The sequence below is a fragment of the Carcharodon carcharias genome, chromosome 12, assembly GCF_017639515.1.
Source record: "Carcharodon carcharias isolate sCarCar2 chromosome 12, sCarCar2.pri, whole genome shotgun sequence".
NCBI classification, from domain to species: domain Eukaryota; kingdom Metazoa; phylum Chordata; class Chondrichthyes; order Lamniformes; family Lamnidae; genus Carcharodon; species Carcharodon carcharias.
The window spans coordinates 118159131-118297893 of NC_054478.1; the positions used below are offsets into that span (position 1 = coordinate 118159131).

A 138763-nucleotide genomic window follows, 5' to 3' on the forward strand; every position below is an offset into this window, starting at 1 on the left:
CAGGGGGTCACACAGGGATATCTACCGTAAGTCACAGTGGGATTAAGGATTACAGGGAGAGGACTGAGAGTTATCAGAGGGAAGGGAACCTTAACATTATGCTCCTCCAGGATGGTGGGGGAGGTTTGAAGTTGGTCTGGTAGTTGAACCTCAGAATCACCATCTTACAACCTGAAGCAATGGCACAGTAGAAGATTAAACTTTGGTGGGAAGGGCTCTGACAGCCTCAGGGAGGAGTGGTACACTGCACTGGGGGGCCAATTAAAGCACAGGGAATCAGGACAGTTAAGCAATAAAGCTTAATTCATGTGAACCTAATTCTGAATTCTGCCACCAATCGATCTCCTTGTAATAATTCCTTGTTCCAATCATGGAAATTCGCCAGAGTGTGAACGAAGTCAAGATCAGGTACGTGGCTGGACAAACTGCAGTTGTCCGTTAAAATCAGGTGCTCAGAATCTTGATGCTGGCAGGTTCACATTTGGAAACCCTCAGCACCGCCCCCCAAAATAATCTCAGTCCATCACAAAACATTTGCCCTCATCTGTATTTCAACTGGTGTATTCTTATTAGCAGCAAATCCAAGCGCCTGGCCAAAGCAATCTCATTGCAGTTGGTTGTGTGAAGAGTGGGGAGGGGTTAAAGGGTTGGGGAAATAGACATTGTGCTGGAAAAGGTTTAATTAGCAAATAGGTCCCTTCACAAAGCCCTTGAACCCACAGTCACTCATTAGTGATCAACACAAATATGACCTTTGGAGGCTGATGCTCACTCATGTCTACTTCTCATTGATCCTGCAGAGAGGAGGCCCTCAGGAAGATTGAAGCTGCATTTATTGCTGCCTACATAATTGCATACAGCAGGAGAGAAGGCAGAGAAAATTGCAACGGTGGCGCCAGGATCACTAAAGTGAGGAGCTTCACCCTGATGACCAAGAGGCAGCAGGGCTCCCTTCAGATGCACATGATGAGGCTCAGGGAAATGTTGCGTGTAGGCAGCTCCCAAGAAACAAGGATCTACAGAGCACGCATGTCTTTTCTGCAGATGAGCGAGAGATGTCGTCACTGATGCCTTCACATGTCCAGGAATCTGGTGGCTCATATCTGCCACACTCTCCAGGAATAAATGCCACAAAGACTGGGAGGATACCCATTGCCAGTGGCTCTGAAAGTCACAGCCACTCTTAACTTCTATGCCATTGGACTTTCCTGGGCTCCACTGGTGTCCTCTGCAGCATTTCTCATGCTTCCAGCCTCAAATGCATGCAGGAGGTCATGGAAACCCTTTTTGCCATGGCCCACAACTATATGTACTTCACTAAAGATCAAGCAGCCAGGACGCCAGAGCATTGGGCTTTGTGCTTTTTCCAGATTCCCACAGGTGAAGGGTGCAATAAACTGCACTCAAGTGGCTATAAAAGCTTCCTTGCAACAGGCACTGCAAAGCATAAACCCAAAAAGGTTCTTTCAACATGAAGCTGGTCTGCGACCACCACGGTTTGCGCGAGATACTTGGGAAGCTGCCACAACTCATACCTCTTGAGTGTGTGGATCTCCATCAGCTATCATTGGGGTAAACACCTGCCGGTGCACCTCTATGGCATCCAGAAGGTGGCCCAGCGAGGGGCCACTGACCTTGGGGGCTGAATACGTCTTGGCCTTGGAGCAGTCATGAGATAAAGACATTGAGAAAGCTATGTGTGGGTGTGGTTTAAATATGGCAACTGGAGTGGTGATCCACTGAAGTCACGGTGGGGCGGGCGGATCAGAGGCCGCCCACCATGATGCAATGTGTTTCCTGCTGATACATATTTAATGAGGCATGAAGCAGACAATAGAATGCAAAAATGCACCATTGCAGCCAGTGGGAAAAACATCGCTTTCCTCATCCATCACCGCATTTAGTTGTGGAGGGGGAAATCCTGTCCTGTGACTCTGCTAGAGGAGTAAGCTTATCGAGATGAAAATGACATCCATTGTCCCCTCAATGGTCTCCTTTTGAAATGGATCTGGACAGTGCCAGGTGTGAGATGGGTCTGTTAACAACTCTGCGGTGTTAACAAGCTTTGATCTTTGCAAGTCACCTGGTTTTGTGATTATAATGTCCTTACAATGAGTGTGAGATTCCGCAAGGATGAGTGGGGAACTCCTTTGTTCCTGTTGGACGCCTCCAGGACAGATGGCCAATCCTGTGAATCATGTGACCTGTAGCAGCCATTTTTGGTTCAGAAAACATCTATTTTAAAAACATAGCAAAAAAAAATATAGCTTGATGTACACAGTTTTGATTTCTTTTTATTTCTTGTTGACATGACAGGTTCTTTTCTGTAGAATCAGCAATCGAATAATTTTGTCAAGTAAGATCAAGGAAAATCAAAAGATGTTTCATAAATAAACGAAGAGCAAAACTGTTATCTCTTGTGATTCCCAGAGCTTCAAAATAATCACACTTATAGGCTTGAATTCTAGATCTTCATCAAGTGCATTTCCTGCAGCTCTCCATGTGGCTGGTGGATTGATATATTGTTGCCCAATACCCTGGCTGTAGTGCAGTCACAAGTGATGTGGCATTGTTGATATTTACTTGTGCATGTTGTTACGATCCTTGGCCATACCCTGGATTTTGGAGGGAGTTCCAATTAGGGAGCAATGATGTTTTGTTTAAAGTCGACAAAGTTTGAGATTCAAGATGCTTACTAAGTGAATAAAATCACAAGATTCCACAGTTTTGAATAAAGAAAAATAAACTTCACTACACAAATTCAGAAAGATAAAAAAAATTACAATATCTACTTTATCCTCTAAAATCCAGGGTAAGTATGAGGCACATGTGAATTAACAGGCAAACTGTGACTGAACACACCAAATGCTAAATACAACCATCCCAATTTCATGGATTTCTCAACAGCCCACCAGACATTCATCACATTGTGAGCCAATCAATCTCACTGAAACTTTCTCTTTCTCACAAGGGTTTCCAATCTTCATCTTCAAACATATCCTTGATAGCCTTGAAATTCTCTCCAACATAGATGACTTCAACGATAGCACACCTCGCAGGGTTTCAATCTCTCCTTTTGGGATTACAGTCCCCTGCATTCCTGAATACACTCAAACACTACCTTACAAACACAATTTTCAATCTTCAGCCATGCCAAGCAGAACACTACTGTTCCAAAGGGGAACTACTGTTCACCCCAATGGCCCACAGCACAGAGTTATCAGCCTTTGGCTCCCTTCTTGGATCCTCAGGATTTCTTCTGAGCCCACTTCGATTATCAGGGCTTGTCCCAAGCCCACTTCACTTGAAATCTGCTCCTTGCAGCTCTTTCCTTAACTGGAGACCGGTTATCCTTTTCTTAGCTCAACTAGGATCTGTATCTGTCCTTTATTTTTTGTCCCTCAGCTGGGACACCTGCTAGCTGACTGACTCAAACTGACTGTTCACTGACCCTTGAACTGATCTGGTGACCTTTCAAAACATTCCAAGAGGATCACAAGGTTACTAGGCAGTAACAAATGTAACAAGCAGTGTTACCTTAAATCGGGTACCTTAAATGTTACAATCTCTATAGATTACAAGCTTGCTTAGCACACATACACACAGAATGAATGTATTTCATGACATCATTACAACGTGCATAACAATATGGTTCCAGTTCCTTTTGAAGAATATAACAACAAAACATTTCTTGTTCTTTAAAAAACTATTGCCTTTATATATCAATACAGCTATTCAAATCATTAAGTTTTTCAATATTATGACGGAACTTTCCCTGAATTGCACTAAGTGCGGTAGCGGGCGGGTAAAATGGAGTCATACCGAAGTAAATGGTGGGTTTTCACACCGTATCTTCCCAAGCCTACCTTATTATTTATGCATCCCTGGAAAAAATGCTGCTTCCATGGCGGGTGGTGTCTCATTCGCCCACTCGCCATCGCCCCACTGTTGCATCAAGCCAGCCGCCATCTTTAAAAGGCAGCCTCCAGCAAAGCACTCATTGCCATCAGCTCACCACCACTGCCCGGGAGACATGGCCAGCAAAGGCAAAAAGACTGCAGCCCCCCACATCAGCGACAGGTCCCTCGAGTGACTGCTGGATGCCGTGGAGGCCCGCCGGGATGTACTCTACCCCTGCTCTGGCTACAGGTTAGGTAGTAATGCCACAAACCTGGCTTGGGAGGCAGTGGCAGCGGTGGTCAGTGCGAATGCCCTGCAGAGGAAGACAGTCACCCTGTGCCACAAAAGGATGAATGATCTCTTCCGTTCCGCCAGGGTTTTCATCATTCCTAACTCACACACTCACAAGCCCATCACACACAGACAGGGCCCTCATTCACTGCCAGTGCAAGGGACATCACCATTCACTCTTTCACACACACCTGCATTGTCTTCATCCCGTCCATGGGACCATTCACCACCCACACAGGCCAGGCATACTTATCATCTGGCCCAGCAGGAGTCCTGATATACTCTCCCCATCTCTATCCATGCAGGACAAACTGGCTCACAATAGGAGGGAAAGGTCACAGACAGGTGGAGGGATACTGAAAATCAAAGTTCTGACTGAATCCGAAAAAACAGCAATCCAACTGGCTGCTGACAGTCAGCGCTGCTCTATCAAGTGAGGATCCAGCAGTGCAACATCCATCAGACAACCACGTTGTGAGTGATGTGTCCTCTTTCACAGGCCACTGCTATGCACTAATTATATCTCCTTGCTTTTGCAGGCACATCTGCCAAACAGCCAATAGAGGCCATGACACAGAGCCTCCAATTAAGCCCCGAAGAAAGCTCTGAAGAGGAATCTGAAGGAACCCTCCCTGAAGTCCTGTCACAGCGCTCACCCACACCCTCCACCAGCGCAGAGACACACACTTTGAAGGGACCTAGCTTTAGAGCAGCCTTGGGATCACAATCTGATGAGCACATCACACTTTCTGATCCACAACAGGCGGAGGCAGGGACTTCCCAGGTCCCCGGCACCTAGGGGATTGCTGGAGGCCAGAATGTTGCTGAGTCTGAGTCAGATGACGAGCCTCTGGACTTGGTCATGTCACAATTACTGAAGCTGCAAAGGCAAGCTAGGGAACAACAGGAAGGGATGTCTGCTGCACTCCTCAGATTGAAAGGCACGATGGAGGAGTCCATCCGCCTGCGATAGCGCCAGCATTGCAATGCACTGAGCACAACACTGACAGGATGGGGGCCGCCGTGGAGACCTTGGCCCAGGACATCACTCCTGCACTGCTGCATGGGCTAAACTCCATCGCTGAAGCTATAGTTAGCCTCCAACAGTGTGTACGCAAGAGTGGTGCTGGGCAGCTTGATCTCACCCAAGCTGCCTCTTCCGCTCACGGAGTCAGCCAGGGGCCCTCGGGCACCCATAGGGAAGAGGATCATTAGGTGCACACTCCGAGACTATCCACCCAGGTAACTCTGGGAGAGACTAGCCCGTCTGAATCCTATCTTCCTGTGACCTCCACAAATCCAGCTTCACAAGCCGCGGAGGCTGCCACTGCCACACAGCAGGATCCCGAAAGAAGGCCAGGGCCCTCCAAGACTCGGTCCTCCAGAGGACACCCGCCAAAGTCACCACAGACAAGGCGTCACAGTCAGTAGGCTGCCTCTACCTCTGCTGTGGATGTCCAGGGAGCACCAAGGCGTAGCGGCTGAGCTAAGAAAGTTAGGTAAAAGTAGTTGCACAGCCTGGCCATATGTGTTGATCACTTGTACATACAGTTCACTATTGTCAATAAACTCCTAAGAATGTCTCTCTGCCCGTAGTTCCTTGTTCTGATGAGCAAAGTTCTTGTCACTCAGATGTGAAACCTTTCTGCACAGGATAAAAGGCAGGTGTCTCAGTCGCGCTCTCCTCCATCATCTATGGTGCCTGCAGGCCATCTAGCATGATGATCCATGGTTCTGACGTGGTCCTCCTGTAGCATGAAAGAGAGAGAGAGAGAGAGACGTGGCTATCATGGCTGTACATAGCACCTTTCCTGGCCCTGTGTGACCCATTAATGCTTCCTGGAGAGTGCTGGTCATCCCTCAGATGGCCAGAGATGAGTGCGCTGCATGGCTGCCCTGTCAACCTGCGACATAGGAGACACTGGTCCAAACCAGGATGCTGAGATTGCAAGGGACTGCAAGCGTCTGCAGCAGTGAGTGCTACATGGCCAGCGCTGGTGAGGAGATTGTATAACGTGTGCAGTCCAACTGCTCCACGGTCCAATAAAGTGGTGGTGGACTTGCAGTCTATGCAGGGGGGTGGTGAGGGGCGGAGGGGGGTAGGCGGTTGGGGGGTAAGATATGGAGGCCCTTTGGTACCTCCATGTTGCTTGCATGGGTGGGCAGGGTAAGAGCCTGACCCCAATCATGTCACAGTGACTGCACCTGATCTGTCTTAGTTGCAGAGGCATGGTCAAATCTTTAATGCATGGTCACTCCCCTCGCTTACCCTGCCCCCAACCTCTATTGCCTATGCACGGGATGAGTGCCAGGGCAGCACTTGACCACCCCTCTCAGCAGTCACCTCCAGGGCTGGCCAGCACTTGCTCCTGGACACCATCCGACCCCTCAGCAGTCGCCTCCAGGGCCAGGCATCAGTTGCCCCTGCCCCCAGCACCCAAGGCTTGTAAACAACGGGTGAGCTATGGAGAACACTGCTGTCGACTCACCTCAGTCCCCCAAAGTAAAGGCCACCATGTGCACACCGCCTGCATGCTGTTGTGAAACACATCGGCACGTTTTACTGCCAACGTGGACAGACGATATGGCGGGGTTCCAAGGGACTTTTAATTATATGCTAATGTATTACAATTAGCTCTCCGCCGACCAATGGCAGGAAACACGGCCCGTTTTTTCCATGCATACCACCTTTCATGCCCACTGCCAGCGGGCTCGGAAAATCCCACCCTATGTCTAAACTAAAGAAATTAGCAATTGACTTAATAATTGAACCAAACATTTAATAGTCTTTAATAGCTTGTTTCTTTTCTCAAAACATTGTTCATGGTATGGCTTAGGTGATCGGATATTGTGCCGCTATCTCATGGATTTGGGAATCAATGCTCTTGGTGGTGAGTTGGCATGTTGCACAGGCGATATTGTGTGTGTTGCTTCTGGTGTTGCAAAGATGTGCTTGATGTATCACTTGCTGGTGACCTTGTTGATGTTGCAGCATTTGTTGATGATGCTTTCAATGTTGTTTCGCTTGTTAGTAATGCTGCTGGTATTGTTGATGATCTCTGCTTTTCCAGCTCAGGTACAGGTCCAAGATGGACTTTGTTACTTCTCATTTTCTTACTGGTTTCAGTCTCGATGATGTATGGCCTTGGAAATTCAGCTTCACCAACAACTTTTGCTGGTTTCTAGATTTTCATGATTGGATCCTATACATATAGAGTTTTTTCTCTCAACAATTCAGGCAAGGATTTGACATGCTTGTTGAAGTGCTGGCCTCCTCCTACTTGTACATCAATGAGTTTTGTCTTACTTCCTGCTGGTAAATTGGAGGGTGTATCTTGCTTGGCAAAGTTGGCTTGTATTTTCTGCCATTGAGCAGTGTATGAATATTTAGTTCATGCTTCATGTTAATATTTTAAAGGTAATATTTAATTCTGAGAAGATTGTTGTTCTGAAGGCAAGGTAATTAAAATGCTGGGCTTTAGAGATTGCCACAACACACAAAATAAAATGGCAGTTCAGAACGTTACCCATGTTTGTTTAATAGAGTCAGAATAGAAGAGATTGGGCCATCAAACAGCAGGTAGGCTACTTAGCTGGAGAACTGGAGATGTGAGGTCTACACTGCTTGCAAAGAAGTGCTGTCCAGAGAGATGTTTTGTCTTAGGAGTTAGAGCTAAATCAGCTCTAAAAGCATTCAGTGAACCCTGAAAGCCTATGTCATCATGGAGATGGGTGGTGCTTTAAGAAGGTTGTCTATTTTCAATTTATCTGAGTGTTCTGCAGCAGGGAAAGGGGCTATACTGAAATGGTGCTGGTGTTAGCAGCCTCCAGGCAATTAGTGCTCAAAGAAGCCCTGGGAGCTGTTTTGTGCAGATAGGGCTCAGGAGAAGTCTTGTGGAGCTGAGAAGGTGAAAGAAGGTTGCTTGTCCCATACTGGAGGAAGTTATGGCTCAGAAAAGCCCTGGGAAGACATTTATAGCTTTGTGAAGCCGGGAAACTGGACTCAGAGAAACCGCGGGGTAGCACTAGCTTAGTGAAGTTAGCAGTTTACAAGTGAGTTGGAATTGTGCCAGTAATTAGAGGCAGAAGTGCAGCTTTGAGAATCCCATGGAATAAAGTCTCAGTAGAAGAGATTGAACCATTGGGAAGCAAGCAGTCATTGAGGCATTCTGATTCAGAGTAGCTTTTGGGGGAACTCAGAGGCTATATCTTTGAAACTGGGGAGTTGAAATCCCTCATGAGGGAGAGGTTTCACGGGATCTTGTGACTTATAGTGATCCCTAACATCTGGGATTGCTGCTGAGAAATCCATGGGATCTGTCTTCATTGCATCTGCCATTTAATGTGCAGTGTGGTATATTCAACCATAGTTTGCCTGTTAATTCATATTTACCTTATGTTAATTCAGAATGTTGGAGTATAAGATAGATATTGTACATTATTTTATTCTTCTGACTTTGTAAAGTTTATTTTGTTTGTATAAAATTGTGGAATCCTATGGCTTTATTTTCCTGAGTAACTGGGGTTTAAAACTTGTTTGCTTTAAACAAAAGTTACTGATCCCTAACCAGATGAAGCTTTGAGGGTAGAGCTGAGGAATAAAAAAGCAGCCACATTGTTAGGTGTTTATTATAGACCCCCAGATAGTCAGCGGGAAATTGAGGAGCAAATTTGTGGAGGTGTATAAAAACAATAACAATAGGGTAATTGTGTTAGGTGATTTCAACTTTCCCAAAATTAATTGGGTTATACATAGTGTTAAGGGCTTGGATGGAGTGGATTTCTTGAAATGTGTACAGGAGAACTTTTTAGGTCAATATGTAGAGGGTCCAAAAAGGGACGGTGCATTGCTGGACCTAATTTTGGGGAATAAAGCCAGACAGGTGTCTGAGGTGGTGGTGGGCGAGCATTTTAGTGATAGCGACCACAACATGGTACAATTTAAGTTTGTTATGGACAAAGAAATCGACAAGTTGCAAAAAAATGGTTTGGATTGGGGGAGAGTGGATTTTAGTAAAATAAGGCAGAACCTGACCAAGGTAGACTAGGAACAATTACTTGTGGAGAAATCTACAGAGGAACAGTGAGAGGTGTTCAAAAAGGAAATGGAGAGGGTACAGGCTCAACGTGTTCCCTCTAGGGTGATAGGAAGGAGTAACAAGCCCAGAGAACCATGGATGACCAAAGATATTCAGGTTACGATGAGATGGAAAAGAGACGCTTTTAGCAGGTACAAGGGAAGCAAATCAGCGGATGCATTAGCAGAGTACAGACATTGCAGCGTGGAACTTAAGAAAGCAATTAGGAGAGCTAAGAGGGGAGATGAGAAAGCTCTGGCTGGTAAAAGTAGGGAAAATCCCAAGATATTCTATATCAATGGAAAGAGGATAACCAGGGAAAGAATAGGGCCCATAAAGGACCAAGGGGGCAATCTATGGGTGGAGCCAGAGGATATCGCTAGAGTGTTGAATGAATACTTCACGTCTGTCTTCACCCAAGAGATTGAGGATGAAGGTATGGATCTCAGGGAGAGAGACTGCAGGTTCTTGAGCAAATTGATATAGGGAGTGACAAGGTATTGGAGGTGTTGGCAGGCTTAAAAGTGGACAAATCTCAAGGTCCAGGTGATTTTAGCAGCTTGACAAATACATGAATAGGATAGGAATAGAGGGATAAAAACAAAAAACTGCGGATGCTGGAAATCCAAAACAAAAACAGAATTACCTGGAAAAACTCAGCAGGTCTGGCAGCATCGGCGGAGAAGAAAAGAGTTGACGTTTCGAGTCCTCATGACCCTTCGACAGAACTAGAGAGATATGGACCCTGGAAGTCTGACGGGCAATATGATCGGCGCAGGCTTGGAGGTCCGAACGGCCTGTTCCAGTGCTGTACTTTTCTTTGTTCTTTGTATTTGTGCCCCAGACTGCTGAGGGAGGCAAGGGAGGAGATCGCAGGGACTCTGACCCAAATTTTTAATTCCTCTCTGGCCACGGGGGAGGTGCCAGAGGACTGGAGAGCAGCTCATGTGGTTCCGCTATTTAAGAAGGGTTGTAGAGATAAGCCAGGGAACTACAGGCCAGTGAGTCTCACGTCAATGGTAGGGAAACTGTTGGAGAAAATTTTGAAGGACAGTATCTATCTGCACTTGGAAAGGCAAGGTTTGATCAGCATGGCATGTCAAATGGAGGTCATGCCTAACAAATTTGATTGCATTTTTTGAGGAGGTGACCAGGTGTGTAGATAAGGGTAGTGCAGTTCATGTAGTTTATATGGATTTCAGCAAAGACTTTAACAAGTTCCCACATGGGGCTCTTCTCAAGAAGGCACATGGGATACAGGCTAATTTGATAAGGTGGGTTCAAAATTGGCTTAGTTGTAGGAGGCAGAGGATGATGACAGAAGGATGCTTTAGTGACTAGAAGCCAGTGTTCAGTGGCGTACCACAGGGATCTGTGCTGGGTACCCTATTATTTGTCATTTATATAAACGACATAGATGACTATGTGGGGGGTAGGATTAGTAAGTTTGCGGATGACACAAAGATTGGCTGGGTGGTTAACAGTGAGGTTGAGTGTCTTGGGCTACAGGAAGATATAGATGGGATGGTCAAATGGGCAGATGGAATTTAACCCTGAAAAGTGTGAGGTGATACACTTTGGAAGGAGTAATTTGACAAGGAAGTATTCAATGAACGGCATAACACTGGGAAGTTCTGAGGAACAAAGGGACCTTGGCGTGTGCATCCATAGATCTCTGAAGGCAGAGGGGCATGTTAGTGGGGTGGTGAAAAAGGCATATGGGACACTTGCCTTTATCAATCAAGGCATAGATTACAAAAGTAGGGAGGTTACGTTGGAGTTGTTTAGAACCTCAGTGAGGACACAGCTGGAGTACTGTGTGCAGTTCTGGTCGCCACATTATAGGAAGGATGTGATTGCATTGGAGGGGGTGCAGAGGAGATTCACCAGGATGTTGCCTGGGATGAAACATTTAAATTATGAAGAGAGGTTGGATAGACTTGGGTTGTTTTCGTTGGAGCAGAGAAGACTGAAGGGTGACCTGATCGAGGTGTACAAGATTATGTGGGGCATGGCCAGGGTGGATAGGGAGTAGCTCTTCCTCTTAGTTGAAGGGTCAGTCACAAGGGAGCATAAGTTCAAGGTGAGGGGCAGGAGGTTTAGGGGGGATGTGAGGAAAAACTTTTTTACCCAGAGGGTGGTGACGGTCTGGAATGCACTGCCTGGGAGAGTGGTGGAGTTGGGTTGCCTCACATCCTTTAAAAAGTATCTGGATAAGCACTTGGCAAATCATGACATTCAAGGCTATGGGCCAAGTGCTCGTAAATGGGAATAGGTAGGTAGGTCAGGTGTTTGTCACATGTCAGTGCAGACTCGATGGGCCGAAGGGCCTCTTCTGCCCTGTGATTCTGTGTTTCTGTGATTCAGATTATAACAGTAGCTCTGCTGGCAATATCATGCCAGCCTTGAAAGGTGCAGATCTGAATAACAATATGGCAAGGTTTGGGTTTTCCTTTGTCTCAGCATTTTGTAAAGACTTTCTTGAATGTTTGGATGTGTCTTTCTATAAAATTATGTCCCTTGGGTAATGTGATGATGAGATAATTGTGTTGAACCCATACTGTTCAGAAAATTCTTTACACTGCCTGGAGGTTTCATTATCATATTACTCATTCCAGGAATCCTTTGCTCAGCAAACAGAACTCATACTGCTGAGATGACTGTTGTAGCTCTCAAATCTTTTACCTTGCTGAAAAAAGAAATGTTGAGTAATCGTCTGCTACTCTGAGAATGCCATTCTTGAGTGTGCACAAATAAATTCACTCCCTCATTATGCAGTCTGGGTGGTACTTCAGTAGCCATATTTCAGCTGTGTACTTCTGGAATACACAGTATATAGAATACATTTCTTTCGACACCTTTTTAGATGCCTATCACACACCTGGTTCTGAGCTTACATTTCCCCATGCCCATGTTGCCTTTATGTATATCTGAAAAAGTTCTCTCTGTCAAAAGCTCTCTTTTTATATTGGCATATCTGGTCTCAGCTGATGTTAGAACTTTGGATGAAAATGCTATCAATTTTCCCTCTTGATTCGGGGCTGCTTCCAGTCCTTTTGTAGAAGCATCAACTTGCAGAACAACATGTTTCTCTTTGTTATAGTATGACAGCTTTGTCCCCTTGCGTACTGCTTTGAGTTTGTTGGAGCTCCTCTCATGTGACTGGTATTCAACATCTCTCATCAGCTCTCATTGGTTTGCTGTGGGTCCTGACATGTGCAATATGTATTGGATCAAACCAATGAAACGTCCTAGCTCTTCTCTTTTTCCATCTCAGAGCTGTGACTTTTCAGGACTCGACTTGACTTTGTTAGGTGTGTATACCATTGAAAAGAACTGGCATTCCATCACCTTCATGATGGGTTTAGCTTGATCCCAGCTTTCCTGGTTTCCTCCGTACCTTCATGTAGATCGTAGTCATAATCCTTTTCATCTACACTTTAGATCTGGATATCATCGGTATCCTTTAATGTCTCACCTATTTTCTGCTGGAACACAATTTACTCACCTTAAGGCCAAAAGATAAACACAGGGTGTGTTGAATGTTGGCAACAGCGAAGATTCCCCATCAAGCTTCATGTTCCTGTGTCTGTTTCTTGCATCAAGTATGCTGAAACATTTGCCCCTGCCAGTGCTTGTGTGATCTCTTCCCGTGTTTGAATAGGGTAGAGCACACTTGTCCAACTTATCGTCCGTGGGCCACAACCCGGCCCTCCAAGCCTCTGCTTCAGGCCTGCAGAACCACTGTTCAAACTACAGGTAAGTTCACGGAAAGATTCTGCAAGCGGCTACTCCTCCAATCACAGGTCATTTCTCTCCCACCAGTGAGTCTATCAGCAGCAAATTAGGAAAGTGTCTGATTAGATGAACAGCAAGCAGTGGGAGGATGAGTGGCTTCTCATTTCCACAGCGCGCAAGCTTTCTACCTTTAACCATACTTTCTCTCTCCCACCTTCCATACAGGTGCCAGCCCCCTAAAGGAGCACAGGGCTGAAACTGGAGGAGTGGAATGGGGTGGCCACAAGGAAAAGCAGAGTTGCAGCAGTGGTCCCAGAGAGGACGGAGTGAGGGAGCGTGGCCCTTCACAGCGTCAAGAATACCTCTTCAGCAGTAGATGTCCAAACTTCACAGGCCCGGGTGGGGAGTGAGTCTGAGTGAACAAGTCCATGAGTTATTGAGACTGTGAGAGTGAGAGAGTCTGTGGTGAGGCTGTGTGAATGAGTCTGTGAATAAGCAAGTAAGCCTGTGTTAGTGAGTCTCTGTGTGAGGAGTAAGTCAGTCTGACTGAGTGAGTCTGAGAGTGAATCTGATTGAGTGAGACTGAGTGTGTTGTGTGTCTGTGTAAGTAAGTCTGAGTGAGTGTGTTAGTGAATGAGTCTGAATGAGCGAGAGTCTGAGTGAGTGAGACTCTGAGCCTGTGTGAATGAGTGAGTCTGTGTGAGAGAGTGAATCTGGCTGAGTGAGTGGGTGAGAATGAGAACCCTGAGACTGGGAATGAGCCGGACACACACATAGACTGCTCAATCCTGCCCCACTCTCCAAAAAAGCTATCCACAAAGCAGGCCAGGAGAGGAGGAAAGCCCAAGCTGAAAGGCAACTTGCTTCCAACCCCAGCTTTCGTATGAATTCCGCTGAAGCAAGCACAGAGTTTGTACCACCAGACACGAATACAAGGTAGGTGTTAATTAAACACATCTCCTTAGTTCGACTCCATCCCCACCCTTTTGCTGGTGATCAGGACTTGGGGCCCAGTCTCTTTCTCGCTTTCCCTAGCTCTGCAGAAGTGAAAAGGCAAAAAGGGTTTTATTGGTTAACTCTGCTGCTTGGCAATACTTAATGGTCCTTTTGATGAATTATTCTTTTTTCCCTGTATCCACCAGCCCCCCCTCTCACCCTGGTTGTTGGCCCTTCTCCAGCTCTCCCAGTTGGAGAATAGTGGACACTGAATGGCTTCCTCATCTCTGGATCAATCATGATGTGATCCTCAAAATCCTCAAAGCATCTGACCATCTCATCAGCACATTCTGAATACATTTCTTGCTATAATCCTCAGTGATGCCTCTTTCATCTCATGGTTTAGAGATCAGCTGCAGTTCTTTGTAACTGCTCAACTCCAGGGTAGCAGGACTATCTGTTTCTGTGACATAGAACATGCAGGTAATATCTTTTCCTTTGTGTGTCCCTCTGATTTGGCTGTTCCTAGCTGTTGCATCTCAGTTCCATGATATATTGTTAGCATATTGTTTGGTATCATTACATCTTTCTTTGTATAACCATTTTCTTACAAAATGTCAGAAAATATCTTCTGGTATAGTCTGAGCAGGACGATGTTACTCTGTACTCCAGTGTCAAGCTTCAGCTTCAGATTGAGATTTGTATTTATAGGTTTATTTCTCACCATCTTCCTGATCTGAATGATTGTATGAATTTCTTTTCACCAGGAAATGTTGCATCCAGACATTTCACGCAGTTGTATGTCTTTTGTATACTCAAATTCATCAACATCTTCCATGTTTTCGTTTCCATTCCTTTTCATTTACCCTCTTGTTCTGTCTCTGGTAACTCCTTTATCATATTTTTTTTTGTTCTGTACATCTTTTCCCAGTGATTTGGTTTTCCACAAGCTCTGCAATTTGATCCATATGTGGGACATTTCCTTCTGTCAGTGAACTTGTGGACATCCACAGCTTTTGCACATCTTTCTGTCTGGTGTGTATTCTTTTATTGCTGTTTCACTGCATCAACCCTTTCTCTTGACTTAATTGAAGGGTAGCCATTTAGGCTTCTTCATCTGTCTAGCCGTTGCTTCATGTGCTCTGGCAGTGGTAACAACCTGTGATAATGTAAACTTGTCCTGTCTAGTCAAAGCTTTTTGTGCACCAGAGCCCCAAATCAACTGATCTATCAGGCTTTCATTCATTTCCTTGATTTACATTTACTGGTTACATTTCTCTATGCCATTAAAAAATTGTCAACAGGCTCACCTGGTTCCTGCCTCAGGCTTGCAAATTCATATTGATGGATTTGACAGTCTGACTTTGGCTGAAGATGTGTGCTGATCTTTTTTTAATTCTCTGGGTTTTTACTGTCATCCTCACTGATCTCACAGCTATTAAACAAATCTAATCCTTTCTCTGCCACCTACAAAAGGATGCAGCTGACTCTTTCCTCTTCACTAGTGGATTTCAGAGTACTGCTTAATGTCAATCTGGACTTTTGTTTCAACTTCCCAAATGCCTTGAGTGCAGCTTGAACTGAGAGAAACTAGGAGTTTGGTGAATGCGGGAGTTTGAAGAAGGGGGAAAGGAGGTGCTCCTGTCTTTTTCTACCATTTTCACCCTCCAGTATTTGATTCTTACATCAGTGCAATGGAAAAAATTGATTGGCGAGTAACTGGTAAGTTATTCTATTTATAATAAATAGTTTGTAAAGTTAAGGTATGGTAAGGCCAAGTGGAATGTGCCTCCTATGGTATGTTGCAAGTCGTAGATGCATCCTAGACAAAAATGTCTGCAATAGGTGTCACCAGCTGCAAAACCCTGAGCGAGTTTCCGAACTGGAGCAGCGGCTGGAGTCACTGTGGTGCATCTGCAAGGGAAAGGACTACATGGACAGCATGTTTAGGGAGGTGGCCACATTGCAGGTTAGGAGCATGCAGGCAGAGATGGCAACCTAAGAGAATCAGACAGGTAATGCAGGAGTCCCCTGAGTCGATCTCACTTGCTAATCAGTTTTCCATTTTGGATACTGGCTAGGGCAACAGTTCCTCAGAGGAGAGCAGCAAGAGCCAAGGCCATGGCACCATGGGTGACTCAGCTGCTCAGGAGGGGAGAAGGGTGAAAAGGCAATGGTGGTAGCAGAATTTCACAGAATCACAGTGTGCAGAAGAGGCCCTTCGGTCCATCGAATCTGCACCAACATGTGAGAAACACATGACCAACCTGCCTAATCCCAATTACCAGCACTTGGCCCATAGCCTTGAATGTTATGATGTGCCAAGTGCTCATCCAGGTACTTTTTAAAGGATGTGAGGCAACCCACCTCCACCACCCTTCCAGGCAGTGCATTCCAGACCATCACCACCCTCTGGGTAAAAAGGTTTTTCCTCACATCCCCCCAAACCACCTGCCCCTTACCTTGAACTTATTCTCCCTAGTGACTGACCCTTCAACTAAGGGGAACAGCTGCTCCCTATCCACCCTGTCCATGCCCCTCAATCTTGTACACCTCAATCAGGTCACCCCTCAGTCTTCTCTGCTCCAACGAAAACAACCCAAGTCTATCCAACCTCTCTTCATAACTTAAATGTTTCATCCCAGGCAACATCCTGATGAATCTCCTCTGCACCCCCTCCAATGCAATCAAATCCTTCCTATAATGTGGCAACCAGAACTGCACACAGTACTCCAGCTATGGCCTCACTAAGGTTCTAAACAACTCCAACATGACCTCCCTACTTTTGTAATCTATGCCTTGATTGATAAAGGCAAGTGTCCCATATGCCTTTTTCACCATCCCACTAACATGCCCCTCTGCCTTCAGAGATCTATGGATGCCAAGGTCCCTTTGTTCTTCAGAACTTCCCAGTGTCATGCCACTCATTGAATACTTCCTTGTCAAATTACTCCTTCCAAAGTGTATCACCTCACACTTTTCAGAGTTAAATTCCACCTGCCACTTATCTGCCCATTTGACCATGCTGTCTATATCTTCCTGTAGCCCAAGACACTCAACCTCACTGTTAACCACCTGGCCAATCTTTATGTCATCCGCAAACTTATTAATCCTACCCCCTACATAGTCATCTATGTCGTTTATATAAATGACAAATAATAGGGGACCGAGCACAGATCCCTGTGATACACCACTGGACACTGGCTTCTAATCACTAAAGCATCTTTCTGTCATCACCCTCTGTCTCCTATAACTAAGCCAATGTTGAATCCACCTTATCAAATTACCCTGTATCCCATGTGCATTTGCCTTCTTTAGAAGTCCCCCATGTGGGAACTTGTCAACGTCTTTGCTGAAATCCACATAAACTACATGAACTGCACTACCCTCATCTACACACCTGTTCACCTCCTCAAAAAATTCAATCAAATTTGTTAGGCATGACCTCCCCCTGACAAAGCTATGCTGACTATCCCTGATCAAACCTTGCCTCTCCAAATGGAGACAGATTCTCTCCTTCAGAATTTTCTCCAATAGTTTCCCTACCACTGATGTGAGACTCACTGGTCTGTAGCTCCCTGGCTTATCTCTACAACCCTTCTTAAATAGCGAAACCACATTAGCTGTTCTCCAGTCCTCTGGCACCTCCCCCGTGGCCAGAGAGGAATTAAGATTAAGATTTGTTAGTTAGGGTAACAGACAGGTGGTTCCTCGGTCATAGACATGACTCCAGGATGGTGTGTTGTCTCCCTGTTGCCAGGGTCAAGGATGTCACAGAGCAGCTGCAGGACATACTTTTGGGAGAGGGTAAATAGAGGTCATTATTCACATTGGTACCAATGACATAGATAAGAAGATGGTTGAAGTCCTGAAAGCAGAATTAAGGGAGTTAGGAAAGGAATTAAAAAGCAGTAATCACCCCAGTGTCATGTGATAATGGACAGAAGAATAGGAGGATTGTGCAATTGAATACATGGCTGGAGAATTGATGTAGGAAGGAGGGCATCAGGTTTATGAGGCATTGCAACTGGTTCTGAGGCTGGTGGGAACAGAACGCAATGGACAGGTTGCACCTTAGCACAACCAGGATTAATATCTTCACAGGGAGATTTGCAAGTGCTGTTGAAGAATGTTTAAACTTGATTGGCAAGGTGCTAGGAACCTGAAAGGGAGGCCAGATTGGAGGGAAGCAAAACTGATAACAGGAAGTAGAAGAGTAGTAAGCAAAATTAGGAGGCAGACAAAACAAATGCAAGCATTAAATAGGATAAGAATGCAGAATAATGTTAAAAAGGCACATTTTAAGTGCACTTCATCTGAATGCACAGAGCATGATTTGATAATGGTAGATCATTTGATGATTGAATCATAGTAGATGATTTGAACGTGCAAATAGAGGTCAATGGGTACGATTTAATTGCATTGCAGGGATGTGGTTACAGGATGACCAGGGCTGGGAGCTGAATATTCAGGGATATTCGTCATTTAGGCAGAAGGGAAAAGGAGGCAGTATAGCACGGTTAATAAGGGTTAAAATCAGTACATTAGCGAGAGAGGACCTTAGATCAAGATGTAGGATTGGTTTTGATGGAACGAAGAAATAGCAAGGGACAGCAAACATTGGTGGGAGTTGTTTACAGGCTAGCAAGCTGTAGTAACGTTGGGCACAGTATAAATTAGAGATGCATGTAATGTGTGTGATATAGTAATAATGGGTAACTTCAATTCATATAGATTAGGTAAACCTAATTTGCACTAATGATATGGAGGATGACTTTACCTGGAATGTGTACAAGATGGGTTTCTGGAGGAGTATGCTGAGGAACCAACTAGGGATCAGGGTATTTTAGATTCAGTGCTATCCAATAGAGTCATAGAGGTCTACGGCACAGAAAAAGGCCCATCGAGTCTGCGCTGGTCGAACAAGTACCTAACTATTCTAATCTCATTTTCCAGCACTAGGCTCATAGCCTTGAATGCCATGGCATCGCAAGTGCACATCCAAATACTTATGAGGATATCTGCCTTTACCACCCTTTCAGGCAGTGAGTTCTAGATTCCCACCACCCTCTGGGTGAAAAAATTCTTCCTCACATACCCTCTAAACCTCCTGCCCCTGACCTCAAATAACCCCTGGTTATTGATCCCTCCACCAAAGGGAAAAGTTTCTTCCTCCCTATCCATGCCCCTCATAATTTTATACACCTCAATCATGTCCCCCCTCAAGCTCCTCTGCTCCAGAGAAAATAACCCCAGTCTATCCAATCTCTCCTCATAACTAAAACTCTCCAGCCCAGGCAATATCCTGGTAAATCTCCTCTGCACTCTCTCTAGTGCAATCATATCCTTCCTATAAAGCGGATTCCAATACTCTAACTGTGGCCTAACCAGCATTTTATACAGTTCCAGCATAACCTCCCTGGTTTTATATTCTATACCTCAGCTAATAAAGGCAAGTACCCCATTCTAAACCACCTTATCTACCTGTCCCGCTACCTTAAGGGACCGGTGGACATGCACACCAAGGTCCCTCTGATCCTCGGTACTTCCCAGGTCCTGCCATTTATTGTGTATTCCTGTGCTTGTTTGTCCTGCCCAAGTGCAAGGGCTAATCAATAACTTTGCTGTAAAGGAGCCATTAGGGAATAGTGACCATAATATGATAGAGTTTTATATTAAGTTTGAAAGTGATATTGTTCATTCTGAAACTCTGGTCCTAAATCTGAACAAAGGAGGTTATGAAGGTATATGGGGTAGGTTGGCAATGGGGAATTGGGAAAATACATTAACATATTTGACAATAGACAGGCAAAGGGTAGTATTTAAATAAGTATTACACGATCTATAGCAAATATACATTCCTCTAAGACACAAAAACACAACAGGAAAGGTGAATCAACAGTGGAAAATAAAATAAAGATTGCATTAGATCAAAGGAAGTGGCTTATAAGATTGCCAGGAAAAGTGGTAAGCCTGAGGATTGGCACAAACTCAGAATCCAGCAAAGGGTGTCCAAAAGATTGATAAAGAAAGGGAAAAAAGAATATGAACGCAAGCTAGTGCGTAACATAAAAGGTGGACTGTAAAAGTTTCTTTAGGTGTGTGAAAAGGAAAAGGTTAGCAAGGACAAACATGGGTCCATTACAGGCAAAGACAGGAGAATTTATAATGGAGAATAGAAAAATGGCGAAGAAACTACACAATTACTTTGTGTCTATCTTCACGGAGGAAAGTACAGAAAATCTCCCAGAAATACTAGGGAACCAAGGGACCAATGAAAATGAAGAACCGAAAGAAATGAGTATCAATGAAGAGGTGGTACATGAAAAATTATTTGGATTAAATGTTGATAAATCCCCAGGATCAGATGAGCTGTATCACAGAGTATTGAAGGAGGTGGCTATAGAGATAGTGGATGCATTGGTGGTTATCATTCCACATGTAGACACATTATGGCTTTTTCAACTAAATAAAATAGGCAACAGCCATTCTCTGCTCCATTCCCTTGGCTGATGCCTTGACCAGATTCAACCTGCCCAGTTTGATTTTAAACAAAGCTTAACAGTTAACCAGTGCATTCTCAATGGCAATGCCTCTATCAACCAGAGTCCACTTACCAACCAATCAGTCCTCTTTTCTCAAGCAATATAAATTGTTGTTCCCTTTGCGTTTGGTATTATTGCAAATTGTCCTGATGAGTGCAAGACAACATGCCTTTTTTCAGCAATTAGCTACAGACCTGTTAGAGTGAAATCAGTAGTAGAGAAATGTTAGAATCTATTATGAAGGATGTGGTAACTGGACACTTGCAAAATAATGAGATTTAAATGAGCAGAGTCAACATGGATTTATGAAAGGGAAATTATATTTGACAATACTGTTGAAGATTTTTTTGAGATGTTACTCGTAGCATAGATAAAGGAGAACCAGTAGATGTGGTGTATTTGGATTTGCAGGAGGCTTTCAACAAAGTCCCACACAGTAGGTTAGTAAACAAAATTAGACCACATGGGATTAGGGTAATGTATTGCTAAGAATTAAGAATTGGTTGGCAGACAGAAAACAGAGTAGGAATAAACTGACCATTCTTAGGATGGCAGGCTGTTACTAGTGGGTATGCAATGATCAGTTCACAATCTAGAAATGATTTGGGTGTGGGGACCAAATATAATATTTCGAAATTTGCTGATGACACAAAACTAGATGGGAATGAAAGTTGTGAGGAGGATGCAAGGAGACTTCAAGTGGATTCAACTGGCTAAGTGAACGGGCAAGAACATGGCAGATGGAATAGAATGTGAATAAGTGTGAAGTTATCCACTTTGGTAGATTTTCAATGTTTCAAATTTAAGGTCCACTAATTAGTGATCAGGGAATTATATTACCCTGGACCAATACGAATAAATGGGGGAAAAAAGGCTCTTACTAATTATTATTGTAGCTTACTAAAAACACAAGCTACCAAAAGTAAAACAAGCTAACAGATGACCTTGTGCACAGCTGCATTATGCAGGCATGTGGTTGCTTCTGAATAAACAGTCCAAATCACTGGATAAACTCAAAGTAAAGCAGGAAGTTTTAGAATCCATAATGTGGGTGGAATTCAGTTGGCTTTTCTGAAGGCCAGTCAGTGAGATTAAAAAAAAAGCACTTTGCGGAAAATACTAGATATCCCCTGGAGAGGGCTTTTAATTTAGTGACATTGATATTTACAAGAACATTCAAGAGCAACTTTTAGAGTCTCCTTTTAGTCAAGGTTAGCATACACAGAAATTCTGCTGGTCTCTGTCATTCTCAGAACAAGAAACTGACATGGCTGGGTTTCGTCTCTCTCTCGATGGTTGGAGTTTGTCAATTCTCGAGGAAGGCCACGTAGTCAGTTAGTCTGGCCAACTGTTGTTCATTAGGAATCTGTGGTACTGGGGGAGGTTCTGTTTAAAAAAAAGCAAATGATTCACTTTACACATTGATGCTAATATTACCATTTATACTGTGGGGGTTCAAATGAATATAATGGACACTTTTTTTTTAGGTGTCCAGCTTAAATAGGCTAAGTTTAGCAGCAGGTGCTCAGGATAAATGGGAAAAGACAAATCAAGCACAAAAAGCAAGTTTGTTTTCTGTCTATGCACAGTATTCATTCGGTTTTCTTTATCCCAGGAAAATTAATCATTAATTAAATTACATGTGCAAAACATCTGTTTAATTGCAATCACATGGATGCAGGAAGAAAATCCATCAACACATTTAAAGCCATCTAATGGAAGACTGTTTAAAAGTCACATTGAAGTCACTAAGTAAACTTGAGAATGTGACTTTCTCATTGGATTTCTTTACAGCCAACCCATGAAATGCGACTCCAGGAAGCAAGATAAACAAAAAAAAAAATAAGCAATTTAGAGATGCAATCAGATGCAGATGTAGCTTAAAAGGTTTTTTTTAAGCTAAACCAGACGATTTCTGTCAGCTTGCTTTAGGGGAAATGATTTACATGCAAAGTATAAAGAAATCTTTCCATTCGCTGAAAGGCAACTCTTTTTACACTGCAACACTTATAAAAATGTAGAGCAACAGCACCACCTACCTGTCTTTTTGGGTACAACCATTCGTGTAGATGGATCTGCCTGCCACCCTTGTTCTAATACGGCTGCAATTAGAAAGGAAACTTGATTGAGCATCGGATAGATGGAAAAACACCATTAAAATCAGAAGTAAACAAAACAAAAAATTATGTTTTTACAAACATGTAGTGTTTAAGACATCTCTATATAATTGAATCAACCTCTACATCCTCTCAGGCAGTGCATTCCAGATCCTAACCACTCACTGCGTAATAAGTGTTTTGCCAACTACTTTAAATCGGTGTCCTCCGGTTCTGAAAACTTCCAGTTTCACCCTATCTACTCTGCCTAGACCAATGCTGCTCAAACTATTTTCCAACATGACCCCATTTTAATATGAAAACACTAACATGATCCCAAGGCATCAGCATAACCAAAACAGCAATTAAGTAGCACAGTAACATTCTTATTAAAGTTCACATTAGAGATTAACATATAGTAAATAATACATTATATAAATATGAAAATATGTTTTAAAGCACTTCATAAAAATGTTATTATTTTATGAACTCGTGTAGGTTTCAGCCAAGCTTTCCACATTTCCTGATGACCGAAGACTCAGTGAAGCCCCCTTCCTCCCCAAACCCTGCAGACCCATTGAAATGACCCCTTCCCACCACCATACACACACACATACCACTCTCCTCAACAACCCTCCCCCCCACTCAACAGCTCCCCTTCTCAAACCTCCCTCCTCGTACTCAGTCAGCAGACAATCTTCCCAACACCCCTCCCCCCCCAGTCACTCACTAGCCCCTCTCCCCTTCCCCACTTTTGGTCTAGTTGCCAGTACCTATGAAGTAGAGTTGCTGGCCTGGGGTAAGGAGCCTGTACAACAGGCAGACAGAAGCAGAAACACAGTAAATCTTGAAGCCGCCACTCATCTTCCTCACTCAGCCGCGTGACCTCCCGGTTTATCCCACACTCAGCGACTGAGTTACACTTTGCCGGCTTTTAGCTGCACCAAGTGGGTGCACAAACATCCCGGGATCGCTCGAACTCAATGCTGTAAGTGGTGTCTGAAATTAATGAGCACATGGGCTCAGCACCCACTCTGTGCTATTTGGCAGAATTGATCCAGTGGGTCCGGGGCTGACCCGTCAGTGCCTCCAAACTGAGTTGCCTCCTCTCCATAGTTGCCATTACTACTTGAAGGAGGGGGAGCTTACAACCCCAAAAGTGAATTCTATGACCGTATTAGGGGTTGTGACTCCCAGCTTGGGAACCCCTGACCTAGATCTTTCATGATTTTGAACACCTCTATCAAATCTCCTCAACCTTCTCTTCTCCAAGAACAACAACTCCATCTTCTCCAATCTATCCTTGTACCTGAAATCCTTCATGGATGAAGCCATTCTCATAATTTTTTCTGTACCCTCTCTGAAGCTTTCACCTGCTTCCTAAAGTGGTCTCCAGAATTGGACACAATACTCCAGCTGAGGCCAAATCAATGCTTTCCAAAGGTTCATCAGAACTTACTTACTTTTATACTCTATGCTTTGATTTACAAAGCCCAAAATCCTACATGTTTTTTAAATTACTTTTTCAACCTTCAATGATTTGAGCACATATACCCCTAAGTCTCTTTGTTACTGTATCCTCTTTAGAACTGTATCCTATTGTTTATATTGCCTCTCCTCATTCATCCTACCACGATGTATTCATTTCATGTTTCTCAGCATTAAATTTTATCTGCCACGTGTCCACCCCACTTGTCTATATCCTCTTGAAGTCTATCATTATCCACCTCACAGTTCACAATACTTCCAAGTTTTTGTCTCATCAGCAAATTTTGAAATTGTGCCCTGTACACCCAGACAATAAAAGCATTGGTCCCAGTACTCAGGGGGATAACACTATATACCCTCATCCTGTCCGAAAAAACAACAGTTTACCATTTCCTGTCACTTGTCCAACTTTTTATCCATGCTACCACTGTCCTTATTATCCCATGGGCCTCAACCTTGATGACAAGCTTTATGTGGCACTTTATCAAATGACTTTTGGAAGTCCATGTACACCACACCAACTGCATTATCATCATCAACCCTCTCTGTTACCTTATCAAAAACTCAAATCAATTAATTAAACACAATTACTGTTTAGTTGTATGGTATCTAGAATAAAGCTATGAGATGAATGCTGAATTTTATAACAAGTAGGCAAGGCTTTTGTTAAATATACAGATAACTGACTAAATACCAAAGCTTCTTAGATCTTTTCTCTAATGGAGAAATGCGATATGCACCTGTGGAATATAATATCCAAGTTTTGATTAACGGGGCAATGGTATTTTGTACAAGTTGATTACATATGGTTGGGTGATGGCGTCCTGACTGCATCTGGGCACTAACCTGACTTATTCAATTGACGTCACCATCTATACATTTTAGATTATTTTAGTTTATATATGAAACAGCCTAAATTTTTAAGTCATTACAGAAATGCAATTAATCTTGTAATAATAGAGAACAAGTAGAAATGAACCATGTCTCCATTAAAAGACTCTCTCTTAAGGCAGTGCATTCCATATCACTCAAATTATATTGAGCCTACAGCACAGAAATACCGACCAGTCTACGCTGGTATTTACACATTATAGCTGAGTAAAAAAACTGATCTCACTTCTGGCTCATTTGCTAATTACCTTAATTCTGATTAGCAACCCTGGTACCAGTGGAAATAGTTCAAAACCCTTCATAATTTTCAAAGTCCCAACTGAATTTCTCCTTAAACTTCCCAGTTTCTTTCATCTACCCATGTAACTGAAGTCTTTCATCCCTGGTACAATGCTAGTAAAACATCTTTGCACCCTCTCCAGCGCCTTGACATTGTTCCCAAAATATAATGCCCAGTATTGGATGCAATCCTCCAGCTGAAGCTTAACCAGCAGTTTATAAAGGTTCAGTATAACATCACTGCTTTTGAACTCAATGCCTCTATTAACAAAACTAAAGATCCTAAATGTGAACAGCCTTATCAACTTGTCCTGCCACCTTCAAAGATTTTAGTACATAATCTTCCTTTAATCTAGTCCTGTAGCCCCTTAAAATTGTATCATTTCATTCATATTGTCTCTCATTCCTTCTAAAATGTATTACTTCTCACTTCTCTGCATTAATTTCACCTCCCACATCTCTGCCCATTTTACCTACGTTCTCATGAAATCAGCTAATATCTTCCTTAATGTCTACTACATTTTCGAAGTGTATATCATTTTGAAATGATACAATTTATAAACTTTGAAATTATGCCTTTTGTACCAAAGTCCATGTTATTAACATTTAAGGAAAAATGCAGTAATGCTTACACCAAACCAAACACTGCACACCTCCCTCAAGCCTTCAACACTACTCTCTGCTTTCTGTCCCATTGTTAATTTCTCATCCACACTGCCAATGTCCCCTTAATCTCATGGGTCTTAATTTTGCTAATCAGTCTATTAAATGACACTTGATCAAACATCTTTTGAAAATCACAATATCAACCACACTACAGTCATTATCCTACTCCTGCTGACTAGATACTTTCCATTTGTTCACTGGGGACCAAATATTACAGATAATTTTCCCCAAAACGTCACTTGGGGTAAATATTGGTCTGAGGCTGCTTTCAACCAAAAAGTCGAATGAAAATCAAATCATGGACCTCATCAGTATCTTCTGTGCTGATCATGCCTCCTCAGACAGGATGTGTGCTTGTGCAAAAGACCACTGCCAGACAACTTCCCTCGCTTGCAGTGTTCCTTACTAAGTCCAAGGAGGGAGGATTAGACGAAGCTAGTTTGGTCATGATTTCTCTCAAGTCCTACTCCTCCTGGCTGTACAAGAACTTTCCTTTCTTGATGGCCATGGGGGAAGAGGAAAAGAAGAAAGTGTGGAGCAAGGGAAGCAGTGAAGGCTCACATTGGGAAGAGTGGGGGCAGGAAGTGGGCAAGGGGGTTGGGAGTGAGTGGGAGAGGGAGATAGCCTGCGAGAGAGAGGGAGTAAGGGAGTGAAGCAGCAAGAAAGGTGGACCGTAATGTAAGGCCGCCCATCTGATTGAGAGGTTAAGATTTATAAAAGCAACTAGAAAATAAAATCTGTAGACATCCAATTAGATATTGTGACAATAAGGGCAAGTCAAGCTGTTAAGAGAATACATGGCTTCAAATCTTAAGGACTTCTGCAGGATTAGAGCTAGAAAACAAAATGCATATAAATACCCAAGCCTGGAAATTATGCTGTGTAATTACTGTATGAACAATTAATATTCATCTGAAATTACTGTAACAGCTTTTCTTTTACACGAAGACGCTAAACTGTTCATTACTTAACACATCTTAACCTGATTAAGGAACTAAATTTACAGGTGTTGAATAATTTGTACATTACCACGCAGAATTTCCAGACTCTCCTGTCTCTCTGAGTGGATATGACAAGCTGTTCGTGACAACATTTGATGTAACACCACATTTGGCATGAGGTACTGTAGTTTTTATAAAAGTCTCAAACTCTATAAACCCAGAGACCATTTATCTGGCACAACTGACTTTCACGGTCTCACAATCTACCTCACAGTACTCTACTGCACAACTAATTTGCATAGTTGAAAGTCAACAACTCAAAGGGTAGTTACATTTCACACACTGGAGTTGAAAACCTGCTCCAATCCCCATATATAGTGAATCCCCCACTATAAATATCCTGGGGATATTGACCAGAAACTGAACTGGATTAGCCATATAAATCTGGCTACAAGAGCAGGTCAAGAAGCTAGGAATCCTGTGGCGAGTAACTCACCACCTGACTTCCCAAAGCCTGTCCACTATCCCAAGGCACAGGTCGGGAGTATGATGGAATATTCCCCACTTGCCTGGATGAGTGCAACTCCAACAACACAAGTTTGACACCATCCAGGACAAAGCAACCTGCTTGTTTGGCACTCCATCCACAAACATTCACTCCCTCTATCACACCGGCAGCAGTGTGTACCATCTATAAGTTGCACTCCAGGAATTCACCAAAACTCCTTAGGCAGCACCTTCCAAACCCTTGACTGCCATCATCTAGAAGGACAAGGGCAGCAGACACATGGGAACACCACCACCTGAAAGTTCCCCTCTAAGCCACTCACAATCTTGACTTGGAAATATCACAGAATTTTAACGGCACAGAAGGAGGCCATTCGAACCATCGTGTCTGCACCGACTCTCCAAATGAGTATTATGACCTAGTGCGATTGCCCTGCCTTTTCCCCATACCCTTTAACATTGTTTCTATTCAAATAATCATCCAAAGCCCTCTTGGATGCCTCGAGTGAACCTGCCTACACCACAGTTCCAGGCAGTGCATTCCAGACTTGAACCACTTATTGCACGAAGAAGTTTTTTTCTCACACTACATTTGCTTCTTTTACAACTCGCTTTAAATCTGTGCCCTCGTTCTTGATCCTTTTACAAGTGGGAGCAGCTTCTCCCTATCTACTCTGTCCAGCCCCCTCATGATTTCGAACATCTCTTTCAAACCTCCTCTTAGCCTTCTTCTCTCCAAGGAGAACAGTCCCAACCTGTCCAATCTATCCTCATAGCTGAAGTTTCTCATCCCTGGAACCATTCCTGTAAACCTCTTCTGCCCTCTCTCCAATGTGTTCACATCCTTCCTTTAGTGTGGTGCCCAGAACTGTACGCAATACTCCAGCTGAGGTCTAATGAGTGTCTTATATGCTCTTGTACTCTATGCCCCGATTAACAAAGCCCAGGATGCTATTTGCTATATTAATGCTTTATTTTTATATCGTCGTCCTTCACTGTCATTGGGTCTCTCCCTAACAGCAGTGCTTGTCCCTATACCACAAGGACCGTAGGGGTTCATGAAGGCAGCTCACCACCACCTTCTCAGGGGTAATTAGGGATGGACAATAAATACTGGCCTAGCCAGCAACGCCCACATCCCATGAATGAATTTTTAAAAATCTTGAACAGTGGATTGAAAGCTGAGCAGTAGTTGATTCTCATTTAATTTGATTAAGTAAGTCAGACTAAGGTGTAGCTGGAGACAGTGAGACTGAGTGCCTAAATAAGGAAATTTGGTGCAGTGAGGGAAGCTGGTGCTGTTCTGGTCTTTTACAAAAAGGGAGTAGTCCAAGAGTTGGAGTCAGTAACAGTGGGACCCGAGAGCTGAAGCCCTGAGGCATTAAGTAGGTGTGCAGGTTAAACTCTATAAAATCCAGCTGGTCCACTCATGTCCTTCTCATCTGCCATCCTTACCTGGTCTGGTCTATATGTGACTCCAGACCCACAGTAATGTGGTTGACTCTTAAGCCCTATGAAATGAGAAGACGGTGGCATAGTGGTATTGTCACTGGGCTAATATTCCAGAGACCTCTGGGGACCTGGGTTCAAATCCCACCACAGCAGATGGTGGAAATTTGAATTCAATGAAAATCCAAAATTAAAAGTCTGATAAAGACCACAAAACTGTTGTCAATTGCCATCCTTTAGGTAAGAAAATATGCTGTCCTCACCTTGTCTGCCTACATGTGACCCACAACAATCTGAACAAGGACATCCCATAAAAGAATTATAGAGGCAGGTAATTGATGGCTTTTAAGTTTTCCCCCCTTTAAATTTGGGCAGTAATTTAATTCATACCAAGATTATTATATTAAATGTATACATAACTAGTTAAACTCCATAATATAATTATAGATTGTTGAGTGACATCCTAATTTTGAAACCCAATTAGCTAAACACAAAAAATCAAGATGGTAGACCAAGTGATTTGTTGCAGTTGTACGTAGTATGTGGGAATGCTGATACCCGTGTGATCCAGGGCAACCGCGTTTGCAGTGTCAGTAGCCTGAGGAACTTTGACTCAGAGCTGATGAGCTGGAGTCTGAGCTTTGAACGTTATAATCCATCAGGGAGGGGGAAAGTTACCTGGACACTTTGTTCCAAGAGCCAGTCACACCCATTAGACCAGGTACTTCAGGTTTGTCTCATGGTCAGGGAAAGAAGGGTGTAAGTGTAAGAGAGCAGGTATGGGGATTAAATGGTAGCAATGGAGGAGCCTCAGTCCTTGCAATTGTCCATCAGGGTTAAGGTTCTTCCAGTTTGTGTGGACAAAAGCAGGATCTGTACAGAGGATGAACAAACTAGCCATGGCACTCTGGTGCAGGGGGCTATTCAGGTGGGGAGGGCAAAAAGGCAATGAAGTTGTAGCAGGGGGCAGTACACTTAGAGGGATAGACACTGTTCTCTGCAGCTGAAAGGGTGAGTCCTGAAGGCTATGTTGTCTAAGTCACAATGCAAACTGGCATAGGGTAAGTAAGACCAGAGAACTGAATGCATGGCTCAAAGTTTGCTGTGGGTTTTGATTCATGGGACACTGGCACCAGTACTGGGGAACCACAGAGCTATATGTATTTTTTTTTCTGTATTTCTCTCCCCCCCATCCCGGGCAACAGGGCCATCTGTCACGTTCTTATGTTTTGCTTTCACATAGCGCTGACCCTTGTTCTGCTATTAATATATTCTGCTTTATTACCATTATGCCACTATCAGCACCTTCTTTAGTCCTTAACACTCCCTTTATTCTGTGCCCACGACATTTTTGACAAATTTCACCAGAGCTCCCACCCATCCCTGACCACCTATTTTGCTACACTCCCCCTTAAACGGTATAAAATCTATCAAATTTCAGTCTTTCTTTAGCTCTGAAGAAGAGTCATACAGACTCAAAAGTGTTAACTCTGTTTCTCTCTCCACAGATGCTGCCCGGCCTGCTGAGCTTTTCCAGCATTTTCTGTTTTTATTTCAGATTTCCATCCACTGCAGTATTTTGCTTTTATTTTAACGTTTAGTTCACTGCCACTTCTCTTCCAGGAAAACATACCTTGAAGTACTGCTCTGCTCTCCTACAGGATTTCCATTTGTCTCTTTCACCATCTTCACCTTCATTGCTTTCGATTTCCCTCCTGATATTTGACTAGATGTTTACAAAAACTCGCTTTCACAACTTTGTCTTTCTAAATTTGGGCTGTGTGTAATTTAGGAGGAGTGTGCTGGGACTATTTTGAGCCATACATTGAGCCGTATTGGTGGCAACAATCTGAGGTGCGAAGAGTATATTGGTAAATATTAATATTTATTGACCTAATTGGAGTATTCTTCCATACCATATTCATGCTGGTACTTAAAATAAATCTTGTCAAAACCATAAATTGTTTTTTAATTTTTTATGGGATGTGAGCGGCACTGGCTAGGTCGGCATTTGTTGCTCATCCCTAATTGCCCTTGAGATGGTCATGGTGAGTTACCAACTTGAACCGCTGCACTCACTGTCCTGCTTAACATCCATTATTTTAACGATCCCTCCTAATATCTCTGTACTGGTGTTCATTTTTTCTTCATGTCTCCATTTTAGCATATTAAAGACACTATATAAATGGAAGTAGATAATCTGCCAGAGTCTGCAAACATTCATTTCTTTGTAGTTACAGGATGTTGCCAATGCATAATTATGCTAATGCATAAATGGTGTCCAACCTCCAAAAATCAGATTGGAGTTTTCAGGTATGTTGCAAGCATGTCTGACCTCAGCTAGCTCCTGATTTTGATGTAGGCGTGGTTGCCTCAAGTATTTCAATATTGCAGTATTTTTGTGACTCAATTTTTCTGCAGGGGCTGGTTGTAATCATGTTAGTTGCTGATGACTGCAGCAGTCATTGGTGTCTGATGTGAAGTTGATGATTTGTGAGACAAACGTGATTTTCATGCATTTGTTGTTGATCGCTGTACTGTTACTTTACAAAGGCTGCGAAGAGGTTTGTTATGTTCTGGAGATTTTCCTGTTTGTAAGCTAGAAGTGTGCAGTTGTTTGAAAGATAAGTGTTCAGATAAGTTTTTCTCTAAATTTGGCCTTTGTTTGGAATTGTCTGAGTTTGAAGAGCTTGCTGCCTATTTGAGTCTTGACGTAAAATCTAGCGCTTTGTCTTTTGTTACATCCTCAAGAATGTCTAAACAGAATCACTAGGTGCTGAAATATAACTTTGGGTGACACTGTTCAAGATAAAGAATGGGTCAGGGAAGTTACCATCAGCAATTATGGCTGCTCATGATCCCATTATGTGATTGGATAGAACTTTAATCCATAAAAATGTCATCCCCCTCTAGTGTTACATTATTTATATGTACTGTACTTCTACTGTATTCATTCAAAGTTTTGGAATAACCTTCTAAAGTATGTTACAATGCACAGAGATTGTCATATTCCTTATATTAGTCAGTAATAAGCTGAATATTTCTGTCCGTCTGAATGGTAGAGCAGGCACGAAGGGCCAAATGGCCTACTTCTGCTCATATTTCATATGTTCACGTATGTTCACAGCCATAGTGACTGCCTCCATCTCTGACTTATCCCACGTGGATTCCAACTCAAGTTCCATCCCTCACTCCACCCAGGATTGCAGGTATCTCCAGGACATACAGCGTTTCTTGGACTGCTGTTCTCGCCACATCCTGAGATACACACTGAGTGCCATGCACTGCCATATTTACACACTCAACCTCTCTCTCCAGCAGCACCAAGTCACTCTATCTCAAAACTGTCTTTGTCCCCAGCTCCATTTCATTTCTCATCTCATCCGACAACTTAACAAGGAACTTTATTTTTTTTCAGGTGTAAAGGAACACAGGTTCCAACAACATATTGATACCAATACCCATCCGGAACTCTCCAGCCCTTCCATCCCTCTGACCCCAACTCTTCCTCTAATCTCAGCCCTTGCTGTGTATTCACTGTAACCTCTGACCTTCCTCTCTCTGATGCTGAGCATTCTGAACTCTGCAAAAGGCTCAGTTTCATCCTATCACCCCCCTCACTTCAATGAATTTCGGGCTTGGCACGATGCTGAACTCTCCTGTCGCCTTTGTCTCAGTGCTCACTTCTTTGGGCAGGAGTCCTTCCCCCCATTCACCTCCCTCCAGTATTCCCCTCTACCTGGACTCCTCCTTCTGGCCTATTTCCTGCTCTTGATCTTTTCATTGAGAACTGTCAGTGTGACATCAGCCATCTTAATTTCTCTGCTCCTCTCACCATTCCAACCTGTCTCCCACTGAACTTGCTGCACTCCGTTCCCTCAGGTCCAAGCCTGACTTTGCTATCAAACCTGCCGACAAGGGTGGTTCTGTTGTTGGCTGGCATACAGACTTCTACCTTGCAGCGGCTGAGCACCAACTTCAGACACTTCTTCCTACCTCTCCCTGGACCCCACCGCCAAACATCAAGCCTTTGTTTCCAGGACTATCACTGACCTCGTCTCCTCTGGAGATCTTCCCTCCACAACTTCCAACCTGTCTCCCAACTCTGCACAGCCTGCTTCTAACTCCTTCCCAAAGTCCACAAACAGGACTACCCCGGTAGACCTATCATATCAGCATGTTCCTGCCCCACGGAACTCATTTCTTCCTATCTTGACTCCATTCTCCCTACCTTGCCCAGTCTCTTCCCTACATTCACGATTCCTCTGATGCCTTACATCACATCAACTATTTCCACTTTCCTGCCCTAACCGCCTCCTCTTTACTATGGTCATCCAATCCCTCTATACTTCCACTGCCCACCAGGATGTCTAAGGGCTTTCTATTTATTCCTAGAACAGATCCCGAACAATCCCCATTCACCAGCACTCTACTCCACCTGGCTGAACTTGTTCTCTCACTAAGAAATTTCTCCTTTAACTTGTCCACTCAGAGAGCAATTTCTCTTTAACTTGTCTCATTTCCTCCAAACAAAAGATGTGGCGATGGGGTACCTGTATAGGCCCCAGTTAGGCCTTTTTTTGTGGGGCATTCCTTCTTCCAGTCCTACTCAGGCCCCCTCCCACAACTCTTTTTCCAGTACATCGATGACTGGTGCTGCTTTGTGATCTCATCTGGGGCCTGGAAAAATTTATCGATTTTGCTTTGAATTTCCACCCCTCTCTCCCCTTCACACAGTCCATCTCCAACATTTCCCTTCCCTTCTCTGACCTCTGTCTCCATTTCTAGTGAAAGGCTGTCTACCAATATTCATTACAAGCCCACCAACTCCAGCTCCTCACACCCTGCTTCTTGGAAGAACTCCATCCTATTCTTCCAGTTCCTCTGCCTCTGTCACATCTGTTCCTGATACCTTCCAAAATGGTGCTTCTGACATGCCTTCCTTCTTCCTTAACTGGAGGCTCCCCCTCCACTGCAGTTGACAGGGCCTTCAACCATGTCCAACCCATCTCCCACACCTCTGTCCTCGCCCCTTCCCCTCCCTCCCAGAACCACGATAGGGTCTCCCTTGTCCTCACTTTTCATCCAACCAACATCTACATTCAAAGGATCATCCTCCTTCATTTCCGCCAACTCCAGCACGAAGCCACCACCAAACAGACACATCTTCCTCCTCATGTCGTTTCCCCCCCCCCCTCCTCATCAGCATTCTGTGGGGACCATTCCCTATGTGGCATCCTGCTCCACTCCTCCATCATCTCCCAACTCTTCACCCCCTTCACACAGCACCTTCCCATGCAATCACAGGTGCAATCCCTGCCTCTTTACCTACTCCCTACTCACCATCCAAGGCCTCAAACACTCCTTTCAGGTAAAACAGCGCCTCACTTGCACATCCTTTAATTTGGTCTACTGTATTTGCTGTTCCCAATACAGTCTCCTCTGCAGGGACTACTGGGTGACTGTTTTGCAGAATACCTTCACTCAGGCCACAAACCTGACCCAGACCTTCCTGTCACTTGTCATTTCAACACACCATCCTGCTCTCATGCCCACAAGTCCATCCTTGGCCTGCTGCGATGTTCTAGTGAAGCCCAACGCAAACTGGAGGAACAGCACCTCACCTTCCAAATAGGCACTTTACAGCCTTCCGTACTTAACATTGAGTTCAACAACTCCAGACCTTGAACTCTCTCTTCCATCTTTACCCTCTTTAAATCCAATTTAAAAAATGTTATTGTTTATTTATTTTTCCCCACCCCACCACCACATGGCCATCTGTCGCTTGTTTTTGTTTTGTTTTCACAGATCACTGACCCTTGTTCTGCTATTTACACATTCTGCTGTATTACCTTTATGCTACTATCAGCACCTTCTTTAGTCTTTAACACTGCCATTAACGTTCCCTTTGTCCTGTATCTATGACAGCTTTGTCAAATCTCTCCTGAGCTCACACCTATCCCTGACCTTGTATTTTGCTCCATCTGCTCCACCCTCTCTTAAAAAGTATAAAGTCCATCATATTTCCACCTCTGTTTAGCTCCGAAGAAGAATAACGCAGATTGGGAAAGTTAATCTGTCTCTCTCTCCACAGATGCTACCAGATCTGCTGAGCTTTTCCAGCATTTTCCAGCATTTTATTTCAGAGCATTCTATCAACGATAAAAAGCAAAATACTTTGGATGCTGGAAATCTGAAACAAAAACAGAAAATGCTGGTGAAGCTAGATAGAAGATCAGTGATAGGTGAGGGCTAAGGAGAGAGTGACAAAGATGTCATGAACAAAAGGACAAAGTGAGTGTTAATGGTAGTAGTAAAGGCTAAAAAAGGTGCTGATAGTAGTGATAAGGGCTAAATAAAAAAAAAGGTGCTGATAGTAGTGGTAAGTGCTAAAAAAGGTGCTGATAGTTGTATTTATCAATGGGTTACCTTCACCTGAACTACAGTGTACTGGCAAATCACCTGATTTGGACTGCAGAGATGGCTTTAGACTAAATAGTGGAGGAAGGAGGGCTCACTTGAAGAGAGATTTGGGGAAGATTTGGAAAGTTAAAGGGAAGAGAAAAAGCAATAGTACAGAATAATAGTCTGAGAAATGATGGCGCGTGTGTGACAGGAAGAGACAGAGCATATAAGCATAAGAGCGCATCAGCAAATATGGTCAGAGCGGGGATAAATCGTAAAAAGATGGTATTAAAGACTCTTTATCTCAATGCATGCAGCATTCGTAACACAATGCATGACTTGATAGCATAAATGGAAATAAATGATTATATGATAGCCATTACAGAGACATGGCTGCAAAGTGACCACAGCTGAGATGTGAATATTCAATGGTATTTTACATTTCAGAAGAAATGAGGGAAAGGAAAAGGAGGTGAGGTAGCTCTGTTAATCAAGGACGAGATAAGTACAGTGGTGGGAAATGATCTAGGTTCACAGGATCAAAACGTAGAATCGGTTTGAGTGAAGATAAGAAATAGCAAAGCAGTGGGAGTGGTTTATAGGCCTTCTGACAGTAGCGAGTCTGTAGGACAGAGTGTAAAACAAGAAATAAAGGGGGCTTGTAGGAGAGGTACTGCAATATGCATGGGAGATTTTAATCTTCATATAGATTATATAAATCAAATCAACAAAAAGTAGTCCTGGAGAACGTATTCAGGACAGTTTCTTAGAACAACACATTCTGGAACCAACCAAGGAACATGCTATTTTGGACCTGGTAATGGGTAATGAAACAGGATTAATAAATGATTACATAGAAAAGGATCCCCCTGCTAAGAGTGATCATAACATGATGGAATTTTACATTCAAATCGAAGGACAGAAATCTGGGTCTGAAACTAGTGCTTTAAACTTAAGTAAATACAATTACAAGGGTATGGTGACGGATTAGGCTAAAGTGCACTGGGAAAATAGGTTAAAAGGTAAGACAGTCGAGAAGCAATGGCAGACATTTAAAGAAGATATTTCATAACTCTCAACAAAAATATTCAATTGAGAAAGACTCTACAAGAAGGACACACTATGTCCAACTAAGGAAATTAAGGATGGTATAAAATAAAAGAAAATACGTAAAAATACTGCAAGGATTAAACGGAAAATTTTAGAAGCCCGCAAAGAATGACTAAAAAAGAGGGAGAAATTACAGTATGAGAGAAAATTAGCAATGACTATAAAAACAGACACAAGTTTCTGTAAGTATATAAAAAGGAAAAAAGAGTAGCAACAGTGAGCACCCGCTCCTCAAAGGTTGAAATTGGGGAATTAATCAGAAAATGGTAGAGATTTGGAACAAGTATTTCGTATCAATCTTCGCAGTAGAAGAATAGCAGAAAATTAGGGGGGAAACTGGAGGGAGGAACTTAAAACAATCATTAGAGAAAAAGTACTAGGGACTAAAGGCTGACAACTCATTTGGATCTGATGGCCTACATGCTAGGGCTGCAGAGATGTTAGATGCATTGGTTGTAATCTTCCAAAATTTTCTAGAATCTGGAAAGATGCCTGCAAATTTGAAAACCCAAATGTAACACCACTATTCAAGAAAGAAAGAAGACAGAAAGCAAAAAATTATGTTAGGCCAGTTAGCTTAACATCTGTCATTAGGAAAATGCTAGAATCCATTATTAAGGAGGTAGTAACAGGCCATTTAGAAAATCATAATACAATCAGGCAGAGTCAACATGATTTTGTGAAAGAGAAATGATGTCTGACAAATTTATTAGTGTTCTTTGAGGCTGTAACAAGCAGGGTTGATAAAGGGAAACCAGTAGATGTAGTGTATTTGCATTTCCAAAAGGCATTTGATAAAATGCCACATAAAAGGTTACTCCAGAATATAAGAGGTCATGGTGTTGGGGATGATATATTAACATAGATCGAGAATTGGCTAACTGAGGAAACAGAGAGTCATGGTAAACTGGTCATTTTCAGGCTGACAAACTGTTACTTGTGGAATGCCACAAGGTTCAATGCTGGTGCCTTATCTATTTATGATCTATATTAATAACTTGGATGAAGGGACTGACTGTATTTTAGCCAAATTTGCTGATAATACAAAGATAGGTAGGAAACCATGTTGTGAGGAAGATACAAAGAGTCTCCAAAGGGACATAGATAGCTTAAGTGAGTGGGCAAAAATTTAGCAGATGGAGCATAATGTGGGAAAATGTGAGCTTGTCCACTTTGGGAGGGAGGCTAGAAAAGCAAAATATTATTTAAATGGAAAGAGACTGCAGAATGTTGCGTACAGAGAAATCTGGATGCCCCTGTACATCAATCTCAATTAGCATGCAGGTACAGCAAGAAATTGGGAAGGCAATTGGAATGTTATTGTCAGGGGGAGGTGGTACAGTATTAAAAACAAGGAAGTTTTGCTATAACTATATAGGACATTGGTGAAACTGCACCTGGAGTAGTGTACAGTTTTGGTCTCCTTACCTAAGGAAGCATATACTTGAATTGGAAACGGTTCAAAGAAGGTTCACTAGGCTGCTTTCTGAGATTAGAGGGTTGTTTTATGAGGAAGGGTTAAACAGGTTGGGCTTAACTCATTGGAATTTAGAGGAACAAGAGATGGTTTTATTCAAACATATAAGATTCTGATGCAGTGGTATCTAGAACTAGGGGGGCACAATTTAAGCATAAGGGTTTCCCCATTTATAACAGAGTTGAGGAATTTCTTCTCTCACAGAGTCATTAGTCTTTGGAATTCTCTTCCACAGACAGCAATGCAGGCTGGATCATTGAATATATTCAAGGCTGAGTTAGGCAGATTTTTGATTCACAAGGGAGTCAAGGGTTATGGGGACAGGCAGGAAAGTTAGGGCCATAATCAGATGAGCCTTTATCTTAATGAATGGCAGAGCAGGCTCGATGGGCCAAATGACCTGCTTCTGCTCCTATTTCTTATGATCTTAACGTGAACTAATCATATCCCTAACAGCATGTAACATGTGATGAACAATTTGCATTTTTTTAAAAATCTAGTCCAAAACATCTGGAACACATTAAATTTTTACACTTACAAATACTTGAAAATATTGACCGAAAAACGCAATATTTAGGATCAGAGCCCAAATGTATGCAGCAGTTCTTGTGGAACCAGAGTTTACAATGAACAGCAATGGCAGACTAACCATTTTAAAATATTTGGTTTTGTACACAAATATATTTGGCTATTTGTTTTAGATTATCAGTAAAAATACTACCTTTAACAGCATCTTCTACTGGAAGTCCCACAAAGGCTGCGAGATCATCGGCACTAATCGAGGTATACGCTTGGGCAACAAGACCAAAGGCACGTCGTCTTGTTGCATCTTAAAAGAAAATTAATAGAACAGCTATGAGACTTGGGTAATCGGCTGCAAACCTACATTGCTTACCTTTCAGCAGCAACCAGTTTTTTTTTAATCTTAAAAATGTGGTCCACCAAATTAATGTGATGCAAACGTCATGACACAACTTATCCACTCAAGCGAAAAATGCTTGGGAAAGCTATGAAAGGAGTGACTCGCTCTTTTGATCTGGTAAGGTTATCAAAGTTTACACAGGGAAGATTCTGTATTTATTCCACAGCTGGTCTGTAGGAGAGCTGGCCTATCTGAGAGCATATCATTAAACAATAGTTTCTGTCACACAAGAATGTGTGTAAATGTCCAACATGTCTCCTTTAAAAATAAAAGTTCCTTTTACAATACTACTTCCATGAAGTGCACATATGTAAGTGGTTTGCAGCTATCAACTTAAACTTTGGCACCATTGTAATTTACTCTCTATAAAAATTACAATTATAAGATAGGACATATTCAACAGCAAGATTTGCAGTCAATGTTGAGTCTGCAAAAACATGCATTTGATGAATGTGGCTAACTGGTAGAAATGTTATAGAATTGAGCTTTTTTTGCTAACAAAGCAACTGGAATCAACTGGAGTAAAACGAAAAACCAGCTACGAGACGTTGTTACCTTGATCGAGCTACAAAAAAGTTTAGAAAGGGTAAAAATCAAATCTGTTTATGTTTGGAGGCACAAACAAAAGGTTTGGAGCTGAGACAACTGAATGGTAAACCTTTCATTTCTCCATAAATACAGAAAACCTGCACAAATCAGGTTATTTAACTATCATTATTTAACTCCAGATTGGGTCAGGGGTGAGGGGAGGAGAAGGAAATAAGTGTGGCATTAAAAAGTCCGATTTTTAGCTGTTCTCATCTATGCTAAAGCATTTTTGATTGAAAAAAAAGATTTTCCAATGTTATTCAGGTTATTCTATGAAGCAAAGACTTCCATGTCATTATATTATGCCTTTTTTATCACAGACCTAAGCAATTTACAGCCAATGAAGTACTTTTTATTGTGAAGCCATTGTTCTATTTGTAGGAAACACAACAGCCCATTTACACACAGCATTCTCCCACAAGCAGCATTATGACGATGATCTGATAAACATTTTTTCAATGATACTGATTGAGAGATAAATATTGGTCAGGGCACTAGGGATAACGCCCTTGCCTTTCCTTGAAATAATGCTATGAGTTCTTTTATGTCCATGTCTGAGAGCAGACAGGGCTGCACTTTAACAAACTTTAAATACGGCACTTCCCACAGTGCAGCACACAGAGAGGGTGTCCTGTTTTTTGGGCTGGCAAAAGGGTAACAAAGCACTCAAGTTCTTCCAAGAGCCTGATCCAAAGGGAAAGAAGCCTGACTTAGTAAAGCTACTCCACTCAATGCCAGTGATAAGTGGAAGTGGAGAAGGGATGAGACGGTCTCCATTCCATGAAAATTAAGCTGATGGGTTTGAAAGACTGCCCAGCCCAAGTGCTTAAAATTTATAAGCAGGAATAGACAGCAGTGAACCAAGCACAATCAACTGGTAATGGTAATGGTCCAGGGAAATGACAGTGAAATAGTGGTGAACACAACTTCTAGATAGGTATTCTAAGGTAGGTTGTCTGATTCAGGTATTGAAAAGCATATTGATTTACAGCACTACTTCGCTACTTTTCAGGTTCCAAAGCTGTCAGATGTGCGCAGTTTTACAGAGGATTCATATATGTGGAGGGGTCGTTTAGGTGAATAACATAACAGTATAATTTTAAAAGCAGCACGTTTTCTGAATTTTTGCTTGGTGTGGGTAGCACGCATAAGGCCACATTTATTATCCTTTACAAAAACAGAATTACCTGGAAAAACTCAGCAGGTCTGGCAGCATCAGTGGAGAAGAAAAGAGTTGACATTTCGAGTCCTCATGACCCTTCAACCGAACTCATCCTTTTCTATTTATTACCCATGACCTAAGAAGGTGGTGATCCTGAGAGACATACTGTTAAGATTGAAAGTATGGGCCTGAATCAGGCTTTGCCTTGTTGCACTTCACATTGAAGATACCCTCCATTGTGTTGTGTGGCACTACCACTGTATTAAATGGGATAGATTTTGAACAGATCTAGCAACTCAAGGCTGGGTAACCATGAGGCACAGTGGGCCATCAGCAGCAGCAGAAATGTACTAAACCATGGTCTGTAGCCTCATAGCCCAGCATATTCTCCCACTCAAACATTACCACTAAGTCACGGGATCAACCCTGGTTCAATGAAGGGTGCAGGGGGGCATGTCAGGAGCTGCACCAGGCTTACTTAAAAACGAGGTGTCAACCTGGTGAAGGTACAACAGTGTTTCCAACAGCATAAGCAGCAAGTGATAGACAGGATTAAACAATTCCACAAGCAGTAAATCAGATCCAAGCTCTGAAGTTCTGCCACATCCAATCATGAATGGTGATGAACAGTTAAACAACTCATTAGAAGAGGTGGCTCCACAAATATCCCCATCCTCAATGATGGGGAAGCCCAGCACATCAGTGCAAAAGATAAGGCTGAAGCACTTGCAGGAATCTTCAGCCAGAAGTGCCAAGTGGATGATCCATCTTGGCCTCCTCCTGAGGTCCCAGCATCACAGATACCAGTCTTCAGCCAATTCACAACTCCACGTGATATCAAGGAACAGATGAAGCCACTGGATACTGCAAAGGCTATGGGCCCTGACAGTAGTCCAACAACAGCACTGAAGACTTGTGCTCCAGAATTTGCGGCGCCACTAGCCAAACTGTTCCAGTACAGCTACAATACTGGCATCTACCCAGCTATGTAGAAAATTGCCCAGATATGTCCTATACACAAAAAGCAGGACAAATCCAACAGGGCCAAATACTGCCCCATCAGTCAACTCTTGATCATCAGTAAAGTGATGGAAGGGGTCATCAACAGTACTATCAAACGGCAATTGCTAGCAATAACCTGCTCCCTGAAAACCAGTTTGGGTTCCCCCAGGGCTCCTGACCTCATTACAGCCTTGGATCAAACATGGACAAAGGAGCTGAAGTCCAGAGATGATGTGAGAGTGACTACCCTTGAAATCAAGGCAGCATTTGACCAAGTGTGAAATTAAGGAGCCCTAGCAGAACTAAGGTCAATGGGAATCAGAGGGAAATCTCTCCACTTGTTGGAATCATACCTAACACAAAGAAAAGTGGTTGTGGTTATTGAAGGTCAATTATCTCAGCTCCAGGACATCACTGCAGGAGTTCCTCAGAGTAGTGTCCTAGGCCCAACCATCTTCAGCTGCTTCATCAATAACCCTCCTTCCATCATAAGGTCAGAATTGGGGATGTTCATGGATGATTGCACAATGTTCAGCACCATTCACAACTCCTCAGACACTGAAGCAGTCCATGTCCAAATGCAGTAAGACCTGGACAATATGCAGGTTTGGGCTGACAAGTGGCAAGTAACAGTCACGCCACACAAGTGCCAGGCAATGACCATCTCCAACAAGAGAGAATCTAACGATTGCCCCTTGACATTCAATGGCATTACCATCACTGAATCCTCCATATCAACATCCTGGGATGTTGTCCAGAAACTGAACTGGACTAGCCATATAAATACTGTGGCTACAAGAGCAGGTCGGAGGCTAGGAATCCTGCAGCGAGGAACTCACCTGACTCCCCAAAGCCTGTCCACCATCTACAAGACACAAGTCAGGGGTGTAATGAATACTCTCCACTTGCCTGGATAAGTGCAGCTCTAATAACACTCAAGAAGCTTGACACATTCCAGGACAAAGCAGTCCGCTTGATTGGCACCCCATCCACAAACATTCACTTCCAAGCCACACACCATCCTGACTTGGAAACAGATCGCTATTCCTTCATTGTTGCTGGGTCAAAATCTTGGAACTCCCTCCCTAATAGCACTGTGAGTGTACTTTCATCACATGGACTGCAGCAGTTCAAGAAGGCAGCTCACCACCACCTGCTGAAAGGCAATTAGGGGTGGACAATAAATGCTGGCCTAGCCAGCAACACCCACATCCCACGGACAAATAAAAAAGAACTATCCCTGTTTAAACTAAAAACAATATTCATATGACCATCTTTGGCTGATTGATGCATAGTTGTGCAATTCATCCATAGAGTTTGTCACTCCTTGGCAATGAAATGCTCAGTGGATTCTATATACACATTATTACAGATTCACTCAATCTGGTTGCAATCTGAAATTCAAACTTTCTGGCCTGCAATCTGAGCAGCCAAAATGCCTAAATTACCTTGACAGTTTGACAAAAATTAAGAAAGCCACCCTCAAATAGTACAGAAGTTATATGCAAAAACAAAAAAAACAGAATTAAGCTGACTGATTTATCAAGCCCATCCCATACTGCCATGGTACAACACTGACACTTATTTGCTTCCTCCCGATCATTACTATCACCAACCAGCCTTACAATCTACTGGAAACAAACCGTAAGCCAATTTACTGAAAAAAAAGTTCTAGGAAATGTCTCTCCAACCCCTAAAAGTGATCCAACAAGTTCTAGGAGACCTAGGATAAGAGGACACATGTACCCAATTACCCCTCTTAACCAGTTTACAATACAGTCAATGAAATTCTTGCAGTTTGCAGCATCATGTAGGAGAACATAACATTTTTCTCAAAGAGCAAGTGGGCGAAACACATATGGGATATTTATAAATCTAAACAGATAACACAGTTTCTACTTTAAACTGGGGATCTCAGGCAATCTGGATGCATTTCCTACAGACCTTTACCAATGGTTCTCCTCCAACCTGCTCCAGTTTCTTACAAATTCCAAAACCCATCAGAATTGCAACTGATTTGCTCAGCTGCGCTAATGAAATAAAACACCGCCAACTGTAAAGTCTGAACTGGGTAATGGCCTAATCCAAAACAATGCCATGCTCTTTAATGAACTGTCCTCCTTAGGCCACAGTTATCAAACTCCTGCCAAACATAAGCTATATCAAAGTTGATGCAAACTCATATCATTAATGTCTAAGTAATACCATTCGACACAATATGAACAGGGACTGAATGCAGTATATAAATGATGTATCTTTTATTCACCAATTTCTGTTTCATGGGGAATGAACAACCAGCGTACCCTATAATTTTTTTTCTAGTGCACGGCTGATTCATTTAAGTGTGTGAGCACTTTCAATTTTTTTTCTGCGGTCCCACGTGCAAGGTAACTGAAGGGGGTCAATTTGTGCAAGGCCTGCGTGGCAACTGCTTTGAGCAGCACCAGATCCAGTCCACATCCTGTACAGGAGCCACTCACAACAGTGCCAGATCCACTCTGCAGCCCAAAATGAAATGATTCTATCAAGTGCCAGTTCTTTTCCACAAAGCAACGGGAAGCTGCTCTGAGTAGCACTAGGTCTAGTTATACAAAGACTTCAAAAGCTCTTCAGAGCCTGGTTGGCAATTCCACAAAACCAGATATAGAATCAGAAAGCTACTAATGTGCAGTTTACAAAATACTTGTATTCTCTACCTTCCCTCATTGGGATGCACATATTCTGTTTCCTCAAACCTCCCATCACACAGTCCCCCTGAAAATACTTCAATTCTGAAGCACTGATGAGGTTCATACCTCCCAGTTCCTCCATGATAGGCTGGATGGTTTCAGACCATTGATGTGAGCTAATCACCGTGTAAATTCCAGGAAAGTCCCTTTGCCAGATACGCTGTCCCACAGACCAAATTGCTCCCAGTTCAGGATTAGCCTACAATATAGAAGAGAAGAAAACATCAGAGATAACAAAACATTAGAGTTCAGTTGGTGACAAGCGTGGGAAAACATTAGTTGGCCTGGAACTACCTTGTCAAGTTGAGGAGGCTTTCTGAGATCGAGTATTGCAGGAAATCACTGCACAAGCCCAAGGAGAATACATTTTTGAAATGGAAGATACTGCTGTTGACGAACATTTGAGCCGAATTCAACTTCTGTTTTATAAACTTGACATTCCTGCCACAGGACAGGTACAGCGAATGCATGGTACTTCTAAACCAACATTCCATTAGAAGTAAAAATAATAACCAAAAACTGTGGATGCTGGAAATGCAAACCAAAAACAGAATTACCTGGAAAAACTCAGCAGGTCTGGCAGCATCGGCGGAGAAGAAAAGAGTTGACGTTTCGAGTTCTCATGACCCTGCAACAGAACTGATTGAATGTTAGAAGAGAGGTGAAAGAAAAGCTGGTTTAAGGTAGGGGGGTGGGGGCAGGGAGAGGGGGGTGGGGAAGAGAAGTAGGGGTGGGGTGTGGTTGTAGGGACAAGCAAGCAGTCATAGGAGCAGATAATCAAAAGATGTCACAGACAATGGAACAAAGAAGTGTTGAAGGTGCTGATATTATCTAAACGAATGTGCTAATTAAGAATGGATGGCAGGGCACTCAAGGTACAGCTCTAGTGGGGGTGGGGTGGAAATACTAGCCCGGCATACAAGATTTAAAAATAATGGAAATAGGTGGGAAAAGAAAAATCTATATAAATTTTTGGAAAAAACAAAAGGAAGGGGGAAGAAATGGAAAGGGGGTGGGGATGGAGGAGGGAGTTCAAGATCTAAAGTTGTTGAATTCAATATTCAGTCCGGAAGGCTGTAAAGTGCCTAGTCGGAAGATGAGGTGCTGTTCCTCCAGTTTGCGCTGGGCTTCACTGGAACAATGCAGCAAGCCAAGGACAGACATGTGGGCAAAAGAGCAGGGTGGAGTGTTAAAATGGCAAGTGACGGGGAGGTTTGGGTCTTTCTTGCGGACAGACCGCAGGTGTTCTGCAAAGCGGTCGCCCAGTTTACGTTTGGTCTCTCCAATTTAGAGACCACATTGGGAGCAACGAATGCAGTAGACTAAGTTGGGGGAAATGCAAGTGAAATGCTGCTTCAATTGAAAGGGGTGTTTGGGCCCTTGGACGGTGAGGAGAGAGGAAGTGAAGGGGCAAGTGTTGCATCTTTTACGTGGGCATGGGGTGGAAGGGGTTGAGGAGTAGGGGGTGATGGAGGAGTGGACCAGGGTGTCCCGGAGGGAACGATTCCTACGAATGCCACCTGGGGGGTTGAGGGGAAGATGTGTTTGGTGGTGGCATCATACTGGAGTTGGCGGAAATGGCAGAGGATGATCCTTTGAATGCGGATGCTGGTGGGGTGATAAGTGAGGACAAGGTGGACCCTATCATGTTTCTGGGAGGGAGGAGAAGGCGTGAGGGCGGATGTGCAGGACATGGGCCGGACACAGTTGAAGGCCCTGTCAACGACCGTGGGTGGAAAACCTCAGTTAAGGAAGGAGGAGGAACTGTTTTTGAAGGTAGCATCATCAGAACAGATGCGACGGAGGCAAAGGAACTGAAAGAATGGAATGGAGTCCTTACAGGAAGCGGGGTGTGAGGAGCTGTAGTCGAGGTAGCTGTGGGAGTCGGTAGGCTTGTAATGAATATTGGTGGACAGTGTATCACCAGAGATTGAGACAGAGAGGTCAAGGAAAGGAAGGGAAGTGTCAGAGCTGGACCATGTGAAAATGATGGAGGGGTGGAGATTGGAAGCAAAATTAATAAATTTTTCCAAATCCAAACGAGAGCATGAAGCAGCACCGAAGTAATCATCGATGTACTGGAGAGAGAGTAGTGGAAGGGGGCCAGTGTAGGACTGGAACAAGGAATGTTCCACATACCCCATAAAGAGACAGGCTTAGCTGGGGCCCAGTCGTACTCTGGGCCCCTCCCGCAACTCTTTCTCCGGTAAATCGATGATTACTTCAGTGCTGCTTCATGCTCTCGTCCGTAATTGGAAAAATTTATTAATTTGCTTCCAATCTCCACCCCTCCATCATTTTCACATGGTCCATCTCTGACACTTCCCTTCCTTGACCTTTCTGTGTTAATTTCTGGTGATACACTATCCACTAATATCCATTACAAGCCTACCACAGCTACCTCGACTACAGCTCCTCACACCCCGCTTCCTGTAAGGACTCCATCCCATTCTCTCAGTTCCTTCGCCTCCGTTGCATCTGTTCTGATGATGCTACCTTCAAAAACAGTTCCTCTGACATGTCTGCCTTCTTCCTTAACTGAGATTTTCCACCCACGGTCGTTGACAGGGCCCTCAACCGTGTGCGGCCCATCTCCCGCGCATCCGCCCTCACGCCTTCTCCTCTCTCCCAGAAACATGATAGGGTCCACCTTGTCCTCACTTATCACCCCACCAGCCTTCGCATTCAAAGGATCATCCTCCGCCATTTCCGCCAACTCCAGCATGATGCCACCACCAAACACATCTTCCCCTCACCCCCCCTGGTGGCATTCTGTAGGGATTGTCCCCTCCGGGACACCCTGGTCCACTCCTCCATCACCCCCTACTCCTCAACCCCTACCTATGGCACCTCCCCATGCCCACGCAAAAGATGCAACACCTGCCCCTTCACTTCCTCTCTCCTCACTGTCCAAGGGCCCAAACACTCCTTTCAAGTGAAGCAGCATTTCACTTGCATTTCCCCCAACTTAGTCTACTGCATTTGTTGCTCCCAATGCAGTCCCCTCTACATTGGAGAGACCAAACGCAAACTGGGCGACCACTTTGCAGAACACCTGCGGTCTGTCCGCAAGAAAGACTCAAACCTCCCCGTCACTTGCCATTTTAACACTCCACCCTGCTCTTTTGCCCACATGTCTGTCCTTGGCTTGCTGCATTGTTCCAGTGAAGCCCAGCGCAAACTGGAGGAACAGCACCTCATCTTCCGTCTAGGCACTTTACAGCCTTCCGGACTGAATACTGAATTCAACAACTTTAGATCTTGAACTCCCTCCTCCACCCCCACCCCCTTTCCATTTCTTCCCCCTTCCTTTTGTTTTTTCCAATAATTTATATAGATTTTTCTTTTCCCACCTATTTCCATTATTTTTAAATCTTATATGCCAGGGTAGTCTTTCCACCCCACCCCCACTAGAGCTGTACCTTGAGTGCCCTGCCATCCATTCTTATTTAGCACATTCGTTTAGATAATATCAGCACCTTCAACAGTTCTTTGTTCCATTGTCTGTGACATCCTATGATTATCTGCTCCTATGACTGCTTGCTTGTCCCTACAACCACACCACCCCCCACCCCCACTTCTCTTCCCCCACCCCACCTTAAACCAGCTTATATTTCACCTCTCTTCTAACATTCAATCAGTTCTGTTGAAGGGTCATGAGGACTCGAAACATCAACTCTTTTCTTCTCCGCCGATGCTGCCAGACCTGCTGAGTTTTTCCAGGTAATTCTGTTTTTGTTCCATTAGAAGTGATGGGCCGCTATGGAGGATTTTCCTAACGGTTAACGACAGGGGTGACTGCAAAAACTAATCCTTCTCAGCATCTCATGCTGGCTCAGCAGTTACAGAAAATAATAACAGACTCTTACAATCAGACCCTGGGGTCTACTCATGTTGCACAGAGTTTTGCTCTCGAGAATGGTACCATGTCAGGAAATTTCTCAGCTTGCCACACCCTTCTCGGGAGACACTCCCCGAATGGCAGGATATTGGTGAAGGGGGCAGGGGGTGAGTGTGGGATGGAGTTTGGTCCAGCAACCCCTGGAGGCAGCCACAAATGCTGCAGAGTGCCTAGGCAGTCTGTTTAAAATCCCCACCCCAGTTTTTTGGGACATTGTTCCAGTTGGTTGCTTGAGGGGTGAGGCCACTCACATCCTCTCATACCCCCCCACTCAATTCCCATGTCTCACCCATGCAAACTCATGTCCACCCATCCTCAATGGCCTCTCATAGCCTCCATGCCAACTCACCCCCATCCACACAAAATGACCACTCATGCCCTCCATGCCATCTTAATGCCAAACAGCTATTGTAACTGCTGGAGTGCAGCGTATTTTAACTTCTTACTGACATAGGCAGGCTGTTTTGTTCTCAATTTTAAAGGCCTTGGAATTTAAATAACTTCACATAGACAGTTCTATAGACCTTAGTTGCCCTTCAAATATGTCTACTTTAAAAACTTGGAACTCCCATACTACGGGTTAAGATCCTTGCTACAGCGAACATAGGGTCTGTTTTAACTCAGCACTGAGTTAAAATTCCCCTGCTGACTTTGGGTTTCCCTCATGTGAGTCACATCCTGCTACTTTTTGCATACTGGTAAAAAATGAATCTGTTTGAAATGAGGTTGTAGGGGATGAAGACTTCCACGTCCAGGTATCATCCCCAATTTTGGAAGGTCCATGGAGTCTCCACAACTCCCCAAATTTCCAAGCCATGGTTTTTAACTAAGTAAGATCTCAGTCGAATGAAGTCTGTAAAGGACTGATTTGTTCAAAATCCATTTTGTACAGGATTTAACAAGGTTGAAACGGGGAGAAACTAGAGCTGCAGTCTTGAGTAAATAGGATAACAAAAGCATGAACTGTAAATATTTGATGCTTGTAAGTATTAGAAATTTAATGTAATGGGATTGAATGAGAAGGGGATTGATGTACTGTATTTTGGAGCCAGGAACGGATTGGTAGTTCGATGCAGTAGGCTGCACTGAATCTGCCAGGGATACTCTGTGTAAGGGTATATAAATAACAGTATTGAACTTGTGACACACACAGCATTTATCAGTAGAAATATTGGCTGGAGGTATGTGGTCTTTGCTGACTTAGGAAGACAACATGCAGTGGAGAACTTTAAATCATGTATTGGTAAGAGAAACTTTCTTCAGTTGTACAAAATGTATGCACTCTTTCTCAGTGGAGCAAAGTCTACAGTAAACAAAACAATTTCAATTATAATGTTTCAACATTTTTCTGAAATGTCGTCAAGCACTTGACATAGAATGAGTAGTCAAAAGTCACAAACTACAATCCACTTATAAATACATGGGGTGAGACAAACATGGTTCAACACATGGGTGGCATTACTTATTGAGATTACTTCTAAGTAGGGAAGCAACTTGGGGGCTGTAACTTCCGAGCTCCAAGGCACTGTACTGGTGGGGTTACCCCAAAGTTGCGCTGGGGAATAACATTCAGAGTGTAACAGGTAAAGTTTGCACAGTAATTGCCGGACGTGCAAACTTCCCCTGGGCAATTGCCTTGCACTAGGAACCATCCACAAGTGTGATTTAAATCGCAACCTTCAGATGGTTCCGACTAGGCTACATCAATAGCTAGTTACCCACAAAGAGTTAGAAGAATTAAAACCTCTTCAAAATTCTGGGTAACTATTGTACAGGTGCAAGCGACTAACTCACCGACAGGAACTCCCCAACCTATGGGATTCCACCACCCTCATGGGGACTCTTTGGCCAAGCCTGACTCTCACCCGACAAACCCCCCCCCCGCGCACCCCCCCCCCCCCAGCTCCCCCCACCTCCCAGAGGCACAAGAACCCCCACACACCACCTCCTCACCAGAGGCCCGACAACCCCCGCACCCCCACCGCCTGAGGCCTGTCCCGACCCGATGCCTTCGCCACCCAAGACTTGAAACTTGCCGCCCTTCCCCCGCGCTCCCAAGGCCCGGTATGACCAAAGACCCCACACAGGCTCGACCCCCTCAAACCCCCATTTCCCAAATCTTACCCACTTACCTTCTGCTTGGCCTGTCAAGGACCTTTAAACTTAATGGATCTTTATCTTAGCTTGTTCACAGCAGCTAGTGCCATAAAGAAAAGTGTCATGGCCTCCTTGCATCGGACAGGGCTGCCCTTCGATGTTAGGCCCCAGGGAACGCTGTACCCGGCCTAAGTTGGAAGATAGGATGAGACAGGATGGAAAAAAAATTAAGGTAAAAAACTAGGAGCTGAGTGGCAATCTGCCACTGAATTGCCACTCTGAGGAAGTTCAGGCCTGGGATTTCATGGGACACTGAGCTTCAGTGATATACAGACCCTGTGCAAATTCAGGGAAATCTATGATGGCAGTGAACTTTTCGACTTGCAGTAAAGCAATCCACCATAAACAAAAACAGAATTACCTGGAAAAACTCAGCAGGTCTGGCAGCATTGGCGGAGAAGAAAAGAGTTGACGTTTCGAGTCCTCATGACTCTTTGACAGAACTTAAGTTCGAGTCCAAGAAAGAGTTGAAATATAAGCTGGTTTAAGGTGTGTGTGTGTGTGTGTGTGTGTGTGTGTGTGTGTGTGTGTGTGTGTGTGTGTGTGTGTGTGTGTGTGGGTGGGTGGGGGGGGGGTGGGGGCGGCGGTGGCAGAGAGAGAGAGAGAGAGAGAGAGAGAGAGAGAAGTGGAGGGGGTTGGTGTGGTTATAGGGACAAACAAGCAGTGGTACAAGCAGATCATCAAAAGATGTCACCAACAATAGAACAAAAGAACACATAGGTGTTAAAGTTGGTGATATCATCTAAACGAATGTGCTAATTAAGAATGGATGGTAGGGCACTCAAGGTATAGCTCTAGTGGGGGTGGGGAGAGCATAAAAGATTTAAAAATATTTAAAAATAATGGAAATATGTGGGAAAAGAAAAATCTATATAATTTATTGGAAAAAAAAACAAATGGAAGGGGGAAACAGAAAGGGGGTGGGGATGGAGGAGGGAGCTCAAGACCTAAAGTTGTTGAATTCAATATTCAGTCCGGAAGGCTGTAAAGTGCCTAGTCGGAAGATGAGGTATTGTTCCTCCAGTTTGCGTTGGGCTTCACTGGAACAATGCAGCAAGCCAAGGACAGACATGTGGGCAAGAGAGCAGGGTGGAGTGTTAAAATGGCAAGCGACAGGGAGGTTTGGGTCATTCTTGCGGACAGACCGCAGGTGTTCTGCAAAGCGGTCGCCCAGTTTACGTTTGGTCTCTCCAATGTAGAGGAGACCACATAGGGTAACGAATGCAGTAGACTAAGTTGGGGGAAATGCAAGTGAAATGCTGCTTCAATTGAAAGGAGTGTTTGGGCCCTTGGACAGTGAGGAGAGAGGAAGTGAAGGGGCAGGTGTTGCATCTTTTGCGTGGGCATGGGGTGGTGCCAAAGGAGGGAGTTGAGGAGTAGGGGGTGATGGAGGAGTGGACCAGGGTGTCCCGGAGGGAGCGATCCCTACGGAATGCCGATAGGGGGGTGAAGGGAAGATGTGTTTGGTGGTGGCATCATGCTGGAGTTGGCGGAAATGGCGGAGGATGATCCTTTGAATGCGGAGGCTGGTGGGGTGATAAGTGAGGACAAGGGGGACCCTATCATGTTTCTGGGAGGGAGGAGAAGGCGTGAGGGCGGATGCGCGGGAGATGGGCCGCACACGGTTGAGGGCCCTGTCAACGACCGCGGGTGAAAACCTCGGCTAAGGAAGAAGGAGGACATGTCAGAGGAACTGTTTTTGAAGGGAGCATCATCAGAACAGATGTGACGGAGGCGAAGGAACTGAGAGAATGGGATGGAGTCCTTACAGGAAGCGGGGTGTGAGGAGCTGTAGTCGAGGAAGCTGTGGGAGTCGGTGGGTTTGTAATGGATATTGGTAGACAGTCTATCACCAGAGATTGAGACAGAGAGGTAGGGAAGGGAAGTGTCAGAGATAGACCACGTGAAAACAATGGAGGGGTGGAGATTGAAAGCAAAATTAATAAATTTTTCCAAGTCCCGACGAGAGCATGAAGCAGCACCGAAGTAACCATCGACGTACCGGAGAAAGAATTGTGGAAGGGGGCCGGAGTAGGACTGGAACAAGGAATGTTCCACATACCCCATAAAGAGACAGGCATAGCTGGGGCCCATGCGGGTACCCATAGCCACACCTTTTATTTGGAGGAAGTGAGAGGAGTTGAAGGAGAAATTGTTCAGTGTGAGAACAAGTTCAGCCAGAGGGAGGAGAGTACTGGTGGATGGGGATTGTTCGGGCCTCTGTTCGAGGAAGAAGCTAAGGGCCCTCAGACCATCCTGGTGGGGGATGGCGGTGTAGAGGGATTGGACGTCCTTGGTGAAGAGGTAGCGGTTAGGGCCAGGGAACTGGAAATTGTTGATGTGACGTAAAGTGTCAGAGGAATCACGGATGTAGGTGGGAAGGGACTGGACAAGGGGAGAGAGAAGGGAGTCAAGATAATGAGAAATGAGTTCTGTGGGGCAGGAGCAAGCTGAGACGATCGGTCTACCGGGGCAGTTCTGTTTGTGGATTTTGGGTAGGAGATAGAAGCGGGCCGTCCGAGGTTGGGCGACTATCAGGTTGGAAGCTGTGGCAGGAAGATCCCCAGAGGAGATGAGGTCAGTGACAGTCCTGGAAACAATGGCTTGATGTTCAGTGGTGGGGTCATGGTCCAGAGAGAGGTAGGACGAGGTGTCTGTGAGTTGACGCTCAGCCTCCGCGAGGTAAAGGTCAGTGCGCCAGACAACAACAGCACCACCTTTGTCAGCGGGTTTGATGACAATGTCAGGGTTGGACCTGAGAGAATGGAGTGCAGTAAGTTCAGAGAGAGAGAGATTAGAATGGGTGGGAGGAGCAGAGAAATTGAGACGACTAATGTCGCGCCGACAGTTCTCAATGAAAAGATCAAGAGAAGGTAAGAATCCAGAGGGAGGGGTCCAGGTGGAGGGAGAATATTGGAGGTGGGTGAAAGGATCCGTTGAATGGGGAGAGGGCTCCTGCCCAAAGAAGTGAGCCCGGAGACGAAGACGGTGGAAGAAGAGTTCAGCATCATGCCGAGCCCGAAATTCATTGAGGTGAGGGCGTAAGGGTATGCAACTAAGTCCTTTGCTGAGCACTGAACGTTCAGCATCGGAGAGGTGAAGGTCAGGGGGTATAGTGAATACACGGCTGGGGCTGGGATTGGAAGATGGGGTGGGGACAGAGGAACAGGCAGGGGTGGAGGGTCCGAGATGGGTGTTGGTGTCGATGAGTTGTTGGAGCTTGCGTTCCTTAGCACTTGAGAGAAAGAGAAAAAGTTTCTTGTTGAGGCGTCGGATGAGCCGAAGAGTAAAATGAAACTGGGGGCACGCGCAGCTTTGGAAAAGGGTACGGCGGTGCTGCTGGAGGGAGAGGTCGAGTGTGTTCATATGGCGGCGCATGGCACTGAGTGTGGATCTCAGGATGTGACGGGTACAGCAGTCCGAGAAACGTTTTATGTCCCGGAGATACCTGTAATCCTGGGTGGGTTCAAAACATGAGGGGTGGAATTTCAGTTGAAATCCACGTGGGGTAAGTCGGAGACGGAGACAGTCACTGAGAAAGGAGATATGGCTGTGAAAGCGGGTTTTAGTAAACACCTTGTGAAACACCAGGAGGGAAATGGAAAGCAATGAAGGTGAGCAAGGCAAAAGAGAGGAACGGAAATCTTGTCGCAGAAAAGAACAGAACTTCTTCAAGGAGGTAGGCATTTCTTGAAGAGCAGTGGCAGTCAATTAAACACAGAGATAAAAGCAAAAAAACTGCGGATGCTGGAAATCCAAAACAAAAACAGAATTACCTGGAAAAACTCAGCAGGTCTGGCAGCATCAGCGGAGAAGAAAAGAGTTGACGTTTCGAGTCCTCATGACCCTTCGACAGAACTTGAGTTCGAGACCAAGAAAGAGTTGAAATATAAGCTGGTTTAAGGTTTGTGGGGGTGGGGGGGCAGAGAGAGAGAGAGAGAGAAGTGGAGGGGGTTGGTGTGGTTGTAGGGACAAACAAGCAGTGGTAGAAGCAGATCATCAAAAGATGTCACCAACAATAGAACAAAAGAACACATAGGTGTTAAAGTTGGTGATATTATCTAAACGAATGTGCTAATTAAGAATAGATGGTAGGGCACTCAAGGTATAGCTCTAGTGGGGGTGGGGAGAGCATAAAAGATTTAAAAATATTTAAAAATAATGGAAATAGGTGGGAAAAGAAAAATCTATATAATTTATTGGGAAAAAACCAAAAGGAAGGGGGAAGAAACAGAAAGGGGGTGGGGATGGAGGAGGGAGTTCAAGATCTAAAGTTGTTGAATTCAATATTCAGTCCGGAAGGCTGTAAAGTGCCTAGTCGGAAGATGAGGTGTTGTTCCTCCAGTTTGCGTTGGGCTTCACTGGAACAATGCAGCAAGCCAAGGACAGACATGTGGGCAAGAGAGCAGGGGAAACCTCATTTGTACAGATCGTTCTTGATTACTGTTAGTTTCAAAGAATTAGAAAAGTCAATATTCTCACAAACCACTGGGGCCACGGACCATCATTCCACCTGCTCCATAACTTTCCCATTTAGCAATAAAGCAAATGTGCTTGCCGCTGATCTCGGTTGTATTTTGAATACCTCTACTACCTTGCCCAGCAAGTTTTAATCTAATCATTCTTCATAATGGGGCCAGAATTTGCTACCAAAATAACAATGAGACTAATAAAACTCACTGTAATTCATGTGCAAATAATAAAGCAACCTCAGACAAGAGAAAGATATGTGGTTAAATGGATTAGCCACTATTAGTTTTGCAAAAAGTGAATTTTGCTGACTGGCTCCTTATTGAAGTGCATTGAATAGCTGTATTTGCATGGTGATTACCAAGATAAATTTAAATTGTTGAGAAGCAAATTTGAAATCGTTATATTGGGTCATAACTTACTGTAGCATCTGTGCATCTGAGACTTGCCCCTGGATATATAGGTTTTTAATTTATTTTAGTTACAGAAAGTGCAAGCTAGTAACGGTGCAGTGAGGGAAATGGGACAAAAGGGACTTTTTGGGGAACAGTACATGCAACTATGAATCTCCTTAACCAATCGCATTATAGAACTGATATGAACTAAACTTGCCACAGGAAGTTAAATGTTGTCATTTCAAATCCATAACAATGTGATGTGTTAATTATTACCAACCTCAATGGCACTGCAAACTAACTTTTACAAGGGTGGAATCTTCAGGCATTAATTGCTGTTAGAGATTTTAAAAATGTAAAATTAAAAAAAACGTACTTGCTCTTTCAGCCTCTGTTTTTCTCTGCCAATCCAATCTTTCTTTCCCCTCTATTTATTTCTCTTTCCATACCTGACTTAGTATTGAATTCACCCACTCTAATTAACACTTCCTGCTCAGTCTTTACACTGTTTATTCAACACTTCTACAATCTACCTGCTTAAGAAGATAAACAGTTGTTTGCCCTATACATGCTGAGTTCCATGTGCCAGTTCCCTCTCTGCGCCACCACCAGCTGAGACTTCCAGCATCCAGCCACACAAAAAAAATTAAGAACCTAAACATCCAAAGGAAAAAGTCTCAGATGCCGTACAAGATATGATCCAATACATTTTACATTTATTTCACATCATTTTGAATTTATGGACAGAGTCCCACTTTCTCAACTTAATTCTGCAATTACCCTTGGAATTTTGATATTTTATACATCTATAAGGATCAAGCCCAATTTAACAAATTTCTTTCTAAACTATAGAGTTTGAGCTTACCATAACTCATCCCTATTTTGCAACTGGGGTTAATCCTGCTGCTTTTTATTGCCTCCACTTTTTCTATGGTATTTCTTTGTGTCATGCTGATCGGAATTGTCAAAACTGTGCCTTATCACTGGAGCAGAAAGCCTCAATTTAACCTCTCCATGTCTTACCACTTTCTTTAAAACCATTTTGCCACATTATAAAGACATCGTTCCCAGGGTAGGATAATGGTCCCAATTTTGCTGTAGTAACAGCGAAACTGTCAGTGTTTGCCATGTTACTCCACTGATACCGAAAGCCACTCTGGGAGTTCGGACATGCAGAGTAATGTGGGAATCATAAAGCTGCTGTTAGTGAGTCAATGCCCCTCGATAAGGAGTGTGGCATTGGTTTCTACAGATTGCTATCTCCCCTGTAAGCATGGATTAATAAGAAATTCCTCTCTAACGCAGTTAGTCTTATAGTAACAACTCTGAGAAAAGTTGCACCTTGTTGAATAAAGTGTAACTCGGTTTTTAAATGGCATACTCCCTTCACAATTAGTGCAAAACATCTTTATTGGTCCTGAAAACCCAAGTTTATATTATAGAATGTCAAGTGATTAAATAAAGATTAAAAATTCCACACATTAAAAAAATATTTTTAAAAAGTCTGTTCATCTTTATTTTAGCCTCAATCTTGATATTCATAAATACATCTCACTAACCGAAAATTTAAATTTAAAGTGTTCTGGTGTGTTGTGTATGAGTACTGCAAGTTAAGTTGATGCCTACCTGCTTGTTGACATCCCTGCTGCTGCAGACTCAGACACCTCAGAACTTGCTTCAGGATTAAACAGACATGGGCAAAGAGAAAATTTCCATCATATAGGTCGCTTGATCTTCGAGATCAGCGGCAAGCACATTTGCTTTATTGCTAAATGCAAAATCCAGGCCATTATGGATTTAAAGAATATTGGTGGACTTCCAAGGGAATTGTTCACACTGAGGGAATATACTAAATTTTAATAAGGGTCTTTTCTACATAACATGCCATATATTATCAACATAAGAAATAGGAGGAGTAGACCATGCAGCTTCTCAAACCTGCTGCACCATTCAATACAATCATGGTTGATCTCGTGCCTCAACTCAATTTTCCCACCTGCTACCCATGTCCCTTGATTCCTTGAATGACCAAAAATCTGTCTATGTCTGTCTTAAATATATTCAATGATGGAGCTTTCACAACCCTTTGGGATAGAGAATTTAGAAGATTAACAAGTCTTTGAGTGAAAAGTATTCTCCTCATCTCAATCCTAAATGATCGGCTTCTTATATTGAGGGCGGAATTTTCCAAGACCGCTGGTGGTGGTCGTGACAGGTGGCGTGCGGAAAACATGACGCTACCTGCTTCACGATGGCGTGAAGGCAGGTCACGATCATACGCTCAGCCTGCTGACGGCAGGCCGCGTTTCCCGCTATCGGTTGGCGGGGAGTTAATTGTAATACAGCAGCATATAATTAAAAGGCCATCCCGCCAGGCCTTTGGCCATCCATGTGTTTCACAACAGCATGCAAGCGGGCTTTCACTTTGGGGGAACTGAGGTGAGCGAGCAGCAGCGTTCTCCACAGCTCACCCATTGTTTAAAGGCCTCGGGGTGCTGGGGCAACTGATGCCTGGCCCCAGAGGCAACTGCTGGGGTTGGGGGGGGGGGTCCGGGGGCAAGTGCTGACCAGCATCAGAGGCAACCGCTGAGGGTGGGGGCAGTGGTCAAGTGCTGCCCTGGGGCTGCATCCCGCACACAGGCAATCGAGGTTGGGGGGCAGGGTAAGCGAGGGGAGTGGTCACGCAATAAGGATACCTGTATAAACTGACCATGCTTCTGCAACTGAGACAGATCAGGTGCGGCAACTGTGATATGATTGGGGTCAGGCTCCTAGCCTGACCGCCCATGCAGGCAACGTGGAGGCACCAAAGGGCCACTAAGCACTCCATACCTTACCCCACCCCTTGCAGGAGCAGCAACCTCATGAAGGGGCAGCAGGGTCTCCTGCACACGCTGCCCAGGAGCGACAGCGAGCCATGGCTAGTTGGTACCTAACGACACCCAGGGTCTATAGACGTCGCCTGCCATTCCTGCAGATGACTGAGAACCTGTGTCGCCAACAACTGCACATGTCTAGGGACCTGGTGGCTCACATCTGCCACTTACTGCAGTGCTTGGCACCAAGGGGACATAGAGGGCATCCACTGCCATTGGTTGTGAAAGTGACTGCGGTGCTCAATTTCTATGCCAGTGGCTCCTTTCAGGGCTCCACAGATGACCTCTGTGGGATTTCAATCTGCCACCCACAAATGCATCCATGAGGTCACGGATGCTATCTTCTCCATGGCACATAACTTTGCGCATTTCACGCGGGACCCAGACAGGCAGGATGCAAGGGTCATTGGATTCTCCCTGATCTCAGGATTCCCACAGGTGCAGGGTGTGATTGACTGCACTTATATGTGGCGCTCAGGTCTCTGTCTACACTCAGTGGACTTCATCAACCGCAAGGGCTTCGATTCACTGAATGTGCAGCTGGTATGCGCCCACCAGGAATGCATCCTGCAGGTACACGCACGGTTTCCAGGGATTGTGCACGACGCCTACACCCTCAGTCGCTTGTAGATCCCTGCAAGTCTTTCAGGGTCCACAAAGGCTGCAGGGTTGGCTCCTCGGGGACAAGGGCTACCCGCAGAGGCCGTGACTGATGACACCCAAGCGGCGGCCTCAGACTGCAGCAGAGTGACGCTATAATGAGGCTCACGCAGCAGCTCGCAACTTGGTGGAGCAGACCATCCGCTGAAGATGCGGTTTTGGTGCCTGGGCCAGTCCGGTGGAGCCCTACGATACAGTCATGCATCATCGTAGTCTGCAGCGCCCTTTACAACCTGGCGCTGCAATGGGGGGAGGAGCTGGCTGAAGAGGAGATGGAGGAGCTGCACGTCTCCTCCGATGAGCAGAACGCCAGTGGGGATGAGGGTGAGGGGGTCCTCGGTGGTGATGACGAAGGGGATGAGCAAGGTGCACTTGGGAGGACCTCACAGCTGCCAGATTTGTGGAGGATGATGACAACATGCAGTGAGGTGACTCCATAGATCCTCACATCACAGTTGTGAATGTTTGACTCCAGCCTGGCTTATCGCAGCGCCAATATCCTCTGTGAGGATGCGCCTATCATGGAGATGCAGTGGAGGCCCTAATAGTCGCTCGATCGCAGGAGAATGACAACATGCAGTGAGGATCCTCCATAAATGGCCTCTGAGAATGTCTGACTCCTGTCTGGCCGAGGGCAGCTCGCTTGCACTCCACGATCAGGGCCATCTCAGAGATGCAGCCATGAAATTTGATGTTGTGTCCACCTTCGGCACCTCAGCCCTCCAGGAGCTGGCATTACTGGTCACAGGTACCCGTGTGATACCTTAAAGGTGTTGAGAGCACACAGAGAACTTTTTGGTGCCTGCCCACTAGATTCTGGCAGCAATGACCAGCACTGCTGAGGTGCAGGCATCAGTAATATTTCCAGGTGGCACAGAGCACATGGAGGAGGCCCTTGGGGACTGAGACACCTGCCTTTTATCTTGAGCAGAAAGATTTCACATCTGAGTGACAAGAACACTGCTCATCAGAACAGGGGGCCACAGGCAGAGAGACATTCTTAGGAGTTTATTGACAATAGTGAACAGTACATACAAGTGATCAACACCGGTGGCCAGGCTGTGCAACTATTTTTGCCTAACTTTCCTAATCCTACCGCTATGTCTTGGTGCTCCCCGGGCATCCACAGCAGAGGTGGAGGCAGTCTGCTGATTGTGATGTCCTGTCAGCGATGAATTTGGCAGGCGTCCTCAGGAGGGCTGAGACTTGGTGGGCCCCTAGCTGCTTTTAGGGTCCTGCTGTGAGGCAGTGTCACTCTCCTCGGCCTGTGAAATTGGATCTGCGGAGGTCACAGGAAGAGGGGAGTCAGGTGGGCCGGTCACTCTCAGAGTTACCTGGGTGGGTGGCCCCGGAGCATGCACCTGCTGATTCCCCTCCCTATGGGTGCCCGAGAGCACATGGCTGGCTTTGTGGAGCTGAAGTGAGATCAAGCTGCCTAGCTTGTGTACATGCTGTTGGAGGACAAATATGGCCAACTATGGAGCTCAGCCTGCGCAGCAGTGCAGGAGTGACGTCCTGGACCATCCTGCCAATGTTGACCTCGGTGCATTGCAATGCCAGCGCTATCACCTCAGCCTGAAGACGGATGGACTCCTCCATCGTGCCTTGTAGTCTGAGGAGTGCAGTGAACATCCTTTCATTTATGCCTTAGCTTGCCTTTGCAGCTCCAGCAACTGTGACGTGACCGAGTCCAGAGGCTCGTCATCTGACTCAGACTCAGCAAAATTCTGGTCTCCAGCACTCCTCTGAGTGCCGGGGGCCTGGCAAGTCCCTGCCTCTGCCTGTTGTGGATCAGAAAGTGTGATGTGCTCACCAGATTATGATCCTGAGGCTACTCTAAAGCTAGGTCCCATCGAGGTGTGTGTCTCTGCGTTGGTAGAGGGTGTGAGTGAGCACCATGACGGGACTTCAGGGAGGGCGCATTCAGATTCATCTGCGGAGGTTTCTTCACAGCCTGATCAGAGGCCCTGGGTCATGGACTCTGTCAGCTGTTTGGCAATACACCTGCGAAAGCAAGGGGAGATAATTAGTACATGGCAGTGGCCTGTGAAAGAGGACACATCACTCACAGCATGGTTGTCTGATGGATGTTGCACTGCTGGATCCTCACTTGGTTGGGCAGCTCCAACCTCACCGTCAGCACAGGACCAGTCCCAGTCATCGCCAGCCAGCTGGATGGCTGTGTTTTCGAATTCTGTCAGGACTTTGATTTCCAGGATCACTCCACCTGTTTGCGACCTTTCTCTCCTGTAAGACGGTTTGTCCTGCTTGGATAGATATAGGGAGGGTGTATCAAGATGCCTGCTGGGCCAGATGATAAGTATGCCCGGCCTGTGTGGATGGTGAGTGGTCCCATGGATGGGTTGAGGACAATGACTGTGTGTGTGAAAGAGTGAACGTCCCTTGCATTAGCAGTGAATGAGGGCTATGTGGGTGTATGACGGGTTTGTGAGTGTGACACTTGGGAGTGATGAAATGAATGACTTACCCTGGCAGAACAGAGAAGATCATGCATCCTTTTGCAGCACTGGGTGGCTGTCCTCCTCTGCAGGGAGTTCACGCTGACCACCGCTGCCACCACCTCCCAAGCCAGGTTGGTGACATTGCTACCCATCCTGCGACCAGAGCAGGGGTAGAGCAAATCCCGTCAGCAGTCGCTCGAGGGACCAATTGTTGAAGTGAGGGGCTGCAGTCTTCTTGCCTTTGCTGGCCATGTCTCCCGGACAGTGGTGGTGAGCTGTTGGCAACGAGTGCTTTGCTTAAAGGTGGCAGCCGGTGTGATGCAACAGTGGGGTGATGGCGAGCAGGCGAGTGAGAGCCTACCCACCATGAAAACAGCATGTTTCCCAGGAATGCATAAATAATGAGGTGGGCTCAGGAAGATACGGCATGAAAACCCACCATTTTCATCAGCGTGCAGGACTCCATTTTACCCACCCACTACCGCACTTAGTGCAATTCCGGGAAAATTCAGCCCTGAGACTGTGCCCCATGTTCCCAACCAGGGAAAACAACCTCCCAGTGTCTACCTGTCAAGTTTTGTATGTTCCAATGAGGTCATCTCTCATTCTTCTAAACCACAAAGAGTATAGGCCCAATTTACTAAGGTTCTCATCATAGGACACTGCTCCCATCCTAGGAACCAATCTCGTGAACCTTTGCTGTAACACCACCTTTCTTAGGTGGAAAACAAAAATGCGGAAAATAGAACACAAAGAAATAAAACTAGCCAGGAGTATTAAATAGATCATAAGGGCTTTTACAAGCATATAAAAAGGAATAGCTAAAATAAATGTTGGTCCCTTTGAGGCAAAGACAGGAAAAATTATCTTGGGGAAGAGGAAATGGCAGAGGTTTTGAACAAATATTTTGTCTCTTCATAGTAGAAGACACATTACATACCAATTGTGGTCTCACCAAAGCCCTGTGAAATTCTAACAGGGTCAATTAGGGATGGGCAGCAAATGCTGGCCCTGCCAGTGACAGCCGCATTCCATGAAATAATTTTAAAAAGCAAGACTTGCATAAACTTGTACTCCAATCCTCTTGCCATTTATTTGCCTTCCTAATTGTTTGTTGTACATTCAAGTCCTTCTGAAAGTCAACATTTACAAGTTTCACGCCTTTTAAAAAATATTCTGCTTTTCTATTCTTCCTACAAAAGTGAATAACCTCACATTTCCCCACATTATACTTCACCTGCCACCTTGCTGCCCACTCACTTACCCTGTCTATATTCTTTTGCAGCCTTTTTGTGCCCTCCTCATATCTTATATTCCCGTCTAGCTTTGTATCATCAACAAATTTACATAAATGAAGAGGCTGAGAGTGATTATGTTATTAGCATAGATTGAAAATAGCTGAGGCCCAACACTGTTCCTTGAGACACATCACTAGTCACTGGGTGGAACTTTCCCAAATTTGCACTAAGTGCAGTAGCAGGTGGGTAAAATAACATTTTACCCGCCGGCCGTGATGGCAGGTTTTCACGTCGTATCATCCCAAACCCGCCTCATTATTTATGCAATCCCAGGAAACATGTCATTTCCATGGCAGGCGGGTGGCCATTCGCCCGCCGGCCATCACCCCGTTGGTGCACTATGCTGGGTGCCATGTTTAAAGTCAAGCCGCAAGCACAGCACTCAGGTTCCAGCTCACCACTGCTGCATGGAAAGCATGGCTCTGAAACTGAAGAAGCCTGCAGCCATCCGGTTCAATGATGAGTCTCTCAAGTGACTTTTGGATGCCGTGGGGGCCCGCCAGGCTGTCCTGTCCCCCCACTCTGGCCACAGCATGGGCAGCAATGTGACCAATCCAGCTTGGGAGGCGGTGGCAGTAGTTGTCGGCGGGAACAGCCACCCAGTGCCGCAAGAGGATGAATTATCTCATCCATTCCACCAGGGTAAGTCACTCTTTTCATCACCCTCAGTGCACAATACTCATAAACCCAGCACACATCCACAGGGCCCTCACTCACTGCCAGTTCAAGGGACATCACCATTTATTCTCTCACACTCACTGTCACTGTTTTCATCCTGTCCACGGGACCACTCAACACCCGCACACGCCAGGCATAATTGTCATCTGGCCTGGCAGGAGTCCTGCTTACATTTTCTCCATCTCTACCCATGCAGGATAAGCTGGCACACAACAAGAGGGAGAGATCACAAATAGGTGGCGGAATGCCCAAAATCAAGGTCCTTTGAAAATGGACTTTGAAAACAGAGCCATCCACCTGGCTGGCGAGGATCTGGACCGGTCCTGTGTTGACGTTGAGGTCGGTACTGCTCTACCAAGTGATGATCCAGCAGTGCAACATCCATCAGACAACAATGCTGAGTGATGTGTCCTCTTTCACAGGCCACTGCCATGCACTAATTATTTCTCCTTGCTTTCACAAGCACGTCAGACAAACAGCCAACAGAGTCCATGACCCAGGGACTCCAATCAAGCCCCGAAGACACCTCGGAAGTGGAATCTGCTGAAACCCCAACTGAAGGCTCATCGCAACGCTCAAGCACACCCTCTGCCAGCGCAGAGATACACACACCTCGACGAGACCTTGCTTTAGAGTAGCTCCGGGATCACAATCTGGTGAGCACATTGCACTGCAGGCGGCGGCAGGGACTTCTCAGGTGTCCAGCACTCGGAGGACTGCTGGAGGCCAGCACAATGGAGGAGTCTGTCCGCCTTCAGTCTGTAGTGATAGCGCCAGCATGCCAATGCACCGACGTCAACACTGGCAGGATGGCGGCCGCCATGGAGACCTTGGTCCAGGACTTTGCTCCTGCACTACTGTGCAGGCCCAACTCCATCACTGATGCCATAGTTGGTCTCCAACAGTGTGTATGCGAGAGGGATGCCAGGCAGCTGCTCCACCAGCAGCCTGGGGCCCCCGGACACCCATAGGGAGGAGGATCTGCAGGTGCACACTTCAGGCCCATCCATCCAGGTGACTCAAAGTGTTCCGCCCATCTGACTCCCCTCTTCCTGTGACGTCAGCAGCTCTAGCTCCACAGGCCGAGGAGGGTGCCACTGCAACACAGCAGGACCCCGAAAGCAGCCAGGGCCCTCCAAGTCTCAGCCCTCCCAGCAGCACCCGCCAAGGTGATCACAGACACGGCACCAGAGTCAGCAGGCTGCCTCCACCTCTGTGCGGATGTCGGACAGTTAAGGAGATTCATTTCCAAACATATTGATCATGCTAAAGTGAGACACAGTCCTATGATCGAGTGAGCGCTTATGCAAGATGAGATTGAACAGACTAATTTTTGCCATGCCACACTGCGCTTGGTCTGAGGTGCACAAATTACTTTCATTTTTCGATTTGATCTGTTTATTGCTTCAATAGATACACAGTGCCTATTTCAAACACATCTGCACCATAAACTCACTTAAGCGGAAGCGGTTTGGCAACGCAATTAACAATGCCACTAAACACGTAACAAATCTCTCTGACCATGTACTCAGAGAAAGCGGGGAGTTTGTTCTTACGCCTGGTTTCAATTTGGTATGCCTTCATCCCAAATCAAACAGGAAGAGGTATTAGCTGAGTTTGAACTCCTCTACTCTCAACTATCCCGCCACAAACCAGTGTCCACTGAAGATGTTAAATCCTTGAAAGCACGCCTAGCCGATCTAGCGCATGCATATTGCGAGATTCCCAACAACCGGTTTGACTTTCACATGCAATGTGAACATCTTACAGCATTTTGAGGCCTTAAGACTAACCCGGACATACACATTAGTAAACCTGACAAAGGTTTGGGAATAGTCATCCTTAACAAGCGTGACTATATCAACAAAATGCACGCCACTCTTAATGACAGGTCCAAATTCATGTCCATTGGACATTGCTTGAAAGTAAGCTAAAAAAAAAAAGCTTGATGAACCTGTGTAAGAAAGATGAGCTACCATGCAATATGATTCGTCCTCATAGTTCGCTACGGCCGTGTATGTATGGGCTGCTCAAGACACACAAAAGTGATGTTCCTCTACACCCCATCTCATCAATGATCAGTTCTGCGCAACATGCATTGGCTAAATGGCTGGGTGAATTGTTACAACCAGTTTTGATTAAATTTTCTGCATACTGTGAAGGACTCCTTCACATTTGCGAAGGCCATACAGCAATACTGTCCATGCGCTCATTGACATTGCTAGCCTATTCACCAATGTTCCACTTAAGGAAGCCATAGATACTTTCACTGCAGTACGATATCATGGCGATCTAGACCCACCGCCGTTGCGTGAATCAATATTCATTGAGCTTATGAACTCGGCAACTTGCGCAGTTGAGTTCAGTTTTAAAAGCGCCATATATGCCCAAATAAATTATGTTGCCATAATTTCCCTTCTAGGTCCAACTCTCACAAACACCTTTGTTGGGTTCCATGAGAAAGATGTCTTCGATGGAATGACACTTAAGTTCCTACCTATCACATATTTCCAATATGTGGATGATACGTTTGCTATATTTAAATCCGCAGCTACATGTAACAATTTCCTTACATGTCTTAATGGGCTCCATCCTGCGCTCAGATTCACCTATGAAATGGAACAGTTAAATGAACTCCCTTCTTTGATGTACTAGTTGAGAAATCTGCCAGAGGATTCTCTACCACGGTCCACTGCAAGTCTCCCTTCACTGGTCAATATACAAGTTGGGATTCTTACAGTTCCACACGCTATATGATTGGTCTTATTGGCAACCTTATAAACAAGCCCAAACTCACCATGCAAGCTCGATACTGAAAAAGGGTGCAAAAAAGGCATCCTGCAGGATAATGGCTACCCTGATCAGATCATTTCATGCTGTGTGCCACGCAAACTCATGAACGGACCTAAGGCTGTCACTTTTGGCCCTGAAAAGTGCTCAGTCTACCTCAGATTATCCTGGAAGGGCAAGGTATCTCAAACATTTGAGCAACAGGTGAAGCTTGCTGTTTCACACTGATATTATGCAGTAGCAACACAGGTGGTATTTGCCACTAACAGAATGCTGCTGTCAAGTCAAAAAGACTTTCTGCCTATCATACAAATGTGTTATATGAATTTCAGTGCCAATGTGATGCTAGGCATGTAGGCTGTATGTCCCAAAGGCTGGCAGATCGTATCAAACAACATGTCCCAGGCACTGTTTGCAATTGGCAGGGTGCAGACTGTGCCCAACCAGCCCGTACTTGCAAAACTCAAAACAGTGTCCAACATTAGATGTGATTCTGCGATTGGACATTTGCTGAATAATCCTCAATGTGCTAAGAATTATGCTGACGACCAATTTAAGATTGTCAGTCGGGCTCATAGTGTGGCACATCTGCATGTACTGGAAGCTACGTATATTAATAAACAGGACTCTGCACTTTGCAGACAGAAAGAACAGTTAAACAAAGTAAGTGACAGCCATTCATTGACTCATTCCTCAGGGTGATGCCTTGACCAATCAGGGTAAAGCTTCCTGGTTTAAATTTCAAATAATGCTTGTTAATTGTCAGTCACCATCAGTGGTGCATTCTCCATGGCAATGCCACTTGTCAACCAAGCAGCACTCTCTTAACATACACCTATAAATTGTTGTCTTCCCCTTATATTAGTATTCTTGCGAGTGTCCTGATGAGTGCAAAACAAAAAGCTTAGACATGTCTCTTTTTAGCAAACCTACAATCTGCTGGGATCATTCCAGAAGCAAAGGATTTTAGAAAATCATAACCGGTGTATCCACTACATCTGCAGCTGCCTCTTTTTAAACTCTAACATGCAGGCCATTAAGTCCTGGAAATTTTGTTGGATTTTTGTCCCTTAAGGTAATTAATACCAGTATAGAAAAAATATTGGAGAATCTTAATTTCCTCACTCCCTTGATTACCATACTCTGGTATGCAATTTGAGTCTTTTGTGAATGCAGCCACAAAATAATTATATATTACTTGTAAAAACTCTCAAATTGTTTTATATTTCTGGCTAGCTTACTCCCATCTTTTAGCTTTCCCCTTTTTATAATGCCACTGATTTACAAGTGACTGATGATATTGCACGGTAATCTGCAATTCTTTTTAGTCTTTTTGGCATGAAACTCTACAATTCCATTGAGTTATATGGTGTTACAGAAGTGAGGCAGATATATCTGATTTGGCAATACTTTTGGGGAGTGAGAGAGAGACAAGGTATGTACCCCAGGACCAGTGGTCTGGAAAGGAGTGGGGAACAGTGAAAGAATATGCATGCATTTGGGGCACCCACTTATATGGAGAACTCATGGCATTTGTGGATATAGTTATGGGCACTTCTGAATCCTGGAAGTATCAGGAGACATCCTGGGATCTGTGACCATTGTGAGGGGGAATCCTAGGTATGGAAGCAATGACAACAAAATTCCGAGGCCAGGCAATATTTTTGCTGGAATGTGAAGTGTACTTACTGAGTGGTTCCTGGATAAAACAATAAAGGAAGGATATAGAATTTTGGATTATTTGGCAGGGCCAGTTGGAGTACTCTTAGTTTAATGACTCAAAAGGTGAGAGGACTCATAATGTGTGACATAACCGATTTTGTAGGGGATGGCTGAGTGGGAGGTGGCAGGTGTCTGGATTGGTGGTGCAGCATCACCTGTAGAAGCAAGACAGGAATCATTGCACAATATACTGTATAGGGACAATAACTACAATATAAAGATTCTAACCATGAAATACAAGAATTGAAAGGATTTCCCAGATTAAAATGTTCTTTTAACACCTTAATTGCATCAGGGCTAAGTACTATATGAATGTATTACATCAATGCTGTAAGCCATCATTAAGGTGGTGTCACAGGGGATTAGGATCCCTCCTGGTAGTTCCAGATTTCACGAGTGCTCTCAATGTGCCCGCAGATGCCATGAATCCTTCATACCAGCAGTGCCCTCTCCCACCACTCTTGGTAGTTTTTCCTCAGTCTTTGTTACTGAGCTGCAATTGACAGCAGACAAAAGGATTTTAAAATAATGGAATGATTTGATTGGTACAGATATTGCTTTGCTGGTACATTTTGGGTGCATTATGATTGATAATGATGATTGGGTGCACTCATGATTGATTATGAAATTTGAGTAAATAAAAATGTTTGATGCCAAGTTGGAAGCAAATAAAAAAATCCTCAGTCTGAGATGGGATACAATGATAAACAGAATGTGGGCCATATTGTATTACTTTTATAATATTTTAAGGAAAATATATCGAACTGTCAGCTGAAAATGATGGAATCTTAAAAACTCTAGGCAGAGCATTTACCAATAGGTGCATAGAATACAAGATTGAACAATCCAACTGAGAGATTCTAAGTCAACATCAAAGGTTTAATAAGTTGCAATTAAATAAAATAAAACTGGAGCAAAAAGCTAGCATCAGTAATGGTGTCCAAATTATTGTAAAAACCTAAGTGAATCACTCATGCGCTTTTGGGGAGAAAACCTCCTGTCTTTACCTTATCTGGCCGATTTGCGACTCCAGACCTATACTTATATTCAAGGTGGTGGCTCATCACTGCTTCCTCAAGGCAATTAGATATGGGCAATAAGTGCTCTTGCCAGCGACAACCACATCCCATGAATGAAACACCCAATTCTATCCATGACATCTCATGCTTCTGAAGCAAACAGCAGCATAGAAGGCAGGGTTCTTAAAATCATATACTCACAGTTTTGATGGCTTGAGGTATTCTCTTCCAGAGGTACCGTGCAGTATTCCTGCAATAATTAATGCAAACACCATTTCTTCGGAGATAATAATTTCAGTCATTATAGATCAGGATTATCAAAATATCAAACACTCAAATTCCAAGTGTTCACTGTATATCTGAATTAGACACCCAAAAGCATACCTATTTTCATTTTGATTCAAAAGCTATTACATTTGAGAGGTAGAGTGAGACTAGAAGAAGGGAAAAAAAGGAAATGAAGACCATTTTGTGGTCCAAATTGCATGCAGTTCTGTATTGTGAAGAAATGAGTTTAGAGGGGCTCAGAGCTATTTTAGGTGGATTCTTTAAGGCAAAAGAGTAAAATTTCATCCTAACAGACAAGGGGCAGAATTTTGCAGCCCATCCTACTAAAGAGTTCTTCCCATCCAGCCAAAGCCAATGGGCTTTTGAATGGCACACCACATTTTCCAGCCAAGCCCCAACTGCGACAGGGCTGTAAAATTCTGCCCAGTGGTGAAAAGTGAATGGCTAACATACAGACCTTGCAGCCTTCATTTTTAGGGAACTTCCAAGACCAATAAAGTATAAAAATAAACTACTTCAAATTCACTGAAAACAACCAGATACTCTAAAAATGATGACGTACTTGAATTTTGTGGATTAATGTGGATTATGTGCAGTAACAACAGCTTGTAATTACATAGTAACTTTAAGATAATAAAACATCCCAAGGTGCTTCAGAGGCATTATAAAACAAAATAAGACACCAAGACTTGTAAGGAGATATTCAGTCAAATGACTAAAAAGCCTGGTCAAAGAGATAGGTTTTAAAGAGTGCACTAAAGGAGAAAAGTGATCTAGAGACAGGGAAGTTTAGAGATAAGAGTACAGAGCTTAGAGCCTAGGCAGCTGAAGATACAGCCACCAATGTCATTGGGAGTAAAATCAGGAATGCTCAAGAGGCTGGAATGAGAGGCGTGTAGATATTTCGAAGGTTATAGGGCTGTGTTGTAGGGGTAAGGCTACGGAGAGATTTGAAAACAAGGATGAATAATTTTAAGATTGAGGTGTTGTTTAACCTCGAGTCTGTGTAGGTCAGTGAACACAGGGGTGATGGGTGAAAGCCAACTGGTGCACGTTAGGACTTGGACAGCAGAGCTTTAGATGGCTTCAAGTTTATGGAGGGAGCTAGTGGAGTGCATTATAATAGTCATATCTTGAAGTAACATAGGAATGGATGAGGGTCTCAGCAGAAGTAATGAGGCGGGGCAGACCCAGGCAATGTTACAAAGATAAATGTTCTTAATAATGGCAAGAATGCAAAGAGTCTGGTTAAGTCAAAGACACCCGCCAGGGAAAGCAATGGAATTGGTGGTGAGGGAGTGGAGTTTGTGGCAGGGGCTTCAGTCTTCCCAATGTTTAATTGAAGAAAATTTCTGCTCATGGAGTACTGAATCTCAGACACGCAAAATCTGACAATTTAGAGACAACAGTGCAGCTGAAAAAAGAGGTGGTGAGGTAGAGCTGGGTGTCATCAGCACATACATAGAAAGCAACGTGTATTCAGATGATGACATATAGATGAGAAATAGGAGGGCTTCAATGTTAGATCCTTGGGGTGACACCAGAGCTAACTGCAGGAATGGGAAGAGGAGCTATTGATGGCGAACTCTAGCTACAAATGGAATCAGGTGAGCACAGTCCCACATAACTGGACAACAGTAGAGAAGTGTTGGAGGAGGATGCTGCTATCAATTGCGTCAAAGGCTGTAAAGATCAAGAAGGACTCAGAGATATACTCTGCCTTTGTCGCAGTCACATAGGACATGATTTGTGACTTTGTTAATAGTGGTTTCGATACTTTGACAGGTCGAAAACCTGATTAGAGAGACTGAAACATGGGAGTTCTGAAAAAGACAGATAGGAATTTGGGAAGTGACAACACATTCACTGGGGAGTAAAGGGAGGCTGGAGAGTGGGTGATAGCTTGGAAGGATGGAGGAGTCAAGGGTTTTTTTTGAGAGCGGCAATGATGGAGGAAAAGGTACAGAACCCAAGGAAAAAACTGTTAACAATGTCAATTAACATGAGAATCAAGAAGGGAAGTTGGATGATCAGTAGTTTAGTGGGAACAGGGTTGAGAGAATAGGAGGTGCGTCGCATGATCAAAATGAGCTATGAGAGGGCATGAAGGGTGATGGGAGAAAATCTAGGGAAGGAAACAAGTTTAAGAGCAAGGGCAGAGTTGTGGGGGCAGGGAGGGGGGATGCCTTAGAGGAAGTCTGGCACGATGGAATCATGGAAGGAAGTGAAGTGAGAAAGACAGCTGATCAGATGGGTCTCAATCTAAGTGATAAAGAAATACAAGAGCTCCTTGCACTTGTTGGCGGTAAGGGTGGAGGGAGGCAGGGGAGTGGGGTTTAAGGTGGCTTACGATACAAAAAAGCAACCGGAGGTACCTTCCAGGCTGATCATGGAAGAGTAAGCAGTTTTGCAGACAAGAGTAGGACTCAATGGTGCTTTCTATGGTCCAGCCAGATCTGACAGTGAATGACCAGACCAGCTGTCCCCTGTTCACGTTCAAGTCAGCATGGACTATGCAACTTGGACTTAAGGGAGCAGAGTGAGGATCAGACCAGGGGACATGGCCAGGCTGAGAGAGTAATGGCTTTAATGGGGACAAGGGCATCAAAGCTGGCAGTGTGAGTGTGGTTCAGCAGATCAGTAGCTGCAGAAATATCATGGTGAACGATGGTCCAAAGGTGTGATGATTTGGAATTTGAGAGTGCAGTTCTAAGTAAATTGGAGGGAATTTTTTTCTAGGGGCAGGTACAACAACAAATAGGGTTCTGAGGCAGATGCAGGCTATGGTTGGAGCGCAATTCAAGGAAATAATCAAAGATGACCTAATCTGCGATTGATACTTGGAGATAATGACACTTGTGATGACAAGGTTGTGCTGGTGGCTGTGAATAGGGGTTGAGGAGTTTACACGGAGGGTGAGGTCAAGCAAGGATAGGAGGGCAATGAACTCAGGGGAGAGAGAACATGAGAAGATGAGAAGCTGCTTGGTGCAGAGGCTGAGGGAGGAAAGCACTGAAGATAACTCATTGAGAAAATTGACATGCTACTTGAGCAGGCAGAATTCAGAACCCCCGGAATCTGAGATTCTGTTCCAGACCTGAATTTCACCTCCCTGCAATGTAATTAACATTTATCCCACATTTACATAGCAAAGCAATGAGGTGAGGGGTTTCAGGAGCTGCTCTGAACCAAAACTAGAATCACAGAATCAAAGGATGGTTACAGCACAGAAGGAGCCCTGTTATTTCTCTGCCGGCTCTCTGCAAGAGCAACCCACCTAGTTCCACTCTCCTTTCTTTTCTCCATAGCCCTGCAATTTTTTACCCTTAGATAATTGTGGAATTATCCAATATTTGCAAGTTAAGTCCCAGGCAATTTCATATTATAAATGGGATTTTTGCCGTGTAATATTTCAGGAACTTTAATCATGCATCAGTCTGGAGAGTGGCTCTATGAGACACTTAGAAAAGTAGTTTGGAATTAACTAGTGTAAACACAACTAGTGGTGACAGCTAAAGTATTAGTGCAGATGCTGTGCATGTGGGGGTGGATACATAAGTTCCCAAATGTTTCAAATGATGACATCACTTTCATCTGTAAATATTTACTTTTACAGATTTTTCTGCACCAATAAAGCCACATTTCCCAAAACATGGCACAAAAATGCATCCTCTTCCCTCAGTCCTTAGAGGCCCTCGTTAGGATTCAGTCAAGGAAAAGTAGCACTGAGTCTCCTTATTCTAATATATAAGAGGAATATAAACATATTTCTCCATTTGTGTTTCAGGGTAAATTGTTCTTTTTTATTGGCAGCCATATAATATGGACATAACTACAGCACAAATATCTTGTGCTGTAAAACGGAAACAATCCATTCGAGTAGAAGAGCAAAAATTAGGCAATAAAGGCGACTGGCTCAGTTTCAGTGTTAATTTTTCAACAGGAGGCCCATTACCCATCAGGTTTAAAACTTTTCCCTTTTCACTTGAGGTTAGAGTTACTTTATAGGTTTCATACTGACCTTTTTTTTTAATGCCAGTTCATAATCATAAAATCTTTTTAAAAGTTGCACAGTTATGGAACATTTTTTCAAAGCCCAACCAAAGTATTGCAAGAACCAGTATTACTGTTATTGCTAATAAAACATAACCTCATGCCTCTTGGCCAGATTGTATGATGGAAGCATGGAAGGGGTTCAACCTCAAATCAAAATAATACTAAACAAAAAGCAAAAACTGTCAGCCGACATAAAGAATAAAGTCGGTCAATCCTAGCAAATTTCCTAACTGGCACAGGATTAACATTAGGATATAGACATGGATTTTGTTTTAAATAAACAAACAAGCAATCTAGAAGGGTGAGAGAAGGGATTCCAAAATGAAATCCAGTACAACTTGGTCAGGGTTAAGGACATAATTTTGGGGAGAAACCTATACAGTCCTTCAGGACAGTTTAATCTTGCATGTGTGTAAAATAGCAATTGCCTGGTTCAAATTTTCCATCTATTCAAGTTGGGGTGGGAGCGGAGGAGGGGTGCTGTGTGAAGGTGGTGAGAACAACTTGTAGCACAATCACTGAAAGATTGTTGAAAAGAGAAACATGGTGCCAATCTTTCAATCAGGACAAACACAAGAATGCAAAATTTCAAATGACCACCACAATTTATGCTACAGGAGGAAAGGGTGCTGACTGGTTGGCAAGTCCAATTGACTGAAGCATTGACATTGAGAAAGCAATGAGGAACTAAAGGATGCCCAAGCTCCCGGGTAATGCAAACAAGGCACAAAGCTTGAACATGTTTCTTTTGTTTGCAGAGAATGGACCTCTGTATGTCACTTCTAACAAGGTAAATAAGCCATAATTCTAGCTTGACTAATTATCTTAACTTGACCCTTAGTGTAGCTATTAACATACTCAGGATTGTTCAGCAAGTGCTGCCCAATCGCAGAAACACATCAAACAGTAAAGGTTTTGTTTTGGGTTTCACAAGCATGGGCGATACAGTCAGTACTCTGATTCCATCAGCCAATCACTGAGACATACAGCCATATATCTGGCATCACACCGGTACTGAAATTCATACATGACATTCTTCCTATCACACAGTTGAACAATGTCTTTTTGGACTGATGGCAGCATTTTGTTAGTGGAAAAAGCACTTGCATAGCCACTGCACAGTAGTGAATTGGCTTACTTAACCCATTGTTCGCATTTTTGAGTTACTTCACCTTTCCAGAGTAATTTGAGGTATTTTGGGTACTTTTCAGCTCTGAAAGTGGTGGTCTTTGGCCCATTTGTGAGTTTGTGCAGCGAATAATGATCTGATCAGGACTGCCATTGCAGGATAAATCTTAAGTGCTCTATTTCTGCATCCAGCTTGCAAATGGTTAGAGACCCATTTACAAAATTACCAATAAGACCAATCTTATTGCATGTGGAGCTATATGAATCCCAATATGTATATTGACCGATGAAGGCAGGATGATATCCAAATTACATGGCTGCAGTTGTGGGAGTGCAAGTTACATTATGCATGCTTGGCTGAGCCTAGACTTCCATTACTTTGTTGAAACAGATGCACAAAAAGGAAAACATTGCTTGATTGATAGGTTTACAATGCTTTTGCACTGTGATTTATTTTGTCACAAGCTCAATGTTTATTTCCACAAGTTAAAGAGGCCCCATGTGCTTATAGTTTCTGTTATTGATACTTTAAAGGTGTGGTTGATTGACACTTTTATAGGGTTACAGCAACAGCAGTTTTATTTTAAAGAAAGTAATGAACTGCTGGCTTTTTAAGCATTTCCACACATGCTATTGTTACTAGAGGGCTCATAGGTTCTATACATGATATATAATGGGCATGGAAGTGCCATGGTATGGCATAGAAGATATTAGGAGCCATTGGGGGTGAATGGTGGTATGGGTTGGTATGGTGGGTATGAGGGGCATGCGTTGGCATTGGGGACATGGTTAAGACCTTTTGAAGTTATCATTTAAAAGGTTGCCACATCCAGGCTATGGTTCATGATTCTTCTGAGGGGCCATGACCACACGTCCTTGAGAAGCTGGCCTGACTCCACGAAAAGCATGGGGGCTAAGGTCTGCCTGACTCCGTGAAATCCGGTCCATTGTCTTTATAAATCTAAGTGCTTTGACAACTTAAGACAAGAGGATCTCTGGTAATTTCCAACCATACATAGAAAAATGACACAGAGAGAGGCCACTTGGCCTTCACATCTGTGCCAGCCAAAAAACCAATCACCCAGATCATTCCCACTTTCCAGCATTTGGCGATAGCCTTGAGATGCATATCCAGACACATTTCAAATGAGCTGAGCATTTCTGCCTCTAACACCCTTTCGAGCAGTGAGTTCCAGACCCCCACAACCTTCTGGGTAAAAATATTTTTTCCTCATCTCCCCTCTAATCTTTCTACCAATCACTTTAAAGCTATGCCCCCTAGTCACTGACCCTGCCAAAGTAAACAGGCCCTTCCGATCCACTCTATCCAGGTCCTTCGCAATTATGTACATCTCAATCAAAACTCCTCTCAGCCTCCTCCGTTCCAGGGAGAGCAACCCCAGTCGATCTTTCCTCATAGCTACAATTTTTCAGTTCGGGCAACATCCTTGTAAATCTCCTTGTACCCTCACTAATGCTAATACATCCTTTCTATTATGAGGTGACCAAAACAGCATACAGTAGTGATCTAACTAATGTTTGAAATAACTCCAGGTTAACCTCCCTGCCCTTATATTCTATACCTCAGCTAATACAGGAAAGGATTCCATATGTCTTCTTAACCATGTCTTCTTAACCTGTCCTGCTACTTTCAAGGATCTGTGGGCATTCACTCCAAAGTCCCTAACTTCCACAATACCTCCCTGTATCTTCCTATTTATTGTGTAATTCTTTGCCTTGTTTGACAACTAGACAACTATAGGGGGCCCACTCAGTATTGAAAGGGTTAATGGAGCAATTGAATTAAACGCTTGAGCCTAAGAGAAAAACACTACAACCTTGAAGAACAATAGCATCTTAAACAAAAACAGAATTACCTGGAAAAACTCAGCAGGTCTGGCAGCATCGGCAGAGAAGAAAAGAGTTGACGTTTCGAGTGTCATGAGGACTCGAAACGTCAACTCTTTTCTTCTCCGCCGATGCTGCCAGACCTGCTGAGTTTTTCCAGGTAATTCTGTTTTTGTTTTTAACTAAAACATGGATTGCTCAGTTAACGTATGTAACTAAGCAGATTGAGATGTGCAAAATTTACTAATTGGTTGTAAAATGCTTTTAAGCTAGTGTTTGCGTATTCTGCTTTGAGACGGTACAAGTGCATCACCTTGACTTTCAGGGTTGAATTCTATTTGCCACTTTTCTGCCCATTTGACCAGTGCGTTGATTTCTTCCTGAAGTCTACAATAATTCTGCTCATTATCAACCACACGGCCAATCTTTGTGTCATCTGCAAACTTCTTGAACATAACCTCTACAATTACATCCAAATCATTAATAAAAACCACAAAAATCAAGGCACCCAGTACTCAGCCCTGAGAAACCCCACTTGAAACAGCTTTCCAGTCACAAAAACATTAATCAGCAATTACCCTTTGTTTGCTGCCACTAAGCCAGTTTTGTATCCAGCTTGTACATTCTCCTGGATTTTTTTTAACCAGTCTGCCATGTGGGACCTTGTCAAAAGTCTTGCTAAAATCCAGTCTGAAATACCAGTGTTACAACTGCTCCTTAAGAAAAATGCTGCAGATGTTAGACATCTGAAAAGAAGTGAGAATGCTGGCAATACGCACAATGGTGGGAATGGAAATTAACTAAAACATGGATTGCTCAGTTAATATATGCAAATAAGCAGATTGAGATGTGCAAAATTTACTAATTGGTTGTAAAATGCTTTTAAGCTAGTGTTTGCATATTCTGCTTTGACACGGTACAATAGCTCTCGCTGTATTGCTCTCCCTTGTGCACAAGTAATAAATGGGGTTTCTACGACAAAATGATGCCTCAGTGTGATTAATCTCCGACAGTTTATGGAAGTCCCACCGAGATGACTAACCCCTGGGGTTGAGTCACGGAGCGCCAGCGTTAGGACCTCACAGTTCAAGGACTCGTGGCAGCCCCATTTGGGCTTCTGGGGTTCGTTGATCTGCGATCTGCCTTCACCTGCCTGTGGCTGACTCTCAGGGTAAATCATCTGTTTAAATATTTGGGAGATTAATTTGGCCAGTGATTTAGTGTAAGATAGCAGCAGTATTCCCAGGGGTTCGAGACCCCTGGGGGTAAAAAGTAGTAGTAGTATTCCCAGGGGTTCGAGTCCCCTGGAGGTGAAAAGTAGTAGTAGTATTCCCAGGGGTTTGAGTCCCCTGGAGGTGAAAAGTAGTAGTAGTATTCCCAGGGGTTCGAGTCCCCTGGAGGTGAAAAGTAGTAGTAGTATTCCCAGGGGTTCGAGTCCCCTGGAGGTAAAAAGCAGTAGTAGTATTCCCAGGGGTTCGAGTCCCCTGGAGGTAAAAAACATAGTAATATACCCAGCGGTTCAAGTCCCCTGGAGGTGAAAAAGTAGTAGTATACCCAGGGGTTCGAGACCCCTGGAGGTGAAAAGTAAGTAATTTCTGGGGTTTTTTTGTAAGTATATTATTAAGTAAAAATGGGCAACATGGCATCAAAGAAACTCCAGGTTCTCCCAAATGCTTATATGTATGTCCATTACGGTCCTGAAATTGTCCAATATGTTTCTGATTGGGTTAAATGGACTCAAGGTAAAGGAGAGAGCTTCCCACCAGCTGGAACTTTTAATCAGGACAGAATTGAGCACTTATAATATGTTTTAAGGGAGGTAGATAGTCTGCTACTGAATTTTCTGTAACTTAAAAAAAAAGAATTGATCTAAGTTACAAGAGCTCTTGGTGCTGGAGAGAAAGAGAGAAAGGGGACCCCTAGGGGGTTAATGAGCAATTGACAAGCAGCAGCAGAGAAAATGTGAGCTTTCGTCAGTTTGAAGGTCCCTATAGATGGAGCCTTCAAGATCCCTTTATTCCCCCACTGCTACTCGAAGCTTCATTTAGAGTTAAGTTCAATATTATAACAGTATCAATACATACCTTTATCTCTGCGTTTGTTTGTGTTGCAATGAAGCATTTGTATATGAGCTTTAATGTGTTTTCTTCCCTGAATTGTCTTTTGCGTGTGTAGTTGTTCTTCCCTGAATTGTCTTTTGTGTGTGTAGTTGAGCACCTTAGAGTTGAAAGCCCCATATTAGATTAAAGGAAAAGTTTATTCAAATATTCCAAAGTTTTGAGTATAAGGTTTCAGTTGAGATTTCTGGCAAAAATCGTAATTTGAAGGTAGTGTAAAGATAAAACAGGGCTTGCCTTTGTTTGAGATGAACCAACCCTTGTAGACTAGTAGGGAATAACCCTCGTCATCAGCTTCCAAGCTGACTGGGATTAATACATACAAGTTCGTATTCTAAAATTGAGAAAAAAAATTACTTGAAATTCAGAAAGATTCTAGGAAAACAAAAAGACATAAACACAAGGTCTAGGTGGTTCCAATGGGTAAAAAGGGGTTTCTTATGAAGAGATGAATTAAATATTAAAGGAAATCTGCTTTCCAAAAGCACTGGAATTTGAATTTGGGACAATCTTGACATGTAAAGTGCAGTGTAATTTAACAGGTTACTTTGAATAACGAGGATGCTATCTAAGATAAAGAATGCATCGATAAACATGGAAATTATAACTTGGATACAAATCATTACACATGAAAAAGAGGTTGTTTTAATTTTGATAGTGTAAATTACAGTTCTTACAAAGTTTAAAAATTTGAGGTTTGGTTCTTGATAAAGTTCTCAAAAGGGAATTTTCATTTTAAAAGGTTTGACAACAATTGGCACTAATTCAAATGCTGCAAGCTTTTGTATTTGTAAAGTCTGTTCCCAAAATGTGAAGTTAAGCTCAAGACCTTGACAAAGTTTGGCAGAAATCCATTTTTTGGCCGAGTTAATGAATCTGGAATAATGCAAAAAAAAAAGTCAGACATAATTTAGTGGGACAATAAGATGTTGTTTGAGAAGAAGATAAGGAAACAAAACATGTCAATGCTTGATTTCTGTTATGAGAATATTTTTATTTTAAAGTCTCTCCAGGCAACCTGAACAAGATAAGATGGTAGCTGGTGCATGTGTAAAATGGTATGAGGCAAGTAGGAGAATGAGTTAGGGAAAGAGGACATAATGTACAAACTGTTTTAAGGGAAATGAATTTGATAATCTGACCATCAACTGAGGCATTGGAATTGTACAGGGGGAGATAAGCAAAGATCTAATGACAGAGATCTCTGTTGAAATGGAATAGTTAACTTGGCCTAAAGAGTAAGGAAACGTTTTAAACAATCAAGACAATAGAGAAACTGAACTTAAGAGAATTTTAGGATGATCATGGTCAGGGTAAAAACTTAGAGGTAAAACTATGTAGAAACTGTAGTTCAGGAATTGAAATGTAAGGAGAAATAATACTTAACAACAATTTACCACAAGATGGATACAGGTAAAGGGAAAGCTGGAAAAATGCTAAATAGATGTTTTACTGATTATATTAATGTGCCTGCGAGCTACAAAAAGACCACAGGATTAACACCCTGATGACAGGCAGAGTTAAGTGGTTCCCAGAGAGAGCCATCACTGCAAGAGAAGATACTGAGCCATTGAAAGATAGGATAAAAGGGTGCATTGTAGAGTTGTTTAAGGAATTGAGGTCTGACATGAGACAGCAGCAGGAAAGATAAAGTGGAGGTGCCTACCCAGACGGATTCAGATGAGGGAACTCATTTCTCAGGGAGAGTCATTAAAGAAGTGTGTAATCTTATGGAGATTAAACAGAAATTCCGTATTCCTTACCACCCCCAGAGTCCAGGGATGGTGGAAAGGATGAACTGAACTTTAAGAAAAAACATCAATCAAGAGACAGGGAACAGCCCAATATTCTAATGCGCTGTGGGCTACCCCAAGCAGGACCGCCAGGTTCACCACATTGAAATGATAATAGGAAGGGCCATGCAATTACCTGAAGGCATTATAGTAGGAGGTGTAGGGCCACTGAAAGAAAAAATACAGGACAATGTAAGGGAATTAAGTAGGCAATTACATGAGTTGAGAGAGGAAGTTAGAAACTGACATGTGATTAAGGATATGGAAATAGGCAAATCCAAAGAGCAACAACGAACCCCACCCCACCCCCCCCACCCCCCCCCCACCAAAAAGTGGGGAATAAGATGGTGGTCAAGGTGAGCTCGGAGCGAACAGACATGGACCATACGAGGTAATTATGATAGATGATACATGCGCACTTGTAGATATGAGAGCGCGAGCCGATGTTAATGTCTCCACAGATCTACAATCCTGGTCATGGGCGTATCAGTATTGGCAACAAGGTCGGGGATCATCACTGCTCACATCCCGCACCACAGGAAGACAGTGCCAAATGCGACACACAACGGGGATGATAAATGTAACAGTAGGAGAACAAGTACTTTCAAATTGTATTAAGGGTTTGCTTCAGATTGGGCATGGGAGGTCCGCCACTACCCAGCCACCTCCCACCTCTAATTTCACAGTCCGAGTACTGATAATTGAAGACCCTCAAACCACACCAACTGACCCATCTTGTCCGACTATGCATCCAGGACCGACAAATGGTTTGGTACTGGTTAATCAGAAGTTTTGTATGATAATGTACACCATGAGCTGGTACCCGTAGTCTTGAACATATCTGGAATCGTCCTGCCCCAGTGGTGCTCAACCCACACCCAAGCACTCTATATGGCTCTGACGTGCCAATTGATGACTGAAGCAGTTCAGTTCAATGGCGAGATGCGGTCAGGCTTGGGAGGGAATCGCGTTAAGCGCAACCTGATAAATGATGCAGCTACGATATTCAATATAGGGACATCATTGGTTAATCCAAAGCCTGGCTACCGTGCTTGAAAGTCATGCGGGGACTATCAATAAATTAATTGAAATAGGGAAAAATATTTCAGACTAAGGGAGCAGAAATGATGTATGCAGCACCTATGGATCTTGGGCACTGGAAAAAGCCCGAGAAAATTTAAGACAGATTAAAGAAGGGGTAGTTCCTTTATGGGTAACTAATGAGCATTTATTGAATCTCTTACGACACAAGAATCACGACTTGACCGGTTGCCAGCTCAGAGGTTTAACACGTGTACATGGAATGAATGTTGAATGTATTGTGAATAGTTATATGCTAATAGGTATTGTATTAGTAATAAAAACAAAAAAACTGCGGATGCTGGAAATACAAAACAAAAACAGAATTACCTGGAAAAACTCAGCAGGTCTGGCAGCATTGGCGGAGAAGAAATGAGTTGACGTTTCGAGTCTTCATGACCCTGCGACAGAACTTGAGTTCGAGTCCAAGAAAGAGTTAAAATATAAGCTAGTTTAAGGTGTGTGGGGGGGGAAGAGAGAGCCCTAACCCTAACCCTAATCCCACCCCCCCACACACCTTAAACCAGCTTATATTTCAACTCTTTCTTGGACTCGAACTCAAGTTCTGTCGAAGGGTCATGAGGACTCGAAACGTCAACTCATTTCTTCTCCGCCGATGCTGCCAGACCTGCTGACTTTTTCCAGGTAATTCTGTTTTTGTATTGTATTAGTTATACCTGTCATACCTATGTCAATGACATAACCCAGGCAAGACGCCCACAGTGAATGCTGGTACAGGACCCCAGCCATGGGGCCCGTTTGTACACCTACAAATGGACTTTATACAAATGTCTAAAGGTATGGGATATAATTATGTTTTAGTTATAGTATGTTTGTTCTCGCAATGGGTGGAGGCGTATCCCACCCGAAGAAATGAGGCTGTTGTTGCAAAATTGTTATTATGTGAATAAATACCCAGATTTGGGACACCAGAGATTTTATCGAGTGATAATGGGCCTCATTTTACCACTAAAGTGATAAAGAAACTGTTGAGGGCCTTACAATGAAACCATCACCTTTCCTGCCCATACCACCCCCAGTCTACTGGGGCGGTGGAAAGACAAATTGGTATTCTGAAAAACAAACTAGCTAAATTATGTGAAGAAACTGGTCTGAAATGGCCTGAAGCTCTACCCTTAGTGCTCATGACTATGCGCTCTCACCCTAACCATACCACCTCCCTCTCTCCTTATGAAGTTGTAATGGAACGTCCTATGCGCCTTCCAGTGGCCCCACCTTTGTCTGCTAGGGAAATGGACATCCACACTATGGATGAGGGAATGATTACATACTGTATAGCGCTCACTAATTCTCTCAAGAGGTTGCATATACAGGTAATAGAAGCTCAGAAAAAGCCCACCAATGAAGATTGCCATCAATAACAGCCTGGGGACCTAGTCCTGGTAAAGACCTTCAGGAGAAAAGAACTGTTTGGAACCTAGATGGCAGGGGCCTTTCCAAGTCCTGCTCACCACCCTTATGGCCTTCACGGTTGAAGGACAGCCCTTGTGGATCCACGCATCACACGTCAAGCGGACTTGGACCTCGGATGGAAGTGCTTGTGCAAGAAGTTTAACTGAGCCGTCAGAATGCTGACTCTGATTTGGATCCTGTCCTGCGTGGTCCTTGCGGGAGCATGGAATACCAATTCTGCGGTTCAACGCATGCAGGCCATAGCCTTGCAAGTTAATCGGACTAAATGTTGGATTTGTACTCATTTTCCTGTTAACTCCTCCTCCTGAGATGCATTTTCTGGCTTTCCCCTCAGATTCCGCACGGTCCCTAGGTAACACAGGGGCCCTTTTTCAGCAAACGCCCATTTGGAGGCGGGAGCCCACCTTTGTGGTTGTTAAGGGGGAGGCTTGGCTATGTGTCAGGAGAAATTATACCAAGGGTAGCACTTGGGTGGGCGAGCTGCCATTGGGTCCCTGTGCCTACCTTGCTGATTCAAGCCAGCTATCTATTCCCTCCCTCTCCTCAGGGATCAAGAACCCTCCGAGGATGAAGCCCAGAGGCTAGGATACATAGATCTTGGCTAAAGGTGGTGGATTGTCCTTTTAGGACAAAAGGAGGGAGTGTGGTGGCCTAAAGACAACTATATTGAAAGGGTTAATGGAGCAATTGAATTAAAACGCTTGAGCCTAAGAGAAAAACACTGCAATCTTGAAGAACAATAGCATCTTGTCTGACCACCATAGCAGGATGAGCCCTGAGACATTCCATGTCTCTCTCTCTCTCTCAATGTAATCAAAGTTGTGATAACCAAGTGCGTAGGCACCTGTTGTGGTGGGAATGGAAATTAACTAAAACATGGATTGCTCAGTTAACGTATGCAAATAAGCAGATTGAGATGTGCAAAATTTACTGATTGGTTGTAAAATGCTTTTAAGCTAGTGTTTGCGTATTCTGCTTTGAGACGGTACAATAGCTCTTGCTGTATTGCTCTCCCTTGTGCACAAGAAATAAATGGGGTTTCTACGACAAAATGATGCCTCGGTGTGATTAATCTCCGACAGTTTCATCACCAACAAGAGAGAATCCAATCATTTCCCCTGGACATTCAATGGCATTACCTTCATTAAATTCCCCACTTTCAACATCCTGAGGGTTACCATTAACCAGAAACTGCACTGGACCAGCCATATAAGTACTACGACTACAAGAGCAGGTCAGAAGGTGGAAATTCTGCAGGGGGTAACTCACCTCCTGATTCCCCAAAGCCTGTCCACCATCTACAAGGCACAAATCCTAAGTATGATGGAATACTTTCCACTTGCCTGGATGACTGCAGCTCCATCAGCACTCAAGAAGCTCGACACCATCCAGGACAAAGTAGCCCGCTTGACTGGCACCCCATTCACAACCTTCAACATTCACTTCCTCCACAACTGATGCACCATCTACAAGATACACTGGAGCAACTCACCAAGGCCCCTTCAACAGCACTTTCCAAACACACAGCTTGTACCACCTGGAAGGACAGGGGCAGATGATGCATGGGAACACCAACACCTGCAAGTTCCCCTCAAAGCCACACACTATCCTGACTTGGAACTATATAGTAGCTCCTTTGCAGGATCAAATTCCTGGAACTCCCTTTTAAACAGTATTTTGGGTGTACTTGCACAACATGGACTGCAGCAGCTCACCACCACCTTCGCAAGGGCAATTAGGGATAAGCAATAAATGCTTGTCTAGCCAGGAATACCCACATCCTGTCAAAGAATAATAAAAAAATAGAAAGCTCCATAAGCTACAGTTGGTAAAAGTGATTATGTTTTGTCACTGGTCTTAAAAGCAACTGCTTTGGAAGAGATAAATGAATCAAGGAATGACTGACTGACTCTTTAATCACCGTTAACTGAGTCTCGGTATACAAAAAATATAATACCATCTGTAGTGTTACAACTTACAAACACATCAAGATTATCTGACTATACTAGCCTCATTTCAATGCAAAGAAAGGTTACTGTTTGGTAACGTATTTCATATATTTTATCGGTTTAATATATAGAAACCTTTTACTTCCTATTAATTTTTGATCTTCCTCTGATACAGTTTAATAACCACTGATTGCCTTCCAGTACATGAGTAAAGATGTTGTCAACTTACTTGATAACGGAGTAGATCACAGCTTAGCTATCACACAAATGCACTTTCAGTGGTGAGCTACTGGATAATGATTAGAGGAGGACTTCTTACTCAGGTCAATTGTAATGGACCTTTTGTTACCTCAATTGAGATCACTTAGACAAAACAAGAACTGAACCTGGTCATTTCCATGAATGTATTATGTCGAACCTAAATGATTTATTACTTTCTCTTTTCTCCCCCCTCAATCTTCTCTGCAGTCTTCTCCCCATCTCTTCTAAAGGTAATGATTCGTGCTGCTGCAGAGTCCAAAGGATCCCACTAATGGTTACCTTATTCAAATAAACCATCTCCTCTTACTCTGACAGTGAATACCAGAAGGCTACTTGACCACTAGAGTACAACACATCCTGTCCTCACGCTACTTCCACACATTCTTTCTTTCCAATAAGTCTCACAACCAAGGAGAATGAAATGGTTCCCATTTAATAGCTTAAGGATGCCAAATTGTACCACCACTAATTTTTTTTTTATTCATTCACGGCATGTGGGCTTCGCTGGCTCGGCCAGCATTTATTGCCCATCCTTGTTTGCCCTTGAGAAGGTGGTGGTGAGCTGCCTTCTTGAACCACTGCAGACCAGGTGGTGTAGGTACAACCACAGTGCTATTAGGAAGGGAGTTTCAGGATTTTGGCCCAGTGGCAGTTAAGGAACAGCGATATATTTCCAAGTCAGGATGGTGAGTGGCTTGGAGGGGAACTTCCAGGTGGTGCGTTCCCATCTATCTGCTGCCCTTGTCTTTCTAGGTGGAAGTGGTCATGGGGTGAAAGAGATCAAAGGATATGGGGAGAAAGCAAGGGTAGGCATTGAGTTGGATGATCAGTCATGATCATAATGAATGGCGGAGCAGGCTCAAAGGGCTGAATGGCCTACTCCTGCTCCTATTTTCTATGTTTCTATGTTTCCATGTTTCAAAGGAGCCTTAAATGAATTCCTGCAGTGCATTTTGTCGCTGGTACACACTGCTGCTATTGTGTGTTGGTGGTGGAGGGAGTGAATGTTTGTGGATATGGTGCCAATCAAGCGGCTGCTTTGTCCTGGATGGTGTCAAGCTTCTTGTAACACACAGGAGCTGCACTCATCCAGGCAAGTGGGGCGTATTCCATCACACTCCTGGCTTGTGCCTTGTAGATGGTGGACAGGCTTTGAGAAGTCAGGAGGTGAGTTATTTGTCGCACGATTCCGAGCCTCTGACCTGCTCTTGTAGCCACAGTATTTATATGGCTAGTCCAATTCAGTTTCTGGTCAATGGTAACCCCCAGGATGTTGATAGTGGAGGATTCAGTGATGGTAATGCCATTGAACATCAACGGGCGATGGCTGGATTCTCTCTTGTTGGAGATAATCATAGCCTGACACTTGTGTGGCATGAATGTTACTTTTCACTTGTCAGCCCAAGCTTGGACATTGTCCAGGTCTTGCTGCATTTGGGCATGGGCTGTTTCAGTATCCAAGGAGTTGCAAATGAAGCTGAACATTGTGCAATCATCAGCGAACATCCCCACTTCTGACCTTATGATGGAAGGAAGGTCATTGATGAAGCAGCTGAAGATGGTTGGGCCTAGGACACTATCCTGAGGAACTCCTGCAGTCAAGTCCTGGAGCTGAGATGACTGACCTCCAACAACCACAACCATCTTCCTCTGCGCTAGGTATGACTCCAACCAGCGGAGAATTTTCCCCCCGATTCCCATTGACTCCAGTTTTGCCACACTCGGTCAAATGCTGCCTTGATATCAAGGGCAGTCACTCTCACCTCACCTCGGGAGTTCAGTTCTTTTGTCCATGTTTGAGTCAAGGCTGTAATGAGGTCAGGAACTGTGTGGCCCTGGTGGAACCCAAACTGGGTATCAGTGAGCAGGTTATTGCTAAGCAAGTGCTGCTTGATAGAACTGTTGATGACCACTTCCATTACTTAACTGAGAGTAGACTGCTGGTGCATTAATAGCCGGGTTGGATTTGTCCTGCTTTTTATATACAGGGCATACCTGGGCAATTTTCCACGTAGCCGGGTAGATGCCAGTGTTGTAGCTGTACTGAAATAGCTTGGCTAGGGGCGCAGCAGATCCTGGTGCAGAAGTCTTCAGTACCATTGCTGGAATATTGTCAGGACTCATAGCCTTTGCAGTACCAAGCACCTTCAGCCGTTTCTTGATATCACTTGGAGTGAATCGAATTGGCTGAAGACTGGCATCTGTGATGCTGGGGACCTCAGGAGGAGGCCGAGATGGATCATCCACTCAGCGCTTCTGGCTGAAGATTGTTGCAAATGCTTCAGCCTTATCTTTTGCACTGCTGTGCTGGGCTCCTCTATCATTTAGAATGGGGATATTTGTGAAGCCTCCTCCTCTAGTGAGTTGTTGAATTGTTCACCACCATTCATGACTGGATGTGGCAGGACTGCAGAGCTTACATCTGATTCATTTGATTGTGGGATCGCTTAGGTCTATCACTGCTTTGCTGTTTGGCACACAAGTGTTATAGCTTCACCAGGTTGGCACTCATTTATAAATGTTCCTGGCATGCCCTCCTGCACTCTTCATTGAACCAGGGTTGATCCCCTGGCTTGATGGTAATGGTGGAGTGGGGGATATGCCGGGCCACGAGGTTACAGATTGTGGTCGAGTACAATTTTGTTGCAGACAATGGCAGCACCTCATGGATGCCCAGTCTTGAGCTGCTAGATCTGTTCGAAATCCATCCAATTTAGCACAGTGGTAGTGCCACACAACATGATGGAGGGTATCCTCAATGTGAAGACGGGACTTCGTCTCCACAATGACTGTGCAGTCGTCACTCCTACTGATACTGTCATGGGCAGATGCATTTGCAGTAGGCAGGTTGGTGAGGATGAGGTCAAGTATGTTTTTCCCTTTTGTTGGTTCCCTCGCCACCTGCCGCAAACCCAGCTATGTCATTTAGGACTCGGCCAGCTCAGTCAGTTGAGGTGGACATTGCAGTCCCTCAGCCAGAGTACTTTCTGCGTCCTTGCCACCCTCAGTGCTTCCTCCAAGTGACGTTCAACAAGGAGCACTGATTCATCAGCTGAGGGAGGCACCTCCGCAGGTAATCAGCAGGAGGTTTCCATGCCCGTGTTTGACCTGGTGCTATGAGACTTCATGGGGTCCAGAGTTGATGTTGAGGACTCCAAGGGCAACTTCCTCCTGATTGTATACTCCTGTGCCACCACCAGCAGGACAGACTCAGGGATAGTGATGGTGGATTCTGGAACATTATCTGTAAGGTATGATTCCGTGAGGATGACTATGTCAGGCTGTTGCACCCAGGCACTCGCCCTCAAATGTTTGTAAGGAGGACTTTGCAGGTTGACAGGGCTGCGTTGCCATTGTAGTTTCTGGTGCCTAGGTCGATGCCGGGTGGCCCATCCAGTTTCATTCCTTTTTTGTGGTTTGATACAACTGAGTGGCTTTCTAGGCCATTTAAGAGTCAAACAAATTGCTGTGGGCCTGGAGTCACATGTTGGCCAGACCAGCTAAGGGCAACAGATTTCCTTCCTTAAAGGACATTAATGAACCAGGTTTTTACAACAATTGACAATGGTTTAATTCCAGATTTTTATTGAATTCAAATTCCACCATCTGCCATGGCGGGATTCTAACCCAGGTCCCCAGAGCGTTACCGTAGGTCTCTGGATTACTAGCCCAGCGACAATACCACTACGCCATCACCTCCTCCAGCTCAGCTGAGATTAACCTGGGGCCTGCACAGGATATGCACCTCTTTCCCACAATGGTTAAATACCTACCATTTATGTATTTTTTCGATAGGAGTCATTATAGTCCCAAAGCGATTAGTACTACGAAACATGACATACAAACATACGAACATACAAGATAGAAACAGAAGTAGGCCATGTGGCCCCTCGGACCTACTCCACCATACAAACAGGCAGCAATATTCAGCTTTATTACTGTCTAATATAAGGAATATAACAACTTCTGTACATTATAATCTACTGTCTCTAGAAAGTGTTCCCAAAATTTTGAATAGGTCACAATAAAAGTACAGTAAATATAAATTCAGTAACATTAAATTTTTACAGATTAAAGTTCTAACTAATCACACAATGGAATCATGGGCAGCCATGATTGCTGTTGGCAACTTCCCTGGCCCATTCTTTATCTTAAACAGTGTCACCCAGAGTTATATTTCAGTGCCTAGTGACTCTGTGTAGACATTCTTAAGGATGTAATCATAAAACAAAGCACTAGATTTTACATCAAAGCTCAAATAGGCAGCAAGCTATTCAAGCAATTCCAAACAAAGGCCAAATTTAGAGAAACACTTATCTGAACCTCTATCTTTCAAACAACGGCACACTTCTGGCCCACAAACAGGAAAATCTCCAGGACATTACAAAGGCTGCAAAGAGATTTGTAAAGTAACTGTACAGTGATCAACTACAAATACGTGCAAATCACATGCTTGACTCGCAAATCATCAACATCACATCAGACACCAATGACTGCTGCAGTCATCAGCAACTGACAAGATTTCAACAAGCTCCAGAAGAAATTTGAGTCACAGAAATACTGCAATATTGAAATACCTGAGGCAACTATATGTTTACATCAAAATCAGGAGCTAGCTGAGGTCAGACAGACTTGCAACATAACTGAAAACTCCAATTTGACTTTTGGAGGTTGGACACCATTTATGCATCAGCATAATTTTGCATTATGCATTAGCAACATCCTGCAACTACAAAGAAATGAATGTTTGCAGGCTCTGGCAGAGTATCTACTTCCGTTTATAAAGTGTCTTTATTATGCTAAAATGGAGACATGAAGAAAAAATGAACACCAGTACAGAGATATTAGGAGGAATGGTTAAAGTAATGGATGTTAAGCAGGATAGTGAGTGCAGCGTTTCAAGTTGGTGACTCACCATCGCCTTCTCAAGGGCAATTAGGGATGGGCAACAAATGCTGACCTAGCCAATGACACTCACATCCCATAAAAAATTTTTCAAAATAATTTAAGGTACTGATGAGATTTATTTTAAGTATCAGCATGAATATGGTATGGAAAACTGTTCCAAATAGGTCAAGAAATATTCATGTTTACCAATAAACTCCTCGCACCTCAAACTGTTGCCACCAATGTATGGCTCAAAATAATCTCAACACACACCTCCTAAATTACACACACCCAAATTTAAGCACAAAGTTTACAATATGCTGCTGAATACTATGTACAATTAGATACTATGCAAAGTATTTTCACTAGCCGTATGTTTTATTGAAATCTTAATGACACTGAATTTTGATCAAACAATTATTTGCTCCTGATGGACATATATAGAAGTTATACAGATTTGCGTGTGGCATTAGCTCTTCGCCCAATACTCACATGTCATTGTGTAGCAGATACAAAGCAAGCAGTTGACCATAAACTTGTGGTGTTGCTATTCCACCAGGGGCCTGCAAATTCAACATAAAACATGTGTAAGCACTACTCAAGATTAAAAAAAACTTTCAAATCCAGTAAGAAGTCACTAATGTTAACAGGAAGCTCACCAAAGAGTCATCAATTCCAAGATGCTGCATGTTTCTACTGTGCAAGTTCATCAAGCTTCTCAAAATGCTTAACTCAGTTATTCCTCGAAGTTGTTTTCCCCAAGAATGTAATTAACCATTACTTTAGCAAATGTTCAAAGTAAATGATTTTACTTACCTATGAACAAATTTGATACAGTATTTGTGTTTGCCTTATTGTTTTCTGGTTAATGCCCATTTTAAGCTAGACACTTTTTGTGGATGTTGTCACCTGTTATCAGAATAACTTTTATTTCTTCATCCATTCATGGAATGTGGGCCTCGCTGGCTAGGCCAGCATTTATTGCCTATCCCCACAATTGTCTTTGTTCAGAGGGTCTGGAGTCACATGTAGGCCAGGCCAGGTAAGGACAGCAGATTCCCTTCTCTAAAGGACATTAGTGAACCAGATGGGTTTTTCCAACAATCGGCAATGGTTTCATGGTCACCATCAAGACTTTTAATTCCAGAATTTTATTGAATTCTGCCATGGTGGGATTTAAACCGGGTCCCCAGGGCATTACCCTGGGTCTCTGGAATACTAGTCCAGTGATAATACCATTATGCTGCCGCCTCCCCAGTTGTCCCTTCATCTGTTCCACAAATATTCTGAGCCAGGTCTAGTGGTTCTGCATGCTGCACAGCATCAACTTTCAAGCCTGTGTTACGGCCCCATGAGGAGGGCTGAAAGTTACTCCCCTATTATAGCCACTCCAAGTCTGGCTGTTACGGCTCTCTGTGAATTTAGTAAGGCTTAAAGTGTTTACTCAATATCGGTGCTTAACCATGTATGCGCTGATTGTAAAGAAAATAGTCTGGCAGGCTTTCTTGAGTTTAAACCACAAACAGTTAGTATTTATTGACTTAAAAACCCACTCAGGTAAAGATCTAAAAATGTTTAAAAAGGTAAACCCACATCTCGACCTGCACAACACATACATCCACACACAAGAATGCAGAATTACAAGTTATACAATTGGAAATTAATTTCTCAGCCAAATTAAAGTTCAATGCAAAAACAAAAGAAAAGAGTTCAAAGTTTATGAGTCCTTTGCTGGTATGTGTGGCTGCAGCAGATATTTCTCCATGGTGATCTTGAAATTGCAGGAATTGAAGCCCACATAAACTGCAATACTGGGCACGTTTTTTTTTAAACATAATTTGTCTTCTCCAAAAGTCGATGATTTTTGCACCTGATGTTCCTTTTGATGGAAAATTTTCTATCTCTGTGCTGGATTTCAAACCTTAATAGAGATGGGGTCTTAATTTGGGAGAGAAGGGAGATCATCACTGCCCCATTTGCAGCTTTCTTCCAAATTACTCCTTAGAAGCTTGTGTGTTGTAATAAGAGAGATTTTTACAAATAGTTACTCTCATCATCTGACCTCTTGCCCCATAATGATTTCAGAAGGTATTTGTTTAGCTCAAGTCTAGGTAGATTTATTGTTTCATGGCCGATTTAATAAATTCTGTAATGTCCTAGCCATTAACTTCTGAATGATCCATTATCCATCTTGATAAGATAGGAAGATCACCTTCTCTCCATACAGCTATTATCCTGGCAGACTGTCTGTCTCTGCTTGAGAGGTAGCTTTATAGAAATGCAAATGTGAGGTCCAGTACAGTTTCATTAAATATTTTGAAGTAGTTCTTGACATCAGCAAGTGAAAAATTCAATAGGAGGATGTCTGGGCATGTCTTAATTCTATTCTAGTTGGAACCTTCCAGAAAACTGGTCAACTTGCAATACCAGATATCAGGTGATTTGTGGCAGCCACATTGGAACCAACGACATAGGTTGAAAAAGGGATGTTGTCTTGCAATTTAGGGAGCTAGATAGAAAACTAGCAAGCAGGACCTCAAATGTAGTAATCTCCAGGTTACTCCCAGTGTCACGCACACTGATAAGATAGATAAATGTGTAGCTGGAAAGTTGGTCCAGGAGGGAGGGCTTTTGATTCTTGGGGCTGGCTCTGGGGGTGACGGACTTGTACAGGTCAGACGGGTTGCACTTGAACAGAGCTGGGATTGGGTTCTTTGGGGAACATTTTTCTAGTGCTTTTGGCGAGGGTTTAAACTAGTTTGGCAGGGGGATTGGGATCCAAGGTCAACTCAGTTGGGTCAAAATCAGAAATGAAAATGGAAGGCAGAAAATTAGTGGATGAGTCTGGAAGGCAAAGGTTAGAAACCAAAAAAAAAAATTGCCAGTGCTCCTAAGTGTCTACTTCAATGCAAGGATTGAATACAGCAAATAAGGACGTGATAGTAGGACACTTAGAAATATCAAGGGAATTAGACAAAGTCAACATGGATTTATGAAAGGAAAATCATATTTGGCAAACCTCTTGGAGTTTTTGAGAATGTAACGAGCAGAATAAGTATAGGAGAAACAGTGGGTGTGGCATATTTGGATTTTCAGAAAGTTTTTGATGGAGTCCCACATAAGAGGCTAGTGTGTAAAATTAAAGCACTGTTTTGACACAGCCAATGGTAAAGGCTGAGTTGCTCAAATCTCAGAGGGAAACTTGAACAACTATCATAACCCATTTTTGCAATTTGTACGTTTCGTGATGCAGGCTTTGAATTCAGTAGTAACAAAACCAAGTCTCAAGAGGTTTTTTATAAAACTAAATTAAACATTTATTAACACCAGAAAAATTGTAAGCACACATACGTCTACAGAATTACTACTATAATGACTACAAAAATCCCCTAATTAATCTGACTCTCAGATACACCCCCATTAAGGCAACAGTAAAACTCATACAAAAACAAAAATAGCTGGAAAAACTCAGCAGGTCTGATAGCATCTGTGGAGAGGAGTGGAGAGGAGTACAGAGTTAACGTTTCAAGTCCGTATGACTCTTCATCAGAACTAAAGAGAAATAGAAATGTGAAATATAAGCTGTTTAAGGGGTGTGAGACAGGTGGAGTTGGATACAGGGCCAGTGATATGTGCAGGTAAAGGAGAGGTTGCCAAGGAGGTTGAGATGTCATAAACAAAAAGGTCAAAGGGGTGTTAACGGTGGTGATATTAGCTAAAGGATGTGCTAATGGTGACATTAAGGGTAGAAATCCTCACCCTCTTTTTGATCCCCTTTTTTCTAATAATTATATATTTTTATATATATATAGTTTTCTTTTCCCACCTATTTCGATTATTATTTTTAAGATTTATTTCCATCCATCCCTCTATCCATCTCCACCTGTCCCATCCGCCATGAACAGCTTATATTTCACCACATTTCTATTTCTCTTTAGTTCTGATGAAGAGTCACACGGACTCAAAACATTAACTCTGTCTTCCTCTCCACGGATGCTGTCAGACCTGCTGAGTTTTTCCAGCCATTTTTGTTTTGTTTCAGATTTCCAGCATCCACAGTATTTTGCTTTTATCTTAGTAGAACTCATAGATTTAAAGAGACACCTGGCAGAGCACACCCCGGACAGTCGCATTCAAAACGTGTTTGTTTCAGCTCTTGGTCCTTGCAGGCAGACTTGAAGTTTAACAGGCTGGAGGTTTCTCACACTTGATGGATCTTAAAATGCTTCTACCTTAAACACAATGTCCTTTCTCCTTTATATCTTTCTTTTTGAATGTAAATTTTCCATTGTATTACTAGGTTTTTAATTTTACCTCTTCTAACATTGACATCCTTTGATTCCACCAATTTCATTAGTAAGCTGAAAAAAATAAACACATAGCGAGAAAATGCCAAGCAAGGTGCAAGATTTCACCCATTCTTTTGAATATTTTATTTAAAAATGCAAATTGCCTCCTTGACACTTATGTTTCTTCCCCATGTTTATCTAATTACTATTAACATTAATTTAATATTAATTAGGTTTTCCACCCACGGTGGTTGACAGGGCCCTCAAAAGTGTCCGGCCCATCTCCCGCGCATCCACCCTCACGCCTTCTCCTCCCTCTCAGAAACATGATAGGGTCCCCCTGGTCCTTACTTATCACCCCACCAGCCTCCGCATTCAAAGGATCATCCTCCGCCATTTCTGCCAACTCCAGCATGATGCCACCACCAAACACATCTTCCCCTCACCACCCCCCCACCCCCCGGCAGCATTCCGTAGGGATTGTTCCCTCTGACACCCTGGTCCACTCCTCAACCCCCTCCCACGGCACCTTCCCATGTGACCGCAGAAGATGCAACACCTGCTCCTTCACTTCCTCCCTCCTCACCATCCAAGGGCCCAAACGCTCCTTTCAAGTGAAGCAGCATTTCACTTGCACATCCCTCAACCTAGTCTACTGCATTCGTTGCTCCCAATGCGGTTTCCTCTACATTGGAGAGACCAAACGCAGCCTGGGTGACCGCTTTGCAGACAAACGTCGGTCTGTCTGCAAGCATTACCCAGACCTCCCTGTCGCTTGCCATTTCAACACTCCAGCCTGCTCTCATGCCTGTCCTTGGCTTGCTGCATCGCTCCAGTGAAGCTCAACGTAAACTGGAGGAACAGCACCTCATCTTCTGGCTAGGCACTTTACAGCCTTCCGGACTGAAGATTGAGTTCAACAATTTTAGATCTTGAAATTTCTCCTCTATCCCCACCCCCTTTCCATTTCTTCCCCCTCCTTTTTGTTTTTTCCAATAATTTATATAGACTTTTCTTTTCCCACTTATTTCCATTATTTTTAAATGTATTTCCACCCATCGTTTATCTCTACCTTTTAGCACCCCCCACTAGAGCTATCTGTACCTTATCTTTCCTGCTTTCCACTCTTAATTAGCACATTCCTTTAGATAACATCACTACCTTTAACACCTCTGTCCTTTTGTCTGTGACATCTTTTGGTTATCTCCACCTATTACTGGCTGCTTGTCCCAACAGCCACCACCACCCCCCCCCAACCCTTAAACCAGCTTATATTTCATCCCTTTCCTATTTTTACTTAGTTCTGTTGAAGGGTCATGAGGACTCGAAACGTCAACTGTGCTCTCCTCCGCCGATGCTGCCAGACCTGCTGAGTTTTTCCAGGTATTTCTGTTTCTGTTTTTGTTTTATCTAATTACTATTTCAAACCGACTTCTTTCTACACATCAAAGCACCTGGCTTTAATCCAATTAAGACACACATAGACACAGACCCCACTAAAACTCAATTTAAAAAAAATAATTTCCAATAACATTATAGATATTAATCTCTTCATGACAAGCATTTGGGATTGGGGGTAATATATTGGCATGGATTGAGAATTGGTTAACAGACAGGAAACAGAGTAGGAAGAAACAGATCTTTTTCGAAGTGGCAGGCAGTGACTAGTGGGATACCGCAGGGATTAGTGCTTGGGCACCAGCTATTCACAATATATATCAATGATTTGGATGAGGGAATCAAACGTAATATTTCAAAGTTTGTTGATGACACAAAACTAGGTGGAATATGAGTGGTGAAGAGGATGTTAAGAGGCTTCAAGGCGATCTAGGCAAGCTGAGTGAGTGGGCGGGCAAATATATAGCAGATGCAGTATAGCGTGGAGAAGTGTGAAGTCATCCATTTTGGTAGGAAAAACAGAATGGCAGAGTATTTTTCAAATAGTGATAAGATTGGAAAATGTACAAAGGATACAAGCCTAGCTTGTCCAATCTTTCCTCATAAGACAACCCTCCCATTCCTGATATTAGTTTAGTAAACCTCTTAACTGCTTCTAACACATTTACATCCTTCCTTAAATAAGGAGACCAGTACTGTAAACAGTACTCCAGGTCTGGTCTCACCATGCCCTGCACAACTGAAGCATAAGCTCCCTACTTTTGTATTCAATTCCTCTCACAATAAACAATAACATTCTTTTAGCTTTCCTAATTACCTGCAAACTAGCCTTTTGTGATTCATGCACTGGGACAGCCAGATTCCTCTGAATCTCAGAGCTCTGCAATCTCTCATCATTTAGATAATAGGCTTCTTTTTAATTTCCAACACTGGTATCTACCCAATAACGTAGAACATTGTCCAGGTATGTCCTGTCCACAAAAAGCATGAAAAATCTAATCCGGTCAATTAACACCAACCAGTTTGTGTGTGAGGACACTTGTTGATCTGTGCAAGTGGCCTCAAGATGGTGAGGTCAGCCCTCTGGAGGCAGTCTCCAGTGGAGATGAGGCCAGATGGAGATGTGAAAGTTTACTCTCAATCATCAGGACAGCCTTAACCTTCTCAGTTCTAGTTTCAAAATGTTAACATAATTGTATTCTCTCATATCTACTACCATGTATTTAAATCGCTATTTTGAAAGATAATGGGGGCAGACTAAAAGCTTTGAGCTGCTCAGCTTTGATCATCACATTTCAAGAATCACAGAATAGTTTTTTTTAAGTCAGCGTAATCCCAGAGGACCCAGAGGCTGCTCTCTCATTAAAGAGAGACGACTGGTGGAGAGTTTAGCCCGAGGATCACCACACCTCAGGTTTGAGATTGAGAATCAATGAATGAATGGATGAACTCAGCCGGTACAGGAATTGAACCGCACTGTTGGTGTCACTCTGCATCACAAACCAGCCGTCCAGCCAACTGAGCTAATCAACCCCTTAAAACAAGGCTACCGTTTGTCCTGTTGTGTCCATGCTGGCTCTCTTGCAAGAGCAATTCACCAAGTGCCACTCCTCTGTCTTTTCCCTGTAGCTCTGCAATTTATTTTCTTTTCAGGTGCCAAACCCTTTTGAATGCCATGATTGAATCTGCCTCCACCCACACTCTCAGACAGTGCATTCCAGATTGTAAGCACTCGCTATGTAAATAAGGTTTCCTCATGTCAATATTGCTGTGGTGCTCAGAACCGGATGTAATATTCCAGTTGAGGCCAAACCAATATTTATACAGGTTTATCATAGCTAAAACAAAAATACCTGGAAAAACTCAGCAGGTCTGGCAGCATCTGCGGAGAGGAGCACAGTTAATGTTTCGAGTTCTGTTGAAGGGTCATTCAGACTCGAAACGTTAACTGTGCTCCTCTCCACAGATGCTGCCAGACCTGCTAAGTTTTTCCAGGTATTTCTGTTTTTGTTTTGGATTTCTAGCATCTGCAGTTTTTTGCTTTTATCATAGCGTCCTTGCTTTTGTACACAATGCCCCTAGTTATAAAGTCCAGGATCCTAATAACTTTATTAACCACATTCTCAACCGGTCCTGCCACCTTCAATGAGTTGTGCACATGTACCCCTACGTCACTCTGATCCTGTACCCTCTTTAGAACTGTGCCTTTATTTTAAATTGCTGCTCCATGTTCTTCCTATCATAATGGGCGGAGTCGTCCCAAGTTGCACTAAGTGCGGTTAGCAGGCAGGAAAAAGAACGTTCTACCCACTGGCCGCAATGGCGGCTTTTCACGCTGTATCATCCCAATTCTGCCTCGTTAATCATGCATTGTTGGAAACCATGTCGCTTCACTGAAGGGCAAGCCTCCAATTCGCCTGCCATGCTGTCACCTCGCCACTTCTTCACAATGGGCGCCATATGTATAGTGCAGCCCAGGACGGCTGTACAGAAGACGTGGCCCTAAAAGGCAAGAAGATTGCAACTCCCTGATTCAGTGATGAATCCCTGGGATGCCTTCTGGACACGACTGAAGCCTGCCATGATGTGGCAGCAGAAGGCCAATCAGTGTCATCTCTCCAGCTTGGCAGAGGTGGTCAGTGCCAAAGCCACACAGAAGGGGTCAGCCATCCAATGCAGAAAACAGATGAATGTTGAATGTAAGGCAACCATCTCATCACTCTAAATTCTCACACTCACTGGCATCTCACTCACTGCCAGCTCAAGGGACATCACCACTCACTCACTCTCAACATCACCACTCACTCTCACACAAACTTTCACATCTCCATCTGGCCTCATCTCCTCTGGAGGCTGCCTCCTCAGCCCTCACCATCTTGAAGCCACTTGCGCAAATCAAGAAGTGTCCTCACACACATCCTGGGATCGTCCCCTTCCCAGTACAGCCCTAAACCCAGCAGCCTCTTCTCTTGTCTGGGGCCACTTCTCCTCCTTCCCCAAGCAAACCGGATTCCTGTAGCCATTGAAAAGTCACCCCCGCCTTACAGTTGATCTTGAAAGTAGCGACCTGCCCACGAGCCCCCCCCTAAAAGTGATGCTGCGCTGCCTATGAAGCCTAGCGCTGATGACCACGAGTGCTGCCCAAAGCAAGGAAGGCCAACCTCAAAGTACTGAGCAAAGTGCAGCCTGCACATGTTCAGTTGTGAAACAGGTCAAATGTGCTTGGGTGATCCAGTGTCGGGGAATGATTCTGGCGAGCTGGGCCTATAATGATATGCAAATGTATTACAATGAAGTTCCCAATGTCGGAGGGCAGGAAACGCAACCCACCATTGACAGGCAGAGCGGACGATTGCAAACCGGTTTCACAACGTCGTAAAACTGATCTTTGGCCTTCTCACCGTATTGCCCACTCACGTTGCCAAACACACCCGACGTCAGCGGGCACAGAAAATTCTGCCCAATGAATCACTTCATCACGTCGCAATTCCCTGCATTAAGTTTCATCTGAGCATTCTGACAACCTGTTCTTTTAAAGTTTAACACTGTTTCCCTCATAGTTCACAATACTTCCAAGATCCCTGTCATCCACAAATTTGAAATCGTGTCCTGTACACCAAGGTCTAGGTCATTAACATATACCAAGAAAAGCAAGGACCCCAACACTGGCCTCTGAGGAACTCTACTACAAACTTCCCTCCAGTCCAAAAAACAAATGTTCACCACTACTTTCTGAGAGTCATAGAGGTCTGCAGCACAGAAAAAGGCCCTTCGGCGCATCGAGCCTGCGCCAGTCAAACAAGTACCTAACTATTCTAATCCCATTTTCCAGCACTAGGCCCATAGCCTTGTACACCATGGCACTGCAAGTGCACATCCAAATACTTCTTAAATGTTATGAGGATTTCTGCCTCTACCATCCTTCCCAGTGAGTTCCAGATTCCCACCACCCTCTGGGTAAAATAATTTTTTCTCACATCCCCTCTAAATTTCCTGCCCCTTACCTTAAATCTATGCCCCCTGGTTACTGATCCCTCCACCAAGGGGAAAAGTTCCTTCCCATCTACCCTATCTATGCCCCTCATAATTTTATACACCTCAATCATGTCTCCCCTCAATGTCTTTTGCTCCAGGGAAAATAAGCCCAGTCTATCCAATCTCTCCTCATACCTAAAACTCTCCAGCCCAAGCAACATCTTGGTAAATCTCCTTTGCACTCTCTCTAGTGCAATCACATCCTTATAATGGATTCCAGAACTGCACACAGTACTCTAGCTGTGGTCTAACCAGCATTTTATACTGTTCCAGCATAACCTCCCTGCTCTTATATTCTATGCCTCGGCTAATAAAGGCAAGTATCCCATATGCCTACTTAACCACCTTATCTACCTGTCACGCTACCTTAAGGGACCAGTGGACATCTACATGAATGTCCCTCTGATTCTCGGTACTTTCCAAGGTCCTACCATTCATCATATACTCCTGTGCATTGTTTGTCCTGCCCAAGTGCATCAACTCACACTTATCCAGATTAAATTCCATTTGCCACTGATCAGTCCATCTGACTAGCCCATCTATATCCTCCTGTAATCCAAGGCTATGCTCCTCACTATTTACCGCCCCACCAATTTTCGTGTCATCCGCTAACTTACTGATCAACCCTCCTACATTCAAGTCTACATTCATTTATATATACCTCAAACAGCAAGGGACCCAACACCGATTCCTGTACAACCCCACTGGACACAGGCATCCAGTCACAAAAACACCCCTCGACCATCACCCTCTGCTTCCTGCCATTCAGCCAATTCCAGATCCAATTTGCCAAATTGCCTTGGTTCCCATGGGCTCCTACCTTCATTATCAGTCTCCCATGCAGGACCTTATCAAAAGCCTTGCTGAAGTCCAAGTAGACTCCTAACCTACACACCTGGTCACCTCTTCGAAAAATTCAATCAAATTGGTCAGACATGACCTCCCCTTAACAAAACCATGCTGACTGTCCTTGATTAATCCCTGCCTCTCCAAGTGTAGGTTAATTCTGTCCCTCAGCATTGCTTCCAATAGTTTCCCCACCAGAGGTTAGATTGACTGGCCTGTAGTTCCCTGGTTTATCCCTTCCTCCCTTCTCTGTTTCCTGTCATTCAGTCAATTTCATATACACGCTGCCATTGTCCCATTTATTCCATGGGCTTCAACTTTGCTGCATGACCTCCTTTTTTATCATGACCTGGGCTTCAGATCTTTCTTGGTAAAGACAAATGCAAACTATTCATTTACTATCTCAGCCATGGCCCCTGCATAAATCCCCTTCTCAATCCCTAATCGACCCATCTCCTCCTTTTACCACCCTTTAACTGTTTATATGCATATAGAAGATTTTTGGATTCCGTTTTATGCCAGTCTCTTCTCATATCCTGTCTTTGCTTCTATTTGCTTTTTCAATTTCCCTCTGCACCTATATTGAGTCTGCTTCTCAGTTGTATCATCCATTGTCACATTATCCATCTATCATGTGTACCCTTTTACAGCTTCATTTTACTCTCTAACCTGTTTATCGTCCAGGGAGCTCTGGATTTGTTTGCCTTTTTCCCCTCGCAGGAATATAACTTGAACTCTTTCTTCTTTAAAAGCAGCCCATTGTTCATTTACAAATTTGCCTGCCAGTCTTCGCTTCCAACTTATCTGGGCCATTCATTCTCACCCCACTGAAGTTGGCTCTCCCCCAATTAACTATTGGAGGAGAGGATTTCTCTTGCCCATTTCAATAGCCAACCTAAACCTTATGATGCAATGAGCACCATCCCCTAAATTGTTCCACTATTAACACTTATTATCCCCGTTTATTATATTATTGTTCCCAGTTCCCCATTATAACTACTATATAATTCTCACACTTCTCTAAGTTCCTTGAAAATATGCTCCCCTACATCTTTCCCATTAGTTGATGGCCTACAGGCTATACCCAGCAACGTGACTGCATCTATTTTCTTCCTCAGCTCTTGCCAAATAGGTTCTGCCCTTGACCTCTCTGCAACATCCTCTCTCTCCAGCACTACTTTATCAATATTGCCACCCTTCCTCCTTTCCTTCCTTCCCTATCTTTTCTGAACACTCTGGCCTGGATTTTCTCCATCTGTGTCAGAACTGAAGTGGCAAGGAAGACGCGATTCCCAGCCCCATTGCCGGTGCCCCAAATTTTCTCTGGCAATGGATAAGGTCATGGGTAGTGAGCCTGCGCTCCCAACCCGGATGGCTCCACTGAGGGGTAGGCATCTCCTATCCACCCACAATTTTGGTGGAGTTGGATGAGCGTCTCCATGACTTGTCCTTCATGGATCCCTGATGCGTCCTGAACTATAGATTCGGGAACCTTTTGAAAGGCATGGTCAAAAGCTTTTACCCACACCCCCCCATGCCAATTCATGCTCCCCATCCACCCCCCAATCCATTGTGTCAACTCTTGGCACTTCTATGTCCATTCATCCATTTACACTCTGTACAGAGCCAATGAACCCTATAGTAACAATGACACACGTAGAACTGCTGACAAAATGCCCATTCACAATTTTCTTTAAAAAAAATACTGCTGTTGCTACAACCCTATAAAATTGTCAATCAACCAGGCCTCTAAAGTATCAATAACAGAAGCTATGAGCACTTGACAACACTACTTTATGTAAATAAACATTGAGGCACTGAAAAAAGAGATCACAGAAAAAAATGCTTATTTTCACATCATAAAGCTGTCAATCTTCTCTCCACCTGCATCAACAAACTCACTCAAGTAATCCTTTTATGGGAGTCTGGGCTCTCAGTCAAGTGATCTGAGATTCTCATTGATTACATGTAGTTCAGTTCCAAATATAATACTGAAGTAGTCCAAGCCCACACACAGCATGACCTGAACAAATTTCAGACTTCGCCTGGTAAATCACCAGTGCAGTGCGTACCATCTGGAAAATGCACTATAACAATGTGCCAAGGTTTCTTTGACAGCACTTTCCAAATCCACAACCTGAAATACCAAGAACAACCAGGGCAGCAGACACGTGGGAGCACCACCACATACAAATTCCCCAAGCCACATATCACCCTGACTTGAAAGAATATCGCCGGCCTTCGTTGTCACTGGGTTGAAATCCTGGTACTCCCTATGTGACAGCATGATAGGTGTGCCCACACCACACAGACTACAGAAGTTCAAGAAAGTGCTTCACTATCACATTCAAGGGCAATTAGGGATGGGGAAGATCGCCTTGCTAGCAGCACCTATATCCCATGAATAAACAAAACAAAAATTATGTATTGCTGCTATAAGGTGAGGTGACCTTATTGAAACATACAAATCCTGAGGGGACTTGATAGAGTCAATACCCAGAGCATGTTTCCTCTTGTCAGGAGGTCTAAAACTGGGTAACATAATTTTAAAGTAAGAGGTTCCCTCTTAAGACAGAAATGTGAAAAAAATTCTCCCAAAGGGTCGTTGGAGTGTGGAATTCTCTTCGCCAGAAAGTAGTGGAAGCTGGTTCATTGAATTAGTATAAATAGACAGAAGTAGACAAATTTTTGTTGGGCAAGGGAGTAAAAGGTTATGGGCAGCAGACAGGAAAGTGGAGCTGAGACAGATCAGATATGATCTCATTGAATGGTGGAGCAGGCTCACGAGGCCAAAAGGCCAACTCATATGCTCCTATGTTCCTAAGCCGGCTGCTAATGTTGAGTCCAGTTTGCAAGGTAAACAGCATGAAATGCAGAATATTATCAGCTTTAGCACTATGGAATACTTCCATTTCAACAGGTTCCACAATATACGACAATAGCTACTTTGCAAAACCATTTAAAAACTGCTAGGATTTATGCTAGGAACATGGGAGATTTGCGACCTCTACTGAGATAATCCAAGTGCAGCAACATGGTGTTCTGAGGGCCAACATGGTCAGGTATCTTTAAGATGAGAGAAATTAAGTAGAGGACAGTCTTAAGGCATAAAATCCTGCCAAAGGAATAAGCCAGCACAAGAAAGTGTGTTATACTACTCATTGTATCAAGCACATCCTCTCACAATGTACAATCAATTCTATTATTGTCTCCACTTCACCGATGTAATTTGGTAAGGTGTTGCATTGCATAAATACCTCTCACTTCTCAAAGAAACGAAGCAAAATTCCATAACCATCTATCTATCCCTACAATGGATATGGCTGTGGTGCCAGAGAAGAGGACAATTCCAAATGTCACAACCCTGTTCAAAAATTTAAGAGAAATAAACCAGATGGCTACAGGCCAATCACTAATGCCAGTGATGGGGAAACTGTCATAGATCATAATCAGAGATAAAATGAATAACATTCAACAAGGATTTGGTAAAGGCAAACCGTGTCTGACAACGGTGATTGAGTTCTACAATTAAATAATGAAAAGAGTTGAAGAGGTGTATAAGGCTTTCAGGAGATGTTTGATAAAGTGCCAGATTATAAATTTGTAGGTAAAATTGAGGCCCATGGCACTAAAGGAGCAGTAGTAGTAGAGAATATGGCTAGAAGACAGCAAAGAGAGAATAGTGATGAACGCTTACCAGAATGGTGAAAAACATACCATGCTGTCCACATGGGTCACTATTAGGAATACAGTTCTTACTTATGTCATGGATTTGGATGTGGTGGTGGGAATTAACTTACAATTTGAAGGTGACGCAAAGCTTGAAAGCTCCAAGCAGGGAGAACAGTGGCAGGTATCAGGGAGCCATGCACAAACTTGGCATAAATGGGTCTTTTTCTAGGCAGCAGGATGTGACAAGTGGTGTGCCACAGGGATCAGTGCTGGGGCCTCAACTTTTTATAATTGACATAATGACTTGGATGAAGGGACCGAAGGAATAGTGTTTAAATTTGCTGATGACACAAAGATAGGTAGGAAAGTAAATTGTGAAGAGGACATCAGTGGTTGTGAAATGTGTCAGTTTCAGATCCTGCACTCAGGGTGATAGCGGTCATGTTGCCATGCAGGAGTCTCAGGACGGTGACAAACTTCAATGGGCAATCAAACTGTTGGAGGATGATCCATAGAGCTTCACAATTTAAAAAATCAAATGCTTTTGTCAGGTTGAGGAAGGCGAGGAACAATTCTTGATTTTGCTCCCGACATTTTTCCTCGATCTGTCTAGCCACAAAGACCATGTCCACAGTACCCCAGGATGGTCAGAAGCCACACTGGGTTTCCGAGAGGATCCCTCAGTGACTGGATGAAGGCGGTTCAAGAGGATACGGGCCAGGTTCTTACTCGCAATGGACAGGTGGGAAAGTCTCCTGTAGTTTTCACAATCAGATTTGTCCCCCTTCTTGTGGATAGTAATGATGGTCATGTTCTTGAGATCCCAGGGGATGTCCTCTTCGTCCCAGAGGCGGAGGATGAACTAGTGGAGTCATGACATGAGCTGATAGCTGCCAGCATGGTGGACCTCTGTGGTATACTGTCAGGCTCACAAGCTTTGCTGGTTTTCATCTGTTGGATGGCCCGCTTAAGCTCAATGATGGTTGGTGAATTGCCGAGGGAATCCTCCACAGGGTGTTGTAGGGCAGCTTGGAGGGTTTCCTCCAATACGCTGGAGTCCCGACTGAGGAGCAGATCAAAACACTCCTTCCAACACTGACAGATGGCGTCGTTGTCCTTGAGGCGTCGGGAGCCTTGGTAGCCTGGAAGAAGTTGCAAAAGTCGTGCTGGTCAGCGTAGGCCTGATTTCGTGTGCCTACTCCGCCCACCATTTATTCTTCATGTTTCGAATGCGTCATTGGACCTCAGCCTTCAGTTGATGGTACACTGCCGTCATTCACTGGGTACGTGGAGACTTTGCTAGGCAATGAAGGCTGCTCACTTCCGCTTGCGGAATCGCAGATTGCTGTGTCATCTGCATCAAACCAGTCCTGGCTCGGTCATGACACAAGCCTGATAGGCTGTGCGCAGGTGTCTAGGATAGCAGACTTGAATGGCTCCCAGTATGCCTGGATGGAAATGGCATCAATGGCATTTGCTCTAGTGCACTGTGCAACTGGGCATGGACATCTTCACAGTCCCAGATCCTTCAATGTCACAACATTCAGCTTTCTCTGCATGGCTTTTTGGGTCCTTGATGTCTTGGTGCCAGGCAAATGTTCATCACAGAGCACACAAGTCGATGGTCTGTCCAGTGTTATTCAGAACTGTTCATGGCCCTCGTGACAGGCATGTCCCTCAGGTCTCTGCCTCGGACAATGGTGTAGTCCAGGAGATACCAATGTCTGGACCTCAGTAAATTGTGAAGAGGACTTAAGGAGGCTGCGAAGTAACATAGATAGGTTAAGTGAGTGGGCAAAGATCAGGCAAATGGAGTATAATGTGGGCAAAAGTGAAATTGTTCATTTTGGCAGGAAGAATAAAAAAGCTTATTATCTAAATGATGAGAGGTTGCAGACCTCTGAGATTCAGTGGGATCTGGTGTCCTGGTGCATGAATCACAAAAGGCTAAGTATGCAGGTACAGCAAGTAATTAGGAAAGCGAATAGAATGTTACCATTTATTGTGAGGGGAATGGATTACAAAAGTAGGGAGTTTACGCTTCAGTTGTAAAGGGCATTGATGCAACCACATCTGGAGTATTGTGTACAGTACTGGTCTCCTTATTGAAAGATGTAAATGCTTTAGAAGCAGTTCAGAGAAGGTTTGCTAGACTAATACCAGGAATGGGCAGGTTGTCTGTTGAGGAAAGGTTAGACAGTTTAAGCTTGTATCCATTGTATACAGAGGAAATTTAATAGAAACCTTTAATATCCTCAGGGTCTTGACAGGGTGGATACAGAGAGGGCGCTTCCTCTTGTGGGAGAATCTAGAGTGAGGGGTCATTGTTTAATAATAAGAGGTTGCCCATTTAAGCCAGAGATGAGGAGAACTTGAGAGTCTTTGGAACTTTCTTCCTCAAAAGGCGGTGGAATCAGACTCTTTGAATATTTTTAAGGTAGAGCAAGATGGATACTTGACTAACAATAGGGGTGAAAGGTTATCGGGGAGGTAGGCATGAATCACAGAATCTCACAGTGCAGAAGAGGCCCTTCGGCCCATCAAATCTGCACTGACCTACCTACCTAATCCTATTTACCAGCACTTGGCCCATAGCCTTGAATGTAATGACATGCCAAGTGCTCATCCAGGTACTTTTTAAAAGATGTGAGGCAACCCGCCACCACCACCATCCCAGGCAGTGCATTCCAGACCGTCACCATCCTCTGGGTAAAAAAGATTTTACTCACATCCCCCCTAAACCTCCTGTCCCTCACCTTGAACTTATGTCCCCTCTTGACTGACCCTTCAACTAAGGGGAACAGCTGCTCCCTATCCATCCTGTCCATGCCCCTCATAATCTTGTACACCGTGATCAGGTCGCCCCTCTGTCTTCTCTGTTCCAACGAAAACAACCCAAGTCGATCCAACCTCTCTTCATAACTTAAGTGTTTCATCCCAGGTGAATTTCCTCTGCATCTCCTCCAGTGCAATCACATCCTTCCAATAATGTGGCGACCAGAACTACACACAGTACTCCAGCTGTGGCCTTACCAACATTCTATACAACTCCAACATGACCTCCCTACTTTTGTAATATATGCCTCGATTGATAAAGGCAAGTGTCCCATATGGCTTTTTCACCACCCCACTAACATGCTCCTCCACCTGCAGAGATCTATGGACATACACGCCAAGGTCCCTTTGATCCTCAAAACTTCCCAGTGTCATGCCGTTCATTGAATACTTCCTTGTCAAATTACTCCTTCCAAAGTGTATCAACTCACACTTTTCAGGGTTAAATTCCACCTGCCACTTATCTGCCCATTTGACCATCCCATCTATATCTCCCTGTAGCCCAAGACACTCAACCTCACTGTTAACCACCGGGCCAATCTTTGTGTCATCTGCAAACTTACTAATCCAACCCCCTACATAGTCATCTATATCATTTATATAAATCACAAATAATAGGGGACCCAGCACAGATCCCTATGGTACGCCACTGGACACTGGCTTCCATTCACTAAAGCATCCTACTGTCATCACCCTCTGTCTCTTACCACTAAGCCAATTTTGAATCCACCTTATCAAATTACTAGATAAAAACAAAAAACCGCAGATGCTGGAAACCCAAAACAAAAACAGAATTACCTGGAAAAACTCAGCAGGTCTGGCAGCATCGGCGGAGAAGAAAAGATTTGACGTTTCGAGTCATGACCCTTCAAAAGAACTGAGTGAATCTTAGGAAAGGGGTGAAATATAAACTGGTTTAAGGTTGGGGGGGGCGGGGAGAGGGAGAGAGAGAGAGAGAGAGAGAGAGAGAAGTGGGGGGGGTGTGGGACAAGCAAGCAGTCATAGGAGCAGATAATCAAAAGATGTCACAGACAAAACAACAAAAGAACACAGAGATGTTGAAGTTGGTGATATTATCTAAACGAATGTGCTAATTAAGAATGGATGGCAGGGCACTCAAGGTACAGCTCTAGTGGTGGAAAGACTAGCAGGGCATAACAGATTTAAAAATAATGGAAATAGGTGGGAAAAGAAAAATCTACATAAATTATTGGAAAAAACAAAAGGAAGGGGGAAGAGACAGAAAGGGGGTGGGGATGGAGGAGGGAGTTCAAGATCTAAAGTTGTTGAATTCAATATTCAGTCTGGAAGGCTGTAAAGTGCCTAGTCGGAAGATGAGGTGCTGTTCCTCCAGTTTGCGTTGGGCTTCACTGGAACAATGCAGCAAGCCAAGGACAGACATGTGGGCAAGAGAGCAGGGTGGAGTGTTAAAATGGCAAGCGACAGGGAGGTTTGGGTCATTCTTGCGGACTGACCGCAGGTGTCCTGCAAAGCGGTCGCCCAGTTTACGTTTGGTCTCTCCAATGTAGAGGAAACCGCATTGGGAGCAGCGAATGCAGTAGACTAAGTTGGGGGAAATGCAAGTGAAATGCTGCTTCACTTGAAAGTAGTGTTCGGGCACTTGGACGGTGAGGAGAAAGGAAGTGAAGGGGCAGGTGTTGCATCTTTTGCGTGGGCATGGGGAGGTGCCAGCCGTGGGGGTTGTGGAGTAGGGGGTGATGGAGGAATGGACCAGGGTGTCCCAGAGAGAACGATCCCTACGGAATGCCGACAGGGGGGGTGAAGGGAAGATGTGTTTGGTGGTAGCATCATGCTCCATTTTCCGGCCCAAATAATCAATTTTGTCATATGTAGTTGACATAGAGTATTGGCTTAGTTATGCCACTTTGATAGGCATCAGGATTTGCTGAATCATAGGAAAGTTTAACTTGGGTAAATTGTGGTTTTTGTGCTTGTGTTGCCACCAGTCCCCTAGGTCGAACAGCCATTGAGCCTGGGAAACTCCTGACCTTTGCTCAGTGTTGTACCAAGTGGTGCAGTCATACATTGAGCTGCCTGGAAACCCAGGCAAGTACTTTTCTGTCAAAGAAATTTGGAGATTTTTTTTTCCCCAGCTCTGTGTTATTGAACCCACTGTGGTGCATATAATGTGATCAAGTGTAATTCATTACAGTACAGTGATGATCTATTGTAATTCGGAAATGGCGGAGGATGATCCTTTGAATGCGGAGGCTGGTGGGGTGATAAGAGAGGACAAGGGGCCCTATCATGTTTCTGGGAGGGAGGAGAAGGCGTGAGGGCGGATGCCCGGCAGATGGGCCGGACACGGCTGAGGGCCCTGTCAACGACCATGGGTGGAAAACCTCGGTTAAGGAAGAAGGAGGACATGTCAGAGGAACTGTTTTTGAAGGTAGCATCATCAGAACAGATGCAACAGAGGCGAAGGAACTGAGAGAATGGAATGGAGTCCTTACAGGAAGTGGGGTCTGAGGAGCTGTAGTCGGGGTAGGTGTGGGAGTCAGTAGGCTTGTAATGGATATTGGTGGACAGTCTATCACCAGAGATTGAGACAGAGAGGTCAAGGAAGGGAAGGGAAGTGTCAGAGATGGACCACGTGAAAATGATGGAGGGTGGAGATTGGAAGCAAAATTAATAAATTTTTCCAAGTCCCGATGAGAGCATGAAGCGGCACCAAAGTAAACATCGATGTACCGGAGAAAGAGATGTGGAAGGGGGCCGGAGTAGGACTGGAACAAGGAATGTTCCACATTCCCCATAAAGGGTACCCATAGCCACACCTTTTATTTGGAGGAAGTGAGAGGAGTTGAAGGAGAAATTGTTCAGTGTGAGAACAAGGTCAGCCAGACGGAGGAGAGTAGTGGTGGATGGGGATTGTTTGAGCCTCTGTTCAAGGAAGAAGCTAAGGGCCCTCAGACCATTCTGGTGGGGGATGGAGGTGTAGAGGGATTGGACGTCCATGGTGAAGAGGAAGCGGTTGGGGCCAGGGAACTGGAAATTGTTGATGTGACGTAAGGTGTCAGAGGAATCACGAATGTAGGTGGGAAGGGACTGGACAAGGGGAGAGACAAGGGAGTCAAGATAACGAGAAATGAGTTCCGTGGGGCAGGAGCAAGCTGACACGATCGGTCTCCCGGGACAGCTGTGTTTGTGGATTTTGGATAGGAGGTAGAAGCGGGTCGTCCGAGGTTGGACGACTATCAGGTTGGAAGCTGTGGGAGGAAGATCTCCAGAGGAGATGAGGTCAGTGACAGTCCTGGAAACAAATTATCAAATTACCCTGTATCCCATGTGCATATGCCTTCTTTATAAGTCTCCCATGTGGGACCTTGTCAAAAGCTTTGGTGAAATCCATATAAACTACATCAACTACACTACCCTCACCTACACACCTGATCACCTCTTGAAACAATTCAATCAAATTTGTTAGGCATGACCTCCCTCTGACAAAGCCATGCTGACTATCCCTGATCAAACCTTGCCTCTCCAAGTGGAGGCAGATTCTCTCCTTCAGAATTTTCTCCAATAGTTTCCCTACCACTGACGTGAGACTCACTGGTCTGTAGTTCCCTGGCTTATCTCTACAACCCTTCTTAAATAGAGGTACCACATTAGCTGTTCTCCAGTCCTCTGGCACCTCCCCTGAGGCCAGGGAGGAATTAAAAATTTGGATCAGAGCCCCTGTGATCTCCTTCCTTGCCTCCCTCAGCAGTGTGGGACACAAATCATCTGGATCTGGAGATTTGTCCACTTTTAAGCCTGCCAACACCTCCAATACCTTGTCACTCCCTATATCAATTTGCTCAAGAACCTCGCAGTCCCTCTCCCCGAGTTCCATACCTTCATCCTCATTCTCTTGGGTGAAGGATGTGAAGTACTCGTTCAACACTCTATCAATGTCCTCTGGCTCCACCCATAGATTGCCCCATTGATCCCTAATGTGCCCTACTCTTTCCGTAGTTATCCTCTTCCCATTGATATACTTATAGAATATCTTGGGATTTTCCCTACTTTTACCAGCCAGAGCTTTCTCATACCTCCTCTTTGCTCTCCTAATTGCTTTCTTAAGCTCCACCCTGCACCTTCTGCACTCCACTAATGCCTCCGCTGATTTGCTTCCCCTGAACCTGCTAAAAGGCTCTCTTTTCCTTCTCATCGAATCCTGAATCTCTCTGGTCATCCATGGTTCTCTGGGCTTGTTACTCCTTCCTATAACCCTAGAGGGAACATGTTGAGCCTGTACCCTTCCCATTTCCTTTTTGAATGCCCCCCCCACCCCCCCAACCCCCACTGCTCTTCTGTGGACTTCCCGACAAGTAGCTGTTCCCAGACTACCTTGGCCAGATCCTGCCTTATTTTACTAAAATCCGTTCTCCCCCAATCCAAAACATTTTTTTGCAACTTGTCTATTTCTTGGTCTATAACAATCTTAAAATGTCCCATGTTGTGGTCGCTATCACTAAAATGCTTCACCACCACCTCAGCCACCTGTCCGGCTTCATTCCCCAGAATTAGGTCCAGCACTGCGCCGTCCCTTGTTGGACCCTCTACATATTGACCTAAAAAGTTCTACTGTACACATTTCAAGAAATCCACTCCATCCAAGGCCTTAACACTATGTCTACCCCAATTAATTTTGGGAAAGTTGAAATCACCTAATATAATTACTCTATTGTTATTGTTTTTACGTACCTCTGCAAATTGTGCACATATTTGCTCCTCAATTTCCCGCTGACTATCTGGGGGTCCATAATAAACACGTAACAATGTTGTTGCCCCTTTTTTATTCCTAAGCTCTACCCACAAAGTTTCATTCGATGCACCCTCCAATATATCATCTCTCCTTACTGCAGTATCTGACTCCTTAACTAATAATGTAATACCTCCTCCTCTTCTATCCCCTCCCCTGTCTCGCCTGAAGATTCTATATCCTGGAATGTTGAGCTGCCAATCCTGCCCCTCCCTCAACCACATATCAATGATGGCTGTTATATCACGATTCCACGTATCAATCCTCACCCTTAACTCATCCATTTTACCTGTGGGGTTGAGGTTACATTCAGATCAGCTATGATCTATTGAATTCCAGAGCAGGCTCAAGGGGCCGAGTGGCCTACTCCTGTTCCTAATTCATATGCTTGTATGTTCATATATAATTGTTAACTTCAGAGTTTGCAGATGACACAAAGCTTGGAAATAAAGCAAGCAGGGAGAAAAGTGGCAGGCATCAGGAGGACATTCACAAACTGTTGAAATGGGCACACCATGGCAGATGAAAGTTAATGCAGGGAACTGTTAAATGGTGCATTTAGCAAAGAAAATTGAGAAGATGAAATATAAATTAAATGGTACAATTTTATAGTGAGCAAGAATAGAGTGAGCAAGGGATTTCAAAACAAAAAAAGAAATGATGTCAAATTCATAGGACTATTAAAAAGAATACAGTTTCCTTGGCTTTATAAATAGAGGCATGACATGCAAAAACAAGGAAGTTGTGCTGAGTCTTTATAACGCAGTGTAGAGTTGTGCGTTCAATTCCGGGCAGCACATTTATGAAAGGATGTCAAGGCCTTAGAGAAAGTGCAGGAGATTAACCAGAATGATAGCAAGGATGAGGCACTTTCAGTTTTGTGGACACTAGAAAAGTTGGAATTGTTATCCTTAGAACAGAGAAGGTTAAGGGGAGATTTAATAAAGATGTTCAAAACTATGAAGGGCTTGATAGAGTGGATAAGGAGAAACTACACTGACAAGAGAGTTGACATCCAGACGGCACAGATTTAAAACAAATAGCAAAAAATCAAAAGGGTCCATGGGAAGAAATTATTTTAGGCACTAGTTGTTATGATTTGAAATGCACTGCTTGAAAGGGTGGTGGAAGCAGGTTCAATAATAGCTTTCAAATGTAGGTCCCTTACAGTCCAAAACAGGAGAATTTATCATAGAGAACAAGGAAATGTACTTTTCGGGATCGCAGGTGGTGACTAGCAAGGTACCACAGGGATCAATGCTTGGGCCCCAGCTATCCACAATATATCTCAATGATTTGGCTGAATGAACCAAATGTAATATTTCCAAGTTTGTTGACGACACAAAGCTAGGTGGGAACGTGAATGGTGAGAGGATGTTAAAAGGCTTCAAGGCGATTTAGACAAGTTGAGTAAGTGAACAAATACATGGCAGATGCAGTACAATGTGGATAAGTGTGAGCTTATCCACTTTGGTAAGAAAAACAGAATGGCAGAGTATTATTTAAATGGTGGGAAATGTTGATGTACAAAGGATCCTTGTACACCAGTCACTGAAAGCAAGCATGCAGATGCAGCAAGCAGTTCGGAAGGCAAATGGTATGTTGGCCTTCATTGCAGAAGGATTTGACTGCAGGTGCAGGAATGTCTTACTTGGTGAGACCACAACTGGAGTATTGCATGCTGTTTTGGTCTCCTTACCTAAGAAAGGATATACTTGCCATAAAGTGATTGCAGTGAAGGTTCACCAGACTAATTCCTGGAATTATCGTATGAGGAGAGATTGGTTCGACTAAGCCTGCATTCACTGGAGTTTAGAGGGTGAGAGGGGATCTCATTGAAACATATAAAATTCAAACAGGGCAGGACAGATGATATGCAGGATGGTGTTTCCTCTGGCTAGAGGGTCTGGAACAAGGGGTCACAGTCTCAGGATACGAGCTAGGCCATTTTGGCATAAGGAGAAATTTCTTCACTCAGAGGGTGGTGAACCTGTGGAATTCTCTACCACAGAAGGCTGTGGAGGCCAAGTCACTGAATATATTTAAGAAGGAAATATGGATTTCCAGTATCTAAAGGTATCAAGGGGTATGAGGAGAGAGCGGGAATATGGCAGTGAGATAGAGGATCAGCCATAATCATATTGAATGGCGGAGCAGGCTCGAAGGGCCGAATGACCTAATCCTCCTATTTTCAATATTTCTATGTAAATAATTGGATACACACATGAAAATATAAAAAACACAGGGCTATAGGAAAGGGCAGGGCATGGAACTAATTGGATACACAGACACTGTGGGCCAAATGGCCTCCTCCTATGCTGGATTCTGTCATGATTCTATGATCTCCATTGTTCAACATCATCCTGACTGCCACCAAACGTAACCCCTCCCTCAATCCCAGAACACAGAAACAATGAAATAATTTGATCATCTCAGTGTACGTAGATCCCTCAAATCTGTGTTCTTCACATATCTTTCTTTTAACAATTATACTGTTGATGACTTTTTCTAGCAGCTTGTTCTACACCAAAAATAATCCTCTCAGCTTCAGATATAAAATTAATGTGGTTTTGAGGGAACATTTTCAACCCATTTTATGTCACTGTTCCACGTTTAAAAGGAACAATTTGGTTTCCATTATTGAGCTGGAACTTGAATGTACTTAAGGTTTTTGCTCCACTAGCCTGTACGAGAAACCACTCAAAGCAGTCTTTACTCTTTACATGAAAATGGTCTTCCTGAAACTGAATTGCCCATCCATTTTAGTCTGTCCCTTATTCTAACACTTTGTCTTATCCTTGAAACAGTTAGAATGTTTAATGTCTTGTCCAGCTCTATAAGTTATTACACCCAATTAATACATGATGATACTAAACTTGTGGCCTCTACCTCATTGCTCACCATTCAAGACAAATAGCCTACTGACATCCATATCTGTCTTATGACTCTCAGCTTTTAATGATCTGCAACCCTTTTCTCATTGAACACCTTTTTCCAATGAAATTGATAGATTAGCAGAATGGGCAGACAATTGTCAACTGAAATTTCATACTGACAATTGTACGGTGATGTATTTGAGCAGAATGAATAGGGAGAAGCTTAATTGCACAGATCGAAACAGTGTGCAGGGTCAGAGGGACCTGGGGATCCATATACATAGATCTTCGAAGGTGTCAGGGCTTCATAAATAGAGGTCAATTGCAGGGAAGTAATGTTGAACATTTATAAAGCTCTGGGAGGTCACAACTAGATTGGTGCATCCAGTTCTAATCACTATTTTAGGATAGATGCGAAGGTCCTTGAGAAAGTTCTGAGGAATTACCAGAATGGATCGAGGAATGAGGGAATTTAGCTACAAGGTTAAGTTGGAAATGCTGGGTTATTCTCCTAAGACCAAAGGAGGTGAGGAGAGATTTGAATAAAGGTGTACAAGATTATGACAGGTTTGGATAAGGTAAAGAAAAGTTGGTCCCATTAGCTGATTGTACAAGGACTAGGGGACACAGGTTTAAGATTATGAGCAAGAGACGCAGTGGGGGTGCAGGGGGGTGCAGGAAGGTTGGGGGGGGGGGGAAGATTGGGGGCAAGAGGAAGAACCTTTTTTTCCACACAGATTATGGTAATGACCTGGAACTTGCTGCCTATGGGGGTGGTGGAAGCAGAAGTGATCGATGATTTCAAAAGGAAATTGGACAGGCACTTGCAAGAAATAAACTTGCAGCACTATGGGATGGAGTGGGGTACTGGGACTGACTGAACTGCTCTACAGAGAGCGGGCATGGACTCGACAGGCCGAAATGGCTCCTTCTGCGCTATAGTGATTGTATTAAGGCAGCCTCCTCATAACTAATAGGTGGGAATCAACCTCATCTCTTTTCTTGGAACCAGTGGCAAGCTCTTCTTTAAAATAACTCGCATCAACTGTTTTTTTTTGCCCATTATAACATCTGCTGAAGTCATTCCTAGTTTTCATGCTCTAAACTATACTCCTTCCCTCAACCAAACAAATGTCACAAAACATGTCTACATTAATGAAATAAAGGGGTCTACGAGTCAGAGGCTAGGAATCCTGCGGCGAGTAACTCACCTCCTGATTCCCCATATTACATCAGAAGTGTGATGTAATAACTCTCACTTGCCTGGGTGAGTGCAGCTCCAACAACACTCAAGAAGCTCAACACCAACCAGGACAAAGCAGCCTGCTTGATTGACAACCCTTCCACAAACATTCACTCCCTCCACCACTGATGCACAGTGGAAATAGTGTGTACCATCTATAAGATGCAGGAACTCACCAAGGCTCCTTCGGACATAACCTTCCAAACCCCACAACCACTACCATCTAGAAGGACAAGGGCAGCAGAGAGATGGGAATACCACAACCTGGAAGTTCCCCTCCAAGTCACTCACTATCCTGACTAGGAAATATATTGCCATTCCTTCACGGTCACTGGGTCAAAATCCTGGAACTCCCTCCCTAACAGCACTGTGAGTGTACCTACACCACATGGACTGCAGTGGTTCAAGGAGGCAGCTCTCTCCACCACCTTCTCAAGGGCAATTCGTGATGGGCAATAAATGCTGGCCTAGCCAGTAGCTCCCACATCCCATGAATGAATTAAAAAAACATTTTTTTTTTAAGTTTAAGGAATAAATGCTCATTTTACAGAAACATACATGGTTACTGGCCCATCCAGTCCATGGATGGCTCTTTCCAAGAATAATTTAGCCAGTTTCATTCTCCACCCTTTCCCTGTATTCTGCAATATTTTTTTCTTTTTAGCTGGCTGCCCAATTCTCTTTTGAACGCCACTTTTCTGCCTCTACCACACTCTCAGATAGTGCATTCCAGATCCTAACCACTTGCTGTGCAATAAAGCTTATCCTCATGTCATCTTTGGTGCTTTTGTCAAATATCTTAAACTGGTGACCTCTGGTTCTCAACCCTTCCGCCAATGGGAACAGCTTCTCTATATTTACTCTGTCTTGGTCCCTCATGATTTTGAACACTTCGTCAAATCTCTTCTCAACCTTCTCTTCTAGAAGGAAAATGACCTCAACCTCTCCAACCTACCCACGTGACTGAAGTGCCTCACTCCGGAACCATTCGCCTGAATCTTTTCTGCATTCTCTCCAAAGCCTTCACATCCTTCCTCAAGCTTATTATCAGCAAATTTAAATACATTACTGTTGGCCTCTTTGTCTAAGTCATTAGATTGTAAATAGCTGAGGCCCCAGTGCTAATTCTTGTGGCGCTCCGCTAGTCACAGCCTGCTAACTTAAAAATACCTCATTTAACCCTCTGTTCCCTGGCTTATCTCCCGACCTTATCCCCATAGCCTTACACATTCTTTCTTTTCAGATAGCAATCGAATTCTCTTTTGAATACCTCGATTGAAGCTGCCTCCGCCATCCTCTCAGGAAGTTCATTCCAGACTCCAACCACTCTCTGGGTGAAAATATTTTTCCTCACATCACTTTTACCAATTATTTTGAACGTGTGCCCTCTAGTTCATGATGGTCTGAGTGGGAACAGTTTCCCACTACTTACCCTGCCCATATCCCTCAGGAACTTGAATACCTCAATCAAGTCTCCTCTCAGCTTCTTTTCTCCAAGAAAGAGAGTCCCAGGCTCTCCAATCTACGAAATGAATACTTTGCAACTGTCTTTACCAAGGAAGATGATGCTACCCGGGCCATGGAAAAAGACAAGGTGATTCAGACACTAGAAGAGTTTAAAATTGATAAGGATGAGATATTGGATAGGCTATCTGTACTTAACGTTAATAAGCTACCAGGACTGGATGAGATGCATCCAAAAATACTGAAGGAAATGAGAATTGAAATTACAGAGGCACGGGCCTTAGTTTTTCAGCGTTGCTTAGACTCAAGAGTGGTGCCAGAGGACTGGAGAACTGTCAAACCCTTGTTCCATAAAGGGTGAAAAGATAAGCCCAGCAACTACAGGCCAAACAGTTGGTGGGGTGGGGAAACTTCTAAAATCAATAATTGGGATCAGAATTAATTGTCACATGGACAAATGTAGTTCATTAAGGAAAGCCACCATGGATTGCTTAAGTGAAAATCATGTTTAGCTAACTTGCTGGAGTTATTTTGAAGAGGTGACAGCGAAGGTTGATGAGGGAGATGCTGTTGATGTGGTCAACATAGATTTCCAAAAGGCATTTGACACAGTACTGCATGACAAACAAGTGAACAAAGTTATAGCTCATGGAATAAAAGAAAAAGTAGCAACATGAATACAAAATTGGCTGAGTGACTGGAAACAGAGATGTTTTTCAGGCTGGAGGAAGGTTTGTAGTGGAATTCCCCAGTGGGCAGTGTGGGGACTCTTGCTTTTCAGAATCACAGAATCTTTACAATGCAGAAGGAGGCCATTTGGCCATTCGAGTCTGCACTGGCTCTCTGAAAGACCATTCCATCTAGTCACACGCCCCTGTCTTATCCCTGTAACCTTCTACATTATTTATTTTCAGGTAGTAGAGCAATTCCCTTTGGAATACCTTGGGGTTAGTTAACTCAGTTGTCTGGATGGCTGGTTTGTGATGCAAAGGGAAACCAACTGCATGGGTTCAATTCCTTGTACTGGCTAAGGTCAGCCATGCCTTTTCAACCTTAGCCCTTGCTGGAGGTGTGATGACCCTCAGGTTAAGCTCAACACTAGTCATCTTTCTCTAATAATAGAGCAGCCTCTGGGACTACAGTGACTTTCACTTTTTGAATATCTCGTTCGAACCTGCCTCCACCACCCTCTCAGGAAGTTTGTTCCACACTCCAACCACCCTCTGGTTGAAAAAATTTTCCTCAATTACATTTACTCATTTTGCCAATTATTATGAATCTGTGTCTACTAGCTTTTGATGCTTTCATGAATGGGAACAGTTTATCAGTATTTACCCTGTCCATACCTCAGGATTTTGAATACTTCTATCAAGTCTCCTCTCAGTCTTCTTTTCTCCAAGGAAAAGAGTCCCAACTTCTCCAATCTATCCTCATAGCTACAGTTCTTTATCCCTGGAATCATTCTTCCTTTGTACTCCCACCAACGCCTTCACATCCTTTTCAAGTATGCTGCCCAGAACTGAAGCCTAACTAGTATCTTATACAAATTCAACATGACCTCACTATTGTACTCAATGCCCCTATTAATAAAGCCTAAGATACTATATGCTTTATTAACTGCTCTCTCAACATGCCCTGACATCTTCAAAGACTTATGTATATATACATCGAGGGCCCTCTGTTCCTGCACCTCCTACAGTTTCTTTATTCTATACTGTTTCTCCATTTTCTTCCTGCCAAAATGGGTCATCTCACACTTCTCTGCATTGAACTTCATCTGTCACGTGTGTCTGTCCAATCCACCAATACATCTATGTCCTTTTGAAGCTCACGACTATCCTCATCATGGTTGACAATGTTTTCGATCTTCGGATCATCTGCAAATATTGAAATCATGCCCTGAACACCACAGTCGAGGAAGAGCAAGAGATCCCTGAACACTGGGGAACTCCACTATAAGTCTTCCTCCAATCTGAAAAACAACAATTTACCACTACTCTCTGTTTCCTGTCACTTAGCCAATTTCTTATCCAAGTGCCTACCTTCCCTTTTAATTCATGAACTAGAACTTTGCTTAAAAGTCTGTGTGGTAGTGTATTAAATGCCTTTTGAAAATACATATACATCATGTCAACAGCGTCGTCCTTATCAGCGTCCCTGCAGACATGATCAGCGAGGGCACTTTGTGCCATCACGACTTTCCACATCCCACAGGATGCATATTCCACATGGCTGAGTTGCACTGACATACCTTAAACTTCATGTGAAATGTTTACTAAAGTATGATATAATATAATAACTCATCTATTACTCACCAATCATTTCCTCTGTGCCAAGTCCAGAAAGGCCTATACTTACTAACCAAACATCATTTTTTTCCCCCAGTCGCGCTGTTTACAACCTCCTGACTGCCTATCAACTCACGCTGCTGTCAACCTGCCGACAACCTCTCTACTTGCGCTGCTTTCTACCTGTCAACTGCCTTTCTGTTCACACTTTCTAACTGCCGACTGCCTCTCCGTTCACGCTTTCTACTTGTCAACTGGCTCTCCGTTCGTGCTGCTTTCTACCTGCTGACTGCCTCTCCGTTCGCACTGCTTTCTACCTCCCGACAGCCTCTCGACCCATTCTGCTTTCTACCTCCCGACTGCCTCTCTGCCCGCACTGCTTTCTACCACCCAAATTCCTCCCCACCCACACTGCTTTCTACCTCCCGACAGCCACTCCATTCACTCTGCTTTCAATCTCCATACTAATATATTACCCCTAATTCTAGGCACCTTTATCTTGCTGATTAGCCTTTTGTGTGGCACTTTATTGAATTCCCTTTATTTACCCTACTAGATACATCCTCAAAATGTTCTAATGAATTTGTCAAACATAATTTCCCTTCCATAAAATATGCTGACTTTGATCATACTATGATTTTCTAAGAGCATTAAGGCTTTCTTAAGAATAGATTCCAGCATTTTCTCAACAACTAATGTCAGACTATCTGGGCTCTGGTTCCTTGTTTTCTCTCTCCCCTTCTTGAATAGCAATGTTACATTTGCTAATTTTCAACCTGTTGAGGCCATTCTATATTCTAGGTAGTTTTGAAAAACCTTAAAATTTATAGAACACAGATGTTACAACAGGCAGTGCACTATTATTTTTCCTCATTCTCACAGCTTGTCAAAAGAACTCAAAATAAACAAAAGCAAAAAGTGCTGGAAAAATTCAGCGGGTCTGACAGCATCTGTTTACGTTTCGAGTCCGTATGACTTCTTCAAAACTGGCGTTCTGGAGATTTTCTAGCATTTTTTGTTTTTGTTTCAGATTTCCAGCATCCGCAGTATTTTGCCTTGAACTCAAAATAAATGTTATCCTGATAAAGCTTTTGAAAATAGTTGTCTAAGTTTTATTCAAGTATCGAAAAGCAATTAAAACTGTTAGCTGATAAAGCAAATTACCCCAGCAATTCATCTGCAATAGTCTGGGAAATTAGGAATGTTCTATATACTCAAATTGATTAAATATTTACTCCCCACAATTTCTGTTTGAATGTTTGCATGATCGCTTGCCCTTCCCCACGCTGTGTGCTGTCTCTCATATCTTCCTTTCCCTAATCTATCTGTCGGCAATGAAATTGGTTAATGCCTCTGTTTACTTCGTGAATCACACCTGTATGTCTGAGACGGCTTTCTGAGTTTTCTTTCTCTGGTCTCTCTGCACATGTTTGCATAAGTTCCTCCACTCATCTGTCATGGTTCACTTTTCCTCAAACCCCCAGCTTGTCAGTGACTGATAAATATAACATAGGGGATTTCCTATCTACCGTTCAGAACATATATATATATATATATATACACATACACACATATGTTCATTATCGTGTGTAATACATAGGCAGAGACAGACACACTGCTTATGTGACTCTGCACTCCGGTCTGTCAAAAGTCAGGCAGTCTGCGCCCAGGCCTGTTTTGACCGCGTTCTTCCATCATATCCCGCAGACCCCCTCCCTCTGCCCTACCTCCAGTTCCTGGATCTCACACTGCTCCAGCAGTTTGCTGAATCCCAGCGAGTTTTCCGCCATCACCGCAGTGGGCATCTTACCAACTTCTCCCCACCTCACTCCCCTCCCGTACTTCCACTTCCGGGCTACAAGCCAGAGGTCACAAAGCGCGGCTCCTGCTCCCTCAGCACCGCCCTAGTGGCTTGGAGGAGTCCGTGCAGGATTTTGCAACTGATGGTCCGGGTTAAGCTCTGCAACTTGATCTGATGCAATTGTTGGAGTGACTGTTCATATTATTACACTCAACACTTGTAGGTGGAAAGCCCTTCTGCCACCATCCCACCTCATGGAAAATGAGGTTCTCGCCAGCTTGCTTCCATACTCAGCCTAAATGGGGGTGAAAATTCAGTCCATAGTTGCAAGGTGGCCAAGGTTTGGAAACAACATTTCAAAAAGACAGACAGAATAGAAAAGGAAGAGTAACCCTGGTAATAAAGGGTGACATAAGGACAGTCATTAGAAAGGATCTTGGATCAAAAGACCAGGAAGTAGAATCACTATGGGTGGAATTGGGAATAGAAGAGGTCAGAAAAAGCTGGTGGGAATAGTTTATAGGCCCCCAAACAGTAATTATATCAATGGGCAGATCATTAAGCAAGAAAAATGTGGAGCTTTTGACAAAAAAACTGTAATAGTCAAGCAAGACTTTAACCTTTTTTATTTTTTCATTGGATGTGGACGTTGCTGGCAAGGCTAGCAGTTGTTGCCCATCCCTGATTCCTCTTGAACTGAGTGGCTTGCTAGACCATTTCAGAGGGCAATTATGAGTCAGCCACATTATTGTGGATCTGGAGTTACCTTACGCCCTGTGAGAGTGTTTGTTGGTGTGTGGGGGTGAGGGTGAATGAGGACCCTGATACTGGGAGTGAACCAAACACACACTCACCTCCCTCTCTTTCACATACACACTCACCTCTGTCTCCCTCTCTCTCTCTCACACACCTGTCTCTCACACACACACTCACCCCTCTTTCTCTCACACGCACATGCAAAAACACACCCCTCTCTCTCACTCACACACACATTCACCCCCTTGCCAACCCCCACCTCCCTCATCTGTCCTCTACCCATTGCCCGCCCTCACCCCCTAACACAGGCTTGCCCACCCACCCGCCCTCACACAGACTCGCCCACTCACCGCCCTCACAGCCTCACCCACTCACCCGCCCTCACACAGGCTCACACACACTCACTCACTCACCCATCCTCATACACATTCACCCATCCTCACATACACACTCATTCACTCACCCACCATCACACACACATACTGCCTCAACCATCCTCACACACACTCACTGACTCACCTATCCTCACACACTCACTCACCCATCCTCATATACACACTCACCCTCACACACTCATTCACACACCTTCACACACACTCTCACTCAGCCATCCTTTCACACATGCACTCACCCATCCTCATACACATTCATTCACTCACACACCCTCACTCATTCCTCACCCATCCTCACTCACTTACTCATCCATCTTCACACATACTCACTCACCCATCCTCAGACATACTCATTCACTCACCCATCCTCACGCACACTCACACTCCTCACACACTCACTCAGCCATCCTTTCACACACTCACTCATCCATCTTCACACACACTCATTCATTCACCCATCCTCACACACGCACTCACTCCTCATCCATCCTCACACACTTACCCTCATCCACTAAATCAGCTGAGGGGTTTGGGGGATAGGTGCAATGAGAGCAGAGGAGAGACCTGGAGCGAGGCCTGGGGCCTAGAGGCACCCAAATGCAGGTGCCCGCCGAGAAGAACGCCAAGAGCAGTGGCGGGGGGGGAGGAGGAGCAGGGAGAGTCAGGAGGGATGTTGCCAGAGCCAGGGGAAAGTGAAAGGGGAAAGGCCAGGCATCCGGTGTCATTGGCTAGGCCAACGTTTGTTGCCCAACCATAATTGCCCTTGAGAAGGTGATGATAAGTGGTGCTTTCTTGAACCACTGCAATCCATGTGGTGTAGGAACACCCACAGTGTTATTAGGAAGGGAGTTCCAGGATTTTGGCCCAGTGACGTTGAAAGAATGGCAATTTTTTTGTGCAAAAGTATACTTTATTCATAAAATATCTGAAAGAACATTAAAAAACCTTTCAAAATGTCCATCGCAAAAAGTGTAATAATATTCATTTCCACATCGATCATATCGCACTGTGAGGTGCTTCAACACAATCAATAATATTACAAACATTTCAAAATGGTCATTACAGACAGTCAGACAGTGCAATGGTATTTAAGTTGCCTACTAGATCACATTGCGCTCTGAGGTGTTTCAATACAATTGTGATACATGTAATATTCATTGAATACATTCATTGTGAGCCATACAGTTCCTAGCCCCTCGGTGCACTATGGCTGAAAGTTCTTAGATAGCGACCTTTCCCCATAGCGCCATTGTGGTGGCTGCCCCAAGCTTTAGTGCGTCCCTCAGCATGCAGTCCTGGACCTTGGAATGTGCCAGTCTGCATGCAACACAGTACTCCAGATGTAGTCTCACCAAGGCCCTGTACAGCTGCAGTAAAACTTCCCTAATAAGTTATAAAGGTTTAAAAAATAGTTAAATGGAATGTAGTTGTGGTCAGGGACAGTATAGTTAGAGGGATAGGTATGGTTCTCTTCACCTGAGAGAGTGAGTCCCAAAGGCTGTGTTAGCCTGCCCGGTGCCAGAGTTAAGGGCATCTCCTTGGGGCTGGAGAGTAACTTGGAGTGGGAAGAGAGAATCCAGTTGTCAGGGTTCACGTGGGAACCAACAACATAGCTAGGACTATGAAAGAAGTTCTACTAAGGGAGAGGCTAGAGGCTAAATAGCTAGGGGCTAAATTAAAAAGCAAAACCTAAAGTTAAGGAGTTGAGGAGGAATTTCTTCACTCAGAGTCATTAATCTTTGGAATTCTCTTCCCCAGTGAGCAGTGGAGGTTGGACCATTGAATATATTCAGGGCTGAGATAAACAAATTTTTGATCTACAAGGGAGTCAAGATTTATAGTAGGCCGGCAGGAGAGTGGAGTTGGGGCCATGATTAGATCAGCCATGATCTTATTAAATGACAGAGCATTTTTCATGTTCCCTGGCTATATATTTGGAATGCCAGAGCATGTACAGCTGTAGTGGATTCACAAAATTATGTTGTGTCAAATCAACGTCAGTTTATTTATGCTGGTGAGGCACGCTTAAGTGCAGCTCCTGAGATTGAGATATTTTCTGAATTGCAAGTCCATAGCAGTTCTCTGAGCTGATCACAGTCCCTGGAAAAAGAAACAACTGTAACACCTGAAATACTGTTAGTCAAACACTAACCAGATCTGGAAGGCTGTGTCAGCCTCCACCTCTGTTGAAGGACCATTTGTTGCTATACTGCCTGCTAATGATTGCTTGTGCTATTTGAGTTGAATTTCAGAGCTCCTCTATCAGTGTGCCTTTTTTTTGAATTCTGAAGTAGATAGTGTATTTTTTCTTCGTTGGGAAAGCTGTTGGGTGTGAAGTGTGTAGCGTCTGAGCTGTGAAATTATGTATCTGATCAGATGATGAGTTAGGCAATTCCTCTCTGCCTTGCTTTCTTTCCTGTGGATTTGAGTCAACGAGCCCCTCCCACTCATTAGGGGTTTAATATCAACTCCAATACATCTTTGGAACTGTCATAAAAAGGAAAAATTCAGTTCTGATAATAGCCACCGGATGGAGCCCTCTGACCAAATTCAATAACCCATTAATAATCCTTCCCAGTTTCTTTAAAAAGTCTTCCAAGGAGTTAGCAGTTGTTATCTTACAAGAAAATATTGGTCAGGAATTTTCTCAGGGTTTTCTGTTCCTCTTCTACCACTGTTTTTGCCAGAGATGCTGTATTTTGGGAGAAGTTATGGCAGTGGATCAGGAACAACTCCAAGGAAATTTCCAGCTGCCAATTATCAAAATAACCAAGAAATGATTTATTTTTTTGAAACAGGAGTTCAACCCCTAAAGCGTGTGTCTACACAACCTCATTCTGAAGTTGCTACAGACTTTGTCACCTCACATGATTATGAGATAATTATGGATTAGGAAGATCTTTACCATAACATTAAAATGAATGCAAACATTGTTGAATTAGTCTCCCTCGTCACCTGATAATGGACAGAAGCCGACCAAGTTCCTTGACTTCTTTAATTAATGAAATACAAATCCAGGATAAAGAAAGAGAGAAAACAATGAGCTCCAGAGGAGTTTAGGGGAATTACTGAGTGGGGAGCCACGGAGCTCCAGGTGTTGGGGTCATTCTAATTTATACGATTAGCCAAGATTCAGAAGATTGGATTCTCTTCCATAATCTCACCTCAAAATCAGGTGGAATAGCAGTGAGAATGAGGCAGTATTTTGGCAATGTGGCTTATTTCTGCCTCACTGCCCAACATACATTTTCCTCCCTCCCTCTGTCACCCCTACCCACCCCATGTCCCCACTGGTATCACTGCCCACTGCATGGAAATGGCCCCAGGTTGCTGGTAGAATTTCCCTATCCTGTTATTTCCTGGGATGACTTGTTAAAAGTGGCAGTAGGCCAGCTCCAAGAAAGGGGAGGAGTGGAGTTAGGATTTCTCTGTAATAACAAACTAAGATGGGTTTTAAGATCTTCCTTCTGCATAATTATCTCATGAGATGTTAACAAATTATCCTTTCTTTTAAAAGGTTTTTATTTTAGCTGTAGCAAAGCAGGAGCTTTTTGTTAAAATTCCCTTTTTATTTCAGTCATTGCGTTAAGGTGAAACATGTTGGACAAAAGGTGCCAATCTGTGTTGGGTTTGCTGAGCCCAGTCGGCAAGGCAGTTGGGCCTCTGGGGTTGAGTTTTTCACCCCAAAGGTAGAGAAAGGAAAGGTCAGTCAGGGTTATCTCTAATTCCTACACACTGATCATTACTAGAGATGTGGGTAATTGCTGAAGATGTCCATTAGTTGGTGTTTCCATCTGCCCCACTCTCCTGATCAAACAACACTAACTTCAGAAGATTAGCATGAAGAATGCCCACTTGACACCAATGGATTTTCAGTGTCCATGGAACTGTATAAGGCCGAGACACAAAATTAGACTTGTGCGATGTAAACTATATGTGAGATGCCGTTTGATTGACACACCTTTAACATTCAGTGTCTTCACCACCAGTGCACTGTCGCTGCAGTATGTACTACCTATAGGATGCAATGCAGCATCGTGCCAAAGCTTCTACAGCAACATGCTTGTTGTAATCCCCTTAGAGACCAAAAACTTTTTAAAAATGGTTTCAATTCCCTGTGACAGGCTTAAAGGAATTGCACAACAAGATTTCAAGTTTTTAAAGATTTTTACTTTAATAAACTAAAAACGTTACTTAGTAGGCAGCTAATACTGTAAACTACAGACAGGTATTCCTTATTAGATTCTTAACACTACTGATTGCCCCTCGCCATGTCCATGCATTATGCTGCAATCTCAGCAGAATTGTCATATTTACAGAGGATTTATGCATGGAAGCAGAGAGCATACCTGTGGTATTAAATGAATATTTTGCATCTTTCTTTACCAAGGAAGATGATGCTACCCAGGCCATGGTGAAAGACAAGGTGATTCAGACACTAGAAGAGTTTAAAATTGATAAGGATGAGATATTGGATAGGCTATCTGTACTTAACGTTAATAAGCTACCAGGACTGGATGAGATGTATCCAAAAATACTGAAGGAAATGAGAATTGAAATTACAGAGGCACGGGCCTTAATTTTTCAGCGTTGCTTAGACTCAGGAGTGGTGCCAGAGGACTGGAGAACTGCCATACCCTTGTTCAAAAAAGTGTGTAAAGATAAGCCCAGCAACTACAGGCCAAACAGTTGGTGGGGTGGGGAAACTTCTAAAATCAATAATTGGGGTCAGAATTAATTGTCACATGGACAAATGTAGTTTATTAAGGAAAGCCACCATGGATTGCTTAAGTGAAAATCATGTTTAACTAACTTGCTGGAGTTATTTTGAAGAGGTGACAGCGAGGGTTGATGAGGGCGATGCTATTGATGTGGCAACATAGATTTCCAAAAGGCATTTGACAAAGTACTGCATGACAAATAAGTGAACAAAGTTATAGCTCATGGAATAAAAGAAAAAGTAGCGTCATGAATACAAAATTGGCTGAGTGACTGGAAACAGAAAGTAGTGATTAATGGATGTTTTTCAGGCTGGAGGAAGGTTTGTAGTGGAATTCCCCAGTGGTCAGTGTGGGGACTCTTGCTTTTCAGAATCACAGAATCCTTACAATGCAGAAGGAGGCCATTTGGCCATTCGAGTCTGCACTGGCTCTCTGAAAGACCATTCCATCTAGTCACACGCCCCTGCCTTATCCCTGTAACCTTCTACATTATTTATTTTCAGGTAGTAGAGCAATTCCCTTTGGAATACCTTGGGGTTAGTTAACTCAGTTGTCTGGATGGTTGGTTTGTGATGCAAAGGGCTACCAACTGCATGGGTTCAATTCCTTGTACTGGCTAAGGTCAGCCATGCCTTTTCAACCTTACCCCTTGCTGGAGATGTGATGACCCTCAGGTTAAGCTCAACACCAGTTGTCTTTCTCTAATTATAGAGCAGCTCTGGGACTACAGTGACTTTCACTTATTGAATACCTCATTCAAACCTGCCTCCACCACCCTCTCAGGAAGTTTGTTCCACACTCCAACCACCCTCTGGTTGAAAAAAATTTCCTCACATTACATTTACTCCTTTTGCCAATTATTTTGAATCTGTGTCTTCTAGCTCTTGATGCTTTCTTGAATGGGAACAGTTTATCACTATTTACTCTATCCATACCTCAGGATTTTGAATACTTCTATCAAGTCTCCTCTGTCTTCTTTTCTCCAAGGAAAAGAGTCCCAACCTCTCCAATCTATCCTCATAGCCACAGTTCTTTATCCCTGGAATCATTCTTGTAAATCTCCTCTGTATTCTTGCCAATACCTTCACATCCTTCCTCAAGTATGGTGCCCAGAACTGGATTCAGTACTCCAGATGAGGTAAATTAGTATCTTATAAAAGTTCAACATGACCTCCTTACTCCAGTACTCAATGCCCCTATTAATAAAGCCTAAGATACTATATGATTTATTAACTGCTCTCTCATAATGTCCTGCCATCTTTAATGACCTGTGTACATATACACCCAAGTCCCTTTGGTCCTGCACCTCCTTTAGAGTCTCTCCCTTTATTTATACTGCCTCACCCTATTCTTCCTGCCAAAATGGATCACCTCACACTTCTCTGCATTGAACTTCATCTGCCACATGTCTGACCAATCCACCATCAAATCCTTTTGAAGTTCAAGACTATCCTCATCACTGTTGACATTTCCAATCTTCGTATCGTCTGCAAATTTTGGAAACGTGCCCTGCACACCACAGTCTAGGTCATTAATATATTTCAGGGAGGGCGAAGGTCCCAACACTGACCCCTGGGAAACTTTACTACAAACCTTCCTCTAATCTGAAAAACAATCATTTATCACCACTCTGTTTCCTGTCACTCAGCCAATTTCTTATCAAGTGCCTACTTTCTCTTTTATGGCACTGTATCAAATGCCTTTTGAAAATCCATATGCATCACATCAATAGTGTTTCCTCATCAACCTTCTTTGTTACCTCTTCAAAAATCTCCAGCAAGTTAGTTAAATGTGGCTTTCCCTTAATGAATCCGTGCTGGCTTTCCTTAATTATCCTGCACTAGTCTAAGCGACTATTGATTTTATCCCAAACTGACTGGTCTGTAATTGCCAGCTTTATCCTTGCACCCCTTTTTGAACAAGGGTGTAACATTCACAATTCTCCAGTCCTCTGGCACCTCCCCTGTGTCTAAGGAAGACTGGAAGATTATCACTAGTGCCTCTGCAATTCTCTCATTTTTGCTCAGTACCCTTGGATGCACCTCAAATGGTCCTGGTACCTTATCTATTTAAAGTAAAGATGGCCGTTTTTACATCTCCTCCTTCTCAATTGTAAATTCTTCTAGTGTACCAGTTACATCCTCTCTCACCTCAGCCTGGTGTCGGACCTCGGTCTTTGGAAAGACCGATGCAAAATCGTTCAATACCTCCGCTATTTCTCCAACCTCCACATGCAAGTCCGCTTATTTTTCCCTAATCTTTCTTTTACCATCCTTTTATTATTTACATGCTTATAGAAGAATTTGGGATTCCCTTTTATGTTACCTGCCAGCCTCTTTTCATGCTCTCTCTTTGCTTTTCTTATTATTTTCTTAACTTGCTCTCTGGTGCTTATATATTCAGCCTGATACTCCATTGTATTTCCTAACTGACATCTGTCGTACATGGATCTTCCTTTTCATCTTAACCTCTATCTTTCTTGTCATCCAGGGCACTCTGGATTTATTTGTCCTACTTTTACCGTTCAAGGGAATATACCCTGACATTGCCTGCAGTACCTTTTCTTTGAAGATGGCCCATTATTCGACAACCATCCTTCTTACCAATATTTGATTTCAACTCACTTGACTCAAATGCATTCTCATCCCAGCGAAGTTGGCTTTCCCCCAATTAATTATCTCTGCTCTGGATTTTGCCCTGTCCTTTTCCATGACCAGCTAAACCTTATGATAAAATGATCATTGTTCCCTAGAGGGTCTCCCACTGATATTTGATCCAGTTGGGCCAATTCATTCCCCAGAATCAGGTCAAAAACTACATGTCTTCTCGTTGGACCAGAAACATACCACTGTAGAAAATGATCTTGAACACATTCCTGAAGCTGCCACCCCTCTTGTCCTTTGTGCTATTCCTATCCCATTCTATATTTGGATAATTGAAATCCCCCATTATGAATTATAATTCCTACATCTCTTTACAATTCCTTTGCAAATTTGTTTCTCCACATCCCTTCCACTAGTTCTACATACTACACCAACCAATGTTATTTCATTTCTTACCTCTAGCCAGAGAGATTCCGTCCTTAACTCCTCTGGAACATCCTCTCTCTCTCTCTCTCCAGTATCATAGTGTAATCTTTAATCAATATTGCCACCCCGTTTCTTCCTTTCCTGTCACTCCTAAACACCTTGTACCCAGGAATATTTAACACCCAGTCCTGCCTTTCTTTGAGCCAGGTCTCTGTTATGGCAATAATATCATAATTCCATTTGTCAACCTGTGCCTGCAGTTCACAAATCTTATTAGCCATGCTTCGTGCATTCACATACATGTACATTAGCCCTGATTTAGACTTTTTTTTACTTTCCCACTTATCCTGATCCCATCTAATGACTTACAATTGCCTACTCTAATTCTATCAAACTTTCCAAGTATTCTATCTACCTTGATACGACCATGACATTACTACCTGATGTATCCTAATAATCAGTTGATACTTCTCTAGTCATAGAGTCATGGAGTTATACAGCATTGGTACAGGCCCTTCAGTCCATTGTGTCCATGCCGTCCACCAAACTTATCTATTCTAATCCCTTTTCCAGCACTTGGCCCTTAGTCCTGTATGCTATGGCGTTTCAAATGCTCATCTAAATACTTCTTAAATGTTGTGAGGGTTCCTGCCTCTACCACCCCCTCAGGCAGTGTGTTCTAGATTCTAACCACCCTTGGGTGAAAAAAATTTTTCTCTAAATCTCCTGCCCCTTACCTTAAATCTATGCCCGCTGATTACTGACACCTCTGCCAAGGAGAAAAGTTCCTTCCTATCTACCCTATCTTATACCCCTCATAATTTTGTATACCTCTATCAGGTCCCCCCTCAGCCTTCTCTGCTCTAAGGAAAACAACTCTAACCTATCCAGTCTCTCTTCATAGCTGAAACACTCCAGACCAGGCAACATCCTGGTGAATCTCTTCTGCACCTTCTCCAGTGCAATCACATCCTTCCTATAGTGTGGCAACCAGAACTACACACAAGTACTCCAGCTGTGGCCTAACTAACATTTTATATAGTTCCAACATAACCTCCCTGCTCATATATTCTATGCCTCAGCTAATAAAGGCAAGTATCCCATATGCCTTCTTAACCACCTTATCTACCTGTGCTGCTGCCTTCAGGGATCTATGGACATGGTCCCTCTGATCCTCTGTACTTTCTAGGATCCTACCATCCATTGTATATTCCCTTGCTGTGTTAGTCCTCCCAAAATGCATCACCTCACACTTCTCAGGATTAAATTCCATTTGCCGCTGCTCTGCCCATTTTACCAGCCCATCTATATTGTCCTGTAATCTAAGGCTTTCCTCCTCACTATTTATGACAACACCAATTTTTGTGTCATTGTGAACTTACTGCTCATACCTCCTATATTCATGTCTAAATCATTAATGTACGCTACAAACAGCAAGAGTCCCAGCAGCATTCCCTCCGGTACACCACTCATCACAGGCTTCCAATCACAAAAACAACCTTCGCCCATCACCCTCTGCCTCCTGCCAGTAAGCCAATTTTGGATCCAATTTGCCAAATTGCCCTGGATCCCATGGGCTCTTAACTTCTTGACCATTCTCCCATGTGGGACCTTGTCAAAAGCCTTAATGAAGTTCATGTAGATTACATCAACTGCACTACCTTCATCTACACAACTAGTCACCTCTTCAAAAAATTCAATCAATCACTCTACTTCCCACAGCCAGTTTTTCTCCTCTTCACTCTGAATTTCCCCTCATGCTCTCATCCCCCTACCAATCTAGTTTAAACCCTCCACTAGCAAACCTCCCTCTGAGGACATTAGTTGTAGTCCTTTTAAGGTGCAACCTGTCCTTCTTGTGCATGTCCCATCTGCTTCAGATCCGGTCCCAATGCCTCAAAAATCTAAAGCCCTCCTTCCTCCTTCAATTCTCCAGCCATGTGTTGAATTGTTCAATCTTCCTATTCTTATGCTCACTATCATGTGGCACTGGGAGGATTCCTGAGATTACTGCTCTTGAGATCCTGATATATATTAATGACCTAGACCTTGGTGTATGTGGCACAATTTCAAAATATGCAGATTGTATGAAACTAGGAAGCATTGTAAGGAAGATAGTGTTGAATTTAAAAAGGACATGGACAAGTTGGTGGAATGGGCAGACAGGAGGCAGGTAAAGTTCATTGTGGAGAAATGAGAAGTGATTCATTTTGGTAGGAAGAACATGGAGAGACAATATAAAGTAACGGGTACAACTCTAAAGGGGGTGTAGGAGCAGAAAGACCTTGGTGTATATGTGCTTAAGCCATTTTAGGTGGCAGGACAGGTCGAGAGAGTAATTAAAAAACATACGGTATCCTAGGTTATATTAGTGGGGGCACAGAGTTCAAAAGCCAAGAGGTTATGTTGAACTTTGTATCAGCCATTAGTTTGGCCTCAGCTGGGGTATTGCATCCAGTTCTGGGCACTACACTTTAGGCAAAATGGAAGGCATTGGAGCAAGTGCAGAAAAGATTCATGATAATGGTTGCAGGGATGAGGGACTTCAGTTATGACGATAGATTGGAGAAGTTGGAACTGTTCCCCATGGAGTAAAGAAGGCTGAGAGGAAATTTGATGGAGGTATTCAAAATCATGAGGGGTGTGGGCAGAATAGATAGAAACACTCATGAAAAAATTGGGAACAAGAGGGCACAACTTTAAAGTAATTGGCTAAAGAAGCAAAAGCGATAGGAGAAAAAACTTTTCACTCAGCAATTGGTTAAGGTCTGGAATGCACTGCCTGACAGTGTGGTGGGGATAGGTTCAGTCGAGGCATTCAAAAGGGAATTAGACAATTATATGAAAAGGAAGTATGTGCAAGGTACGGAAAGAAGGTTGGAAAATGACACTAAGTGAACTCCTCATCAGAGAGCTGGTGCAGACATGGTTAGCTGAATGGCCTCCTTCTGTGCTGTAATAATTCTGTGATTCTGCAGGAACGAGTCCAAAGTTGCTCCCAGCTTCCAGGCTCCATTTCCCTGAATTGTAACATCCAATGTTTGTCAGAAATAACTTCCCTCAATCTTCCACAAATCCCCAAACCAACTTCCAGCAGCAAAACCCACTCCAATCATTCCTTTTCCAGGCCATGTCAGGGCGAATCTTTCAGTGTCCTTAAATCTGTGCAAATTAACCCACTTCAACCAGAGGACAAGCTCCCACTAGCATTCTGCTTCCCCTGCCGTTTCCCCAGCCACATTGGCTGTTGATTCCCTGTCTCTCTCTCTCTCTCTCTATGTCCAGGATTTTTGAGCTGGACTGCCTGAGAGTCTCTAAATCTACCCAGAGAAAAGCCAGACTCTCTGTCCATTGTGTTCCAGTGTTAAAGCCAGCTTCTGACTTCCAATAAGCTTTGACCTGGATCCTGTTGTCCTCGTGGTAGCCAGATCACACAGACCCACTGTTGGGCAGAACTAGCAGCATGTCACATGTTCCTTTTACCTTGAATTAAAGATAATTTAAAAGAATGGCCCAGATCTTTCGGTCTCTGGATGGTCAGAGGCCACACATACCCTTCAGGATGTGCAACCCTCAGGTATCCCTCAGAATTCCCAATGCAATTGTCCGGGATATTTCAACTTCTGATGGGAAATTTCTGTGTCCCCTGGACCCTCCAAAAGAGTCTCCAACACTGAGTTAGAATCAGAAATTTTGAAGGGTTCCTACTCACTTACCTGCATAGTTACCCAGGAAATATTAGACAGAAAAATACCATGTCTGACTCCTGAGTAACTATACAACTGACTATTCCCCCAGCTCCCCACTAACCCTTCCTCCCATCTCTTCCCAGACCCTGCGACCCCCCTCAGTCACTCGACTAGCCCCCCCCAACCTCCCCTGGGCTCCCTCCAACCCTCAGACGCCCCGACCTTCCGACCCCTCTCCGCCATCCAACTCCTCCCCCGAATCTTCTGACACTCCTGACCCTATGACACGCCCAATTTTCTGACTCTCCCCTGATTTTCCAACTCCTCCCTACTTTCCGATTCCCCCCAACCCTCTGAACACCTTTGAATACTTACCAACCCAAACTGGCCACCCCACCCACACTGCCACCTACCACCCTGCCACTTACCACCCCACCCATTTGCCCAATTACCTCATTCACCTTCACTCACTAACACACTGAAAAGCTAGTTAACTGTCCAAAAGCTTTTCAGTGTGCTAATGGATGAAAACTTACCAAAATACGGCAGCTAGTGCTGCAAAAAGGAGCGTGGCTTGGCTTCTCCCGATGATCCTGCACTACGAAGGAGGTCTCCCAGTACAAATTCACTCTGCTTTTCGGAATATGCTCGGTTTGGAAGTCCTGGTCAAGAATGCAGAGCTCCATTTTAGCTGATTGACACTCCTTGGAAGATTTGACCCAAATACCTTATAATGTCTAGCAGTCACGACAATCCCAAACTTTTATATCCTTGATGGACAAGGGCAGCAGATGCTTGGGAACAACATTGTCTCCACATTCCCCTCCAAGACACATATCATCCTGACTTAGAACTATATCGCTGTTCCTTCACTGTCTCTAGGTCAAAATCTTGGAACTCATTACCTGATAGCACCAAGGGATCATCCACACCACATGTACAGTAATGTTCAAGAAGGTCAACCTTCGCCTTCCCATAGGTGATTAGGGAAGAATATCAAACGCTGACTTTGGTCCAAATGTTATATTCCAAGATTGAGCTAAATAAATAGGATAATGAACCATATCAAACTTTTTATTATCTTGCATTATAGTAATGATCCTGGGGTTCTCTCTTGCAATAAGATGGCCCAGATCTCCTAGTCTCTGGATGGTCAGAGAACAGCAGTACCTTGGAGGATGCGCTATAGGACCCCTCAGAAGTCCCAACGCAAGGACTCCATTGGAACTGTCCAGAAATATTCAACTTCCGATGGGCAATTTCCCAACTCCCCAGGATTTTCTGAAGAAGTTTCCAACTCTGAGTTAGCAGATTTATCTGAATAGTTACCCAGGAAATAATAGTCAGAAAAAAAACATGATTAACTACTACGTAACTCTCTACAACTTTGACACACTGACTTCTGCCCCGAGCCTTCAACCTCCCAACACCCCCTCAACCTTCCAACCCATCAGACCCTCAAATGCCCCTTGACCCCCAAACCCCCAACCCTCCAACTCCACCACCCCACCCACCACCACCACCACCACGCACTCCCCCTCCTCCCGGCCATCTGTTTCCTGTCCCCGACCCAACCTGACCTGATCTCACCACCATACTAACGCTGTTGCCCTACCCAGCTGGCACCCTACCATCTTTCTACCTACCACCCTGCCTATCCACCCTACCTATTTAATCACTCATCTTGCATACTCATTCACTAACACACTGAAAAGCTATTTAAATGTCCCAAAGCTTTTCACTGTGTTAGTGAATGCAGATTTACCAGAATATAGCAACTAGTGCCATAAAAAGGAATGTGGCTTGGCTTCCCCCGACGTTCCTGCACCACGAAGGAAGGATTCTGAGAACAGATACGCTCTGCATTTCTGAAGAGACCCAGGTTGGAAGTCTGGACCAGGAATGCAGAGCTCCATCATAGTGCAAAAAATAGGAGTAGAGTGGCAATCAGTGGTGATTGCTACTCCTTGGAAGACTCGGCCCGAGATGTTAACATCCCATTACATGAGGATGTACTTGGCAACTCATTTCACATTGAACACTCAACGTTCAGCGAAACTCAATCTGTTTTAACCAGAAATGAAATACGGATGGAAGTACATACCCTTTTTCCAATACACCAATTTAGAAGCAGCTGTAGTCTAGAATGACTGTAAAAGGTTTTGAATTGTCCCACAAGTTAAACCACAAATCCCATCAGATTTAAATAAACATGTTCCTACATCTCAGTAGTAACAGTTGCAGCTGGAGGGAGGAACATGAAAGATACTGAAGGTGTCAAGGGTGAAATAGAGAAACAACAATCTCATAGGAATTATACAATTTAATTCAAGGCCAATGCATCATGCAATAAATTACTTTCTAAATTCCAGCATTATTTATTATTAAACTGTCCTGGTTATGCATCTGGCTCCTCCTGAGCCCTTTTATTGCTGTAGTACTTTTTGTATAATGCCACAAGTGTGAAATCACTGACCTTTTGACCTCTGACATGCATTCTGCTGTCTCTACTGCTCGCTCTTGTGTAGTAATTATAATGGTAGCTTGACCAACAGCAAAGCAAATAAAAACTTGTGTACATTGAGACTAGAAGTGAGAAGGAAGTGGACATGTATCTGTAGCCCTGGCATTTTTCTGCATAGCATCTAGGCACTGCTCAGTGGCTAGGCACTGCAGAGAGGGAAAAGGGTGTGCAGATTCATTATGACAGGAGTCCACGGGGTAGTTGGGAGTGGTAGGGATGGTGCGGGCTGGCGGGGGTGGGTGGAGCTATTGTGAGTTTGGGAAACCCAGGATTTTTCGTTTGGGTTGGGACCCTGATGTGGGGTTCAAATGCAGGTCCTGACCCCGCACCATGTCAGGAACAGTCACCCGACATTGATTTTATCTGGATTGGCTAATGTGACTCTTCTTCAGAGCCATATGGACTCAAAACATTAACTGTGTTTCTCTCTCCGCAGATGCTGCCAGACCTGCTGAGTTTTTCCAGCATTTTCTGTTTTTATTTCAGATCTCCATGATTCGCAGTATTTTGCTTTTGTTTCAGGAAGAAGCTGCTACCTGATGTTACAGCATTTTTTAAATTCTTTCAAGGGACGTGAGCATTCATCATAAGGCCAGCATTTGTTGCTGAATCCTTAATTGCCCTTGGGAAGGTGGTGGTAAACCATCTTTTTGAACTGTTGCAGTCCACATGGTGTAGGTACACCCACAGTGCTGATAGGAAGGGAGTTACATGATTTTGACCCACCAATGGTGAAGGAACAGTGTGTTGCTGCAGTGCATCTTGTATATGGTACACACTGCTGCCACTGTGTGTCAATAGCGGAGGGAGCGAATGTATAATATGGTGGATAAGGTGCCAGTCAAGCAGACTGGTTAGTTCTGGATGGTGTCGGCCTTTTTGGGTGTTATCTGAACCACAATTATCCAGGCAAGTGGTCAGTATCCCATTACGCTCCTGACTTGTGCCTTGTAGATGGTGGACAGACTTTGGGGACTCAGTGGGTGAGTTACTCACTGAGGAATTCCCAACCTCTGACTTGCTCTTATAGTCACAGTATTTAGATGGCTGGTCCAGTCAAGTTTCTGGTCAATGAAGAGAGACACTCTCCTCAGCACTTTTAAAAGGCTTGGACCAAAAACTGGCCACAGCTGCTGGGCCACCATTTTGGAGGGTGGTGCCTCAGAGTCACCCTGGAGTGCTGCATTCCTGATCTGCGTCCCAGGATGCTGCCTCAAGGCAGCTGCCATGCTGCCGATGGCGTGAGGGGCCTGCAAGCTGACAGGAAAATTCTGGTCAGCCTCTGATCAATGGCTTTAGTTGGCCTTTTAATCATCTTAATTATTGACGTCAGGTTGCTGATAGATAACAGTTCCGTTCTGATCCAGTCTTCCCTGGGGTGGGATAGTGTGGGGGAACTAGCATGCCAGCCAACAGCATGAAATTATGCACCCACCTGCCTCAGTTTCCACCCCTATATTAGGGCGAAAACCCTGGTTTACTTAATATCCTGCATAACTTAATTGCTGGTCTCTTTTAAGTTTGGTTCTCAAAGGGATTCTGCTTGACAGTCTAGAGGCCTCTTGGACAAGAAATCTGCTTCACAGGGCTGAAGCCTATGAGAGCAGGTACATGAATTAGGGGAATGGATAGAGGTGTTCTGAATTGCAAGAGGGGCTCCGGATTGTGGGGGAGGTGGAACATATTGCAAGGATTGTTGTGCATCACAGAGATGTCCTGATCGTGGGAGTGCAGGGTCCCCATGGTGGTCAGATATTGATCCCATGATGATCACAGGCGATGGGTCAGATGCTGATCTGAGGGAGTTTCCAAACATCAGGGATGAAATCCAATGATGATCAAGGTCCAAAGAGAGATTTTGGGGATTGCTTTACTGGGTTCTCTTGTTGGGCCTTGAGGACAACAGCTGCATAATTCTGAGGTGCAGAAGGGTCTAGATGTTCTAGTACGAGTCACAAAAATTTAGCATGCAGGTACAGCAAATAATTAAGAAGGCTAATGGAATTCTATCCTTTATTACAAGAGGGATTGAACATGAAAGTAAGGATAACAAAAACAGAATTATCTGGAAAAACTCAGCAGGTCTGGCAGCATCGGCGGAGAAGAAAAGAGTTGATATTTCGAGTCCTCATAACCCTTCAACAGAACTGATTGATATTAGGAAAGGGGTGAAATATAAGCTGGTTTAAGGTGGGGGGAGTGGGTGGTGGGGGCGGTGGAGGTTTAGGTCTTTCTTGCGGACAGACCACAGGTGTTCTGCAAAGCGGTTGCCCAGTTTAAGTTTGGTCTCTCCAAGAGAAACAGAGTTAATGCTTCGAGTCCGTATGATTCCTCTTGCGAATTAAACAGTAGAAGCTTGATGGATTTTATACTGTTTGCGAGGAAGTGGAGCAAGTGGAGCAAAATAGATGGAGCAAAACACCTGCCTGGAGAGACCAAACATAAACTGGGCGACCGCTTTGCCTGCGGTCTGACCCAAACCTCCCTGTCGCTTGCCATTTTAACACTCCACCCTGCTCTCTTGCCCACATGTCAGTCCTTGGGTTGCTGCATTGTTCCAGTGAAGCCCAACGCAAACTGGAGGAACAGCACCTCATCTTCCAACTAGGCACTTTACAGCCTTCCGGACTGAATATTGAATTCAACAACTTTAGATCTTGAACTCCCT

General features: G+C 43.9%; 1 protein-coding gene across 3 annotated transcripts; it reads right to left on the bottom strand.

Moving 5' to 3' along the window:
* Window positions 1-21605: 21605 nt before the first annotated feature.
* On the bottom strand, window positions 21606-121062 carry cops8 (COP9 signalosome subunit 8). Of its 3 annotated transcripts, none has more exons than XM_041200069.1 (7): window positions 120911-121060; window positions 89962-90032; window positions 68830-68878; window positions 44267-44399; window positions 38519-38626; window positions 22528-22590; window positions 21606-21874 (listed from the first exon to the last, which is right to left on the bottom strand). In XM_041200069.1, the coding sequence occupies exons 1-7, from the start codon at window positions 120986-120988 to the stop codon at window positions 21795-21797; spliced, it is 582 nt and encodes a 193-aa protein (XP_041056003.1). In that variant the 5' UTR covers window positions 120989-121060; the 3' UTR covers window positions 21606-21794. The 3 variants fall into 3 exon arrangements, with proteins under 3 accessions (XP_041056003.1, XP_041056002.1, XP_041056004.1); XM_041200068.1 differs by having other exon boundaries at window positions 68830-68905; XM_041200070.1 differs by lacking the exon at window positions 38519-38626 and having other exon boundaries at window positions 68830-68905; window positions 120911-121062.
* Window positions 121063-138763: the final 17701 nt, after the last annotated feature.

Excerpts from the sequence above, each read along its gene's own strand:
- cops8 (XM_041200068.1), bottom strand. The coding sequence starts at position 120,988 with ATGCCCACTGCGGTGATGGCGGAAAACTCGCTGGGATTCAGCAAACTG. Across the intron at positions 90,033-120,910 it reads GTGAGATCCAGGAACTGGAG|GCCCCTGGTGGAATAGCAAC; the intron begins GTAGGGCAGAGG and ends TTGAATTTGCAG. Across the intron at positions 21,875-22,527 it reads GGTTGTACCCAAAAAGACAG|AACCTCCCCCAGTACCACAG; the intron begins GTAGGTGGTGCT and ends TTTTTTAAACAG.